This window comes from Lepisosteus platostomus, chromosome 17, assembly GCF_059453375.1.
Source record: "Lepisosteus platostomus isolate fLepPlt1 chromosome 17, fLepPlt1.hap1, whole genome shotgun sequence".
Lineage (NCBI taxonomy): Eukaryota > Metazoa > Chordata > Actinopteri > Semionotiformes > Lepisosteidae > Lepisosteus > Lepisosteus platostomus.
Genome location: NC_142627.1, coordinates 5,592,113 through 5,733,232, shown reverse-complemented (window position 1 = coordinate 5,733,232; position 141,120 = coordinate 5,592,113). Strand labels below are relative to the sequence as shown.

Genomic DNA, 141,120 nt, shown 5'->3' with positions numbered 1-141,120 from the left:
AAGACAGATGGTTGTGTTATTTTCTTAATCTCCCAGTGACCTCCAACAAAGACCAAGCATGCCACAGCAGGTGGATTAAATGTGCCTGCCTCGTTCCGGGTAATATAGGCTGCAGACAGATTTAATCAGAAAGAGACGGAGTGTGGCCACAGCCACACACACTGGGCTACTGATATTATTCCCTTTAATCAAAATTAAACAAATACCCTGCAGCTGGGGGAAAATCACGTGTAACAGCCCCAAGTCACAGTTTTTAGAACATCTGCAGATTTGTCATTAGTAGAGATTTGCACAGGCACTGGCAAGAGAAATGTTTACTAGTTTGGACAACGAAACTAACTGCCCTGACTCAACGCAAAGACCAGGGGCTGGCAGCCTTTCAGCTATGGACAAGAATTAACCTATTCAACCTGCATGCCATCGATAATAATCCTACTTCAATTTTATCAGCTTCTTTAATAAAGATGTAATCTTACCGCTGAGTGTGGCCCTGCTCCTGCTTTCCTCTGCGTCCCCCTGCTGAGTTCTCCAGCCCCGGGCTCGTAGTTTGATAGTGAAAGCAGTACACAAGCCTCTGAGAGCTCTGTCATTAACTGGCACTGGGAGGGACAAAGAACTGCCTTCCACACATGAAGATATCTGTTACTAGAGGTAATTATAGAGAGCCACTTTCTTTGAACAGATTTCACAGGCTGGGATTTCCAACCAGTCACGATAAAGACCTGTGACCTTTCTCCAGTGCCTCAAGTGGGCACGACAGATCTCTAAACACTGAGGTCCACAAGCCAGAGCACTGTAATCCAACGAGCCGCATTTCAAAATCCTCAGCACCCATCTTCTGAAGATCAATTCCATCTCGCAGGTAGCAAAGTTGCCCGTCTGGATAAGAAATAAAAACATGAGACCAAAATACCGGAAATCTCGAAAATCTTACAGAAAATTCTACTGCAAGATCTTACCCATAAATTCCAACTCGGCAACACTGGCCGTGCGATGGTTTGATGGCAGGAAGATGCTGCAAATTGTCAGTAGTCAAGGTGTCAATGTCCCAAATAAAAAATCGCAGGTTTCACAAAAACTGTATTTTATATTTTTATACCCAGGGCATTCACCCTGCAGATGGAGGCTGAGGTTGTTTAGATGCAGTGATGTCAGCCACCAATATTAATATTAATTGCATTAACGCGTTCGTCATTGTCTAGTTAGCAGACGTTTTTTGCCTTTTTCTGACAAAAAGATCACCATTATTTAGACTTCCTTTGCTCATTCCAGTCAGAATTCCCTTGCGTGCCACTCGTGGCTTTTATGGAACAGATCCATGGCACAGCTGTGTGGGGCCTCAGGGTTTGGGATCAGGCTGAAATCAAAAGAGGTTTAGGAGGTCCTGAGCAGCTCAAACACTAGACGGAGATGGCTGGTTCGGACGTGGAACATTACACCAGGATTTCCCCAGAGGCTGTAAGCATCAAGTCAAACAGGGACGCCCAGCAAGCACCATGGTTAGCTGTGTTTCCAGAGGCACACAGGGAGACACAGTGCACATTGAAGCAGCTGCCTTTTCCCAGCTGGGCGTTTACAACAGACACCCTGGGGCTGCGGGTGGACAACAGGTGCAGAACTGGATGCTTCTCTGGTAGCTCCAGGGCGCTGCCCTGCTGGAAAAGGAAACACACTTCTGCCAGACTCCCTCTGGTCTCTAAGCAGTTCAGACCCGGACTTGAGTTCTCAGCTTAGCTTTGGCTGAGCTCTCATGTAAATAGTTAAATGACCTCACACAATAAAACAGTATATGATACATTATAAATCCCTTTTAAGTAGTAAATTTAGGTCTCAATCAAATGATCTAATTATGTGTTTAACTAGACATAATTAAAAGTCCATCTAAAATGTAACATAACAGACAAGCTTGATTCAGGTGCATCTCAAAACCGACCCAGATCTGTGTTTAATCTAGTTATTTGAAAAACTAGAGCAAGTGGGAGTTTAGGCAACAATAAAGAGCAAGCAGACCTCCAGGACCTGAGCATGAACTGTAGCCTGTTTTGGCAGCAATATATGAACATCATTACACAGAACCAGAAGTCACCTGAATCAGACAGGGACAATATTTGACCAAACGGGCTAGGTGGAGTGATTGGCTTCCTTTACTTTTAAAACTTTCTTACTGTACGTTCTTATGAATGTCCTGTACTTTCCCAGCCTGTAAATTTTCCCAGCATGGGAAACATCCTTAACTATTTTTTGTTTCTGTGGTGTTTTATCTGACCTAAAAACTGCAAAGGCTGCTCAGACTGGAATTAGTGGCAATTTCACGGAGAAGACACACACCAAAGCCCATTCTCAGACAGTGCTTCCTGACCCTGTTTGACAGTCCCCCAGGATTACAGCCTGTGAACATTAATAAACCGGGTTATGGCTATTAATAGTTGGTACGCACTGTTTTTGAGGATTCCATACAAAGATGCAAAGAAGGAGATGGAGCACAATGTCTGATTTCAGCGTGGCTGGAAAACCCATCTGGGTCCTGGGTGAGTTTTGCAAAGCCCTGCAAGCACCGAGGAATCTGCTCTGTAACTCACAGCAGCACCAGGCAGAGGTCTTCCTCAACGTTTTTCACTCTTCTTTTTCTTTTGACTTTTCAGCCCTATATCACCATTACATTCCAGGGTATCGTCTCCAGGGGTAATTAGAAATACATTAAAGACAGAGATTCATGCTGTATAACAATCCAGTGATGTCACAGATGTAAATACACATCCAGGTTTGCATCTCATTTAATTTACCAGCAACTCCACGAAGGATCATGATTAAATCTGCCATGTGATCCGTTAGGAAAATTAAACAGCCAGCCCAGAGTCAACAGTCAATAGTCATAGTCCCTCACTGTATACTGTCTGCTTACCTGTCTACAGAACTCAGTCCTGCAACCCTGATTAGGAACAGATTCAACACTTTCTACAAAAACACCCTCAACATTTTCATTTTTGGCAGATCGGATCCTTGTCCCCAGTTAACGTCACTGCCTCAAGACAGACCAGGTTATACAGTATTGAAATAATCCTTCTGCAACAGGAAGAGCATTTTTTGCGAATCCCCGTGTTTAGGTTGCAGTTACCCTTCAGAAATGCCCAAACACCGATCTATTCAATTTACCCATCAGATCTGATTTTTGTGTTACTTTGTGTATGTTTGTATCCGGGGGAAGTCTCAAGCAGCCTCAACAGGGCTTGGGATAGAACACTCTTACTCTCCTTCCAGGTTTGAAAGGGTAACACTTAATTACTTGTGCCAAAAACTTGTGCATGGAATTGCATCGAAGGGCTTTTCATTTCACAAGGAGATGAGCCTAAGGCTCTTTTACAGTAGCCTTGTCATCTCTGGGCAACACAGTGCACCGACAAGCTGCAGTTAAGGCATTGCTTGATTGTTCAAGGACTCTGCACAACCACACACGAAGACCAGAGACGAGTGCCTTTAACACACCCTGCCATGCAACCTGTCCATGTGCCAATCACTTCTCATAACTTTCCATCAGAGGAAAGCTGGTAAGGGGAAAAGAGGACAGGGACTTTATCCTGGAATCACTTATCTGTGGATGGATTTAGGAAGTGCAGCACTTATTATTTGTCTGATGTGTAAAATCTGTGAATCTTCCTTCCTTTGCTTGCATATCATAGTAGGGATTGTCATTTATAGCTCGCATTAGGATTTGTCTGGCACGATGCTGAGGACATGCTGTTTGGCTCCCCTGCTGAAAAGCCAGTCTCTCCCTGTCTTTCTTATAATAACGCCCCAAACTGGCAAGGACTTCCTGTCAGTCTAGTGTCACACCCTCCCCTTTTCATCCTGGGCAAATGAAAATTTCTTACATGTAATCCTGCCAGGATCACCTCTTCATGTCTCGTCGTATTGAATGGTGACATAGCTCCAACAAAAAATCTTTTTGTGATGTTCTTTTAACTTTCAACAACACACACCTTTCTCTTGCCTTTAGTGGTAAGAAAAGCAAGATTTCAACAGGCATCAGAAAAATCGAGAAATGCCGTTAATGCAAGTCCACAATAGTTACCGGTCTTAAAAAATGGGCCTTTCTGCGAACATGTGAAACCCAACGCAAATTTCCCAAAAAACAGGTTTCAGAACTACGTTGTTCCCTTTGTCTAGCTTGTATTCTCCATGTCTCAAACCTGATCTCATCCAACCCTGCTGAAGCGAAGAGACTCCAGGACTAGGAGCTTGGGATAATACAAAGTCTTCCCCACCCCTTCCCCACTCACAGCTGTGTATTAACTCACAGCAAGGTGTTTCATTCAGCTGCCTGCTGTGCGGAGCTCAATCCACTTGAGGAAATGACAGAAAATACCGAGAGAGCCAGGAGAGGATCAGCACTGGGGAGGGGCTGTGTTTTCCTATTTCATTATCCTCCTTCACTGGAGTCCATGTGCTCCCAGCATCGCGTGCCGAATCCCTGCGCTCAGTCCTTATAAACCAATGCGCGCCCGACTAAAGCAGGGCTCTGGCACCTGCCCTGCTGCCTCTCCCTCTGATACAGGCCAGCTGCAGTAAATCCCAAAGAGACTGCCTTTCACTTGCGAGCCCGGCGCTGTGATTGGCTCAGGGATGGCCGGCGTGTGGGTGTTTATCGCCACCTCCCCTCGCACACGCCAGCACTCTGCTTGAAGCGCTCAGCCGGGGAGCGGGAGGAAATCGGCACCTCTAAAGCTGTCGCCAGGCTCCGAACCCCCACGCCTCTTCGCTGCCCCAGCGCACGCCACACGCCCCAAAATGCGGAGGCTGTTGGAGAGCAGCTGGATGAAGTTCGGACCAGCTGGCAGAGGAACCTATGACTGGGTGACTGGGGCGCCGCCCACTTCCATAGAGAAACAATTACAGGTGAGTTCACCAGGGCCAGCTACTGTATCTGCCAGCACGCAGCAGCAGGACCTGCCAGATGTCTCACACTGTTACAGCTCACTACTAGGAAGGTTCTTAATTTCGACTGAAACGTGAATCGGAACATGGTAAGAATACTTTTGCATATACCTTACCACCTGAAAGACTTTTCAAAAACTACATTAAGATTTAAGAAGATTATTTCAGGAAGTTTAAAAAAGTCATTGATGCTTTTTTCAGTCATTTAATATCCTTAAGCCTTCTTTCTTGCTGTTCTTGCTTTTCTCTCTTTCACCTACACCTGCTCGTTTTTTCCAGCGGTTGACGTGTCAGTACATGAACTCTTCTTCGTGTGTTTTTGATGCTGCGCAATTCAGACAGGCCAGTTGGAGACATCATGGTTTTAGTTTGCTTTGTGACTAACAGACAGCTCATGGCGACAGCTCATCTATAAGACTATTCATGAGAGAGGGGTGTCGCAGGTGCTTTGGTAGGGTGTAAGGATGCTCTTTCAGCATTTCATATTGGCGGTAAGAGCAGACGTTTATCAGGTTTTTGCATCAGGGAGCAATGCCGTGCAAGTGACGATATTAGCATGTTAATTCTGCTGACCAACAAAGAGCATCACTGCATCCCATAAACCGAGTCTTAACTTTGAAACAAAAATTTTGACTCTTGGGTTTATGATTAAAATACAGTGAAGTGTTTCTGTTAAACTATTTATTATCGTTTACATGCTGCTGGACTTTCCCAACAATAAAACACTATATATTAAATATATATAATATAAATATTAAATGAAGAGAGTCAAAATATCGAGAGAGTCAGGAGATCTGCACTGGGAAGATGCTGTGTTTTCCTATTTCATGATCTTTCTGATCTAATTATCCTCCTGATATAAATATATTAAATATAGAAGAACTACTAATGTTTAGGGAAGTCATGCTGTATTCACACTAAATAGACAGACACGGACTCTTTAAAGGACTCAGAAGATTGTAGTAACACAAGAGACTTGTTCTTTACAGATCTGGAACACAGGGTGGTCATTTGTTCAGTTAAGGCAGCTCTGGTCCTTGAGGGCTGATTTTTGTATAAAATAATCTCTGCGTAAATTAAGTCGTCCCAGGTCTTTGAGAAATTAAAGATCCCGACCTCTAAAGCCAGCTGTATGGGGATATGCCAGGAATCTGTAATAATGACACATGTAAAAATATTTCCAGTTGATGTTAACATGTTATGTTGTACCAAAGTCAAGGCAGAGAGAAATTCTGAACTTTGCCTGAAGTTGTATGTTACAGTAGACTTCACCATTGTAACCTGCTGATGCCCTTATATGGCTAAAAGTAAGCACAATCCATTGATGTGTTACACTTACTTTGGGTCCTCTTGAATGCTCTCTGACTGCAGTGTACATTGGGTCTCCTAATGCACGACACAGCCAAAGCTTAAAAGACATCGATTTTTCTCCTCAAAATTAGCCAGCCGACTACTACTGGCAGGTTAGATATGTTACATTCTTAAGATCCAACTTATTCTGTTGACAGTGTTACGGATTTCTTCGGAGCACAAAGACAAAAAGAAAATAAATACTTAATCACTAAGGGCTGGCGGATATTATTTGGCTGAAGCTGCTGTAATAAGAATAAATAAGCAGAGCTTCAATGGTGTTTCTTAAAGAGAATCTGCGTGTGTAGTTCATACCAGGGGCACAGAGCTGGGGCTAGGCAGTGCACAGCCGTTCCAATCCAATCGCATTTAATGACTGAGAAAGAGCATTATATGATTTCTACAGAGGCTGGCAGATGCATCTGTCAGCTATTTTAATTAACTGTTGCTTGCTAATATAATAGTTCTTCTTGAGTGAAAACAGTGCTCATATCAGCAGCTCTAGGATTGTGGGTTGAAATCCCAGCTGGGGCACTGCAGTGGTCAAAGGGACAAATGGCTCATTAAGACAGACACAAACACAAAACACATCTAGAAGCAGGGCCCCAGGGAACCTGCAGGGCCTGACGCTGAAGGTCACACACAACAGTGAGGCTCATAGCCTGGGTGCAGAACCATTTTGCTCCACGTGGCGATTGGCAACACGAACGTGTGCGATTATTTAGAATGGCCTTCTCGCTTTCCTAATCTTTTGAGAAATCCTCCTGTACTAACAGACACTTAAAGAGCACAAAGTTTACTGCATTCTTTTTTTCCCCTACAGAGTTATCACTGGAATGAACTGAACTCAGTCAACGACCCTGAGCCCGAGGCTGTATTCTACATCATCCTCCCCACAGCCTCCCTTCTCTGCATCGGCATCCTGGCTTTCCTGGTGTACAAGAGATACTCCCGCGGCAAACTGAGCTCAGCCAACGTCATCACACTGGACTTCCAGGATGCCGAAAGTAACGCCGAGATCCTCTCCTCCCTGACCTGGGACGCAGAACAGTTTCCCACCCCCAGCTCCGACCTTTCGGACGGCGTTTTCCTGATGGTGTACCTGCCGCCCCCCTACGAGGAGACCCTGACCAAGATCACGCGGGCCGCGAGCTCCTCCAGCTCTCGCGACGCGGACACGGCCAGCCGCGCCAGCGCCGAGGAGGGGGGGGCGACATCCTAGCGGGGGTCTGCTGGAGGGAACCACAGACTTTGAACGACAGGCGCAACGACCAAGGGCCACACCCACCTCTTCGACACCCACCGGACCTGCGTGGCTGCTCAGGCGCTGCGGATTTGGGCCAGGAAAGCTTCTCAACGAGAGATCTGAGAAATCCACAGCTCTGAATTCTCCTGCTTGCTCATTACAAGCCATGTCAAGGAACAGATCTCCTATCTGAAAGCCTTGCAGGCAACTCCAGTTACTTTAGCCTGACCTAGGGGCAAAATACTACTCATGACCAAATTGTGAATTCTTTGCAGGAAGTACTTTTTGATTGTCAGGTCCCTGCATACAACTATTTGAATGACTAGGTCGCTATAAAATGTTATATGCATTAGGTAATTTAGGTTAGTTAAATTAATAGACACACTGCATATATAACATGTAATCAGTAGTAATACTCACACGTCAAATGATTATCTTAGTTCCATAGCTACCCTCAGTATACCAACATAAAGCTTTCCAGTGTTATCACACTCAGAAAGAGAAGTATGTTTTTACAAAGAGACACACTGGTATTCAAGTTTAAATAAACTTTATTATTGTGAGATACTCCTCATTAGGTGTGTGTGTATATATATAGACAAAATCCTCTTCAAAAATCCTTTACAACCACCGGTCACAGGTTCTAACAGCACACAGGTGCAAGGAATCTCTGAAAGGTTACCTGTTGTCCACAGGGCAGCACGTGCTAGACACACCATCAACATAACAGCCCAGGGACTGGTGTGAGCAACACAACTGACCCACCCTGCTGCACAGCAGCACTTAACACAGGAGTCGCTGGCGTACTCGTCACCAGCAGAAAGGTGGAACTAAGATCTAATTACGTGTTAAAAAAGTATGGTATCAAACCACACTGACTGCATCAAAATGACATACAAACTGAAAAGGCTGCCAGCAGAAGGCACTCTTTTGGCTGAGCTTTCTTTCAGTGCTTTGGCTTCTCTCTTCCAGTGCTATTCCTTTTGTATTTATACTGTACTTTAAAAACGATATATGTAATATACTGTCTGTGTGTATGTTCGTTTCTGGTCTATGTTTATATCTACTGTAATATAAATATGGTTTTTAATAAAATAAGATTTTCCTCACTGTAAACCATGTTGCAATGCATCTCCTCTATACTGTAGTATTTCTAACCTCAGCAGTAATGCACAAGCCGTCAGCTCTCCCTGAAGCATGATCTCTGCTGACCTCAGACAGCACAGCTGGGGTCTGATAGAGAGCCAGTGGTGATCCTGCAGCTGTTGAGCTAATAAGTAGCGCTCTTCCTCCTTCACTAGAAATCACAAATCAGCGCCGCACCATGAAGACAGCAGGGTGCTGTTCTGCAGGGGGTCCCAGCTTTCAGGTGAGAACTGTCTGCCAGTACACTCTTACGGCAGTCAGTCACAAGCCACTTTCCAGAGACGTGATCGTGTTAACATTAGGATTCTGAGTTGTTTCTTTCTTTCAAATAAAACGATACAATCGAAAACACAAAAGAATATCTGGACGTATCTCAGCAGTACTGTTTTACGTGCAAAGGAACAAATAATAGGTTTATTCCATGCTGAAAAGAAGAAGAAAGAGAACACAACGTTTCGGCCATGGAGCCTCTTCAGGTGTGAGGGCACTGTTTGGCACTTTGGCAAAAACTGTTTGGCACTTTGGCAAAAACTGTTTGGCACTGTTTTTTACGTGTCAAAGACCTTTTCAGAAGAACAATGTCAATCATGGACAAGAGTGTCACCTAGTGGTAGAATAATATATTCAAATTCTGACTAATTTCCCATGAGGATCTACAGGTACACCACTCTTTCTTTTCCAAAATATGAAGAAGAAATATAAAACATTGGTTATCCTTTCATGTCACCCACTGTCTTTTACAGAACCCCCTGATCTCGTACTACTGAGCAGCAATTTACTGCCACAGGACTTGGATTTATGGTCACAGAATTGTCTTTTTATTTTTAAACATCGCCCTTCAAATTTAGAAGGAAAACACATCACTTAAAACCCGACAATAAAACAGCCCAAAAAAGTTAAGAAATTGTTCCCCTGAAATGGATTTAATACCACATGCTTTGTCTCACGATTGACGTCTGCGGACACAATATAAATAAATTTTGCCGAACATTAGTGGCAGATGGACCTCACGTCTCCATGCGGCTCTTGTGCTTGTTGAGGACCAGGAACTGCTCTCCGGGCAGTGCGAGAGGGGTGGGGGCCAGGTCAGGAGCTGCGCCTGTCCTCGCCGTTCTGCTTCCGGGTCGGGTCCAGGCTCGTGCCTTCGTACATGACCTTGTTCTTCATGCCATCCTGGATGAGCCTCTGCTGTACACGAAGCTTCGCGTTGCTGTACCTGCAGTAGAACCTTCACAGGCCCAGAGCAACAGTCAGCCGCCTCTTTCTAACAGCAGTAATAATACCTGGCCTTAACACTGCTATAATACTTCTCCGTACTTGCAGAGCATGTTCCATCCCAGAATGCTTTAACACAGGAGGTGCACCCAAGTGCTGCTTCCACTTTAGAGGCAGATCAGGTGGAGATGAGAGAAACTTCAGCTCAATTAAAGGAGAATTGTAGGGAGGCCCTGAAACTGGATTTGTTTATAACCCATAAACTGTTATAACAGTTACGACATGCTCAATTAATAACAGTTTAAAGCTAAATTAGTATGTGTAATTAGTATGTAAATGAATATGGATGCGGTGTACAATATGCAAGACTACAATGTGATAATACATCTCGTTAACTGCACACGGTCCAGTATTCATTAAACTGTACACCTCAGCAGCTTGCGACATAGTATATCCTGAATATTTCTGAAACATTCAAAAACCTTTCTTTCCATTACTATCTAAAAAACGATATTCTTTACATTCATTTGTTATTTCAATTACCTGCTTTCACTCATGATATGAATGTGTTTGGACACTGAATTTTACCAGTAATAATAATAATAATAAAAACTTTATTTTATATAGCGCATTTAAAGGTAGTGTCTCAAAAAGAGCTTCACAAAATGACAACAATAAAAATAATAATAACAGTAATACCAAGTCATTGTCAGAAAGGCCCTGGGTTCAAGTGAAACAAAGCACACTCACTCACCAAGATCCCAGAGTTATCAGCATGAAGCCAGCTACGCCAATGTCAAAGGATCTCCTGACTCTGCCTGCAAAGGAAAGCCAAGGAATTTTAAAGGGGGGAAATACCTCAGTAGTATTTTTAGTGCTTGAAACAGGATATGAATCCAATCCAACCAATAAGGAATTTCACCGACATCTTCACGATTTGACAGTATCAAAGCTGAAGTGACTGATGTGCACCGGTGCCTAAAGAGTTCATTGTGGACTGTTGATGGACGGACGGTAACAAACTCGAGCGCCGGGCGCAGGAGTACAGCCTGCAGCTGGAGTTTCTGTTTACTTCACCACTCGGGCTGCTTGTCCACCCGGAAGAAGTAACAGTTTAGCACAGCGCGTTGCTATTCTGAGGAACACGATTCACATCCCGATCAGAAGAAGTAACAGAAGAAAAGGCTTACTTGTTGCTAAAAAGTGGGACAACCCAGAGAAGAGTGAGCCGACTGAGCCATGCAGGACTGCTTCCCGAGCACACGGAGTGTTCTGGATGTCCAGGATCCCCAGGAGCTTGAAGGACTGCCGGGAGAGGGAGGGAACAGTATGGGAATCCTTGGGAATAGCCAGGAGTGAGCTGTGACCGAGACGTTCAGTCTCGGCACCTAACCGTGCACAAATCCCCATCTGCCACCACAGAAAGCATCATAGGATTACTCGGGTTCTCCAATAACAACTCATCAATAAACCATAACAAGCAACAACAAAGTTAGCTAACCCATAACCAGACAGAGGCAGTTGTAATTACTTAATTACTTAGTTTACTGAATCTGCCTAGTATACAGAGTCTGGTAGACATATATTACATCAGGATAATATATATATACGATTACGATAAACATATAGTGGCGCCATTAAGAGAAACGCGCAGTAAAATGGTATTTCAACAATCGTGTAAAAAAAGAAGGTTTAACAGTGGGAAATTAGAAAACACAATTCTACCTTCCTAAGCAAGTTAGCCCTAACCTTGGCAGCTGTTAAATCAAGCTGGCCCTTAAGCATGGGAATTGTCAAAGAATTCAGACTTACTTTTTGTTTTTCTTCCTCTCCCTCACCTGCCATAGTTTTATTTTTCTGCGCGAATTTCTGTTACTTTTCTCTCTTGTCCTCTTTCATAACCTCCACTCACGAATATACCGCAGCGGTCCGTCAGTCAATATCAACCGGGTTTGACGTTATCTGCGGTCATACAGTTCCTCCCTTTTCGATGCTATCGCAAATTCCAACGTATTTAAAGAATCAATGGTTGTTGTTGTTGTTGTTGTTGTTGTTGTTGTTGTTGTTGTTGTTGTTGTTGTTGTTGTTGTTGTTAAAAATAACACATTGGAGTTTTAAGAGTTGCAACTGCAGTATTGTGTGGAATGTTTTGTTCGGAAATCCGACTCTAAAACGCTCTACTCGCCTTCAAAAGGCAGTCAGTCCATTAATCAGTTTGGGGTTTACAGTGTATAGCACTACAATAAAAAACTGCAGATCTTGCAGAACGGCAGATAGCCTTACAGTTTGTTAATGCAGGTGGATGCTGCACATTGGTGGTGGTGGAGGGGAGTCCCCATTACCTGTAAAGCGCTTTGAGTGGAGTGTCCAGAAAAGCGCTATATAACTGTAAGCAATTATTATTATTATTATTATTATTATTATTATTATTATTATTATTATTATTATTATTATTATTATTATTATTTTGAAATAAGCAGGGCAGTGAGCTTCAGATTCTGTGAAGGCATCATCTAAAGAAAGTGGTGTTTAGCAGAGTCAACAAACTCTTAAATGAACAAAAGCGATCCGTCTCCTAGATTGTTTTAAAAATGCTAACAGCACCTTTAACAAACAGAAAAGATTTTTTTCAGAAGCAAACAGTCGTATTTCGAGTTTCATCTTCGCCAGCTTTAACTTTTTTTTTTTTTTCGGTTTAACAACAGTCAGCTAAGGACAGATAACTGCTTCAAGTACAGCGGATGGACAGGTGAGCCTCCGTTGTAACCAGAGGCTGACACACACTGTATCCTGACACACACTGGTGGAACAGACAGACAAGGACAGCACTGAGGATCCACAACAGGAAGGACAGATGCAAAGGACTGACAAACAAATAAAAATAGTGATATTAATAATAACAGTGAGTGTATATACAAGGATTAAATGCCTGACCTTTCCACATTTCTCGGAATAATGACAAAGATGAAGCAGGTAAGTGAATAATTAATCTGGGAGATTATGACAGACCTCATCAGAGGTCATGCATCAGCCCTTCATCACAGGGACCTGAAATCTAGTTGACTTGTGCAAAATACAGTTCAGCCGTGCTGGCTCAGTCCTTGAGGACATCAGATAGCATGTACCCATCCCTCCAGCCTTGAGGCGCAGGATCAGTGGAAAAACCAGCATGTCCTTCCTGAGCACCTCAGCTCCTTCTCATCTTCCTGGAGGTGAAGGCCTTGGACATCGCTGAGGATTACTGAAAGCAACATACAGATTTTAATTTTCTCTTCTTCTAAAACTCTGCATGATGTCAGTTCAAGGAAAAAAGCTGCTAAACTCAATATCATGAAATTTGAGTACCTAACATACGAGTACACATTGTGTATCCACTGGAATAAGAGAGTACCACAAGGCTCCACTTCGGAATTTAACATTAATAAAAGACACCAAAAGAAAAATGATTTCTCCTGTAGGTGCCCAGTAGGCATTCTAAACCGGTCAAAATTACACAAAGACCAGAGCTTTAAGAAGACTTAATGTTGAGAGTAGCAAAGGTAAAGTGTGGCTCAGGAGTTACTCCAGGGAGCCCAGCTGAAATGAAACCCTGAAAAGCAGTAAGACTGTATTTAAATCTGTTCTGTCTGGGTCCAGTCTAGTAGGACCCATTGTAATACTGTAGAAGATAAAGAACCCTGAATTAACAGCAGTGCTTTGCCTGCAATGTCTGAATCAGAGTATTGGGGGTAAATAAACCTTTTAGATAAATGGATACTAGAGAGGTAGAGGAGTGGTGTTTAGTTCTGCTGCCTCACAGCTCTCGGGTCCTGGTTTGATTCTGGATTGGAGCACCTCCACCAGGTGATTCCGAAGACAGGCCGGCTGGCTTCACTGTGTCCGAACCATGTCTGTGTGCGCTGGTGTCCAGAGGCAGACAGGCACCCTGCTCCTCTTCATGGCCCCAGTGCACTGGGTCAGGACTCTAGGCCGCTGGGACCCTTACTAGGAATAAGCGACGTTCTGATGTGGATGCACCATAATCCCATCAAGCTTTGTGATGTGGATGTATCGGAATGGAAGCATATTCATTTTTATTTGCTGGTGGAAATAAAAAAAATCACAGACCTCATTCTTTGTGATTTTTAAAAACAATTTAGCTTGTATTTTTTTAGTAGGACAACTGTTCTTTTCCAAGTTTATGCTTTCTAGTTCCAAAAAAAAACACAATAAAAGCAGCTTTTATGCACAGTCGCATTATTGCATCTTAAGCACAATTGTAATATTAGTAGAATACAAAGGACAAAAAACCCGAATCAAAATCCTACATTTAGTTACTTCCTGAATGTACAACACATGTACAAAATGGTTCATTTTATTATGAGATATACTTTATCTTTATTTATTCCAAGGGATGGGTTTTTTCTTACAAGGTCCCTAAATAAAAATAGACAAGCATTGTTCAGGAATCAAGAACACTATCGAGTCAAAGTGCTTTTTAATAATCCACTCCAGGATTAGTGCTACGTTCAGAGCAACCAGCAAAGACTAGTGAGTGGGCTGAGCTCTACTGCCATGGCATCGCACTGCTGCGCTATAAAAGCCCGCTGTGATCGGTATAGACCAATACTTCACCGAAACCTGCTGAGCCGAAACTGAAGAGTCAAGTCAGGTAGGTCAGAACTTTTATTAAAGTCCATCGCAGTGCAACCCAGAGGAACATCCAGCTGAGCTGCATGATGGACAGCTCTTTGTACTTGTATATTTTTAGGGTTAATATTCCAGGTGTAATTACCTGTAATTAAGACATTTGCAAGAACATTTGTAAGAACAGCACTCAGCTGTATTAATGAGTCATCAGGTGGTCAAAGGATTAGAATAAAACTAAAAGTGTCTAAACAAGGTAGCTCTTTGTACTTTATTAAACAGAAAACCAAGCCCTGTTGAGAGCTACTGCAGTAACGGTCTGGGGCATATTTTAATCCCCTCTCACTATATGTTGTCAGAATCATTTTATAAGTTTTGTTAATTTACCTTGACAACAATATCAAAGTTGTCAGATATTCATTTTGGATCACTTGCATAAGGAATATGATGCCTCAATACATTGTGGTTGTTTAACTGCCAATTGCCATCTGATTATAACAGTATGCACTATTAATAAGTGAAATGAAAGCAACGATTTAAAAAATATATCCCATTAGGCATTCTGAGCAATGTCCCATCTGAACTTCAGTAATGTTGATGCTTGTAACAGTGTTAACACAAGTACCTCAGGATTAGTCTGCAATTGCTAACATAACACTCATTTACATTGTGACGCTAAACATAATAGGGAGCACCGAGCCTGAAAGAAGATGTGCAGTCACCCCTCAGAACAGTTCTGAATTCTCCTGCAGCAGGGTGTGCACTGAAACATACAGGTCATTTAAAAAATAATAGAGTAAAATGTGCAATTTATGATTACAGGACTTTAATATATGTAGAGGTAATAAAGTTTAATTATTTTACAAAGTTTGGTGACCAGGTAAATCCATGCAACCTGTATTTATTATTCTAAGGGAAGACCAGATTCCTTGAATAAAAATGGTGTTGGGCTTAGAAATTCTGATTTAAGGACTGCTGAAACATCCAATCTTTCGGAGAAGCGAAATGACAATCTTATGGAAATATTCAGTGATTGTGTTTTAAAATGACCACAGTTCAGGTGGAAAGAAAGTTCCACTCGTATGAAACCGCAAGAAACGAACGAACCCTCTGCTGCTCCCAGAAGGATGAGGGCTTTCCCAGCATGCATCGCGCTCCTGGGGCTGGGCCTGTGTGGCCTCCCGAGCCCAGCCGCCACCTCCCCCCTCCGCTCCTGCGAGCCCGTGAACGAGACCGTCTCCGTGGAGAAAGACGGCTGCCCGCAGTGCCTGGTGTTTCGGACCTCCATCTGCAGCGGCCACTGCCTCACCAAGGTAGCGTCTCGCCTTCCTGAGTGCCGCAGGCGCGTTCGCCTGACGTGACCCCAGTCCCTACTGGACTCCATCTCAGGAAGCTCCCGCATGACAGTTCCTGACTTTGACCTATTTTTGTAGCTATTCTAAATTCCCAGAGAGATGCTTGATATACAGTAAGAGAAGATCACTTTATCGGCCATATACAATTTCTTGTATTAGGAATTTGTCTTTTCCCATACCCCATCTTGCTCTCCTTGAGAGACACAGACAAGGAGAGAAGCTGGGGGTCAGAGTGCAGGGTCAGCCATTTATACGGCGCCCCTGGAGCAGTTGGGGTGAAGGGCCTTGCTCAGGGGCCCGACGGAGTAGGATTCCTCTGCCGGCAGCAGGATTCGAACCGGCAACCTTCCAGCCACAGGCGCCACAGTGCCACCACTCCACCCCAAACATTTTATATATATGAAATGTATTGCTAATAACTGTTCAAGCAACTGAACATTCATTAACAAGGACTAATTAAGCACATCAAGATTTTAATTAAGGCTCCAGTATCTGGGTGTTCTTCCCCCTAGACCGGATTTTCCAACCAATGCCACCAGTGATGACCATAGATGTGTTTTGGATGAGGCCAAACCAACGCCCTGATTACTCGGTCATTGCAGATCCCAAGGCATGGTTCTGGTTACATTTCTCTAGAATATAGTACAACACAATGCCTCACTCCTCCCCCCGATCTGCTGTTCAGACCTCACCTGGTGTCACCCAGGTGGGGCTGCACTACAGCGGGGGATGAAATGGGTTCCCTCCTACATGTGAAGCACTCTGGGATACAAAACACAATTGCGTGGAATTTATTAGCAATCTTGTTATTATTAATTGACAGAAGGCTCATACATGACAAAAACCGACAGAAAGGAGGGTTCTCAGGCACAAGGGGTGACAGACTGATCTGGACAAACGATGTGAGGAAGTACGCTGTCACAGCGCAGGCAGCTGAACGAGTCTGTCATCCGGAACAATTTGAATAGATTCTTGAGTGAAAACAGCACTGTGACAGTAAATGGAACATGAGAGATTGTCTATTATTCATTTTGATGATGCTTGCATCGTCAAACACAGGAAACGTAAGCTTGTTTTTAACATGTTGAAAAGTAAACTTTACAATAAAATAATAATAATTTTATTAATGAGCGCTTTTCAAAACACCCGCCACACATAGTACACATAGCAAAAGTAAAAGAGAAAAAGGTACGGCAAATTGACCCAGTGAAATCAACATGAAAAGTAAATGATACGAACCTCAAAGCCTACAGTAAAAAGATGTACAAGGAAATTTCCTTATTTATACTTATAACATGGAGTTTCACAAGAGAAGGCTCTACCACCCACTGTGTGGAGCCTGCTTTGCACCCATGTTAGAAGACAGGACACCGGTGTCTTATGCACGAGCAGGAGAGCTTCAAAGTCAATTCTGAATTTTACAGGCAGCCAGTGCAATTTACAGAGGATGGGAGTAATCTGCTGATGCAGAGTACTTCCAGTTAGCATGAGCTTCGGTATTCTGGAAATACTGAAGCCCGTTTCATACCTGTGAGGATACCTCAGTTAGTAAGGCATTGCAGCAGTTAAATCGTGACAAAATAAAAGACTTTATCAATATTTCAACATCAGAACAATGTTGTGCAGGTGGAAAAAATACAACCTTGTGATCTTCAAATGACACAAGGTCAGAAGTAAAACCAAGGCTTCTTCCATCAAGGTCTGATTTCAATACCTTTGACAACAACAGCAAACTCAGCAGCTTTGCAAAGGCAGGGTAAGAGCAGAAGCTCGGTCTTGTCTCAGGTAAGTGTAAGAAGGTTCAGTCTGCATGCAAGAAGCTAACTGTGAGTGAGGTCTCATTGTAGCTATGAATTCAGTCACATAAGCAGCATGAACAGCAGTAGAAATTCATACCTGGCAGAACAAAAGGCAACATCCATGTCATGACTGCAGGCGAGGTCAGCATTCATGTATTTTGGGGAAGATTGTGTCATTGCAATTTTGAGATGCTCGGGGTAAAGCTTAAATCTAAAGGCCACACATATGCAGTGTTATCAAAGCGTGGTTCCAAAACTGCATCTCTAACTCAAACTTGGCATGGGATCTGAATACGGAATTTTCTAAAACCTCAATATTATGACCCTTTCTAACTACAGGAGACCTGGCTGTTGTCTGCAACCAGTGTGAAACTTGTTTTTCCACCAGAAAAGAAATCAACATCACAACCACACGGCGGGTTTATAAAGGCCTGTCCCGATTCGCGTGGGTACACTCATGATCCTCACCTGCCTGCCTTCCAGGAGCCCGTCTACAAGAGCCCCCTGGCCATGATCTACCAGCACGTCTGCACGTACCGGGACGTCAAGTACGAGACCATCCGGCTGCCGGGCTGCGCCCCTGGCGTGGACCCCCACGTGACCTACCCGGTGGCCCTGAGCTGCGACTGCAGCCTGTGCACGATGGACACATCCGACTGCACCATCGAGAGCCTGAGCCCCGACTTCTGCATGAGCCAGCGAGCGAGCCTCCCCGCCTACTGAGGCAGACGGACGCCCACGCCCACAGGTGGGATCCCCGCACAGCCCGGCCTCTCCTGTATCCTTCCCCGGCGATCTCCTTGACAACACAAACACGCAGTCACAGATCGGATCGATTCACCACCAGCATCCATTCGAGTTAGATGGGCCAAACAGCCTCTTGTCACTTGTAACCTTTCCTTCTGTCTTACTGATGTCAGCAGACCCTCTGCCTTGCTAATCAATGTGAATAAAAACAGTTTCAAAACGTTTCTAGACTTGCATTTCAGCCTCGTGTCTTTCCAGTGGTTCTTTGTGTCGTTTCACGAGTCACTACATGTCCAGTGTATCAATTAAAACATCACCCATTTGATTCATTCAGCTTTGTAAATCAACAAAGACACTGTTTTAAAAAGCCACCCGAGTTCTGCTGCTTGGCTGGGACACTTCCAGCCCCGCTAACAAGATGCGTTCGAACGGCCTGGACCGAAGGAGCCTTCCCCGTTATTTCACAGGCCCCCCAAGCGGGGCTGATGAGGACAGGACTTCCAGCGGGTGTCCAGCTCAGAACATCGAGGAGAAAACAACCGACATGCGAGGGAGACCCGTGACTCGTGTCTCTCGGTGGGGGGGCTCAGCTCGCAGCCTGCCCCGCGGCGTGCTGGCCCTTGAAGTGTCTCCTCAGGTCCCCCAGGATGTTGAAGGTCCGCCCGCACTCCTTGCAGATGTAGGGCCTCTCCCCGGAGTGGGCGGCCCGCTGGTGCTGCCTCAGGCCCCCGTTCTGGGTGAAGCTCTTGGGGCAGTGGGGGCAGCGGTAGGGCCTCTCGCCGCTGTGCACCCGCAGATGCTTCTTCAGGTCGCTCAGCAGGCGGAAGCGCTTGGGGCACTCGCCGCAGGGGTGCGGCCGCTGGTCGGAGTGGATGAGCTCGTGCTGCCGCAGGTGGCCCAGCTGGGAGAAGCTCTTGCCGCAGTGGGCGCACTCGAAGGGCGTCTCGCCCGTGTGCGTGCGCCGGTGCTGCTTCAGCGTCTCCAGCCAGCAGAAGCTCTTCCCGCACTCGCCGCAGGCGTAGGGCTTCTCGCCCGTGTGCACGCGCCGGTGCTTCTTCAGGTCGCTCAGCTGCCGGAAGGTCTTGCCGCAGTCCGGGCAGCCGTGGGGCTTCGCCTCGGGGCTGTGGGCGTTCTTCTGGTGCCGCCTCAGGTTGGTGGGGTGCGGGAAGACGGCGGCGCACTCCCCGCAAGGGTACTCCCTGCCGCCGTGCCGGGCCTCCAGGTGCTCCTTCAGCTGGCCGCGCTGGCCGAAGGCCTCCCCGCAGGCCTCGCACGCGTAGCGCTTCTCCTCGTGCACCTTCTGGTGCTTCTGCAGGGTGCCCAGCTGGCTGAAGGTCTTGGGGCAGCGGGCGCAGGAGTAGGGCTTCTCCCCCGTGTGCCTGCGGCGGTGCGCGGTGAGGTCTCCGGAGCGGGCGAAGGCCCGGCCGCAGACGGGGCAGCAGTAGGGCTTCTCCCCGGTGTGGGTGCGCCTGTGGACGGCCAGCGCCCCCGACCGCAGGTACTCCTTGCCGCAGTCCTGGCAGGGGTGCGTCCGGCGCGCGGCCCGCGGCTCAGCCTCCGACCCCCGGCCCTCCCCGCCGGGCTCGGGGGCGTCCCCCCTCTCTTCCTCCTTGACGAGGACGAGCCTCAGGTCCGAGACGTTCTCCGCGGCGTCCGAGGACTCGGCCCCAGAATCCGAGTCGTCGCCCGGCTCCCCCTCGGACACGGACACACCGAGCTCGGCCTCAGCCGGGCCGCTTGACCCCGAATCTCCCCGCGGCGTCTCGGCCCGCCCCCTGCCGCCCGTGATCGGCAGGCGGTCGGGAGCCGCGGCCGGCTCAGGGTGCCACCGATCCGTCACGGTGCCGTTCCACCCCAGTTCCTCCGGCTCCGGCGCCTCCTGTTTCACAGACACGGGCGTGCCGTTCGGCTGCTGGCCCGGTTCTTTACAGCCAGCAGGCCCAATACTATCCAAACGTCCAGCCTCCTCCTTACTCCTCTGCTCTCCTACAAAGAAAAACAAGCCATTCACACTACAAGAACCACCACAGGCACAAAGACTGCTTATAAGAATAGATCATTCTCATCACCTCCAGGAAACTGCCCCAGTCACCACGAAGCGTGAATCACAGGAGAGAAAACACCTGCACACGCTGCAAGAGACAGAACCACAAACAAGGCGCAGAGCCTGATCACATCTAGGCACACCTCTGCTGCCTCACAACACATACTGAGGTTTAGCTAAAAATCACAGGCAGGTCCGTGAAAGGGCAGAAGCACGCCATGGCGATCAAGAATTACACACCCTGCACCTCGCATTAGCTCAAGAGAGCCGCCGTTCAAACTCACGACTCCCGGCTCCCGGCTCTGGCTAGCCGGAGGGTTACAGGTGTAACCGAAGGCTGTGGTGCCAAAACAGCGAATGGGCATGCGGTTAAAACCGCCCATTGCGATACAGTCCCTGTGAGCTTCTGCTGCGGCGACCTGTCTCTGATCTGTAGGATCTGGCGTGCCCAGGGAATATCGTTTCTAGGTGCCATCTTCCACAGGATGGCACTTCGCACACGATTGAAGCGCTTGGACTGGCAGGGGGATTACGGGTAATACTCTCTAATGCTCCGACTGTTTCACACTCAAAACAACCTGGATTAAAACAATAGCTGCCAGTACTCGGCGAGGCAGCGGTGATTCACCTCAATCAAAACTGTGCGAAAGCGCTGTTGCTTTAGGTCCTGTGTCTGTCCGTCGGCACATCTGCTACCATGCAGTAATCGAACAGACTTTGGAGCACAAATGAAAAGTATTCAGTATATTTGCGAGTCAAACGTAAAACCTGAATAGGTCCAATCCACTGTGTCTATTTTAAGAAAACGAGTTACTGATTTCGGACAAAAGCGCATTATGTGTGTATTTTTGTGGGGGGCATTACAAAATCGTAATCCGAACATTTCTGATTTATGGCTCAAAAAAAGTGTGCAATTCATGACAACAGAACACAACACCGATGCATTCTTCACCCTTTGCCGAACCGAACCTAAACGGTACAAACAGGGTCGACGGCACTACGTTCGGTTCGGGTAAAACCATCTCTTTTTTTTCCCCCCCAATTAGCGCCGCGACATGAATGATCTGGTTTTAATATCATTTACTCACCCTCTTTTAATCCGTTCATGTTCCGCCGGCCTCAGGAAACAGCAACAAAGATGCGGGCGACTTCAGACACGGCCCGCCCCTCCGGATTTCCATTGGCTGGGCCGGCCAGGCCGGGACGCTCTTGTACTTCCTCCGCCCGGGGGAAACGCACGGAGGTCCGGGATCGGTCCGCGACACTGACCCCTGCAGAGGTGCGCTGTGGCCCCGCTCGCTTGGCTTTTCCCGGCCCAGGCTGGCGCCGCTCCCTTGTAGGCACCCGGCCGCCGAGTAACCGACGCATCACAACAGATTACGGTTTTGACTGACGGCGCTCTGCGCTTTTTCGCTTTTGACCTGTTCGTCTTTCTCTTTTCAACAAGTTTCTAATGTCCAAGGTTACAAAGTACAAGGTTACGTAAATCTAAAAACAAAAATACAAAATGTGTACACACCCTTTTCAGGCGATTTTACCTTCAGTCTGTTTTTTGCTCATTCCCAAGAAAAAAACCCCGATTAATCTCTCCCCCCCCCCCCCAGAAAAAAAGAAGAAAATTCCATCTTTTGAGAATTAAAAAAAATTCAGACAACTGGTGTAATGTTTAAACATAATGTTTATTGAAAGAAATAGAAAAGTCCCATCAAAGGCTATAGCAGAAAGGCTTGAAGCTGTCACTTTATAATGAAACACGGAACAGACCTGATTTGAACACAATGGAAGGAGGTGATTAAGTGAGGTAAAAGCAGTTGGAAATGATGGCTTCTCCGTCCGTCTTCTCTTCAGGGCAAAAAGGTGACAAACCACCCTCAGATCAATGGTGACGCGACATATTAATGGTTTTCATTGAGTGTGATACTTTCATAACATAGTGACAGCATTTGCCCAGACATAATAAGTATGGTTAGAGATAAAGATGGACGCTACTGATTCTCTCTGTATTTCTACGGGTCCTCTCTGCTTGGAGGGCTGACTTAACAGCCGGCGAAATAGACAGCCGGGTCCTTAGTAAGGCAGTCACTTTCGCTGAACATCGACTCCATCCTGGAAGAGAAAAACATCCGTGTACAGGTGTGTTTCCAGCTGGAATTTGTTGCTGTGTTTTTTTTTTTACTTCCATGGCCACCTGTATGACAGAAGTACGGTGCTTGGCTTGTATTCAAAACTCTAACATGAAGAGATGCGTAAATACTTGTAAACGTAAATGACAGTGTGTGCAAAGGGGTTTTGTTCCTACAGAGTAGAAGCCAGGAGCCATCAGGGGGTGAATTTACTGTTTATGGTTGATTAACAGTTGGCTCTAACTCCAGTCCCATAGAACAAAGCATCTGAGCAGAAAACAAAGTGATAAAGCATTTCTATGGTGGCTTTTGAAAGAGTCCCGAAAGGACCTGAAGGTAATTATAAATAAAACTGCCACTGTTCAGCTCTGTATCCACCCCAAACCCCAACCATGAACAATCTCCAAAGGTACAGTATGTTACTGAATTAGGTTTGCTTCGTAAAAGTGAGGTGATCAATATTTGGATGTTACTGTAAGATTACTGTAACATTCTTCGATTAGCAAGTTTGAATAAAGACCATGCTTTCTCACACTCTGCAGTGAAATAAGCTGACGTGATCTGGTGTCATTGGTACAAATTGCTGGAAAAAGTATTTGCTCTCTTATTCACAAATTAAAAGCTATTCACTAATTAGGGAGTAACACTACATGTATATTATGTGCATTAACAATTCATTCACAACCTCCACTAGTGTTTTCTGTTACTAAAACAGCTTACTTAAGGTGAAAATAAATCTAGTCATTTAGAGATTTTTTATTCACATTGAACAGAACCTTTGAAAATGTTAGCACAATGGCTTAGGGAAAACGAGAGGTGAGCAGTCAATCTCGTTGCTGTCACTGCTAATTGATCCCACTTTCCAACCAAATTTAATTGACTCACTATCAGGTGTTGCTTGATATTTACACCATTTGTTCTTCTCCATACATCCATATACTGTACATGTAACTAAAAAACTATTTTCTATAATAGACATTACAGGTCTATCAATTAATTATTAGTTTAAAACAAAATGCCTGTAATGATAGTAGTCACTATAATGCTTCCACACAAAGAAGGGAAATGATTAAATGAGACAAGCAGAACAATGCAAAATGCCACCAACATGTGCACAACACTGGATGTGAGATTATAAGGGAAAGCCACGCTGTTTTCTCAGTGGGCCAGATCCTTCCAGATGGGTCTAATGAAGTGTTATGAGCAGTGCCGGATTTCCCATTAGGCACTGCTGGCACAGTGCCTAGGGCCTACAATATTTTTAGGGCCAATGAAGGAGGGAAACATTAGTGACTGACAAAAAACGAGCTGAAACAACATGCTTGTGATCGACTCTAGGAGCTCCAAATCAATATTCATACGCTCTCTAGTGGCTGTTCTAGAAACTAGAAGTATCAAAGTGATGGTCGCTCGACTCCCCTCCATCAATCACGTGGTTCAGCATTAGAATAGTTTAAAGTGCATCATGTCAATCGACGTCATTCAATTGGCCTTTACCCCTCGTTTTGCACATTTCAGAGTGAAAGTGTCTAGGGCCTACGAACACCAAAATCCGGCCCTGGAGGACAAATCAGTACACTGTTACTGTTACTGTTAAAATTCAGGAGAGTTCACTCTTGACAAGACTGTTTTCTAAAGTTTCCTGCTATTGTTGCATGTTCACTTACATTGTCTGCATAGTCTTCATGGCCTCGGGAGTATTAGGTAGTTTCCTAAATAAAATTAAAAAAAAAACAATTTACCGTGGTGATCTTGTTTGCAAATATACATGCAGTAACCTCTTATCATTCACAGCATGCAATATTAACACCAGTCTGTGCTAGCTTGCCTGCTTCACTCAATCTTGACCTTTGACCCCTTCTGATACTTACTGCTTCATCAGCGTAATGAGCGTCTTCGTGCAAGTGATGTCGTCGGTGATGTCATCATCAATCAGCTCTGAAAACAGAATAAGTATTGCTGTAGCATTAAACGGGCGCGACATGAAGGGTAAACAAGTGGTGTCAGATACTTGCAAAGAACCTTCCACACTCTTGTCCTGAAACTGGAAGCTTGATGATATCCAAGTTCAAGTTTAAAGGCTGTAATTGAGCATCATAAATTCGGGCTTAAGTGTCTGTAAGATCTTGGTTTATTTCTAATGAAACCTTTTCTCTTTTATTTTTCTTTGTATCATAGATGGAAGCTTCAGGGATAGATTTTCTCATTTACTGATTATGTGGACTTTATCTGAAGTCTCGTGAACTAAGTTCTGTTTGACACAGTGGACTGTGCACTGTGGACACACAATATGTACAAAGTGGACTCTTGTACATATTGTGTGGTGAGGAAGATAACTCTCAAGGACTGGAGGATATGGACAATCTTTATTCATTGCAGCTGTTGCAGAGCAGCATGATGGACTTTCATCTGAAAGACTGTTTTTATATATCTTGTATATAACACCATAATAATCTCAAAATCGTTATAGTCATAACAGTTGTAATCTCAAACCTGCACTTTCTGCGTAGCCTAGTAGTGATACGAAACACTGATGACATCACATCTGTGAAACGTTGTTTGTGTTTCTTTTATTAACAATATATCCTTGTAATTCCGACACACCCTGTAGACTGCAGGCAGCCACAAACTGTTAAAGAAAACAGTACGTTTTTAGAAAGGCAAGAATGGAAAGTCATCCAGTTGCTGGATGAGGGGGGGCTGTGAGAATGAAGTGAGCTCAGCCAGGGAAACTGACAGAGAGAGAAAAAGAGAGAAACGTTTTCTTCCTCCTCTGCTACTCTGCCTTGAGTTCAGCTGAAATAAGGGCCTAATGATGGTTTTACCTCTGTAGCCTGGACTCGGACTCTCTTCCCAGTCTCCCGAAGAGGGGAACCGCCTCCCACCTGCCTTCACCCCGCTTAGGCATCACTGGGAGATATAACTGCCCAGCAGCAGCTGCCACACCTGGAACTTGCAATGCATTGCAGCCTCCACAGCAGCAGCAGAGCTGCAGCACGTGTCAGGTCACCCTGAAAGGCACAGCTGGGGGACCGAAGTGCTACTTACTGTTGCAGTCCATGCTGCACACGTTGTGCGAGGGAGTGATTCCGTCGCTGCAGGCAAAACGGTTGCTGAGCTGGAAGATCCCGAACAGGTCCCCTAAATTGATGGAGTTTCCGGGGGGTGGATTGGGGGGCCCGTTAGGGCTGCCGGGTCGGGGTCCGGCCGGCAGCCCGCCTGGCGCTGACTGGTTCTGCCTGCTGCCGTCCCCTAGTCCTCCGCCCAGGCCCACCAGCTTCAGCACCTCGGGAGGCAGGGTCAGGGTCTTGGAGGGGTTGACACGGGTGGTGTCGAAGCCGGTGGTCTTCTCCACCTTGCAGATAGCTGTGAAGTGAAGGAATCGGGAGGCAGAGAGTTCTGCATCAGAGCCTTCAGCTTCAGACACATGGCTGGGCCTGACTGCTGCTTCAGTGCCAGTGCTTGGTAAATGGTTTGAAAGTTTGCAATAGTGAATCAGCTGTTTTGAGTTGACTTTCTTCTGAATTTTATAGAAATGTATCTTTTCTTTTATCTTCATTTTCACTGTGCCATCCTATGGTTTTAATGTAGCTTCATAATGTTTTTAAAGATACCAAGAGTTGTCCAAGTAGATATTTATTAAAGCAGTACATTCAGCTCTTGAACATGTTTTTTTTTACTGAATCTTCTCTTTTAAAAATAATTGCAACAGTATTTGATTATTCTGAGGCTCTGCAATCACACTTTAATCTGGACTCCTAAGTAAAGCAAAGTTCATTTGTGGAAGTTTTCTGGCTACACTAACTTATCAACCTTTCTCTTGTAGAACCACTTATATTCAGTTTTCAGTTCATGCATTGGGATCATTGCATGCTGAATTGGTTTGCTTCTGTTTTAAATAGCTTGGGAGCCCCCAGTGTAGGTTAAGAGACAAACAAACCCTACCTTTTGCCATGATCTCCTCGATGTTGGGCATGGTCTTGGGCATTTCAGGCTTCATCCTCTGCAGGAGTTCACACTTGGTGAAAACCTTGGCGTCGGTGGTGGGTGACATGAGCGTCACAGCAGCTAGGAGGGCCAGTGCCACTGCGCCAGAGAGAGACTTCATCTTGCAGCCTTGTTGTCTTCCTGTGGATTGATACAGCGCTGTCACTTGTGACCCTTAATATACTCTCAGACCCCCTGGCATGCACCTCCCCATAGAGCCAGCCCACAAGATCAAGTTCCTTTGGGCATCTTTCAATGGGAGGGATAACAGTTGAAGGGTATAATTTAGTGTATTTGAGCAGGTGAAAAGGTAAATACCTGTAATTACACCAGATCTCTTTCCAGTGTATTGTAAGCCCCTCGGAACATGGCATTGCCTAACAGTTCATGCAAGTCTATAATATCGGGAATGAGCATAAAGTACTGGACTGACGTCACCTTCTGGAAATCTGAGATCAGCGCAAGAGAACAGCTATTCTTATCCAGGAGTTTGAGGCCAAAACAAGCAGTTTTGTGTGCGATCTTGCACAGTGTTCATGGTCATCCAAGCTGGGTTTCGTAACGGTTGCAGAAGTGATGTTATTTAGGAATTTTTGCATGACAAGGAGTGTGCAAAAGGTAATGTGAAGAAATGTACATTTCTGTTCATGGCAAAGGTGAAGTGCACAGTGTTATTATGAAATCTGATGATCTTAATTCTCAATTGTCATCAGTGTTCTGAGGGTTTAACAATAGGAAACTAAACCTATTTATTTCACCAATAGATCTTTCTGAAGACAAAGCAAACGATAAAGACATATAGGAGAAAGGTCTGAACTATGGGTTCCTCTCTCACGGAAGGTTCTGAAAACCTTTTTTCAGACCTCTTCCATTTGAAATAATGATCAGGTCTGTTCAAGGTGAAGTTAAGTGAGGCTGTAGAATGTGGCTCACGAAACACAGCTTAAACCTCCCCACACCGGTCATCATGAAATGAACTTCACCAGAGACATCAGAAGACAGGTAGGAGAAATACTTCCAAACCTATACTGCAGTTATTTTTTTATTTTAATGACAGACAGGAAAGATACAGGTTTTCATTATTATCATTTTTATTTTTTGCCAAAATTATAATATCTGTCATTCCAGAACAGCTATGAAATGTCAACCACAAATGCTATGATCAGTTGGTTCATTGTGTTGTTAATTTGTCACCTACCCTGCGCCCGAGAAACTATCTTAATCAACATCAATTTATCAATAGCTGCGGGCTGCAGTGTGAGACACTTTCAGAATCTGTTTTGAAATGGTCATCCAAAACTGATCAGTGTTTACCGCTTGTGGTGATTTTAATTAATAATTCTTGTTCTACTTCAGTTGATCATTTAGAATCCGTCCCTCCTGAAAATAAAACACACACACATTTTGCGATTGAACGGGTAAAGTCCACAGCTGCCAAACTGAAAATAGCATCAACAGCCGAGGGATCCGCACTGATAATCTAGAATTCATACCTTGATGTTATTTAGGAATTTTTGATACCCTTATTTTTTACTTTACCCTTATTTTTTACTGCCTTTTAAAATGTCTTTCCAGGATTTTTGTATATTTTAATAATAAATAATCCTTTCACTTTTCTGGACACTCCACTCAAAGCACCAGTGTGCAGTCCCACCAGAGTGCGCCAGTACACCCCCCACACACACCAGCTCTGTGAGGAGGAGAGCAGAGTGATGAAGCCAGTTCAGAGATGGGGATTATTAGGAGGTCATGATTGGTAAGGGCCAGGGGGAAATTTGGCCAGGACGCCGGGGTTACACCCCTACTCTTTTCAAGAAACACTGGGAATATTTGAAGACCACAGAGAGCCAGGACCTCGGTTTTATGACTCATCTGAAGGATGGCGCCGTTTTACAGTATAGTGTCCCCGTCACTGTACTAGGGTATTAGGACCCACATGGACCCCAGGGTGAGCACCCCTTACAGGTCCCACTAGCACCAGCAACCTTAGCTTTTCCCAGGAGGTCTCCCATCTAGGTACTAACCAGGCTCACACCTGCTGAGATTCAGTTGGCTGCCAGTTGTGAGTTGCAGGGTGGTATAGATGCTGGCTATATTTTAGTCCCTGCAGTTGTTTATGTTCCTTACTGAAAATATTGGTGTTTTAGCTTTTGCATGTAGAACACAGCTCTCAGACACTGAATAAAAACTTTTAAAATGCTTTCTCCAACAGTACCCAGCACTCAACGATCTGTGAGGAGGATTTGTGCTATTGCAAGGAGCAAATATTTCACTAGATGGCACTGTAAAGCTACCTGTGACTTGTGACAAATATGAGACTCATTTTAATTAACATGCTTTTTTCCTTTTATAAAGACTGTGTACATTAACTTTTGTCCATGACACTTTTAAAGCTCACTACCTACCTCTATAATATTGTTAAACTAGGAGATTGATTATGGTGGGAAAACAAGGCCTCCAAAACAAAATATAAATAATAATAAAATTAAACTTTATTTTATATAGTGCCTTTAAAGGTTGCTTCTCAAAGCGCTTTAGAGAAAGGCAACAGCAACAACAACAATTAAAAACATACACAAGATAAACACAATGAGAATGTGTAGATGTGTAGAGGGGTAAAGAACAGAACCAGTTCAGTAAAGGCTCTTCTAAAGAAGAAGGTTTTGAGTCTGGATTTGAAGGAGTTTAGAGAAGGTGACTCTCTGATATCCTTGGGGAGGAAGTTCCAGAGCTTGGGGGCATAACAGGAGAAGGCCCTGTCACCCCTAGAGTGTAGACAGGCTTGTTAGGAGTTTGTTCAATGTGGATTTAGATACCCAGCGAGTAGAGCATTACAGTAGAGCACCAGCAGCCATATCACTCTGCAACTCACAGCTGGCAGCCCACTGGAGCTCAGCAGGTGTGAGCCTGGTCAGTACCTGGATGGGAGACCTCCTGGGAAAAACTAAGGATGCTGCTGGAAGAGCTCACCCTGCGGTCTGTGTGGGTCCTCATGCCTCATGTATAGTGATGGGGACACTATACTGTAAAAAAGGCACCATCCTTCGGATGAGATGTAAAACCGAGGTCCTGATTCTGTGCTCATTAAAAATCTCAAGGCATTTCTCGAAAAGAGTAGGGGTGTAACCCCGGCGTCCTGGCCAAATTTCCCCTTGGCCTTTACCAGTCATGGCCTCCTAATAATCCCCATCTATGAACTGGCTTCATTACTCTGCTCTCCTCCCCACTGAGAGCTGGTGTGTGGGGAGTGGACTGGTGCACTATGGCTGCTGTTGCATCATCCAGGTGGGGCTGCACACTGGTGGTGGTGGAGAGGATCCCCATTACCTGTAAAGCACTTTGAGTGGAGTGTCCAGAAAAGCGCTCTATACGTGTAAACAATTATTATTATTATTATTATTATTATTATTACAGTAGTCAATTTGGGAGAAGACAAATGTGTTGATCTGCTTTTCAGCCACAGTTAGCGATAACATAGGACGTAGTCTAGTGATGTTTTTGAGGTGATAGAAAGATATTTTGACAATATGCTGCACATGTGGGTTGAATGTCAAGCCTGAATAAAAAAAAAACAGGACTGTGCTAGACCTTTAGGGAGTAGTGGGACTGAAGTACAGTAGTTGTAGTGCTTGATTTGTAAGGGCATAGGAACGGTTACACGTGAGACAAGGACATTCAGCCAGCTTGGTTAGAAGTAGTTAATTGATCCCAGGATCTAATTCCAGCTGCTTCCAGAAAGGAGTTTAGGTGCCACATTCAATAATATAACCAAGCAGTTGATTCAAGACCTCACAACTCTTTGGGCAACCAAGTTCCTCCTGTTCTTGGTTTTAAATGCTCTTCCCCGTAGTTGCTTCTTGTGTCCTCTGGTTCACTTTTCACTGTTCATTCTGCTGGCTGACTCTCTTAGTGTCTTTGAAGACTTTGAGAACTTGTATCAGGCCCCTTCGTGGTCTTCTCTCTTCAAGATGAAAACTGTACGTTACTTTCAGCCTGTCAGAGCAGGATCACTTCACAAAATGTATCTGGTTGCTCTTCTCACGACTGATTCCGGAATATCTTTTTCATGTGGTGATCCAATTGTATTCTAAATGAAAACGCAATATTCTAAATGAGGTCTTACAAGCACATTGTACAATTTAAAATCCCTTGATTGAAACGTTACACTTTTAACTATATACCCTAGCGTTTTGTTAACCTCTTTAAGTTTCCTTACTTAAGTCTAGAAGATGTAAATGACCGAGCAAACACAGCTTTCTAAGCTCTTTTCATAAGCAGCCTCTTTTAGCTCAGAGTTTCCTATTTTATTAATTAATTTAATTAGTATTTATAGTTGACCTTTTTGCCACCGGCCTGCAAAATCCTGTGCTTGTGTGGAATCTAGATGATTTCTATAAATTAAGAAGAGCAGTATTCCATGTTCACCCCTTATCTGTACTCTCCCTTTTCTGATTAATAACCAATTTCCAATCTAAACACCACATATTACATATCTCCTGTCACAGCCTACCTGATTAGAGAATAAAACTATCAATAGAGAGCAATGTCTTGGTAGAATTTGTGAGTATTATGTACCTGTTATTAGTCCGCTCTTAATTTTCTAATATCATAGGATTTACTGATATAGAATGTTAGTTCAAATCAAATATAGTAAATAATTCAATGACATTATAGAATGTTATCTTGGAAAAGACTGATTGAGACACGTGCTGGTATTTGTGCACCAAAGATATTCAAAACCCACTACAATCTCAGTTTGATGTTGAGAATTTTCTCAAAGCACCTTCTCTGTTTTTCTCTACAGTGCAGAGGTTAGCTGCGTTAAAGACAGGTACAGCATTTCCCCCACATCTCACTCCCAGACACAGAACTACTTACTGTGTCTCCTCCAGCTAAAAACCCGCTTATCAGGGAACCTTCCTAACTGCTTCTTCCCATGTCTTCCTGAAGGAAAAGGTGGGGATTTAATGGAAAGCTGTGAACGCTGTAAGTTTTCACAAGCTTAGGAATGACTCAGAAGAGGATTATGTTGGCTAACAAAGGAAAGACGCTTATGAGAGCTCTCACATGACAACCTGCCCTTGAAACAGAGAAGAATTGGGAGGGCTCGGGTGCAGAAGTGATTACTCACAGCACATTGTACTCTCAGAGCTTCAAACACGAGCAGAATACTTCCAAATTTAACATTTAACATCTCATGTCAGGAGAAGTAGAATATTGCGCTGGAGAGAATGTTGTGGCTCATCATTAAATTGGCACACAGATTCCAACAATATGGATGCAGCCCTGCTACTGAAGGTACCTTTTCCGTCAGTGATGAAACCTGCAGACCTTCTGGTGTGAAGCAGATAAAGTACACAGACCACAAACTCTCCTTCTGAAAAGAGGAGGAAACCCAGAAAGTTCAAATGAACTAGGAATGTGAAAAGGGGGTGGTTTAGGAAGGGCTAGTGCAGTCTACCTCAGAGAAACCGACACTTCAGCTCTGAAACACCGCTGGTGTGACTGGGGCTGTTACACACTCATGCACTCGTGGCTGTGGGAGCTCTGATAAACAGCAATACAGGCAATTGATCAAACTGTAACTTTATGTAAAAAACAATGCTATTGTCAATTTACCATAGAAAACTGGTTGACATTCAGGAATGAGTGGATATTGGATAACAGAGGGAATCTCACAGGTTTCCATTACAATCCTAAAAAACCTGGCCCTCTGAAAACTGCACAATGTCTTTTATGTTGTCAAAATGAATGTGCTAATTTGTATTATTTTAATATAGGGTGATGTCCAGAAGCCTAACGGCTTGATATATCCTTCTAATGAATAAAACACGTTTTAAGTAGTTAGCTGCGTCAGCATGCATAGGCTGCAAAGGAACAAAGAAAAGAAACATAACTTGTCTTCTTCGAAGAAGGCTCCCCAGCCAAAACGTTTTTTTTTCTGCTCTTTTCAGCATGGAATAAACCTTTACTTGTTCCTTTAGCACATTTAGCTAATATAAAAATCGTTCACAATGTGCAACCCAAAACAGTGTTTTGCAAGGCTGTGGCACTGCACTAAAAAGCAAAGGAGGTGAAAATATATTACTCTGCGGAAGTCTAAACAGCACGATGTTTTGTTGACACTTATCACCATGAGACACAATGAGGGAGAATATGCGCTACAGACAGGCGCTGATCTCACCACCATCTATCAGCCAGACATTACCGCCGCTCTGGTGCAGGCAGGCTTTCAGGGGGAATGAGCCAGACTCTTCCAATGAGTGAAAAACCCGTCTGAGGAATGAGTCTCCTCCCTCCCCTTTATTTGAACCTGGTTGCGTCCCCAATGGGCCAGAAGACCAGCCTTGACAAAACTGCTGCTGACGTCAATTGCTGGTTTTTGCTCGGCTGTTAACATGAGCAAGCTGGTCTTGCGCGACTGGTTATATCCTGCAGTGCTTTCTGCAGCACCAAAGGTACCTGTGCCAAGTAAGCGCACTAATGGGCTGAAGATACAACCCCGAACTGTCGTGCATGTAAAAGCAAGAACATGTGATCCCTCTGTCCAGCACTGTGTTCAACGCCAAGCTGCACCCGTCACAGAAAGCACACGTTCAGTTGAGGGCGATCAGAGGAGACTCAGTCCCGTCCCCCTGCTGCCATCCGCTACACTCTCTCCGTTCGCGATGGAAGAGGAGGAGCTGGCCAGGAGACAGGCCTCGGGACAAATGTGTTGGCGGTGCGCCTTGGTCCCCACAGAGCCATCTGCAGAACAAGACCTCTTCAGCTGAACCTGGGTGACTACAGAGGGATGAGTGCGGCAGAAATGCGCTTAGTTCATTACTCAGCACCAGCAGTGAAAGACGCTAGTCTGTCACTTAGATCGGTCATAACCACTGATTCAGTATACACTGAATAAGTGGGAACTGGCCTGAAGTGGCTCCAAGTACACACAGACGCTCGATGGCTCATATCTGCTGTATTCTGAGCCGGGTCGATGCTTCACTGGCACAACACAAGCCTACAAAGCTGCCTCCCTCACCACGGTGTCCCGACCAGCTGCCTTTAACATGGTCGTCATCTGATGTGATGGACAAACTGCAATGGAGTCTGAAGAAACTGTAAAAATGGTATAATTATTTTGCTTTGCGCAGGTGGATCTGGGTGAGTGCAAGAGCATCGGTCAGCTACACCAAAAAAACAACAACCCCTTGCTGGGAACAGAAAACAGCCAGACACACTGCACGACTTGCAGTAAATCAACACACTTTATTTAACAAAAATACAAGTGTGGGAGGCTGATAACGCCATCAGTCAAAGTGCTGTCCGTGGTAGGACAAAGCTAATGGTTTACTATTGTAAACTCAGACGTAGCCCTCCAGCTATTTACTGAACCTGTTGACAGTCCGCTGGGCTTTCCTTAGCCTGTCTCTCCAACAGCCACCCTAAACGTCCAGCGATGTCAGGGTCCCGCGAAACTGGGGTGGACGTCCAGACACTGCGGTCTCAGAAACTACAGCCTCGAAAAGGCTTTCACACACTCTTTGCCCATGTTCAAGTATGTTCACATAACCCATCATCATCACGGTGTAGAAAGTGTCCCTTTGTATCAAAGTGAAAAACAGCGCTCACATTGGCGCTGGTAGAAAAAAAAAAGTCAAAAAGGTCAACTAGTGAACAATACTCACCTTCGCTTTTGAAAACAAAACGGTTTTAAATTCGCACCTCATACAAATCTTGTTCGGTCCCTATGCAGAATGGCCTAAAAAACGGTTGGTGTAAAACGCTGGAGTCGGCTCTTTGTGTCAGTAAAAACCTGCCGACCTGAACAAATGTCTTTCTCCTGCCTGGCAGGTGGCAGAGAAGGAGTGCAGAGCTCAGGGCAGCGAAATCAAGTCTTCAGGCACCGAGTTTGATGTCATTGTGTTTGTCTTTAGAAAAGAGTGTTAAGTGTCAGGAAGCGCGGCCGCTTTTCTTTCTTTACATACGTCGGGTGTAAACAACAGTTCTCCAAGAAAAGGACACTGAACTTCTCGGGCTGTGAAAAACGTCAGACCACCGAGTGAATTCGACCTCCAAATAAACAACGTGAGAAAACCAAACACTGATTATAAGGGTTAAAACAGCAGTATCCTGAGTATATAAACGAAAGGCAAAGGAGCTAAAAAAGTGACAGTTTCTGTTTTCAGCGTTACAAAAGGGAATGTGCGGCACGAGCCCCCACCGCGCCGCGCTCAGTCCAGCCCGCGGCGCCCGGGGGGGCAGGGCCTACCGCTGGGCGTGGTGGCCCGGCCGGGGCTGCGCCGCCGCGGAGCTGGAGGGCGAGGGGCGGGCCGCGGCGCCAGCGACGCCCTCCGCCTCCTCCAGCTCCCCCTGGAGCTCCTGGCTGACGCTGGTCTGCAGGGCGGCGGGCGTGAGCCACTCCTTGGGCAGGCAGCTCTGCAGGAAGGGGATGCAGGAGCTGAAGTAGGCCAGCCGGTTCACCCAGCGCGGGATCTCCCTGCCGCACAGGATCTGAAACACACAGGGCACAGGCCTGTAGTGGTAACAGAACAACCTCCCGACAAGCTGCAGCCCAGCTGTCACAGTCCTGTCGCCCTCCCACAGGGTCTGCCGCCTGCTGAGCCAAGATAAAAAAGGTGAAAGGTCATTCTGTGCCATCTATCAGCGATTTACGGACAACACTGGCTGGAAGGATATTACGCAACGCACATTATGCAAAAATAAAGGACCAGATAATACAAATTACCCTTCAGCTAATTCTGCACAAAAACAAAATGTCATTTTTGTACAATCACACACACAAAATTAAACAATTCAAGTGTATACCACATGTAGTTTATACTTATACCTAAACACACAATACCCGGCACGCAATCAAGTGCATCCCTTTCCCCATCCCACACTTATTCCTGGAAATGTCCATTCGTGGAGTCACTCCAGATGGCAGGCAGTGGTATCTGGCCTCTCGGAACGTCTCTGTCTCACAAGCGCCAGACACCACGCCCCAGCTCTGCCCCGGGGAAGGGGTGCCCCCCTGGGGAACTCCTCAGCAGTGATTAAAGTGCACTGCATACTTCCTGGGATCTGAGAGTCTCTGTGGCTTCGGAAAGCTCACTATCAATGGCTCCACGTGTCAACTTGAGTTAAAAAAACCACGTGACACCACAAATCCAAAAAACGAAAGGAAAACCCAATACAACAGTATTTCCTCTATGAGAAGAATCGCTTCAGAAAAGGTGCTTAGCAACACATTTATAAGCCCATGACCGTACTCTGCGGAGGAAAAAGCTGACAGTTCTGGGGTTTTTGGGAAAGAGCTAGTAATTAATGTAGCAAAGCTGGCATTATCCAAACCCGCAGTGATGTTGACTCCAGACAGGCATTAGTGTCTCCCTCTGCTCTTGATACACCCGTGAATTTTCAAGAACTCCAACATCATCCTTAGTGCTGTTTAAACAGACATAAACTAAAGGCGCTGATGAAATGGCAATGTTGGTTTTGTGACCGAATCCATCAGAAATGTAAGCTGCACTCTGTGCTGTGCCTTGGAGTCCTCTCTGTTATGTAGGTGTTAAAACAGCCTGGGCACAGCTTTAATATTATATAGCCTTAATATTAATACTCTGTCTCTGTACTGACTGCTTCATAAGCACATCAACTGTGCCCAAAGTTCTTACTACATCAAATGTCTAATCTGGAGCAAGTATGCGTTTTTGATCTGCTGTTAATTCTACCAGTAGGAGAAGTTGTATCAGAATTAATTAGCAATTCTCATTAGTAATTCTAATTGATTAGCGATTAGAATTTAGAATGGAATAAGTTGAATTTGTAGGATTCTGCTGGTCTGGTCTTGTTTCTGACTTTCGGAAGAAGTACAGGGTCTGGTGCTGCTCCAGAGGGGCTCAGCTCTGCTCCAGCTCTGCCTTCTTTTCCTAGAGCACAGGGTGTGAGTGAGGAGAGGAACGGACCAACATCTTCCAGGCAAGAACAAAACGTAGGTACCAAAAACCAAAAACACTTTCCACTGCAAACCTTGCAATTGCGGTCCAAGAACAAAAGAAGGTTACAAACAAGAGCTGGCCATTCGACCCACTGCTCTTCTCTGGTTGCTAGCTGATGACTGAATACTGAAAAAGACTTGGGACAAACAGCTAATATTGCAACTCGTTGGTGACAAACTATTTTTACTGTGTTTTTTTAAAAGGAAATATGTCACACTGTTAAATAACAGAGGCAGTGCTTGCGCAGAGCACAGAATTTAAAACCCTGAACTGTGCACATGGCAAGGTGGCATCAGTAACATGCATGCACAAGGAAGCAGATGTGTGCTGTCACGTACCAGGGCAGAGCACAGGCATGTCTACAGTGCGTCCTGTGGTGATCACAGAGTCGGGCTCCTCCGGTAATCTCACATGCTCCGCGAGAATCCCTTCAGCGGATAAATTCCTTTCTCACAACTCTCTCTGCCAACACTGCAGTTGTGTCTGCACAGCTGCACACAAAGACCTCAACCATGCAAACAACAAGGGCTGAAGTTGCATTACCCTGAATATACTGCTCTCCTGATGTGCATCCAAGCATTTTCGAGGTCAAGTGAATACCCGAAGGAAACAAGCCTAAATATTAACACTAACCATGTTTCCAAGGGGATATTTACATGGCATGTTGTGTTTATGACATTTGAAGCTTCAGATGATTTCTGAGTGTTTTGAGAGCTGTAACACAGTGCATCTCTACTGTCAGATATCCAGGGAGCACGGCCTTCTGCGGCTGGCCATGTCTCGGGCAGTGCTTTCCTGCACACAGACGACAGAGCCCCCACAGGGACCCCACAGTGGCCCCAGAGACCCCTGTTCAGCGACGCCCTGCTCTGAAACTCCTCATGGAGAGGCACCCGCTTGTTTGTAAATCCAAACAAAGCACAATAAGAGTAAAATGTGACACACTGTAAAAGAAAAGCAGATGTGGACCTGAAGTGTAAGTATCAATATTTAGGGTTTTTCACAAGGTGAAGAAGCTGAAGCTTATAAGGGAGAAAAGGACAAGACTGAACACACGGGCGTTCAGGAGATAATTCATCGCAGCTAAAAAACTTTAATTTGGGGATGAGATATGGAAAAAATACAATTCTGTGATACAAGAACTCGTTTCACAGCAAAGCACAAGGAGAGGAAGACGAGTCCCAGTCTTATATTTTTAGGTTTCTTAAGAATAATCTTAAAAAACGAATTCCATTGGTTAGAAGGGCTTCTGACAGAGAACTCCAGTGCGAGCTAGTGAGAGGACTGCTGAACGGTATTCTTGCTACGACATTGCCAGCACACACCCTCTACTTCACTTTCTGGGTTAATCCTTCTCAAGTCCGCTCATGACTCCCACAGCACAGCGAAACAGAAATCGCTCCTGAACCTCACAGGAAATCCCAGCTGTGCACCTGTCAATTGAGATGCCTTTAAACCTCAGTAGGAAGCAGGTTTTGAACTGTATGGCTGTAAACAAGCATAACGCATAATATAGCACAGATGTTGCAGAGAATAAGTAATCTGTGCACATGAAGATGACTGCAATTTTAATTTGCTACCTGTCTCCCACAAATGGGGTTTATACTAAATATGAACTTGATAGAGTTATTTAAAAAATACCAAAAAAACATGAATGGTATTTCACATTAGGACATGCTGATTAAAGGTGATAGACCTTTTTCTGTAATCAGAAACCTGCTCATATCTGTAAGAACACAAGAAAGGTAACAAACAGGAGGAGCCAGTCGGTCCCCCCAGCGTGTCTCGAAGTTAGCAGCTCTCTGATCCAGCTGTTTGGTGAAAGAAGCCATGATATCGGCTTCAACAACGTGGCTGGGTAGCTGGTTCCAGAGTAGCTTTCCTTTCTCTCGGGTCCTTTGCTTCATGTTTCCATGTTCATTCTCGAACAGTCGCTGGGTTGACTTTGTCAGGACCTTTGAAGATGGGGAAGAAGTGTAACGGGTCCCCTTGTGGTCTTCTCCATTTAACATTACTGACGCCACAGCGCCTCCAGCCTCTCCGTGAAGCACATTCCCTTAAGTCCCAGAACACATCTGGCTGCTCCAGAGCAGCAATATCTTTTCTATCACGTGGGAAGGAAAACTGTCCACGATATCCTAAGTGCGGCTCTACTAGTGTGTCATAGTTTTAAGTTTTCTTGATTTAAATTCTATGCTTTTAATTATAGATCCTACCACTTTGCTTGCCTTTTTTAATTGCCCATCTAGACAAAGTAAATAAGAGAATAAATGCTCCTATCTCACTGTTTTCTGTTTTCTATTTTCTCCTATTGCTCTCTTCATGAAAAACCCTGCCTTTGTCTACATGAAACGTCATGTACCCATATTCTGTACTCCAGTAACCACACTGCAACGCTCAGCGCAGCCACTGGAACAAACCCCCGAGAGGACACTGCGAGATCTGGAGGAGGCAAAGAAGCAATTGGCCTCTTATTCAATTTCTTCACTGGGAATGTGCTTTCGGTGGCGGGATGCTCTTAATGGGAGGAGTACAGGTAATGTAAATCTGTGATGCAAAGATTTGCTCTGAGGAATAATGTTTTAAATGGACTGAGCTTTGCTTCTGCCTTTCAAAGTTACCTTTAAAACAATTATGTTATTTATTATTACAGGTACACTGCCTCCTGCCTTCCCTTTGGAACAAGTGAAGCTTATTAAAAAAAACATTTTACATTTTAACAGCTTAGTATTGGACACATACAGGCTATAGTTAAAGTCAGAAATTCCCCAATTACACAACTGGAGGAGCAGTGAGATGAAAATACTAAGATGGCAATTAGATAAAAGCACACCAAGTTCAGCATTTGGACAGCTAATCACTTTTAACCAGGACAAAGTAATAGGACACAATCACTAACAGTAAGGGAACTTCCTGCAGATATTAATCCGTCTTCACAACACAATAAAAAAAGAACACCAAGAGACAAGTAATTGTACAGATGAACTGTACACAAAGTTTCGTGTTACTAAGCAGGGCCTTTCCGATAATTACCTTCATCTGAAAGTCCTCAATCTCCATGAAACGGATACGGAGTATGTTAAAAAATGTTTATTAATGCAAATACCAGAAGACAAACCCTCTCGGAATGCGAAAGTGCTGTACGACAAGTTTCCAGAGCTCTCACTGGTGGATCCAGAGAAGATGTAAGCACCAATTTAGCACAGTCGTCTGGCCAGACAGCACAGACTCCTCTCTCCTGGCCCTGTCTGCAGTGTAATCACAGCCCGCCGATTACTGTGTCGAGATCCCAGTCTTGTCTGGTTCTGCAAAGCTGGGCATGCTTCAGGACATTCTTTTGTACCTCTCTCTTTTTTCAGCTAAGGCGTACGGCTCACCTGATAATCCAGGGTTAGATTAATCTTCCGTATCTGATGACACCTGTCAGTTACAGCAATGCAGTGAAACTGATTTAGAAAATCCACCTGCCCCTACCTGCATGTATTTCACTATCCTGGTACTGTACATTAAAATGTTTTCACTCATTTATCATATACACAGAGTGTAGCCACTATACCTAAGCTACTATGTACTACTATGTGAAATAGGTTGCATCACTGAACATAACTCCATATCTCTCTTCTTCAAATTATTTAAATTTTAATTAAATGAAAATGAGTCATGCTCGGGACACAATAAATCACTTCATCATATTTACCACCGACGCATTTGCATTTAAGTTTAGATACGTGTTTAAACACATGCAATTGTGTAAAAGGTTAACAGACTTTCTCCTCAGTTCTCTACAGAAACCAGAGGAGGAAACAATAAAGAACCCATCTCTCCCTAACCAGAGCTGCCCAAGCCTGGTGTTTTCCAGCAGTGTCCAAGCCAAGCCTGTGATTAACTCTGCAGCAGGAATCCAAACACAAACAGCCAGAGAGATTAACCCAGATCTGCCATTCCAGCAGTGCAACGGGCATCGCTCGGTTCACATGCCTTCCAAGTCAGAAAGGTGGATGCATAATACATATACATTCCTATTCAAGTTCTTAAAAATAAACCAAGTCTAAACCAGAGACCAAGGTCTTAAACAGAAATGTTCAATAAATAAATCCAAAATAAAAAGATCAAGTTTGCTCTCCAATAAGAAAATAAGTAAAATATTTAAATTATGAACCTGAATTGACTTGCTGAACACGAACAACTGATTTAATCTGAAATTCCCTGCCAGTGTGCAGTTCAGTAATACTGCCTTACACTGCTTCAGTGAAGATCCCCAGTGACCTATACCTGCCGTGTTAGACACAAAATGCAGCCTTTTGTTTAAAACGCTGAACTAAAAACGAGTTCAAACTGGAACACACCTCTTCGACAGGCTGCCTACACGCTTATCACATAGTACCAAATTTTTTTAATGTAATTTTTTTGAATGAATTTTTGTAAAACATGTTATTTGAAGTTTAAATACTTTGCTTTATTCTTTCAGACTAATAAGAGAGCAGGGAGGGCACATTCTGTTGCTGGATAAGACCACCTTAATTCCCTGTTAAACGCAGAGGTTTCCCACACTCCTGCACTCCTGAAAGCAGGAAAAAGTGCCCCAGGCTTCCCAAGAAAATTCCACAGAACACAGCTGGAGCAAAAGTTCAGAACTGTACTGCTGCTTTCCAGCCTTTCTCCAGCCGGAGACAGAGCTAGTTCCTTAATGCACTTCTAAATCTGGACTGAAACAGCGGTACAGTCCAGTGGTCTTGGCCGACAGCACTGCTGGTCCCCATGCCTTCCTCTCCTTCCTCCCAGCCCGGTGGAGACACGCAGTCTGGCTGCCGGCGGGGGGACTTACCTCCGAGAGAGCCGAGGAGAAGTGGTTACAGTTCTTGTGCATGAGGTGGTAGGCGTTGCCCTTGTACTCTTTCCCCAGCTCTTCCACAATCTTCTCAATGTCATCCTCCGTGAAGTCGGTGCTCCCCAGCACAATGGCTTCTCTGAGAGAGACAGAGGCGGAAGAGAGGGAGCAGGAAAACGCATCAGGCTTCGAGTGCACAGCATCCGGATCGCTTCAAGCCCCTCGCAGCCCAGGCTGTCACGCAAATTGGGCAGGCAAAGCAGAAAAACAACCTGGTTAACAATGTCCTTGTTAAGGCAGAGAAAAGCACCTCAGATAAAGTAGAAAGCTTAAAACATGATGCTCCTGCTGCTGGGCATAGGTGTCTGAGTGGAACAGATCAAAGTGCTGTGGAAGGGGTCTCTGATGAGAGCTCTGAGTTTCTGTGTAGCAGAATGACACTAATGATGACTGCATGGACCCTTCATATATTTCTAATTGGCTTTCTGTAGAATAGAGGGTGAGCCTTTGGACTCATTATTGACAGGTAATGACAGGTATGAGTGGGTTCGGGTCCCTGCTGGTGTGCCTTGAGTGAGGTATTGTACCCCAGTTGCTCCAGGACACCCAGCTGTATATTTGGGGACCAGTATGGCTGAGAGGCGATCCCTGTGACGGACTGCGGTCTCATCTGGGGGGAGAGTCACATGTGCTATAGTCCACTCAGCAGTACAGAATCTAGATCGAGGCACTGTTGGGTCTGGGGCCGACTCCACCTTTTCTTTCAGCTCCCAGTGCACGAGGAGCAATCGGGGGATAATGACGGCACCCACATTGGGCCTGATAACTTAAGAATTTTATTTCTGACAAAAGTTCTTGAATGTTGATTTGCCCTTGTTTACAGCAAGTCTCCAGGGCTGAAAAGTGAAACAGCCAAGTGCCTCAGGGCTGCCTGTGAGTGTCCTGCTGCAGGTGCTGGAAGTTATAGCTCAGATCCATCGTTTTCATCCTCACCGTCGAGTTCCTGATCACTCAGACTATAAAAGCTGATGCCACGTACCTGTTTGAACACATTCGATCTCCACGGGGGCAGACAAAAAAAAAAAAGAACAGCCCACTCAACCCTGAAACACACGGACACACTCCTCACAGCAGGGCACGAGGCCGCTCACGTGGCCTGACTGAATTACCCAGCTGCCTTGGCTGAACACAAGGGGGCAGATTCTCGGCGCTGCGTGCCAAACTCCTCTCCTTTTTCCTTTTTAACGCTCCAGAAACCCGAGGTTACAAGGTCTGAGTCTGGGAGAGATGCAGAACACCACGCACACAGCACAGACAGGAAAGAAAGATGGATTCCACCTGCCAGAAACAAACTGCTCTTTGTTAATATACAGCTTTTTAAAAATAATATATTGGTATATATCCATCCTCCAGACCAGACATTGACCTGGACACTCCCTCGAGTATAGGGTTTATGTGCACTTGTTTGCATGAAGATAAAAATCGATTTAGTCGAGAGAAAAAAAAGCTGCTGTTAATGAATGATTTAACAGTATTTGTACTTTTTTTGTCTCTCTGATAATTGGGACCAAAAGCAAGCTCTTCAAACTTAATCCAAAGAGAGCTTTGCCCCCTGTTTTAGGAAAACAAGCATTTAAAGAGGCAAAAGACAGCATGCAAACTAAAACATAATTCTGGAAAAATAAATGGGGTTTATTTGAAGGGATGAAAAACTGATTCTGCACCAACGCAACTATTATCTGATCTATTCACAGATAAGAAACACTATCCTGTATTGGTTGCTTCCCTCTAATGTGTGCAACATTCATTCTCACCCTTTTTCTGGCTCTGGGTCGTTCCCAGCACGATTCAGGAATCAGCCTTTGCATTCACTGATTCACTTTACTGCTTGGGATGAATTAACGGCAAATTCGACTGCTCTGAAGAAACTACTTTAGTATTAACATTTCAACCAACTGGTTGCTGTTGAGAGCAGCAATGGCTCTGGAAGCCCCCACTGTGGCTCCTACCAGCACTTCTCAGTGATACTGCAGCTGGAATAGAAGAACACTGGCTCCTCTCTGCCCTGGCAGGGACATTAAAGCACAGCTTTTATCATGGAAGTGCCAGTAACACGCAGCTCTTATTTGCATAGAGAAGAGTTTTCCCACTATAAAGAGCAGTACTGCAGACCTCCTCTGCTAGCACATTTCATACTGTAGAGAAACCAACACTTTCAGAATAATGTAGGGTGCACTAGAGTCAGGCTATTAAGTGGAGAAAAAATATTTCAAGCCCATTTAAACATTATTTTGATATGACAATGTTTATAAAATTTCTATAATGACAAAAAAGCCATTCACCACCCCCCCCAACAAATGTGCACAGCAATTGATTTAGTAATAAGTGTACTTTTTTACATTTAATTAATATTTAAAAAAAAACAAGCATACAAAAGCAGGGATTTGATCTAAAGTGTTCGAAAACCGCGCTTTCTCCTTCAAGCCCACCCTGCTCCCAGTACTCACTTGAATTTGAAAGTGTCTCCGAGATCCGTCGCATCCCCAGGAGTGATTTCAAATATCCCTGAAAACGGGTAGGGGTGGCCGCCGTAGGCGAATTCTGGAGGGACAAGACAGGCAGCCAATGCAGCAAGCGACAGATCTCTTTGTTCAAACAGGTATCTTCGTTCTTTGCGTTTTACTGCGGCAGGGTCATTGTTCAGTATTCCCCATTCAAGTTCAGCAGCTCAAAAGGATAGGCAGGCCGCTGACTTCAGTTAAAAAAAAAAAGTCAAGTTTGAATAAAGTTACGGATGAGTACTCTTCAGCACAGGAAAAACCTCTTGACAGAATCACTCCCCACTCTCAAACCAAACTGCCTTTTCCACTGCAGAAGTCCAGTGCACTCCCACTCAAACTCGCATGCAGGTGCTCCCAATTTCACCTATTCCCTTTGCAAAGACATCAGCATCTGCTTCAGGCCCTGCCTTACACACAAGGCTGGCCAGTTCTGCATCTGCTGTCTGTCACTCACAAGTTATGAGAAAGACTGCTCCTTAGGCAATGGCAGAAATTAAAATCCTTTCCTCTATATACATTAATTCAATTTCCTCTTATATTCACAAGCTTTTCTAAAAGATAACTGTGATATGATGTTTTACTATCCATTCTAAATCAGTAGAAAGGTACACTTCCCAAAATTTAGAGGGCTTCAACTTCTTTAATTCTTAAAATGACTCCACTTCCCCTGACGGTCCACAATCTGAGGCATTGATTGATGAGGTGCTGCAGCTCAACAGCTTGAAATTTCTAGAGCCATATCCCTCTGGTGCACTAATCTAGCCTGTCAGAAAGTAGTGTTAATTAATCAGGGTCCCTGCAGGGACAGACTGTGTGTCGCATACAAATCGTCACTAAGTCACACACAAACTTAACCACAGTCAGAGTACACCGGTTCACACATTAGTTGACAGGCCTACTCACGTTTTTACAGAGCAGTCTTAATTCTCCAAACCTTCAAAAGTATTATTGTGCTTTGTAGTGATAAACATACCTCTGATGGAATTTTAGGCTGTGTGTTCTCAACATAACGATTCTGTGCCAAAAAAGGCAATAACTTTAATTGAAGGTATTTTTTTTACCAAACTCACTGAACTCCAATTCCTACCACTCCTGCAGTTAAAGGTAAGTTACTGATAAAAGCCCATGAACAGCTGCACAGGTCTTTCCTCACAGACACTGCAATGTGATTGTTTCAGGAACTGTTTCACTGCTGCACGAACAGGAGACAGAGTTAAGGATCAATATCAATACACTTCTCCTCAGCAGGCAAAAGCCTCAGAAAGCTGAACTGCGGGTGAGAACTGTTTGTTTTCTCATGATAATGACCGTAAACACAGACAAGGACTCCTACTCCAAATTCTTATGCAAGAAAAGTGCCTGTTGAATCTGACACATCTACATTTACACTCAGATTAAAAAAAACAGATCTCAAAAAAATTAAATTGAATGGAGCATTACACTGTTCACAGATAAGTTCTGGACATTTTTCATCCTGATATATACTATAATACTGATGGAACTCTTAGCAAAAGCCATTACAGCTTTTCTTCAAGCCTCTGCTACTGCCAGAGACCTGCCTACGCTCAACTAATGAGAAACACAGATTTTAATTGCATTGTTTTTAAAAAGTGTGAATGCTATTTCATCTCAGTGACTCATTTCATTTTAATACATCATTAATTACAGTAAGAACTCTTACCTCTGCCATAGACTTCTATTCCTGAGTGAAAGACGCCAATTCCCAAAGAAGCAGTAAATTCATTGATCCAATACTGAAACAAAACAGAGTAAAGCTGGTTAACCTTTGAGCTCCTAAAACTGGAAGCAACCAATTACACGAGAAACTGTTCAATAGATAAGGCCTTATAACATCAGGTCATGTATGAGTTTTTGACAATTTGCAGAACCAAAAACACCTGCTTGAGAATTACAGTAGCTCCTCGCAATGGGGGAGTTTGTGAGTGTATCAGCTTGAACCAGTTCAAGGGGAAACTGCAACACTATCTTTATATTTCTGGGCTGGAAAGAATCTGCATTGCCGAGTGCATTTCAAACCACAAAGAAAGTAAAATTTACACAGTAACATGTAAAACCTCCAGTTTATATAATAAAATAGGCGTAAATTCCAGGTATGTGAAGCGCAACAAAACATCTGGTGACATGAAGTTGGCCCTATTACTTTGGAAACAAAGCAGGCTTGTGAATACAGCTCTTTAAACCCAATAGAAATATTGCTCTCAATTTCGAGATGGTTTTACCAACAAATAACTGCTTACTTGTCAACTCTGCAAGCAGATCACATTGGAACATTCCTGCGGTGAAATGTCTGCTGCAAAACATGTCCTTATTCGCTTGTACATCCAATATATTAGTCATTACAGAGACTAGTGAGCAGGAAGGGCCGCTTCACATCACAATTCTTGCAACCTCTTTGCAAGACTGGGCTTTGCGACATGGTGACTTACACTACTTTCACAAAGTTCACGATTGTGTGCTTAATTGGAAATTTGTAACATTTTCCTATACCGTCCATTAAATTTATTTTGTGACCAAGATATAATAACCGGTCTGGGAAATCGGGACTGCAGGTCGCCTTCAAGGCCCTTGCATTCCGATTCAGGTGCCGCAGGTTCGAGCCTGGGTCCTGCCACTCGCTGCAGTGACAGGGATTCTCCAGGCGGAGGCGCTGCCAGCTCAGAGGAACACCATCATGAAACAGCGACGCCTTCCCAGGAAGCCTTTCCCTCTGGCTTTTGGGGCTTGAAGAAGGAGGTGTCAGAAAAGTTACCGCGGGGTTAACTGGCTCGTGGCGGCCAAGCGCTTACAGCGACGTCGCCTTTTGATCCTTCGACGTCGGCTCTTCCCATCATTGTGAGGCAGAATTCACCAAGCGCTGGACTGTTCACCCACTAATAGGGAACGTGAGCTGGCTTTAGACCGTCGTGAGACAGGTTAGTTTTACCCTACTGATGATGTGTTGCTGCAATAGTAATCCTGCTCAGTACGAGAGGAACCGCAGGTTCAGACATCTGGTGCGTGTGCTTGGCTGAGGAGCCAATGGTGCGAAGCTACCATCTGTGGGATTATGACTGAATCCCCCCTAAATGCATCAGTGAGGGGCGCACCTCTCCTCCAATCAGTGCTGGTCCTCCTGTACGTTTCTATGGAACTTGCAGTGCACTAGCAGACTAATGTCTCAATGGGTGAGCCTGCCTGCCCTTGCTCTTCTGCCCTCTGTTTGCACAGGGGTCCCTGCTGCGAGTTAAGCTAAGGCAACTGCCGATCCCTACATGGGTGGGTATATAATCCGATATACCTTGTCATATCATCGGATGTGCAGCCCAGAATTAAACTGTAACCTCCACCAGTGCTCCGATCCTTTCCATTTGCCTGTTGCTCCTAAATCCAATCCAAACACATGAAAAGTTGCCATTAGGTACGGAGTTTGAAATTCGTGATTGGCTGAAATATTTGATCTAATTCAGGCCTGAGAAAAGTTACACAATGCGGACAAACTAGTCTGAGGTCCAGACTTGCTCGAGTGATTGTTAAAAGCCGCCAGTCCTGCCAGCAGTGCCCTTGGATACTTGGATAGAGATGACAGTGGTCCTCTTGAGGACTGTCTGCAAAGACAGAGTAATCGCAGCTCAGGGTGTTAACTGACCATTTCATGGGAGCACCATTCAGAAATGTCAGATAGTGTCTCTCCGGGGGCTCATACTGCTGGAGTGTGACAGAGTCCTGATCACCACACTGCTCAGAGGGCCACTGAAGGAGCTGGTTTTGCAGACACTGGCTTCAGTCAGGCTGTTTGAAACTAGAAGACAGTAGCCCTCTACCCCAGTGTAACCATGGAAACAAAGGACTGTAGTTTTACAAAAAGAAAAATATCTTTGGCCCCTGCACGGTAATGCTAGGTATGATGAAAGACTCATACACTTACTGACAAATTATGCTTGATTAAAGCCATCCGCGTGGAAATCTGAGAGCAATGTGTGGTGCAAGAGTGCTACGCTCACCTGTGACACATTCCTGGTCACATCAGCATGTAGTCAAAACCATACTTGAGTTTACAGACAGCAAGGGGTTGTGCCTGTTAGACATTAAACAAAATCAGTCCTAGCCTTTGATCATCCAACAGCTCTCCTTTTCCTAAACTATGCTCCTTACCTAAAGCTATGCTTCAAGTGTCAAGAGGCAAACTAATAAAGCACAATGTAGTGGACAATTTCTACGAAGGAAGGAATTTCGTAACTACACAACAAAAGATACACTTGAGCGAAGGTCATTTCACCCATCTGCGCTTCTGGATGCTTGTAGTCAATGGTTCTACAGATCTCATTCAGCTGTTTCTTGTAGAAACCCAGGAACCCGGCTTCAACAGCATGGCTAGATAGCCTGTTCTAGCTCCCCCCAAAAAATTTTTTAACTGCATTATTCTGACCACTCAATCATTTTCCATTCTTTTAACACCTGAGATGTGCAGAGTCTGTTTTATCCCTTTTAACATGTAAATCTAGCATCAGTGAGTCACTAAAGCGATGAACCCTTGTTTTAACACAGACAGGCAAGAAATCTGTCCCTGACAAACTTTTTCCATAAGCATCTGTATGCAGTATGTGCAAGTTCTTGCATGACAATAAGCCAAGACTTTATGAAGATAAAAGCTCTGTATCTGCTCATGCTGCCATCTGGCAGTTCCTTAGTGTCGAAAGAGACGTGTGTGGCAGTAAATAATCTAAACAGAGACTAGCTCTGGTCCGCATCTCCTATCAGAAACATCATCCCAGCTCCCCCTTTCTGACGCGCTTGGGACACAGCACATTTCAAAACGAGAGCCGTTCAGGCGAAGCTCGTGCTTCCCTGGAAAGGCACCGTCACGGCCCCTGTGGATGACCCGGTAGATTAAATCGTCTTGTTTCCTGACTTGATTTCCAGAGACGTCAGCATCAGAGACCCCTCTGATACCGGCACTTAAGCAGCTGTTTCCTGGCTCTATCTGGACAGGCGGCGCCGTCACAAAAGACCTCACGGCTACCCCGCGGCTCCACAGCCCGCAACAGTCACCCCTCGGGCTCCGGCTAAGGTGAAGCGGGTCAGACTGGTTTGCAGGAAGATCAACAAACAGTCCTGATGGCAAAACAAAACTTCTCCTCGCAAAGTCTCCTAAAAGATGGAGGGAAACCCCCTGCAAAATTTAAAAGCAAACAAACTGAGGGGAACAGAGAAGTAAATTTTAGCAAACTGCTCTGAATACTTCGGAAGATCTGATTAGGTGGATGCTGCACACTGGTGGTGGTGGAGGGGAGTCCCCATTACCTGTAAAGCGCTTTGAGTGGAGTGTCCAGAAAAGCGCTATATAAGAGTAAGCAATTATTATTATTATTTTTATTATTATTATTATTATTATTATTATTACTACTGATTGTGGCACTTTAACCTGTAAAATGGTAGCCAAAAGAATTCACACCAGCGAATTCCTTATCATGCGTAACCTGACTGCATTGGCATTCAGTGCTCTCAAAACAAACCAATCTGATAGCCAGCCTTAGGAATGTCCAAACGTAGAACTGAAGGAAGTATAAAATAACCCTTAAACAAACCAAGGGGAATTATAAAAGAGAATAAGAGCATGACATTCAAATGAGATTTCCGTAACTGAATGGGCTCCCTATTTTGCAACCTGAACTGTCTGAAATTTCAAATCTAGCCAGAAACAGAGCACCCATGCAGCCTGCAGATAAGATTAGACTTTCTTTCCAGTTCATTTGGAGTAAACATGGAACAAATTCTCCCCTCAGAGCAAATGTGGCCCCATCCAGCTGTCTCGTGACCTGAATGCCGCTCGTCCTGTCCAAATCGTTTGGCCATGTCATGTTTCAAAATGAGAAACCAATTCTGTTAAAGAGCACTGATGCTATTTTTTTCTGAGAAATGAAATAAACATTTTAAAATACTTAAAGTTTCGTATTATCGATAGCACACTCTGCAACCTCTGCAATTTTGTGGAGCTAATAAGATACTCCCTCACTCATTCTCCTAATCCAGTATGTACCAATCCACAGTAATATGGTGAGGAGATGCAGCCTTTGTTTTGCAACAACCACAGAAGGGTGGTTTGTAGTTACTAACACAAATCCCATTACTGCATTCAGGAAAGAAAAACCCAAAGGAGCCCTTGTAAAAGATCCTATAATTCCAAATTCCGTTGTCTTACAGTGGATGTGTTCAGATCTTGCTTTGTTTCTTGACTATTAGCGATTTGTAATACAGACGCATAAAAAATTGAGTTTATAATTCCATGTAACATTGCTTGCCTGACCATTTTAAATCAAGATCTGCATCTGCCCTTCAGCACTGGCACGCTGGGGCCCTTAAATTGGCGTCTTACAGCTTTAACCAGGGTTATTCAGAGCAGCGGTACTGTATCTTACTTTCGGTTTCCGTTACAACATAAAGCAGATCCATCTTCTCTGAAATCTCAGATTTTGACCTGCACATCTGGTCAATGAAACTTTCCACCAACCAATCAGATCAAGGACTGGAAAAAGCCTCCCTGTTCATACAGTAAAACAGAAAAGGGGCAGTAATGCAATTCCTGTTGCCTTTCCGTGTAGAAATGTATATTGTCACAGCCTTTCTGCAGAGAATGGCATTGATAACATTATTCCATGCTGAAAAGGCATGGAATAAGCCTATTACTTGTTCCTTTGCAGCCTACGCATACTGATGCAGCTCCCCACCTGAATTACTGTACATTGATAACATTGGGCTGCTTGGCAGGAATGAAAAACAGAAACAGAAGCACCAATCCAGAAACGTCAATCAAAACTCACAAAAAAAAGGAGCACACTGATCTTAACCACTAGCAATTTAAAAGGACATGCTTTAGCCAAACGGTGTGCATACAAAAAAGAGAAACAGTGCACGAGTCCTAATTTCCAGTGGATTTTCTTTGGAGGTCAAAGGATGGAGTAAAAAGTTTGGAGAGAGATCCTCTTAAGACATACCCGGTATTCAAAGCTTCATCACTCGGTGTAACGTTCTGTAAATGTGCAGGTACACAGTAGCACAAGCACTTCAGTGTGGGGCTCAGGGGTGCAGTTCCTGTGCTGAAGGGCTCCACAGTCCCAGATTTCCATTCATTTCTTATTTGGTTTGTTTTAAAGAAAGCTTTGATCTCTGGCTGTCTAGTGCCGGCACTTTCTAATCCTGTTTCTTCACTGTTTACTCTTAATCTCAAGGCTCACACAAGTCTGAGCCTCTGCGAATGCCAATTCCAAGATTAACTCCATTTATAAACACTTTTACTTAAAAGAAAAGCACAGCGCCTAAAGGCCATAGATGGCTGGAATCTTTCAACTGCTAAGGGAATTTTCAAACTTCAGCAGACAAAGCAGCCATTTTTCTTTTAGCTTTTTAACCGAAACAGAAACTAATAAAAGTAGCTGAGAAGAACCCAGAATAATTCCTGGAAAGGTATCTGAGTCACCGATCTATCCTTTATCAGGACGCCGCTGATACTGGTTGGGCTGAGACACAGGGGAGTTTATCCCAGGGACAGAAGTCACAAGGCGGGACTGAGGTCTGGGTCACAGAGAACGTGACATTTTAGACCAGCTCATCAAACAGAGCCAGTGAGGTGGGACAAAACCTGAGCACCTGGAGAAACATACAGGCATCCGAGTCCAAAATTCAACCCAGGACCCAAATCCTGGGGTGTCGCGTTTCCTACAGTTGCTCTATCTTTGTAGAGATGTTGTACATTACAGCTCCCATGACTTAGAGTCTCCTTTGTCTGCAGTACTTGAAAGGTTAACTCAGATTCATGATGAAGACGTTGCTGTGCAACTGACACTCAACCCCAGAGAAAGGAACAGATTTTTTTCCTCTTCTTCCTCTTTGATAAAACCTTTAAAGGCAGAGGGAGTCCCTGAAGGCTTCTTGGGGAGCCGGAGCAGTTTGCTGGGAGCTCAGGCCACCGTCTTGGACAACCTGCAGTCTCCGGGAAGCTCTGGGCTTGTCCAGGAGCCTCAGCCCTTCCTGTGCTTTGATTTAGTGAGGACATGTTCAGAGACGCTTCAGCTTTTCAAGCTTTTGATGGGCGAGTCCTAGGGGCTTCGCTGGTGGCTAGCGAAGGCCAGCTTCACGGGTCCGACTATACGAAACGCAGCTGGCGAAGATATCGCAGCCAGGAAAAATAAATCCATCACATAACAGCCAAGCAACTGGCCAGTGCTCTCACACAGCAGTTACACTGTGCAACAAAGAAACTGTTCTTTTCCTCCCCTACAATCTCATGAATTATTCTACATATTAAAGTACATATTGTACTGTACATGAGCTATTGCTCAGCAGGTACATCCGAGTAGAGTGTTGCATTTGATACATTCACGATCAACTGCTTTCTATCTTCAGGCAAACACTGAATCAGACACCAAAAACGTGCAGAAGCTCCACTGGTCTTTGAGATCACAGGAACAGCTGTTCCATCACTCAGCCTTCTTGTACCTGCTACATCCTTCCCACCTTCTGCACTTCAAACCAGTATACCTCTGCCAATTGTAAAAAAAACTCCACCATCAAACGTACAGTGTCATGCTTTTGCATACAGAGATGCACATTTGCATGGCAAAAGCACGACTGGTTGTTGCATATCAGATAACCTTCAATACCTTTATTATTCCCACACTGTCCATTTAGGACATGGCTCAAAATGGTTTCCTTACATGTTAAATATGGAAATTGAAGATTAAAAGATATATGCACAGCTAAAGAGTTTAAATACAACAATGGCACAACAGAACTCCAGCTCCAGGGCTCTCCGCCTGTCTAGTGTTGCTGGCTACTTAATGGAGAGACGGAGGTACCTGTCAAGTTCCAATCCGCCATCAGCTCCTCGAACAGCCATGTATATTGATCAGTAATCAGATCCTTCCACAGAGGATACGGCACCTGACAGATCTTCAGCTGCAGAACTAGCGCTCTGCTCAGGTCCACTTCATAGGGGAACTCTGGGCACACAACCCTTTGCTCACCCCACTCACAGGGTGTGCGAATGGCTCTGAAACTAAAGCTTGTACCACCTCTGACCTTTCCACAACACGATCAAATCTGTGCCTTTTGCAAAGTTCACTACAGCTGAAGAGCTCACTGGTTCTGCCGGGTTCTGGACCGGGCCTGCGAGCTCGAGACCCCGCTCACTGGTTCTGCCGGGTCCTGGAACGGGCCTGCGAGTTCGAGACCCCGCTCACTGATTCTGCCGGTTTCTGGACTGGGCCTGCAAGCTTGAGACCCCGCTTAGTGGTTCTCCCAGGTCCTGGACTGAGCCACGCACTCGAGACCTCACTCACCAGTTCTGCAGGGTCCTGGACCGGGCCGTGTATTCGAGACCTCACTCACTGGTTCTGCTGGGTCCTGGACTGGGCCGTGTATTCGAGACCTCGCTCACTGGTTCTGCTGGGTCCTGGACCGGGCCTTGCATTCGAGACCTCGCTCACTGGTTTTCCTGGGTCCTGAACCGGACTACGAGTTCGAGACCCTCCTCACTGGTTCTGTCGGCGCCTGGACCGGGCCTGCGAGCTCGAGACCCCGCTCGCCGGTTCTGCGCCTGGACTGGTCTACAGGCTCAAGTGGCAGTCAAACAGAGTGCTGTCCAATCACTGCCCTTCTGTATTGGATGGTTTAAAGGCAGCGAGACAGGTGGCCTCCCCAGCTATGGTGGACCTGGGAGCACATCCCCAGAAAACAGGAATTCACATCAGCCTCTCTTGGTTTAAGGCACAAGCGGGAAAACAAAACTCAGCTGAACCTCGAGAAGTTACATTCCAAAAGGCTGACATTACAGATACCTGCCTTATTAACATACAGTAAACAACCAGTTTCCCCATGATACTTCTGTGCCCGTGGAATAAAGACCAGCTGTCTGCTTCAGGCCACACATAATCAGCAAGGAAAATCTGCCACATACTCCTGCGCTTGTCCTTGCTTCACGCTTCCAGATTTGTGTGTCAAGGCCGCACATATATATTTATATTTTTATTATTGTTAATATCTAATTATAACCATGTTAATAACTATTCATATTATCAAGGAATAATGACTAGATTAACAAAGGCACTGTTAATCTAATAAAACAAGTTACAACAGGGAATAACACAGTGACCCATATTTTACAATATTTGTCCAATAGCAGGACCCTGCATAACCTGTATGACTCTGTGGTCATTAAAAATCTCAGGGCGTTTCTCGAAAAGAGTAGGTGTGTAACCCTGGCGTCCTGGCCAAATTTCCCATTGGCACTTACCAATCATGAAAGTGCTATATAAGTGTAAGCAATTATTGTTATTAACCTGGGAACTGTAAAACAGTAACCATATTCTACAACATTCACACCTCACACACGTTTTCAGTGCCAGACTAAGAAAACAGAGTGAATAATTCACTCAACAATACTTCCTGTAAATCAGATCAATAACTTCCTACCAGCCCTCTTTTAAAGTAACAGCTGGAGTTAAGGTCCTAGGAGGTGTTTTGGAAGTGATGGCTCTCTCGTTTTTCAGCTACAGCACAAGACCTTGGATTGGGAACAGAGACTGAGTCTGGTCAACTAGCAGAGAGACAGAAGTTTGAAATGCCTTTCTTTAACAGCCAGGCCTCATTGTGAAAGCGGAAGCTGAGGTTTAAAAACCCAGTGCTCGTCTTCAGGACCTTCCTCTTGGGAACTGGGAATCGTCGCCCTGTTGAGCAGCAGCGTCTGTCTGTCTGACTGTCTGTCTGCCTACTGGCCTGGCACCAGGCTGATGACAACAGAGCCCAGTTACAGCCCAGTCTGTATTCTAGAGCTCATCTCAGAGTGAAGTCCTTCAACAGAGCACATCTAAAAAGTACTGAAGGTCTCTGTGGCATACTGAATCTGGCACAAAGCACCTCCACAATATGCAAACCAGCAGAGTCAGTAACAAGAATCAGTCAAAATCAAGATATAAACCCACACAAGTCAATGTGGTTGTTTCCACACTGGCTTAAATAAAACAATTCAGCTCAGCTTTGTCCCCTTTATTCACACATCAAACTATGGGCCACTACAGGACAACAGGGCTCTATGAACATCACCTCCCTAAATTCTGCTCTGCCCCACAAGCTGCAGTTATAAAGTCTGGAGCTTTACCATATTATTCAGGCACAAGAGGCATGTTCAACCAAAGTCTGAGGTGAGGTAGGACTGGCCAGGACAGCAGTGTTCAAGATCAGTTTCCTCATTAAAAAAACACCACGCAGAATAGTGAGCTCCCAAAACGAAAATGAAGGTTCACATTCTTTCACGAGCACAAATACCCCTCCAAAAAAACTGTGGCTCCAGCTAAGCAGGTTATAACCCGAGCCCGTGTTTAAACCACAAACAGGAAGAGAAAGACCGCCACGTCACAGAGGAGCCAAATCACAAGGCGAGGTGGAGAACGAACTGCCCTGGGGCCGCTTCATTATCTCAGCAATTCAAACTCAAAGGAAATCACTGCCAATGTTACAGTATTGTCTTCCTTCAAGGGCGTGTCCAGGTGTCACTGCAGGAACTGGTTTTTTAGCCTCATTCGCCAATCTATTAAAGCTTTTCTTTTTTAATGACACATCTATGGGTGAAAAACAAGTTCAGGTCCAGGTACACAAGATAATTCCATTACGTTTTTCCCCCGATATGTTTCATGCATTTTCATAAATAATTCTTCTTTTGGAAGACTGACAAGAATAAGCTAATAGGTTTATTCCCTGCTGAAAAGAGAAGAGAGAAAACGCAACGTTTCGGCTGTGAAGCCTTCTTCAGGTGTGAGGGCGACTGTTCCTTGATTTAGTGAGGTCATGTTCAGAGACGCTTCAGCTTTTCAAGCTTTTGATGGGCGAGTCCTAGGGGCTTCGCTGGTGGCTAGCACAAGCCAGCTTCACGAGTCCGACTATACGAAATGCAGATGGCAAAGATATCACAGCCAGGAAAAATGAATCCATCACTAAACAGTCACCCTCACATCTGAAGAAGGCTTCACAGCCGAAACGTTGCGTTTTCTCTCTTCTCTTTTCAGCAGGGAATAAACCCATTACTTGCTCCTTTGCAGACTACACATGCTGACGCAGCTCCCCACCTGACCTAGAATAAGCTAATATACTTCCACCTGGATAAATTATTCAGGATCGCTTCAGAAACAGCTGCAAATGTTAATGAGTCACCTGCACGTGCCAGTGAGGTAAAACAGTGTAAGAAAACTATTCAAAAAGAACACTGATTGCTCAACAGGTGCACTTTCTGCCTCACAAGAACAGAAACAACTGACCCGGGAACCGAAGGGCAGTTCGACAAATACACACGAGCTCTAAATGTACAGCTTTGTTCCAAACATAGAACCTAATATGATAATAATCTTAAATATATTGTAGTTTATTAAATAGCTATTTCCTAGTGGAGAACACATCTCTTACTTTATAAATTAAATCGCCTGTTCATTCACTTCCACAATCTGTTTCTAGTTCTGCAGCTGTGCTCTGCTACACTCAAAAAACCACTATCACAAGCATTTTTATTTATATCCTATAGCCTGAGCTGCTATAGCAGCTATAGCTGCTATTGTCTCGCAGTCTGAAAGGGTGATGCACATCTCCGGGAACTTGCTTAAAAGCAACTGAACCCACAAGCAGCACTGATGTGCACGGCACTGTCAGCCAGCCTTTCTGCAGCAAGGCAGCAGGGGATTCCCAAAGACAGCAGTTCAGCTCGGCGTGTTCTTAAGAAAAACATGCTGCGAGTTCGAACAGCAAGGCTGTTATTTTTGAGTGAGCGAAGCAGCTGTCACACCTCACGTAGCGCGAAACGCTTTAGTGACGTTCAGTGGCTGTTTCACTGGTTTTACACATGAAAGGGTCTGAATGTCTAAAGCAGGGGTGCCCAGCCAGTCGCTCGCATCGGAGAGCTTGCCAGTCGATCGATCGCAAGAAGGTTTGGCAAAAAATAAACGGGCTATTTGACTACTTTTTTTGATTCATTCAGATCTGTGCATGTAATGTCGTACATTTTACTGCCCTTGTGTGTTTAACCCTTGGCGAATGGGTTGTAAAAGTCTCTTCCCTGAGTGCTGGCTGACACTGGAAAAAAAGGCTACAGGAGCTCTGTAAATAAAGATTATTGTGTGTGCCACCCAAGAACGTTCTCTTGGTTATTGCCAAGAGACATGATCAGCAGTGTCAACACGTTCAAAAAAATTACAAGAGTTCTCCAGTAAGCTTCTCAGTGCCAATGCTCATGGTAGGATATTCTTTTTTCTAAACTGGGGAACATTACTTGTTCACTGTAGCATGAGTCACTTGCTTTTATTTGCTGTCATTTTAGTGATGGGTATCGTTATTGTCCCGATGTGTCCACAGTCTGTTTTTCCTATATCAGAGCTTCAAATTCACACTGGTAGACCGCGCTGGATTGGCAAATGAACATTAACAAGGTTGGGCACCCCTGGTCTAAAAAGTATCTCCGGGGTATGCAAATGAACAAAATGAAATTGGTGGAAGGTATGAGGAACTGCTTTTAAACAGGAGGATAGAAGGCACATCTTTATGCACAGGATTTGGGGAGTACAGGAGTGTGGAAGAGGATACCCTGTTATGTAGCTGATGCTTCTTTCAAGAAACAGCTGGATGAGATGCTTGGGTCAACCACATACTACCAAATGGATGAAAGAGATCAAAGGGCTTCCTCTGGTTTGTAATCCATTTTATGTTCTAATGGAATGTTATGCTACTTCTGCAGCATGCAAAGAAAAGATTTTCTTACTCCACCTCTATAGGAACTGAGCAAAGTGATGTCAAATCCAGGAGTATAATTAAACAATAAGAGGATTTATCGTAACTTGGTTTGATCTGGGATGAAACGGGGATTAGTGCGATTTGTATGTATGACTTGTCCCTCTCCAAGAGGGAGTGACAAAAGCACTCTCCTCTGTATTCCAAAGCCCCCTTCCTTTCCCTCAAGACCTCATTACAGCTAAATGAGCAGGATTTTCTCCATTTCCTGAAACCCAGAGTTCCATCCGCTGTAAGAAGCCATTTCAGCCCAGACTCCTTTCAGTCCTTGTCACTGGGGTGATGGCTCATAACTCATCCATACCAGGCTGGACTGGTGAAGATGAAGTCCTCCCCAGTGGGCCTTTTAAATACAGAAATCCCTCTGGGTGACAATGGAGGAAGATTCAATGAACTTCATTTGTAAAAGGTTATTTTTATGAAGAAAATCGTTAAACGTTGCACCCGGTCCTGGAGGTTGAAAGAAGTGGCTCTGGGGAGAGAGCTCTCCCTCTGACTGGGGCATCGGGACCTCTTGGCTACACAGGGCTGTAGCCCAGGGTACAGAACACATGGTGTTCTTCATGCCCAGGCCAGAGGTCAGATGCAAGGCGCTTTAAATAATAAAGGCGTGTAAAACAAAATTACTATCCCCACATCAGCCAGGATTGACAGCATTCACATCTGCGTTACAACCAAGAAAGAAGACACAAGGCTTACTTCACTCAGACTTCATTTAAGCTGAAGACAAACCCAGCTCTCAAAAGAAAGAGAGTAATGTCTCCATCCAGCTGGATACGAACCTCTGTCCCCAGCTAAGGCCACAACCTCACCCACGTTTACAAGCAATACGGCCTCTACCACAGGCCTGGCGGTCTGCGGTCACAGACACAGCTCTGACGCATTCAATTTCGCCTCAGCTTGCAGGTTACAAACACAAAGACATTTTCGTTAATTCCCCTTCACAGGTATCTAGATCACCAGGGAAATCAATAGACAGGGAATGCAAATCAGGCCGTAAACCTAGGCAAGATAATAAATTCTACGCTAACGAGCTTATTAGAAGCTGAAAATCCTTAGGAAGTGTATCGCTGTTGACATACAGACTGACATGACATGAAGAAACTACAGTTCTCTCCATTTAAGGAAATCATTCTCAATTTGCACTACGAACAGCCTTTGAAATACACAGTATTAAGCAGTTTGGATAGAGGCCTTGTCTTTAATTCAGTATAGCTCTATGGTACAGGTAATGTGCAATTGCAGTTAAGACCTTGATGGATATTTAATCCCGAGTGTTCCTATAAGAACTACTTACTACAGGGTGGAGGCTGTTCAAAGGCTTCTCGAATTTTAAAATAAGCTGTACTGAAGTTACAAACAATTGCAGCAACATTGTAGTGGGACAATTAGTGTTGCTGCCCCAAGGCTCTTATGTCCTGGATATGATTCTGGACTTGGGCACCTTCTGTGGGGAGTATGTATGTTTGCAGCATGTTCTACTGTGCCCTGCAAAGCACTGATCTACCACCCCCCCGTGCTTCTGGGCTGGGCAACTGTATTCTCATCACAGGTACATGCACCACCTTCACGCAAACAAAGATGATTGCTTTTTACTTCGGAATTCCATAATGTCACCCTAAAGAAATACCTATGACCGCAGTAAGCATGAAAATGGCCCTTTAAATTAAAACCACGGACAGTTGAAAGGTAAAAGTACTTCCTTTGATTACATCATGGAAATTCCCCATGTGTCCGGGCAATCCTCCTGTCCCGGGGAACACTGGACAGCCCAGCCAGCATCCTTCAGCTCACCTCCACGCAGGCCGACAGCAGCCTGGTCAGCTGGATCTCCAAAGGCTCAGTGAAAGGAAACAAGCCCCTGGAGATCAGCAGGCCGCCCCTTCCTCTGACAGCCTGCTCCATAGCGAACGGTGGGCTGGACCAACGAAAGGGCTGTGTGCCGACACTCGGGGAAGCCCCCCGTCTCTTCACGAAGGGCCCCAACCGGCTGTTTGCCTACTGCGTCATCTGGTCCATAAAAGCAGACCCCAGTCAAGGTGAAAGTAATTTTACAACACACTTTGCTAAATATTTGAAGGCCCACATTTAGTCTGATCACCACTTAATTTAGTTTCTCCACAGCTTGAAGCTTTTGTTAAGCCGGAGACTCTGCAGCAGATGTGAATAAAGACTTTTTTTTTCGGAGAAGCAACAGACGGACAATTACATGTCGAACAACACAGAAAACGAAATTATAGATTGGGCTTCCTCCCGGGAAGGAAAAAAAAACCGCCACAGAATAAATGCTTTGCTCAGCGCGATCCATTCCGGTGCACTTCGGAGCTCTGAACGTCTACACAGCTGCGAAAACCAACACAACGTGCACGTGGCACCGGGCATCAGGGTTCAGGTGCGAGGAGATGAGGACATGAAACCAGGGGTTTGCCACGCTGTCTTGTTCGTTTCGCATGAGTGAGAACAAGGTTTCCTGTGGTTGTTGCTCTCTCTACCGGAGCCACAGAGCCACCTCCAGCGCAAACTGGTAGACCGAGTCCGATCAGTTCAGCGTTCAATTCCATCGTACCCAGCCAACTGGTGACAACGCTCAGGGGACTAGGACTGTGCAACTCCGCGTGCAACTGGCTGCTGGACTTCCTAATCGAGAGACCACAGGTGGTGCGGATTGGGTGGGGATTGGTAATAAAACACCACTCACCCTGAGCACTGGCACCCCACAAGGCTGCTGTCTGAGTCAAGTTTGTACTCCCTATTCACTCACAGCAAGACACAGCAACGACCGCATCATTACATTTGCGGATGACACCACTATAATAGGCCTGATCAGCGATGATGACGAGTCCACTTACAGGGATGAAGTCATACAGCTGCTGAGGTGATGTCATAGCAATAACCTGGACATGATCGTGAGTAAAACAAAAGAGCTAATAGTGGACTTTCGGAGACACAGGCCACACACTCACAGCCCCTCAGTATTGGTGGAACGGAAGTGGAAACAGTCACCAGCTTTACGTTTTGGGGAATTCACCTTCCTAATGATCTAACCTGGACCGTGAACACGGACATTATCTTGAAGAAGGCTCAACAGCGCCTCTATTTCCTGAGGTGCCTCAAGCGATGGGGGATGCCAGTAACCGTGTTGGTGAACTTCTACTGCTGCACCATCGAGAGCATCCTCACCAACGGGATCACCGTGTGGTACGGCAACAACTCTTCTCGAGAGAGGAAGTCACTGCAGAGAGTGGTGAATGTGGCCCAGAAGATCATGGGTTGTGGTCTCACAGAGATTAAACAGCTCTATGAGGACCGCTGCCGTGGTAGAATTCTGGCCGTCACAGAGGACAGTACCACCCCGGGCATGAGCTCTTTACCCCACTGCCCTCAGGCAAGAGATATAAGAGCATACGCACACTTACCACTAGATTCTTCAACAGCTTCTACCCACAAGCAGTGCGATTGCCAAACACATGTGGCCATGCCCCTCGGACCACACCTACACCATCTACCTCATCGTAATTTTATTTATTGCACATCTGCAGTCATTGTTTACATGTCTGCATTGCTTACATTCAAACTGTTTACTTGTACATTGTTTACTGTTTGCACTACGCATTTTATACCTCTTTTTTAACAATCGAGAGACTTTCTGCTAGTAAGAATTCCATTGTACCGGTACAATCAAGTTCAACGTAAGAAAAACTCGGAAACATCAAAAATTTGGAACGAAGACCTATGCCTGCCAGGGACGACAACATTAAACACAACAGTAAAAGTGAAGTGCTATTTAAAAAGATATGGCCCAGAGGTCCTCATGACTAGCCACTGTCAAGCTCTGTAGTCAAACAAATACAAAATGTCTACAGGATGTTCTGGACAATATTTCGGCTTCTTTGCCATTTGTGGAGTTCCAGAGCCAAAGAGGAGCAGAAATCAACGCCGGCTCTCTAATTACCACACTTGAGCTAACAAACAGGGTTTGAAGCAGTCACGACAGGCGAAAAGCCATAGCAACCAACCAAGGCAGCAATTTACACTGACGAGCAGCAACAAAACCCAGATCCCGTCTGACAGCTAGTTAGTGTTGTGCCTCCTATGTGCTCAAGAGAAGGAAAAAAAAAAAACACACACACACTCTGACTGAAGGGCCCTCACAGAAGCTTCTCTCTCCACTGGTTTAAAATCAGCCCCCAGTCAGCACAGAAATGTACCACAGTTCAACTTGCATTTTATGGTGAGCATCTGACATGATGCAGTTTATCTGAGTAACAAATGAGAGACACACTTTAATGCTGGATGAAGTGGGTCTCCTCCTATATATGAAGTGGTTTGGGATGATTATGGCAATAATTAACTGCATCTATGTAGCTTTTCATCCCAAAGGATTCTAAACCACTTGAAATGCAGCACCACCTCGGTGATGCACCAGCTGCCCCACTGCACTGCAGATCAGGTGTTTCACCACCAAACTGATGGAGGTTTAGAGATGGCCAGCTTCTTCAAACCCCAGAGTGGACTTCAGTCAGATGACCATGTTCAATACCCCTACTCTTTTGAACAGTTGCCACAGGACCTTTAACGAGCAGGTAAATACGACCAGTCTTCAACATCTCATCAGGAAAATGGCACCTCCAATAGCACAGTGTCCCCAGTCACGAGCCGGGGCACTGGTTTGGAAAACTGGTCCACAGGGGAGAGCACCACCTACTGGTCCACCAACAGCCTAGACTGAAAACACAAGAATATATGAACAGGTACAAGAAAGGAGGCTATTTGGCCCATCTGGATGTTTTGGTAGCTGGTAGTTAGTTGATCCCTGAATTTCATCCAGCAGTTTCTTGAGAGAAACAGTGTATTGGCTTCATCAACATGCCTGGGCAGCTTGTTCCATACTCTCACACCCCTTTGTGTAAGGACGCGCCTCCAGTTCTCGGTTTCAAGTGCACATCCACAAGGTTTTTACTTGTGTCTTCGGGTTTGAGTTTCAGTTTTCATTCTGAATAAATCGGCTGGGTTAACTTTCTCAGTGTCTTGGAGGATTGTGAATGCTTCTGTCAGGTCCTCACATGGTCTCCTCTGTTCAAGACTTAAAAGGATCAGGTCCTTCAGCCGGTCTGTGTGGGATGTTCCTTTAAGCTCCAGAATAGATCTGGCTGCTCTCTCATGAAATTATTCCAGAGCAGCAATAGGTTTTCTACAACCCTGGGACCAAAATTGTACACAATACTCTAAATGAGAAGCAGCCTTTTGAGTGTATAAGACAACTGCATGATCCCTTGATTTATATTGTAAGCTTATAATTGTATGTTCTAGCATTTTGTTTGACTTTTCAATTCTTCTGCACATTGTCTAGCAAGCAGATGTACAGTACATGACATGTCACCATAAACATCCAAATCCTTTTTCCTAATTAGCCTCTTCTAGCACAGCATTTCCCATTTTGTATTTATGCTTTATTTTTCACTACCAGCCTGCAATGCCCAGCACTTGTCTACATGACACACCATTCCCTTGGAGGAGGTCTCCCATCCCAGAACTGACCAGGCCCAGACTTGCTGGTGGCACTGCTGCTGGGATTTGAAGAACGGTATGAGGAAAAAAACAACAATGACATTGGCAAAGCACAAATTAGTCATGAAACAGACCTTGAAAGGCTTCAGTAAAATGTTTCTCCTGAATTCTAATAGATAAACAGCACAAAATAGAAAATACTAACACCGGAGTTAAAATTACCGAAGGGAAGCAGACATCCCAGTGTTTCATAGCTTATAGATCAAATTCCCTCTTCTCAAACTTCATTCCTATCCTGCACGCCTACAGGAAACGAGCTTCCAGACCACGCCTGACGCGATGGCTCAGCTCGCCCAGACAGACCGACAGACCAACACTTTATCCCACAGACATGCTGTTGGCTTTGCCTTGTGCCCATAAAAATATAAGAATAAGGAAATGCCAGACCAACGCTTGAAAAGACTGAACCGTTAAAGGGCCGCCCAGACCAGTCTTGGAGGTGCAACACGACCACAAGAAAGGACTAGGAGAGGAACGGGGAGCTCTGTGGCAAGACCAGGTTTGTGGGCTGTGGTTGAAGGACTGGACTGGCTACACTTGGCCCTGACTCCTGTTAAAAAAAAAAGGCCAACAGATTCTTCACTGTGCAGGCGCGCGATGTGTGACTCATCTCACAGATTTACCCACAGGGCCCCTGCTAGAAGATAACTTGCCAGTTCTTCCAATAAAAGCAGACGGACAGCCTGCTCTTACTTCTTGATCGCAGGCTGCGCTGTATAATTCAGCGGCAATGTCAGCCACACTGCAGGCAGCTATCTCAACTCGCGGGGCAAGCAACTGCATTCATAAAAAAAGCAATTAAATAACCACATTTGATTTTTCTTCTTACTTAATGATAGGCTACACTGCTCCTTCATATTTGTCAAAGTTCAGTATTTTTCTATGAAGTCACTTTCATAGAGATTTTTCAAGATTGACTCCATTGTATTTCATCCTGCTTAGAAGTGCAATTAAACATGATAATTTTTTGCCCTCCCAGACAAACGCATCCAGGGCTGTCCGACAGAGCACGTCTGTGCTGGCAGAGGTGTGTTTCTGAGGTCCAGGTGAACTGGAGAGAAAAGGGGGCTGACATTCAGTGGTTTGAGCTCAGCTAAACATCGTGCCAGAGGTCATGACGAGAACTGTGTAACACGAGTAAACGGTGAAACGGAGACCTCCAGACTCGTCACAGAGGAAGTTTAAGTTTCAGGCCCTGTGTGCCCAGAGGGATCAAGAAAAAAATATATAAATCAACAGCTTTCTAAACAGGGGCTTAATACAAGCCTCACCTGGGAGTAAAGCAGACCCTACACACCAAACACAGCCGGGTCCAGTGAGGGCTCGGGTCAGAACCCACACCCCGGAGACAGCCGGGTCCAGTGAGGGCTCGGGTCAGAACCCACACCCCCGAGATAGCCGGGTCCAGTGAGGGCTCGGGTCAGAACCCACACCCCCGAGACAGCCGGTCCAGTGAGGGCTCGGGTCAGAACCCACACCCCCGAGACAGCCGGGTCCAGTGAGGGCTCGGGTCAGAACCCACACCCCCGAGACAGCCGGTCCAGTGAGGGCTCGGGTCAGAACCCACACCCCCGAGACAGCCGGTCCAGTGAGGGCTCGGGTAAGAACCCACACCCCCGAGACAGCCGGTCCAGTGAGGGCTCGGGTCAGAACCCACAGCCCCGAGACAGCCGGTCCAGTGAGGGCTCGGGTCAGGACCCACACCCCCGAGACAGCAGGTCCAGTGAGGGCTCGGGTCAGAACCCACACCCCCGAGACAGCCGGTCCAGTGAGGGCTCGGGTCAGAACCCACACCCCCGAGACAGCTGGTCCAGTGAGGGCTCGGGTATGAACCCACACCCCCGAGGTTAATGAATACGACCCCTCCTTGTTTTTTTTAACATTGACATCACAATCACACTTAAGCATTTGTTAACTGAAAGTGAAATGAGCGACATTTCAACAGGAGGTTGAAAGCAGAGCCTAGATACGATTTGTCTTCAAGTCGACGACACGGGCAGATGGCGGTCAAAAACAGCTGTTTTCGCATTTCTGCTTAAATGTGGGACTGGACACTAAGCGCTCATCTGATAGACTGCAGGAGTGACTAAGCAGTCAAACAGCCCGGACCCTTGCAGATTAGAAAGGACGGAAACTGAGCGCCACGCACACGCTCCCAGCTCCGAAGGAACAGAAAAACACTCGCGATTTTCGGAGTGAGAATTCCTCTCCCCTTCGTGACAAGCCGGCACTGACAAACGGGATTCCCTCGAGTGGGGGAAAACTCGGTGGACGAACATTTTCTTACAACCTAATAAAAATGTCCGGCACAGGTCGGTGATCGGCGAACCGTAACACTGCAACGAGAGGTAAAAGAGTCACTGAAAGTCCCACTGGCGGAGTGACCGGACCGATACACGCATCCCCCACCCCGCGACCTGCCCCTGAAGTGGGCCGCCCTGCTCGTACACACACGCCGGAGACTTCAGAAAGTTGCGTTTCGCATCTCAAAGCCCCGTTTCCACGGAGGCGCCTTGGGTTTTCCTCGGCTTCGGCAGAGGCTCGTTTCCAGCCAGAGCAACTCTTCTGTCATCACTTGCGACACTCGCCCACCCCACTCCACGGGTGGGGACCCCCCTCGCCGCGCGTCCGAGCTGGCTGTCTAGTTAAACACTTCACGCGAGGTCAGACAAGGACCGAACACTGCCTGTATACCCTCCTCCTCCTCCTCACTCCACGCAGGGCTTCGCAGTCACTCACTTCGTCCTGATCGCAAAGAACCAGCAGTGTGGGGAGTGGGGTGCCGACAGCCGGCAGATGACCGTGGGGACGGGAGAGGTTTTCTGAACGGCCACCGGCACGAGTTCCTCGGCCGGACCGCCTCCAGCGCCGGCGCCCCGGCGGGAGAGAGCTCTGCCGGGGGGCACGGCAGCTCCGCCGGGCGATGCTCGCACTCACCATGTCGTACACGTTCAGGATCACCGGCTCGCTGGCCATCCTGCCGCCGAAGGAGATCGCCGGCGGCGCCGAAACAGCCCCTTCCTCCGCGCTCCCGTCCAGTCACTCCTCCCCGACCCCGACTCCTCCTAGTTCGGCGCCGGGCTCCCGCATGCGGCTCCCGCGGCCCCAGCCGGAGAAGCGCTCGGCGGCTACAGCCGGGGCAGCAGGCAGCCGGGCACAGCGACAGGCGAGCGACGCGGGACGGGGTTTCCGGAGCAACATACACGTTTTCCGTTAGGTACTGCCATCCAGAGCCGCCAGAAAAAACGCGCTCGGCGACGAAAGTGGAGTCGGGTGGACTCGATATGAAAAAAATGAAAAGATTTTCTTTCTTTTTTTTTGTTCAGCCGCGCTTTCCGCCGAAACGCGCCCCAATAGCTCCACTCCAGCGCGAGGCTGTGGGAAGCGGCTTTTTCTTGGAATCCCCGAGCTTGAAATCGGCGATCAGTTTGTTTGGCCTGGTGGGCAGCTCGGCGATCTGCTGCCCTGGCCTGAAATTCCCGCCCTCTCCGTGGAGGACTGGAAGCGAGCGAGCGCCGTCAATGGCGGTGGAGTTTCAGCGTCCGAAGTGTTGCTTCTGAACTCGCCGAGTTCCTGTTTGCAGCGCTGATTCAGTTTGCTTCAAACCTGGATGTACCTCGTGTGCTCGCAAATTGGAACAGTGCGCTGCGTTTCAAGATCGATGTGCGTCCCTCACGTCCTATAGGCTGGGGGTGGGTGAGGGTGGCTCTTCACGGACTCCCACTTTGCATTTCGATATAAATGTATCCAGAAACTAAATAGCTAACGGTATCTATTCCAAGTACCGCCGTTAGGGAATTACTTCCAATACGTATAGCAAAATATATGGGGACAATTCGTATTGTCTGATATATGTTAGTCGATCTGAATCTTACCTCGGTAAACTGCAATTTCCCTCACGGGATCAATAAAGTATCTATCTAATAAAAACAGCAGACGTAACGTGTAGATGTGTTTCGGCTTTACGTCTCAAGCCTTACCTGTTCCGTTGTTTAGAGGTGAAGTCCTCTATAAACGCGGAAGGGGTGAAAGTAAAATGCACACCTCCGTCAGCTTGCACTGGGCAGGATAGAACAGGATAGAAGGCTCCGTTCGGGACCAGAGCTGGGCTGACAGAAGGTGGTAACTGTGTGGAAAAGGGGGCAGTAGGGTCAGACCAACTCCACACTGTCACTGGGAACCAGAAACGTGTCAGAAGTGGAACCACTGTGACTTCACTGGTCCGGGTGGCTTGCTTTGATAAAACGGGACTGGCGCTAACCGAGTGTGCTGAGCCAGTGTGTTTGCCTTCTCAGACTTCCAGATATGGTTGTGAACATTTTCTTGCCCTCGGGTAATTGCTGCTAAATTCTGAATTGTCAATCGGTGCTCCAGAATAAAGTCTGTTTAAAAATCTTGTTGCGCTCACTGGTTAAATTAATAAGGTAATGACTTACTATTCTGTCTACAAGATGGGTTTTTCTCTTTCACAGGTAACCTTACTCCCGCCGAGGGCCAATAGATCTTCACTCTTTTCTATTTCTTCATAAAAAATAGTAATTTAAGTACGTGTTCTGGCATTGTACAGTACAAAAAGTGAACTGACGGATTGCCATTGTCATTATATTGTAAATGGCAATTTGTTAATTCACTTATCTGGTTATATAAAAGATCACATAAAAAAATATTCTAATTTCGACCTCTAATGAATTAAATAGTTCTAACTAAAAAAATGCAGTGGTATTTGCACAGCTGTGGCTTAAATAGTATCCTAGCTGTAAAATCAAATATATATTTTTAACAAAGAAACTCTGTTGCACTTGTGTTTGAAGAATCTGATACTCTTTTAGTTTTATTATAAGTGAATGCTTCCATAGTGTTTTATTTTCTTTAGATTTGGACCAACAAAGAATCTAATAATTGTCACGTCTAACAAAAGATCTGTACATGAAGAGAAAGGGGTTTAGAAGCTGCTAATGACTCATTAGACATAAGAATAATTACAAACAGGAGGAGGCCGTTAGGCTTTACAGTAGCTAGTAGCTAGTTCATCTTCTAGACATTTGTTGACAGGAAGCCAGATGGCTTGAAAGTCATGGCTGGGAAGCTTGTTCCAGCTTTGGGTAAGGATGTGCCGCCTGTTCTGTTTTGAGACCTCGGATCCCTGTCGCCCTGTTCATTCTGAAGGCGCCCGGTGGGTTGCCTCTGTCCGGACCTCTGAGGTTTCTGGATACCTGGATCAGTGTACTGGAGGAGCAGCTCTGCTGATCCAGGTCGGTGGGTTTTCCTGAGCTCCACGACCAGGCTTGCGTGTCTGGACTTAATGAGGCCACGATGAAACCCTGAAAACCTTGACTCACCACATGACTCAGTCCTGCCCAGACAGTCTCGGCTCAATGCGTACCAAATACATCACAGGAATCACAGCACGGCTATGTTTAGGCGGGACAGATATTTTTGCTTCTTATTTATATTCCTTCCTTTAAAGCAGATTGGGTGCCACGGGGGTTTTTTAAGAAAGCTCCTCGAAGAGGCTTTTAGTCATAGTTGAATGATTGTATATCTCATTTTCTGTAAACCTTTCAATTGGTCATTCAGAAGTTTTCAAATTAATGGTCCCAGTTTAAGTAGAACTTGGTTAAAATTGCCTTGATTTTTCTTAGTCTCTTATATCATTTTGCTTTAAGAAATGTATGTGTAAAAAGAGCAAATCAGACATTAAAACAAAATTAATGGAGAAAAGAGTACTTTATTGAACTATTAAATGTACAACTTAACTGTAACAAATTCATGTCACTTGTGAAAACCTTTCTTGTACATTCAAAGTTATCTCTATATAAGAAGAAATGTTCATTTTTTTATTATGAATAACAATCCATCAATTTCCTTCAAGTGACAAGCTAATCATCACTGTTCGCCTTCACACAGTTAAGTGGGATATTTAACATTACTGTTTGTCTACAACTGGGTTATTTAACATTTCCCGAAAAACTTTTATGTATCGAAAGTAGGTGCAGATCAATACCCCAGTAACAATCAATGTGACCATCATTGCTGTAGTTCCGGTAAATACTCCAAAATTGCTGCAACGACAAACACCCATGAGTTATCAAGATAGCTGTCAGAAAAATTCAAACCACATTTGTGTCCCTGTTGGTCAAAGGAGGGATTACCGAAAACCCTTGATGAGCTATATCCCCAATCACACAGGGCTTTGATGAAATCATATAACTTACTCTAACTGAAAAGAACAGGAAAACAATAAAGACACAGCTACAGAATTTGATTAGTTTGGCTTTTATTGTATTTTGGCCTTATTTTGAATTTTTGTATTTGTATTGGTACTTCCTCCTGTTTGCAATTTGAAAAAAACATGACATTTTAAATAAATTCATAACGTCATGTGGACCACAAGGTTTATACAAACATGTCTGGGTGTGGCAACATCTTCAGCATGTTAAAGAAACACAGACACAAATCAATGCACCTTAGAGGCAGGCCCTAAGAACTTTAACAGAGATTGTGCACATTCCAATGCGAGCATTGCTGCTGGTACAAGACCGCTAATTCAAAAAGAAATCTTTTTATGAATTCGGAATCAACAGTTATGTTTCTCATTTTATTTGCTGCCGAATTTGACTTGCCAGTTGTGAATGAACACAGGGTATGGTTACACACTCTGTGCCAGTGCAGTGAGAATATGGGTTGGCACAACACCTCTCAAGCACCCTGTGTTGAGCCAGTCACCCTTAGCACTGGCTGCAAACTGCTTTGTGCACAGTGGACAGTCAGCACCACTGGAGGGCTGATGGCTGCTCTCAGTGTAGACACCCCACTAGTGCCCAGAACATGCCAGGGCTCACTGTTACACAAGGGGCTGTGTGTACCCTGCCCAGCTCAAGCCCACCGAGCCCCATCAGCGCCCCCCACAGCTGGTGAACACTTTCCTCATGCTTTCTTATTAAGTGTTCATTGTGTAATTACATGCCCAAAGGGTGTGGGGGAGTTTGCCTTGTGGGCAATCTAGACACCTTATCCCATGAGAATGTATGTAAGTCTGCCTCTTGTTGTCATGTGGTGCTGCCTTCTTTTTGCAAAAGGCGAAACGGAAGAATTTGCTCAGTGGCGTTTTCTTGTTTTCTGTAACATTCCACTCCAAAGGACTGCTCTTACAGCAATACCAACGCATTACAGACAGGTTTTGTTGTGAAAAACAAGAGTGTACTGTAGTCATGCACAGAGGTATGGTCACAAGTCAGAATGCTACTGCCACAGGGCATGCAGACATTGCAAAACACAGCCTGCCCAGTCAGACGTTATTTCATAAATAACTGAAAAAAAAAGCCTATTCAACTTCGCCTAATCTGATGGATTACCCCTCAGAGAGTCTGTTCTGGACCCAATGTCTGCAATGAACATGAATAACATGAGAAGTAAACAGAATGGATGAACCTTCAAGTCTGATTTTTTTTTTAGAATTTGTTTTAGATTTTTTAGAAATCTTCCTTCCACTCTTACCTTGTGACAACCCCATAGGTCTGTACAGCAAATACAGCTTGCAGGTCGCAGAAACTGAAAAGATAATTGAGTCAGAAATCGTTAAGAGTCACACAGAGTTCCACTGATTAAAAACTGGTCACCCTGTGCAAATAGCGAGAAAACACTGATTGTGACAAATGTGGTACTTTGGAAATGTCATGTAAAGAGTGTAATGGAATAATGTAAATTGATGTGTCTCACAAATGTTACATTCTTTCATTTTCTTAATATGTCTCTTCTGTCACTGCTCACAGAGTGGAAAAAGCAGACTGCTTCACCTCCCACAGGGTCTCTAGTGAATCCACTCATTACCTTTCTTGTCAAAGAAATCTGTTTCTTTCTTTCAAAACTATGCTCAGATTTAATCACTAACCTAAATTCCTGAAGTTCTTGACTCAGGAAACATTCACAAGCACCCATATACAACAGTACACATGAGTGTCTTCAACACAGAAGTGGTAACCTGCACCACCATTTTAAAACTGCATGAGGCAGCCTGCAACTGGTGAGTTAAAACAGACCCAAGACTGAGCCCTGAAGTACAACAGAAAATCCAACAGGTTAGCTTTGTTAGCCGCTTCAGGAGTACAGCACCAGGTGAGAAATCTTATCACACTTTAAGGTTTTTGATTTACTTCAAACATATCTATTTTTCCTGGCTGTGATTACACATCCAGGATTACACAAGGAGCAATCTACTGTCTACGTCAGTCTCTGTGGCGTAATCAGTTAGCGCGTTCGGCTGTTAACCGAAAGGTTGGTGGTTCAAGCCCACCCAGGGACGCACGTCTCAGTTTTCCATCCTTCGGATGAGATGTAAAACCGAGGTCCTGACTCTCTGTGGTCATTAAAAATCCTTGGGCTTTTCTCGAAAACAGTAGGGGTGTAACCCCGGCATCCTGGCCAAATTTCCCATTGGCCCTTATCAATCATGGCCTCCTAATAATCCCCATCTATGAACTGGCTTCATTACTCTGCTCTCCTCCGCACTGAGAGCTGGTGTGTGGTGAGCGTTCTGGCGCACTATGGCTGCCGTCGCATCATCCAGGTGGGGCTGCACATTGGTGGTGGTGGAGGGGATCCCCATTACCTGTAAAGCGCTTTGAGTGGAGTGTCCAGAAAAGTGCTATATAAGTGTAAGAAATTATAATTAATTATTAATTATTTCTAACATTTCAAGTTCTAAAGTAAGATCTTGCAGCAGTTGATCAAGGTCTCTTGTTCTGAAACATTGCAAGGTCTTGGTTTGAACAGCTGGAGAGTCTGGATGCACAATGCTGACGGACTGTTGTGTACTTTGTACACAGACCCAGACAGCCAAACAGGGAAACAGGTCCAGAAATTGAATACGAGAAGGCTGAAGTGTCCTGACTCCACAGAGTCCATTCGATCACTTTCTAGCCTCTTCATCCAACACAGGGTCACGGGGGAGCAAAACCTATCCCAGCAAGCCATGGGCACAAGGCGGGGTACACCCTGGATGGGACATCAGTCCATCACAAGGCACACACCGACACAAACACTCACACACTCGCACCAGGGCCGATTGTCCCAGAAGCCAATTTATCTATGTGTATGTTCTTAGACTGTGGGAGGAATCCAGAGCTCCCGAGATTCCTTTAATCTAAAATGACAACAGATTTGAAACACAAATCAGCACAGACTGCTGCTGAGAAATTCATAAACAAGCCTTTCTGAATTTTTGTAGGGGAAAAAATTAGTTCCATGGGTTGATCCTCATTTAACAGTGTCTCCACGAAGGCAGACATAGTAGGTTTAACGATCTCTGCTTGTTGAACATCCTCAGGGGTTGTTGGTCAATTTGATTATTTTTCACCTCCATCTCCCTGAATGCCTCTCCCATAAGTGCTACAGGAGCTTTCATGTCATCATTGGAGTATTAAATATCACTGACCAAAGAGCTCCACTTAATTCCTGGAGGGTGAGTCAGTGGTATCAGTCATTACCAAATACAGGGCTGATCCATTAACTCAGTATAATGGCAGCTTCTCCAAATTCCCTTTGCAGCCTTGCAAATTCAGACTCCTTAGCCTTTTTCAGCCTTGAGAATAAAATCAATCAGAAATATGAGAATGGAGGAACATTTTATTTAAAGCCTGGAGGCCTGATCTGATGTGCTTAATTGATCTGATGTGCCTATTGATTGGAGAAAAACTACATCTAAAAGATCTTTTTTTTAAAACTTGCCTCTTATCAATATGTATTTTAAGCTGGTCTAGGCAATGCTAATAAATGTCTATAGAAACTGAGCCGGACTTTATTTTGTATAGCTGGGTAGCTGTCACTATATCACAGCTGTGTTTAAATCATGATCAATTATTAATCTTCATTAAAGTGATTAGCGCTAAAGAAAAACTCTACTGCCACCTTGTGGCGTCACCAACAGAACGTTTTTACCGAGAAAAATCGACAGAATACCTGTTTATGTACTGTATCTACTCTATCTATAGGAACAAGTAATGGGTTTATTCCCTGCTGAAAAGAGAAGAGAGAAAACACAACGTTTCGGCTGTGAAGTCTTCTTCAGGTGTTCAATTCAATCACTTTCTAGCCTCTTCATCCAATACAGGGTCACAGGGGAACAAGAACCTATCCCAACATGCCATGGGCACAACACACCTGAAGAAGGCTCCACAGCCGAAACGTTGCGTTTTCTTTCTTCTCTTTTCAGCAGGGAATAAACCCATTACTTGTTCCTTTGCAGACTACGCATGCTGACGCAGCTCCCCACCTGAACTACTCTATATATTTTTTATCTTTCAAAATCAGTCATTTTAGATCTTAAATTGTCATCTCTAAGGAGAAAAACGTTAAAGATCAAATTAATTCATTTTCACTAATATCCCACTTCTTTCATAACCATCTGATTTGTTTTGGACTCAGCACGTTTTAATCTGATGATAATTTTACTCAGAGTGAGATGTGCATCTGCCATGTCAGGTGCTTTTTGTTCTTTCTTCACAATGACAGAATAAATTGAGTTAATGTAATTTAATGTAATAACTTAGTGGCGGTATACTGTACCTGTCACCACTGTGTAGTGCAGTTAAGAATTATCATATAAATATATTACTCTTAATGGGAATGACCCTTTTCATCTCAGCTGACTACTTGTAATGTAGAAGTAGTTCAGGTGGGGAGCTGCGTCAGCAAGCGTAGTCTGAAAAGGAACAAGCAATAGGTTTATTCCCTGCTGAAAAGAGAAGAAATAAAACGCAACGTTTCGGCTGTGGAGCCTTCTTCAGGTGTGAGGAAGAAGGTTTTACAGCCAAAACGTTGTGTTTCCTTTCTTCTCTTTTTAGCAGGGAACAAATCTATTGCTTGTATCTACTTGTAATTTAGTCTACATAACTGCTGAATAACACACCTTTCGTCTTACCTGTTTTTTAAGAGTTAGTTTGCATAGTAAAATAAAGTAAAATTTACAAACAGATCTAGCCTTACTTCAGGATGATTTAGTTTTACTAATAACATTTAGTTATTCTTATTCTAACATCTTACAGCCCTCAAAAACCTTTTTTAACAGCAGGTTAGTGGAGTTGCCATGGGCACCAGGATGGGACCCAGCTATGCCAATATTTTTGTTGGTTGGGTAGAAGAACGTCTTTTCACTTCCTACACTGGCTTTGTCTCTGACCTCTACAAGCGAAACATCGCTGACTGCATTGGTGCTGCCACATGCTCTAATGACCAGTTAGAGCACTTCCTGCATCACTTCACCAACTTCCACCCATCCCTCAAATATACAGTTAACATATCTTCCACAACTCTTCCATTTCTAGACATAAACCTATCCATTAATCATCCGACTCTCTACTTCAGTCTATTACAAACCCACAGATTCACACAGCTATCTCCTGTACAGCTCATTTCACCCCAAACACACTAAAAACTCTCTCCCCTTTTCACAGTTCCTTCGGCTATGACAACTCGGCAGTGATGACATGGATTTCCAGAACCAAGCACTCAAAATGCACTCCTTTTTCATCAACAGAGGATACCCCACCCACATTATTGACAGGGTCCTCATCTGAGCCAATAACAGCCCCCGGACCATCAACTCGATCAGGAACCCCCGGCCTAAAAACTGCATTTCTTTGGTGCTTCCCTTCCACCCCAACACACTGTCTATCCCCAGAACCATTAACGACAACTTTTCCATCCTACAGGATGATCCCTCCACTGGGGCCCTCTTTTCTGACCGCCCCATCATCTCATATCGCTGATCACCTAATCTGCACAACCTTCTTGTTCACAGCTCCCTTGACCGTCCTCAGCAACCATCCACACCAGGCACTTTCCCCTGCAACAGAGCTCGCTGTGACACCTGCAAGTACATATCTAACACCACACTCATTCAAGGCCCCCCAGGACGATTCCAGATCACCCTGGCGACCTCTGATACCTCCAGAAACCTCTTGAAGGAAATGCCCAGCCATCTACGTTGGGGAAACCGGAAGGAGGCTAGGAGACGGCTTCAGCGAACATGTTAGGGCTGTGAAGATTTAAGATTTCTCCGAGCCCATAGTTTCTCATTTCACCTCTGACGGCCATGATCACACCGGTCTCTCTGTCTCTGTTCCCAAAGAAGGGTTTCTCAACTCCCACAGCAGAAAAACAACAGAAACGAAACTCATCCTGAAACTTGGTTCACACCTTCCCCCTTCTCTCAACGACAGACTTGTTTTTGTGTGATCATCTCTATTCTCATGCAGGTTTCGACTTCACCCCTCTCTTCACCTCTCCCCACTTCGCACCACCTGGGTGGCCTCTCCCCTGCTCCCGCCTACGCCACTCTCCCAGCTTTTGTTCTCCTGTGCTATTGAATCTTTGCTGTCTGCCCTGTCTTTCTCACACCCGAACAAGACTCCACAGCCGAAATGTTGTGTTTTCTTTCTTCTTTTTTTCACCATAGAATAAACCCATTACTTGTCCCTTTGCAGCCTACGCATGCTGACGCAGCTACCCACCTGAACTACCAATAACATTTAGGTTTAGTAATAACAGAAAAGTTTTTTTTTTTAAGGTTTTAAGAAATGCAAGGAGCCTCAGTCACCTGAAGTTTGGATCCAGGATCTTGACGCTGAACACATAGATGCCACTCTGCACCTGAGACCAGGTGATGAAGTTGTTGCCACTTCTGTTGAGGATCTCATAGGGCTGGCTGAGCTCCCCCAGCACACCAGGGGTCACCTCAAAACAGCTCCTGTAGTTCTGGGGAGGAGAGGAATGCAGAGTGAGATGAAGTAGGGCCAGGGCGACTGCAGACCCCTGTCTCAGAGAGGGCGAAACTTTAAGAGCCAGTGAGAAGAGCAGTCTCACGCAGCCCAGGTGTGCCCAGGACAGAACAGTATTTTCCCTGATCATTATCCCTTCTTCCCAAGGCTTCAGGACGGCACAGGGCGCGGAAATGACTGAACATTTTAACCCTGATGCGTTCAACCCAACCCTTCGTTCCCTTACATGTGGTCCCCAGGCTTCTCCTGGTGTGCTTGATGAGAAACTCCCGTTTCCTGCCAGCATGGAGCTCCAAGTCTGTGCCTCACGAAGGCAGCCCACCTGCAGGACCAGGAAGACAGAGCTAAGAGCTCATGCAAACATGTTCGTTACTGCTGACCTCAGAACAAGCCCTACTCTGCTCTGGCCCAGGAACTGCCAAGGACATCTCCCTCTGGAGAAGACCTTTTTTAGAGACCAATGAAGGAAACGTGTGTACCTGCTACATTTCAGGTGGTGACTCATGGCATGCTCCTCTTTAATGAGGATATACTGGCATAAAACTCAGTGTTGTTAGCTTTGTTTTACTATACTAGATTTCACGCCATAACGGTGCGGCTCTGACCAATACGCACACAGTTTAGGTATAAATTGGTATTTATGAGTGTCAAAAGCTTCACTTTTCTCAATGAATCCAGACTCTGTCATTTTACAGGAAGTCTCGAGTGGGAATACAAGAAGTACCGTCTCCATGGAGGCATTGAAGGAGTAGTCTGTTCTGCCATTTTCTTCCCAGACTATGAAGTTGGCTTCAACACTTTTTAAAAAGGTGTCACCGTCATAGCTATAAGCAAAATAAATCAAATTGTTATCAAGGGAGTAAGGGACGATGGAGTCACCCCTAGAGGGCACAATGATGCAATTTAAAGACTACTAGGACTATAGACTTTAAAGACTGTAACAAGATCACTTAGGACCGGTATGTGAGTGTGGCTGGGACAGAACAGGGGAACCAGACTCGTTTAGTGTCTTCTGGCTTTTGTTCCAGCTGTGTCTCAGTTACAGTTGCTCAAAATATTTAATTAACTGAATAAATCCAATACAGTACTTCTAACTGGGCCCTAAGAGTTTTTAAGTTACCTGTACCTTTAACAAAGTGAATGTTTTTAAAGTAGTAAACTGCTCAGGAAACATGAAATATATATAAATAAGAAAATGATTAAGTGAACTGTCAGGTTGGAACGGAAAACAGAAGACTGTAGCAGGACGCAAGACTGATAACACAATGGAGGTCAATGGCAGGAATAGTGTGCGCCCGTCCGTTTCTCTACATTTCCACCCTGGCTGATGAGTGAAATTCTCTGTTGGCCATCCTCAGACAGGAGTCCTCCAGTCCAGTAGAAGATGGCTTGTGTCTTTTGTACTTTTATATTCTCTCGGCTTTCAGACTGTCCGAATTCCCAACTTACAGGTCTATGCCTGGCAGAAAAGGGGTTGCATAGTAGATCCTGAACAAACAGCCAAGGTATTCCCAGTCATAGTCAACCACCTGGAAAAATTAGAAGACACTAATCTTGACAACATCAACCCAGTGCACCTCTTCAGAACAACGTTGGAACATAAACAGGAGTCTGGAATACCCAACCCAGCTACGCAGATAAAGTCAAAACCCTGGGTCCTTGAAGGAAAGGGTGGCCAAGATCCTTGGATCAGTTAACTACTACTTTCAAAACCAAGTTGAAAAAGTTGTTTTTTGAAGCATGAGCCTTTTTTGATCAAATGGAACTCTTCCCTCTTCTATCCTTATTATCTATATCACCTTGTGGCTCTTCCAATCTGAACTATTGCAGTAATTTCATTCAACCAACTCCTTAATTCCTGTATTGATCCATCATGCTAATTATCAGCTGAGTAATAAAAGGAGATGTTTGCAGCAAAACTGTGTAATGGAGGGGATTGGGGTGTGAGTTAAGTAGCACTGCTTTTAGGATTCTTCAATCTTTTCCCTTCCAATATGTTTTTATATTTCTGAAAAATCATCATAATAATAACTATTAATGATTTATTTTAATAAATTAGGAAAACATGCCAACATTATGAAGTTTGTTTTTGTATTTTCTATACCAGAACCTATAGGATTTAATTCTGGCATCAGATTAATCTCAGACTTTTCAGCAATGACCTTCAATGATATGTTGACAGTGGAGATTCAAGAACTCTTTCACAACATGTTATTGTTTTTATTTAGATTCTATTTAGGGATTATTGTACTGTGAAACTGTGCGTCCTGGACCCCATCAAGACACAGCATCAATCTTACGAGATCCTGATCCTGTGGATTGCTCAGCACCGATCTGCAGAAAACACAGATGCATACAGTAGTTCAAACACCCAAGCAAGTGCACAGAGCTGATTGGTAATCATTCAAAAGAGCTCAGATGCCCATAACATGGAATTGTTACTCACCCAGGAATGCTGTAGTTTTTTAAATCAAGTTTTTCACAAGGAGTTCCCCATGGCCTGAGAAGAAAATTCAATAAATATGAGTTTTACCACTGTAGAGAGTGTGACACAGACTGAAGAATGAACTCCACTAGTTAAGAGCTTTTAAGTTGTCAAGGTCTGATCTTTACTGGAACTGTACACCATGAGGTGAATTACAAGGCCTTCACTGATTTTTGAGACCATTCATGGCTTGCTAACAGGCAGCACAAATTCGAGTGGCATACTGAAACTAATATATTTCACTTTTTCACAGACCATTGTGCTCTGTGCAGTAATCTACTGTACTATCAAGGGGCTGTTCAAGCAAGGAGAGCATATTTCAGGCTCGGGTCCTTGTTTAGCAAAAAAATAATTCTTAATTGCCGCAGCCAGCAGAGGAATCCTACTCTGTTGGGCCCCTGAGCAGGGCCCTTCACCCCAACTGCTCCAGGGGCGCCGTATAAATGGCTGACCCTGCGCTCTGACCCCAAGCTTCTCTCTCCCTGTCTGTGTGTCTCATGGAGAGCAAGCTGGGGTATGTGAAAAGACAAATTCCTAATCCAAGAAATTGTATATGGCTAATAAAGTGATCTTATCTTATCTTTGAGTATTTTATATACAAGTAGAAAATATGCAGAGCTCAATTAAAAAAAACTAACAAATCACTTACCTACTGATGCGTATGTGTCTTTTTGGAGGACAGCCAACTTTAATGTGTGATATCTGATAATGGAAAGGACTTTTAAAGCAGTGCACATGTGAATTCAGATGCAGTACCTCTGTCCTCTTGGAAGCGCTCAGTTCACAGAGGTAAGCTTTCATTTCACAGTCTAACTCTATAACTAATGTCTCTCAGTTTCACATGTCTGACAATTCAGTTTTACAGTTGTAAAACACACAATGAAACTATCAATTCATTAGTGCAATTTCTGCCCTGACACATACTGAAATATAACTTACCTCTGATTTCAAAACTAGGAACTTGAAAACCTTTTAATTTTTTTTACTTAACTTTCTAAAACTATTTATTTCTCTCTTCTGTTTCAGTGCAAAATCATTCCCCTCGTGGTACTCACCCGGTTGGAAGGCAGGTTGCAGGTGTTGCCTGGTAAATTTGGCACCACCTCCAGAGTGACAATGCCACTTGTTTGGCGTCTGAAACAAACACATAGAATTGTCCGCTAAGGATTTGTTTCTAGAGCCCTGACAGCATACAGCACTGGCAACTCACAGGCTTGATGGTAAACAGTGTCTGAATCCTGTGATCGCAGGTGTGCTGCTTGGAAGAACACCTGATGTGAAACCTTTAGAACAGCAGGAGTGAAAATGAGGAAAATATGGTGCTACGCTGCAGGTGTCTCTCGGGACAGACATGTTGAACTGCAGCTCTTCAGACTGATCAATGTGATTGTCTTTAAATCCCACTAAATTAAAGACTGCAACACAAGATTTTCAAAAGCAAACAAGGGACTGGCAGGAGAGTGCAAAATGGTTTGACATATAGAGCTACACAAGGCAGTTAGAATCTGACACTGGGGACATACCAGATGTGCATCTGAGCATGAGAAGGACTGTGCACATCTGTCTGCCAGATACAGTCACATCCATCGCTTCCTCTGGGGCAGTGAAGTGGGAATTTAGAATGGAGACCTAGCTTGAGCCAGCGCCCTTGTAGGGTTTTAGCTAAATTTGTGTTTATAGCAACAGAGCAGAGGTAAAAAAAGGACACAAAAGAGAAAAGACTTGCACTTCTTCTCTGTAGTTCTCTGATTTGCTGTAGTCCCGCCAATGGTACAGTTTAATTGTCTGAGGGAACAATAAATACATAAAAAGTACACTGTCATTGCAGAACAATCAAGAAGAAAAGTGCATCAGGTAGCAATTTAGATAAATACAAATACGAAACATAAGTAATTAAATAATGGATAGGTGTTTTGCATAATCACCCAGAATAATAAATGCCTCTTATAATGCTACTGCAACTACTCATGATAAAATTGTCAAAAATGTTATGGTTATCACTCATACTTAATTTTGCAAGTTTCAAGAGCTACTCAAAGCCTCCACTAGTGTTTGCTACTATCATTGCAATTTTGAGTGTTACTGATGCATCTTACAGTGAGAAGAAACCCAGCTTGTCATTGAGTATTCTGTAGTTCACCCTGAGAAGAATCTTCAAAAGCTTTATCACTACTATTCAAGGAAAACTCTACACGTGCAACTAATTAAAAGTGTTGGTCTAGCTAATCCATCACATTTACCAATCAAACTAAACTGACACATTGTCTTGTGTTCCTTGTGATTAATATTTGTGTTCTTCACTATTATAAATCTAAAAAGCGATTTTTCAGTCACAAAATGACAGTTCGATCAACTGTTAACTTCAATGAACTGGCTAAAACTCCATTAGGAGATCCCTTCATAATTGTTTTCCACATGAAAAAGATAAAACTGGGTGATAGTGGAGTGCTACAGGGATCTGTACTAGACCCACTGATTTATATCAATGCCAGAATATAGTAAACTGATCAAATTTGCAGGTGATATTCAATTCAGAGGATTAGCAAACACTGAAGAAGCAGTAAACAAAACCCAGAAAGATTTAGAAATGAAGACAGAACAAACACCTGGCGGATGTTTTATCACGAAGTGAAAGGAGTAGGACAATGAAAGTGTTGGTCGCTGTGCTTTTACCGTGTTCTTTGTGCAGACTTGACTGGCTATCTCGAAGCGTGTTCGGGTGGCTACGTGCAGCAGGTCCAGCCTGTGCCCGGAGATCTGTATGTTCACACCCATGTTTTCGGGGTAGACGATCTGAGCCCACAGCTCCATCTGCTCCCCCATGTCCAGGTAATAGGCTGGGATGTCCATGCTGTGCTGGAAGGTGAAGTAGGTGCATGTGTGGGCTGTGCCCAGCACCGCGCTCTTCACCTCCATGCTGAGAGGGTACCTGTGGACCTCAATGGCCGACTCCACCTGCCTCAGCACTTTCATCTGGCCCTTCGGCCCGAGGTAGAGGGCCATGTTGGTGCCGGGCCGCTCCCACATGTGCAGCCTGACCAGCTCGTCCATGCCCACCTTGCAGAAATACAGGGCGTTGTTCTCCATCTTCACCACCACGTTCCAGGACAGATCTGCAGGGAGGGAGCAAGCGAAAGGGATCAATGAGTGCGCATCACGACTAGACAAAAGAGAACTCCCCTGGACTCCCTATTCAGGGCCTCCTGTTCTCTGGCCTGGTAAGCCCTGCTGCTGAAGTGGCACACTTAACCCAAAATGACTTGGTGGATGCTGCTGCCGCCAGACTCCGCCGTGAGGTTTGCTGAGCGGGGGGTGCGAAGGAGGCCGTACTCGCTGTTGTTTCGGGAGCTGTAATAGAGGGCCTCCTTGTTCCAGAGCAGCACGGAGGGCAGGGCGGACTGGACGAACCTCAGGCGGAAGGGGCCTTGCGACAGGGAGCCCGGCTTCAGCTTTGCCAGAAAGGCGCTCTGGAACCAGGAGCCTGCCTCCTCGTCGTAGAGGACGAGGAACAGCCTGGCATCAGAGGAGTCGTGCGCGCCACAGGCCTCCACCAGCACGCCAACCTCAGGAGGGCGGGACCCAAAAGCTACAGCGGGAATGGTGACGTTACAGGAAGAGGGAAGGCGCAAGATTTGGGCCAAGAGGGCTCGGTCCGCCTTCTTGTAAAAAGTCGATTTGCCCAGATACAACTGGTCTTCTGTCCACACTGCGATGATGCTTAGTTCTATGTCCTGGAAGAAAAGAAAAACAGCATTTTTTTATCCGCTACGAAAACAAGCAGTAATAACCCATCATTGTGAACACTGTCGATGTGCAGTGTTGCTTTAAGCTTCAACTTTTATTTCTTTGACTTAGAAAAGCTGGTATTAAGGCAAGAAAACCGTAGAAAGTCTGATCCCTTACAAATGACAAAGAAAATTGTTTCATTTTGTATTTTATCACGTGGGACTGTGTTGTACAGTCTGTCTGAAAGCTGTAAGAACACTAGGGAATAACATATAATTAGGAAATAATGTTAGAAAACCAAAAAATGTAGGAAACTGAATGATCAAAAAGAAAGAAATGCAGTTGTAATAAGTTGCCGAAGAGTGATGCTCTCCTCACCCGAAGCGGATAACTCTGCCAGCAGGTAGGCCTGTACTGCAGCCCCCGCACTCCGCTGCTGGGCAGGTCTTCCTCCCTCTTCCTCAGCAGCCTGTCGTAGCTCCTCCAGTACACGGAGCCGTCCATGAGGAAGAGGATGCTGCCCTCCACGATGACCGCGTCTGTCAAGGTGAAGTGCCCCTCGGCAGGGGCAGCCAGCAGGTGGGGGGCAACCAGGATCTCCGCCAGGGTGCCGAAGGCGTCGTGGGTGATGAAGGTGCCGAAGTCCGAGAGGAGCAGCGCGGTGCTCAGGGAGCAGCTCTCCCAGGCCACCGAGAGCTGGCTGCCCCGAGGCAGGCGCAGGGGCACCTCCCGGCCCCCAGGGGGCAGCAGGGGTTCCACGTCGTGGAAGGTGTGGTAGCCGGAGGCGATGAAGCAGTTCTGATAGCCCACCGCCTTCCCCTCAATCCAGAAGTTCGGCAAACTTTGCACCTCGTTGTCTGTGAGGTGGATTTCCCAGTACCTGCAGCAGTCGAGAGAAGTCCCGCACATGATCTCTCACTTTTACATCTCTAAAAGTCAAAAGTGAATGTGACTTGTTTTTACCGGTATTGTACTATATTTGCCCTTTCCAACTTCTAATTAAATGTCAGGTTTTGGCCCAGAACTTTAACCCAGATATGAGCAAAGAATTTTCTTTGTCTCTAGCAGTGTATCAACATTAACCAATTATGGTTTATTATGGTATTATGGTTTATTATGGTACCAATTACCAATCATGGCCTCCTAATAATCCCCATCTATGAATTGGCTTCATTACTCTGCTCTCCTCCCCACTGAGAGCTGGTGTGTGGGGAGCGTTCTGGCGCACTATGGCTGCCGTCGCATCATCCAGGTGGGGCTGCACACTGGTGGAGGTGGAGGGGATCCCCATTACCTGTAAAGCGCTTTGAGCGGAGTCTCCAGAAAAGCGCTATATATGTGTAAGCAATTATTTATTATTATTAATTTGGCATGACTGACTTTGGCATGTCCAAGCAGCTTTCAAACCCCAGAGGGAAACGTTTAGCTCATTTGGGTGGTGTGTGATCTCACTGGCTGCCTGCTCAGCAGTGGCAGCAATAACTAATTTACTACAGTACCTACCCCTTTACAAAGTTAAAATCCCCTTGGACTGACTTTGTTGGAGACCATTTAATTATAGGATCCTGCCCCAGGGTGAAGAACTGCTTACTGATGAAGGAAGATTGCTGCAAGATGAGAAAGAAATTCATAGTCCCCAAGCCCAAAGAATTCACTGCTGCTTCCCTTAAATAAGAGCATCATGAAAAACTAATTTCAAAGAAACATTAAAATGAATTTTCACGGAATGTAACAATGTTTCCTGGGGAAATATTAACTTGATAACCTACCATGTTTTCTGTTTGAGATCTTTGAATAAACTGCAGCAGCAATAGAATAGAATATAGTGCATATAATATTTAGATTTCAGAAGGCTTTTAGTAAAGTTCTTCATAAAGAGTTCTCAAATAACAGGTAGCAGGAATTCTGGTTAATGCACATATTTTGGATTAAGAATGAATTCCTAATTCATGGATGGATAATAAAGCACAGTTAAGGAGTGAATGTTCAAAATGGGGTGTACCACAGGGACCGGTTCAGGTCCACTGTTGTGTTCAGTTCTGCCACTGTAAACTAAATCAGTCAGGTTTGCAGCTGACATCAAATTAGGAGGATTATCAAACACTGTAGAAGCTGCAAGGGAAACTCAAATATACTTAAGACTAAATTCCAGACTTGGCAAACACCCCGCAGTTAACACAGAGACTGCAGAGTGTTACATGCAGATAGCTACAACTATAAATATAAAATGGGAAACACTGAGTTTGAAGTAGCAACTCATAAAAAAGTCTTAGGAATTTCTTCATCTTTAAGACACAGTAAAGACTTTGCTTACTACTGAGGGGGAAAGTGCTGTCTGATTGATTTCAGCAGGATCGGCATTCTCGGGATCCATCACCCACACTCTCAGTATCTAAACAAGAAAACATTCAAGACTCGTTAAAGCCATGACAACTCTTTCTTACCTGCATCCCCTGCATGAATACCAGCCTATACCACCTCCCATGGCAGGATGTCATTCAAGGCATACAGGCCACACCCATCGCTCCTTTCCCTTTGCCAGTGATGACAGTGAATGGGGCATTGCTTATGTCTGGCAATTTTAGAAAGACTTAGTTCTTCGTTACAAATAATGAGGCCGAGGAAGAGCAGGACTAGACCAGAGCGCAGAGAAGGAAGTGTTTATGGCAGCACTGGATAACACTCATCCTCATCCAACATGTCATCAGAGAGCAGTTTTCAGATCTAGAGGTAGACCCAGGCGTGCTGAGAAGGACAGGAAGGCTTTGGCATCTATGACACCACGAAAAGAGAGCACCAGGCCTACGATGAAGCATGCTGAAAAACAGCAGAACTATTTTTCATTCATTTATAGTTTTAATGCGTTAACTTGTATGTCTTAATAATTCTGTCTATTAAGTAGGTCTTCATGCCATCCAGATTACATGAACATTGTGGCATGAACTGGAGGCACAGATCACTGAATGAAAAGGCATTCTTTGCAGAATTTTGACATGGATTTTATTTACCCCCTTTCTACAAATAATAATTACATGAATTATTCACCTATTCAAGCACATATATGGACCTGTTTAAACATTTTGGCATTTTTTATGTTACTTATATAACTTCAGCTCAGTTTGTAGTGACACGTGCAGCGATGGAATGTACAGGTTTGTTAAGTGGTTTGTATCCTTTCTCTTTTAATTGCGGGATGCAAAATCTGCTACAATTGTTATAAATAAGGTCTTGAAGAGATCCTGTTGAGTCAGTTTTCTTACCTGCATTTGTGTTGCTTTTTCTGAGCTGTTACAAGATAAAGACAAGCATTTAGGATCATGAAGGCAACCAGAAGCATCACAATTTACTTTGTGTGTTTTAGACCAAACAGGCTACAGCTGGCGTTCCACCAGGCTTCTGTATCTGGTCATCTTCATCCACCACCAATGTGTCAACAACTGAGGAAACGACCACCTACCTGCTGTCTGGCGCCTTTGCTACATACCATGAAAAACAAAAAAAGGAGTCCCCGATGTGAAGGTGCCTTTCCTCTTCCTCAAAAGCCTGGATTTGTAACAAACTCTATTATAAACCTTTGTTTAAGAATGTTTCAGACTGTTCAAATAAGTAACTGCTTGACTATGCACACAGGATACTCCATGCCTTATCTGTGATGAGCCACGACGCTAATCTAAACGTGTTTATTAAACTTATCTTAGCTCTGATGTATTTGTTACCAGCATAAGAAAACTTCCAGCATAATTAAACATAATCATTAAACATAATGTTTAATACTGTAATAGCAAAATAATCTTGCAAAATTTACTCAATCTGTATTAGTAACAACTAATACTTACATTTTCAGAGACTAATGGTTTAACCTTATGGTATCCAGCAATCCTGCATGTCAGGACTGCTTTGGGAGAGCTGCAGAAAGAAATTAACAATATCTCATTCATCGTTTTACACATTCAAATTAGCTGAAAGGGAGATTAAATTGATTGTTTTACATCTCTGTTGGAAACTGTGCTCCCTGTCTGTACATAAAATGGTTATAAATGATCAAAGGTGAATGATCTAGCAGTAGATGTTAAAAGTAGAGAAAGACGAATGTGTACTTAAACATTTTTTGAAAAGTATTTGAGGTTAGAAAAAGTGTGGTGTATATTTTGTGGCAGAGCAATATGTTTGAAAATCGTTCTGTTCCTGCATTGGTGTGCACTGGTTCCTGTATTTGGTGTCTTAATAATCTTTAGTTTACAGTATATTAAATGACCCTGATGGCAAAGCACATCCAAACACATCCAAGCTGCCTGGTCACATTTGCAAAGAGAAACATCAAGCAGCAAACGAATGAATATTTGCACAAAGTGAAAAGATCAAACATCTATCCTTTCTTACTGTGTTTTTAATACCTCTGAACAACCCCTCTAATTAATTAGTTACACACTAGACAAGCAAATTACACCTATTTCAGTCACACATAAAGAAAAGACAGCAGTTGCATTAAATGTTTTAAAACTAAAAGTATTCCCAAATAGCAAAGTGGGGTTTTTTCTCAAGGCCCGAAGATTCAGTAGCCCATATTATCCCAGTGTGAGCAACTGCCCTAAGAGCAGCAGGACTCTCTAATCAGTGCCACACCCTAGAATAGTTTCAATTGTTGAACTGATCTGTTTCCCTTAGTTGTCTTGCTGCTGTGCATGTAAGGTAAAACTGTCTGGTGGAAGCTGGCAGGTGCTTGCTGTGCTACAGATACAAAGGATATTCAGAGTTAGTCAAAATGTTGTCGACAAGTATAAATGGCAGTTAATTTACTAAAGTTTTGTTTTCTCCTCCACAGATGGTGCTGCAGTCGCACAGTCTCCACAATGACATCACCTGTGGAGAAATCATTTTGTCCTGTTATCACGAGACCCATGTAATTAATTTGTAATAAAGTGTCAAAGTTGTCGACAGCATTTTGACTAACCCTGTATATGTGCTAAATACCCCCAGCAGCACCTAGGCAATAAAATCAAACAGCCAAGCAGAGTTAAGGCTTACTTCTTATTGTCCACTTCACAGAATTCTGGGTAGCTCCACTCTGTGAAGGAGGATCCCTCATACTCTAGAAGAATCTGGACATTGCAGATCCAGGTTACATGCTATCACATACACTGTATATTAACATTATAACATAATATTAACTGTATATTATGTGATTTCTACCATAAGTCTTTGAACACCTGCGGGACTGATTTTCAAAGCTTCTTACTCATTTTTTCCAAACTACCGCTAAATCAAAATATGATTTATGTGACTAAAATCAAGTTCAGTCCCACATAATGGGTATTCGGAAACCCCAAATCATTAAGATATCAAAACCGTCTGACATAAAGTATTAACTCTGAAACAAACCATGAATTTTTCTACATGTTAAGTAGCGTCCTTCACTGATGGGCTGAATGAATTGAAAAGGCTTTTAGTCTTGGGTGGGTTTCAAGATTGGCCAGGCAAACAGGAAAACGCCAGAAGTCACTGCTGTCACAACTACAAAGGATTTAGCGTCCATGAGTCAAATATCATGCAGTACTGTACCGTAACGTGGGACAAGTTTTTTTGAGTTGGTGTATAGATCTTGAAATTGCATCAGAAATGTACCCTAGACTCAAATAAGAATATATTGTATACTTAAACATAAACTGTATATTGAAGATACTGCTGCTGTGGAAGTACAGAGAACAGCAACCAGATACATTCCAGGGATTGAAAGAAATTATCCTCCACCGACAGGCTGAACCCTTTGTTTTGAACAGAGTACAATGGAGACAAGTATTCGAAACCCTCAAAGGCACTGAGAAAGTCAAGCCAGCGGATTTATTCAGAATGCACAGACACAGTGAAAATATTCAGATGAACAGCAACAGTGAAATAACCCAGGGACACGAGTGAAAACTTCATGGAAGTGCATTTAAAACTGAGAACGGGAGGCACGTCTTTACACAAGGAGTTGTGGGTGTCTGGAACAGGCTGCCCAGCAGATACCCTTCAGCTGGATGAGGTCCTGGGATCAATTAGCTACTGGCCGACCAACGGGCTGGACAGGCCTCCTCTCATCTGTAACCTTCATGTTCTTGGGTTCATTATCCGACAGATTTTTCACTTCTCACTTTACAATATTTTATGTAGAAATCACTGAAGAATATCTATATCGTACAACGACTGTATAGGGAGCAGGGCTTAAGATACAGTATAGGCTGGTGTGACGACTCAAAGCGTAATACCACATACTCACAGAGGCTTTGGTTATGAATAAAAGTTCATCATCCATGATATTTCTGTATCTACATAGAAAGAAAACACTGAAGCAATTAGTTACAAACGAGCCATTTTGCACGTTGCTACTCTCATTTAAAATATCCCAAAACCTTAGTATGCCACAAAATCCCTAGGTTATTTAAAATACAATTAAATAAATTAAAAAAAAGATGGAGAAGTTATTGATGTATTCCTACGTCATTATCAGGTTGTGGGCCCTCCGTTTAAACTGCCTCACCTCCACACCTCCAGGCTGAACTCGACATTCAAAAGCAACACCGCGGAGACCATTAGAATCGTTGGCTTCCCCATCGTCTACAAGACAAAGGAAGCCTTAACTGACAGAAGAAAATTAATATTTTCTTTCTTTTCGGGTGTTAAACGTGCACACCGCTTGCTCCCTGCCCCGGGGGGAAACTCGCTCTCCCGCTCCCTTCCCGCGCGAGGGCGCCCCTGCCCGCCGCTGTTGCCACGACAACGGCCAGGCCCGCAGCCTTGACGGCCGTCTCACAAGTGGACCCCAGCTCGGACCTTTCTCATCATCTTCATCTCTCGCATCCTAACTGAAACTGAAGGGACCAGTTCTGTCAGCTCCCAGTATGTGTGGGCGCCTGTGACTGCGACTCAGATCGCCAGATCGCGGCGAGGTTCGGGCATGTACGCGCGGTTTTCTGGCGTTTTTGCGGCAGCGACATCAATCGACGCTCAAACAGTCGGTCATTTAATCCAGACTCCTTTCTGCGGCTGCACAGCACAAAGAAACGGCAGCAAAAACCCGAAACAAACAGGGGGGCGCGATTCCGTCGATACCGGGGTGTGCCAGTGGGGGGCGCCCGGCAGGCGCTCTTCCCGCGCGCTCCCGAGCGGGCGCGCGTGCGCGAGCGACACTGCCGCACAGCCTCGCTGCCGGGAGACGGAGACCGAGACAGACGGGCGGGCGGGCATGTCGGACGGCGGGAGCGCAGACTCGGCGGGGGCTCGGAACGGAGCCGGTACCGGCGTGGTGAACCGGGGCGTCGGCAACCAAGTGACGGTGGTGCTGGGCGCCCAGTGGGGCGACGAGGGCAAGGGCAAGGTGGTGGACCTGCTGGCCCAGGACGCGGATATCGTCTGCCGATGTCAGGTGAGGGGTAGTGTGCGCAGAGCCGGAGCTCCCGGCCGCAGCCAGGAAGGGCGAGCCGGGCAGGGTGCAGCCCCGTCCGGCTTCCCCGCTCCCCGGCACGGCGGCTGCGGGAACAGCGATGCGGTGTGGCTGAGCTCCATCGGAAGGTCACGGCGTGCCATCAGTTAGGGAAACCCCAGGCGAGCGCAGCTTGATTGCTAATGTCACCTTGGGCTCGCCGCTTCGGGCTTGACTCGACGCTTGTTTCCGTGTTTGTGTTTGTGTTTGTTTACTGGACCGGCGGTGTGTTGCGGCGCGCAGCTTCAACGGCGCAACATCACGTCGCAGCACAGAAGACGAGTGTCGCCTCGTCCAGCTCACTGCGGAGCGGGGCTGTCGGGCCAGCGGAGCCGGTCTGGCGCGAATGCAGGGCGCAGCTCGCCGAGTCCCGTACCGGGGAGCGGAGTTGGGTCTTGCGTGCAGAGTGGGCATACCTGAACGGGCCCGCTAGAAGTGCTGTGAAATCTTCTCCATTGGCGTGCTGGTGGTGTCAGGTTGTGTTTGACTCTCACACCGGGCTGGCACGCGTGTCGTCTGGGAGATCGTTTTTTTGCGTCGATGCTGCTAAGGATTAACTAAACCTACCGGTTTTCCTTTTTTTTTTTGTAATTCTCCCATTAACATGACTCGTCTTTAACCTTAAGTACAATGTACTTAATTAACTTTCTCTCAGGGAGTCAAAAACTCTTGACTTGAGTGGCGTCAGACCATTGTAGCATTTATGCCCTGATGTGAGCGTTTTGGATAAAAAAAAATGTTCCACGTTTTTCGTAACTGAAGAGGACTGTGACCAGTTTGAGGTTTCTTGTTAAGGCTTCTCTTCACGGCAAGAAAAATCTTCCCTTGAAAGTTATTAGTGCAAAGGTCGTGATTCAACTAGGGAAGGTCATGTTTAACACACTTACTGGAATTCTTTCAACACGCAGCGAGGACAATTGATAACACTAAAGCAACATGGCGTGTTTAAATTTTCATGACATTCATAAAGGTCTTTTACAAAATATTAATCCTCAAATTAAAAGCATAGGACCTCAAGGTAACTGGTTAACTATCAGGAAACAGTACCTCAAAGGAGACATCCTTGAACTCAAAAACATGTCTAACGGAGTGACATTAATCTCGCACATCAAATCTTAGATGACCCGTCTTATCCACTCTTTTTAGAAAAATAAATTATTTGCATTTAGGTATCTTCTTATCATCATTGTGTTTAGACCCTATATAAGCTAACTGCCTGTTTAATACTGGATGAGCTCTGTTAAATGTTTGTACTGTTTTTGTATTATTGTGGTATATGTTATATGTTTATGAGGTCTTGATGTGCTAGATAAATTCAGTTAGGAGTGATAAAGGTTAGTTTAATTCAAATATAGTATAGTCTAACCTCTTTCTGGGATCTAAGACCGAAGCAGTGGTATGCTGCAGGATTCCAAATTAGGCCCCTAGCTCTTCCAAAAAATTCACATCTCTACCGAGTGTTAGACTTGCAGATGATATAAAAGTGAGCCACACACAACCAGCAGCAAAACCGCTACAAAAAAAGATGTAGACAGAGCTATGGAGTGGATCAGCACACAACCAAAGCAGTTTGCAGTAGTACAGTATCTAAGTGCAAAGGGATTCCCACTGGCAATAGGAACACTGTAGGAAGCTGCACACGAAAGGGATCTGGGTTTTATGTCGACTCTTCTATTTAGACAATGTGTGGAAGCAGTCAAAAAGTGAACAGAAAACCCTGCTATAGAATAAAATGTGGTGTTTTACAATGTGGTCATGAAAAGACCTCACTTGAGAAGTTGTTTGGATTTAGTCACCACAATCCAAAAAGGATATCACAGCCTTGGAAAGAGTTCAGAGAAGAGCAGCATGAATGATTGCTTGTGTCAGGGCATTGTTCTATGCATACAGGTTAAAGAACCTCTGTCTAGAATAAAGGAGATTGAGAGGTGATTTGGTCTAGGTCCTGTATTTCAGATTCTAAGGGATCCATATTGAGACAGCACACAGGCCTGTGTCAGGATCAGGACTGACACAAGGAGCTCAGACTGTGGGCTCGTCCAGGAAGAGCCTGCTGATTTGCTTCAACGCTGAGTTACCAAATGAGTCAGACGTTGTTAAATGGCTTCCTCTTGTTTGCAATATTTCCCAAGTACTGTGTGGCACAAAGAGTTTTACTCGCTTTGGAACCAAACCTACATCAAAACGAAAAGAAGCTTGTGTTTGAAATGCCCAGGGAAGTTGGTAACGTTTCCTGTACCAGAGGGCACCCCAATGGTCTAGTCTTATCTGTCGTGTTAAACAAAGTTGTCGCAATTGGGTGGTAATCCATTTCTCTCTGTTGTGCAGAGCCCGCCACTTTATTTTGGTGAATTTGGAGAATTTCCCGAGATTGCAGGAACTGAGCTGCACTGGGGGTGGGGCTGTGCTTGTATTTCGGGTGGGACTTATTTTACAGACCAGTTGCTGGTGGGGATGTGGGTGCTAATCACAGGACTAAAATGTTGGTGGTTTTGTGACATGTTCCATCTCCGGATCTTTAGGATTCCCAAGGGCATTAATATCCCACAGTACTTCAAAAGAGCCTGAGTAGCCTTTTGGAAAAGGAGGGGATGTTAATTTCAGGGGGTTACCACTTAACCATACTAACATGAGAACACTGTTGTTTTAGACTGTACACATCTTTGTTGTTACACGCTTACTGTGTCAATACAATAAAGGCTAGAGTGGGCATGAGCTACAGCTCACAACTAGTCCCTGTGCACTTTCTGCTTCTCATGTGCTTTAGGGTGAAACAGGTGCTGGTTTGTTTGTATGCAAAGTGAAACTCTTTAAGATCATTTTATTGTCCATCACCGCTATGTCTTGTCCCAAGCAGTTTTTGTTTTGTTAATTTGCAGAACCAGAAACAAATTGAAGCTAAGGACATCAAAAAACATTTCTTTGCAAAGCAGCGTGCTGCGACATTTGATCATTTGCAAGGCTTGAGTGGACTTCATTTCCCTCAGAAGCGAGAGACTGAAATTGAAATAGGAAATGGAAGCAGGAGATAAGTCTCCTGGTTCAGCTTTCTTTTTTTGCAGAGAAGTGTGGAGAGACTGGATGGGGAGAGATGCACATGTCCTCTGGTGCTTGCTTCTTTGTGAATCGGCAGGAGTCTTGATAGGGGGTTGCAGGTATAAAGGCAGACTGAGTTTTCTTTAACCATATGTGAGCCCCATAGCCAGGAAGGGCACCTGCCTTACTGTATTCACTTATCACATGCACATTGTTGGTTTTATTTCAGCCAGTCTGTCCCTCTGCCATAAATTAAGCAGTGCATCATGTAGTACAATAAAACAAGAAAAGCAGTTTGTTGTAGTTCAGGAGTTATGAGGTGCAAGCTCTTTTCCGGCACCCTGTTTTAAAACAGTTCAGTTCAGTATCCTGCACACTTGGTTGACATTGTGGTTTATTGTAACAGTTTGTACAGACATGCAGCTCAGAAATCCTGCAGTGCACAGTGGATGCCTGCTGCCTATAAGAATAGTTATCCCTTCAGATGTCACTTGTCTGTAAAAAAGTGGCTGATGGCATGCTCGCTCACATTTCAAACGTGAAGCTTGGGCGCAGTAGACTGACCAAATTAGCCTAGTCGTCTTTAAAATAACATCGAATAAATGCAGGCCTTCCGTCGTTCACCACAGTCCGATGACACACAGGTGTGTTTGCCATAATTATATATTCTCAGGAGTCATTTGATTCATTCCACCTGATAAAGTACGAGCTTCAGTTTCATGAGACTAACCTTTGTTTTATACGTGAAAGGGACTCTCTTGCACCCTTGGTGATAAGAAACATCTATGAAATTAAACATCCACTGAATTAATGCAGACTTAAATAGCCGCAGCTGAATTTTGGATTTGACAGCACCCGCACTTAAGTAACATTGGAAATAAATGGGATCCAGGTTGGCAGTTGCAGCCCTTCCTATGCTGTTAGCCTTTGAAGAGCCCCCTTCCGCCCAGTGACACTTGTGAACTTAGATTCGTTACACTCTGGTCAGCCCGGCCTTCCTCGATCAGCTGCACAGCTGTGGGGGGGGGTTCTCTTCCGATCTGTGATCAGCTTACAGTGCTGCGCCCCCCACCAGCTGCCCGTGTCTCCCTGCTGTGGCGCGTTTCGAAGGACAAGTGCTCCTGTCAGGCAGGCGGGCCGTGACGCTGCGGCCGTGCTGTTCTGTGCAGGGCCAGCGGGCGGCGCTGTCATTGCAGAGGGCAGTACAGGTTTGTCCCCAGAGCTGTACCAAATAGTTAAGAGGCAATTAAACAATAAGACTGCACTATTTTTTATTTCAGTAAAATTGAATAATTTGGGCAGCTAAATAATCTACCCGGCCACCCACAAGCCTTATTGCTGTCAGAGGACTGCTGGATTCCCGGTGTCATCACTGCAACGTAACTTGCTGTATCAAGGCCTGCTTAGAGACTTTTGAGACATTTTCAGTTTGGCTCTACCATGATTTTCCTCTGAACCAAGCATCTTTCTTCTAGGAGTTAAAAAGGTTGTTTTTTTCACTTTATTTTTGTGTGTTGCGTTTCAGTGGGGGTTTATAGATTTCAGAAGTTTCCTGCAGTAGCTGTGTTTCCACTCAGTAGAGTGTTTGCAGGTGCCTGACTGTGGCTTTATTCCTGTTCTCTTATGCACAAGCTTAAGCCGCCGCCACCTCTTTGCCTGCTACAGCAGAATAGGAGAAACATATAAGCATGTTGCTGAAGAAAGTTCAGGCTCACCTTAGCTGTGGAAAATAGAGAATGGAGAGCTCTGTCGTATTTTAATAGATGATTCCAGCTAAAATATCTAGTGAACAAAATGGTTGCAGTCTTGGGAGGGAAGAGGTGTGAAATTGCGTTGCGAACTGTTGCTTAGCATGAGTCACGTCGTGAAGGACTCTTCGGGAATCTCACCACCAACCCGTCAGGCGATGCACGTCGTTCTGTTGCTCAGTCTTTCCACTGAGCAGTGGTGCATGATATTCACTGACAGAAATGGATCAGGGCTGTTTGGCCTGTTCCAGTGTACATTAACATTAACAGTTTAGGTTTCAAACTCTAGCCTTTTTTTCCTCTTTGATTTTGCTCTGTGATCCCTCATTCCTCACTCGCCCGTCTGATCTCCAACAGGCCCCTGTGCCTGCAGCTTCAGCCTTGTCTGACTCAAGGTCTGTATTAGCACACAGTCTATTTTTAACACTGTCAGAGCCCTGTCTTCAGCGCGTATATTGATTGTAGTCTGCTAGCATTCGAGCAATTCCACTATTACATAACAAAAAGCTTACTGCACAGCTTGAGTAATTCCCTCTCTTAGTCAACTTATACATGTGACAAAGCACACAGTGTTATCAGTGCTTGAGAAATCAAACATGCTGAAGTAAGTCTGCCCAGCTAAATCCAGCCATCCTCGATAAATACACCTCTCTCATCATAACAGTAATCGTAAATGTCAGGTGAGGTGTATAAGTAAAGAAGTACAGAAGTTTCATCCAGAATCTAGTTCTTCCAGGTGTAAGAAGGTTCTGTATTTCTGGAGATATTGTGCTCTCAGATGTCACCGTTGGCACCCCAAGCCTTTGAGGTGTGGTCTGTCTTTGCAAACAGGCTGTTAGTCTGTCATGGTGTTAGTTGTGAAAGCATGTCAGTTCAATCCCATTTATTTTTATATCTCAAGTACTGAATTGAATTGAAAGCATGTTTCACATAGTGGTGGTTTTTGCTTTAATATCTTTAGCCATCTGTGTTCTGAAAATCATATTGCATTGAATTAATTTCCCTTGTTAATCCTCGTGCTTCAGAGTATATTTTGGAAGTTATGTTCTCCTTTATTTACTGAATATTATTCATACCTGTGTTTTCATTGCCAATAGCAACCAATAAATTCACTCTTAGACTTTATAATGAATAACGTATTTAACATACGTTATTTATTGGTGATATTAAAACTACGTATGAATTTTAAATTATTTTGTTGTATAATTCATATGATTATTGTGTTAGTTTCCTTGCTGTGAGTGATTTCATTTTTAGTCTTAAAGAACGAGCCATAATTTTATTACTGTTAATACAGCATACAGGCAACAGGTGAGGCTGGAGAAGGTGATGTAGGCAGAGGGTGGCGAGAGAGTGTGGTGCTCATGGGGCTAGAGATGGCTCGTTGTTGAAGCCGATACCCTGCCTTCCTTCAGAAAAAGGTCTTGTTGAGATTAAAAGAGATGCACAAACCAAAGGGTCTTCTCTTCTTCATAATTGTTCTTATTGCCAGACAGCCATTAAATAAGTGATAACGATAAGAGAAGACCATTTGGTTCACCCTGAGTGAAATCCCTAAACTGAAACTGAGTTGTAGTTATTTAACAGGGTTGTTCCTCAGCTGTTGGAAGAAAATGAAAGTTGTGTTGTTGTAAATTCTTTGCTCAGAGCTTCAATGCTGTCCTGGCTTATTAAATGTCATGCTAGATTATTTTAAATTAAATTAGGGTGATCAACATGATTAAGCCACTTTGAAATCAAAGCAAACTCTGGAATTTGTGTTAGTGGTTTGAAATATTGCACACTGGGACATAAAGGCACGCTGAGTGCTCTTTCCCCAAAGCATTTGGCCTTTGCTGTGTTACTAGATATTATTGTGCAATTAGTAACATTATTTTCATAAGGATCTGTTCTCTGTGCAATTGCTTATTTGTAGTAACTGAATCTATTTGAAGCAAAGGGTAAGCATCTTGTGGTTGGGTAAGGATGCAACCATGGGGATTAGGTGGCTGGGGATCTCTTGACTCCCAACAAAACAGGGACCTCTGTAGCCACCTGGGCGCCTACTGGCTTGAGATGACATCATTGAGGGACATGCCTCCCCTCCAATCGGTGCTGCTCCTCCTGTCCGTCTCTGCAGAGCCTGTAATGTCAAGTGAGCGGCTCTGTTGGAGGGCGGGCCAGAAGAGCCTGGTAACCATCTTTTGTCTGAGAGCTGAGACATGAAGATGCACATGCCAATTGAAATTGGGTGGGTTATCTTGTATAATATAAACATTTTAATTTTAGATTTTAATTAAAGGATGCTTGAGCCTCAGATCACTGTCCTTAACATCAACAACAAACAAGCTGGGTATATACATTATACTCGGATGTGCTTGGGTGCTGTTCAGTGGCTTATTTTCATTCTGTGTGCATTCTGTGAGCAGACTGGAGGAGTGTCTGAAATCCAGCACGTTTGTCTGCAAGCGCAGTGTGCAAGGCTGAAGAAGAACAATAGTACTGAGGGTGATGTGAAGTGAGACATCTCGTCCTGTTCTCTGTGCTTTGAGCTAGTTTTACTCTTGTCAAAGCAAATTAGACAGGAATTTGGGAAGGTTTGCACTTCAGTCCTTGCCTGGCACATATTATCAAGCACTGATTTTCACATAGAACAACCCAAGCTGAGATTCAGATTTTCAGTTTTAGGACTTAATTTTATGCAACATTTAAAAAAGCAAGGGTACAGAAGGAATTGGGAAGCATTTAAAAAGGCATATAAAATATGGGATTTATAGCTAAAAGCTTTTTATGATGTCAAAATAGTATAATGAACTAGTAAGGCCTCCTTTAGAATATTGTGTCCAATTTTGGTCACCATGTTATAGAAAATATATTGTTCATCCAGAGGAGAACAACCAGGTACACTTGAGATCTAAAGGTAATTTCCCACACTCACTGCAGGTGAGATTTAACTTTGTTCTGGTGCATAGCTCTTTTAAGCAGCAGTACATTGCACTCATGAGTGTCTTCTGCTGAAGTCAATATCTCTGTCCAACAGCTGTCTGTGATCACAGGGTCCTCTGTCATACCATCCTTAAGAACATCAAGCACTTCTGAATGCGAGGAGATAATGTAATTCAGCTGAGCTTCATCAATTTGGGGTGTTGTAGCTAAACAATCCTAGAACATCTTGTCGTTTCTTGAGGGATTCCAAGAGAGTTGAGTTCATTTTCAGTCCTAAATGCAATTAATTTTCCACTTGTGACTTTGGGTCCATATTTCATTGCTCATCTTGGAATGTAGTCCATTAAGTTGATTCCCTCAGAGTCTCTGAGGATTTGGAATACTTGAATCAGATCCTCTTATACTGTTTGTTGGGGGTTTTACATTTATAACCATCAAATAGTGTATATTTGTTTTGTACTGTTCTTACATACAGCAAAGTTGTCACCTTCTGTTAGCTGTTTCTGGTGTATTTTGCATTCAGGATGACATGCCACATGGCCTTTGGTTTACTGGTGAAACCCGTCCATTAACATTTTAGACACAAGGAAGTCATGAAAAGATCTCTAACTTGAATATTTGAATTTCAAAGTTGGACACTTTGAATTTACACATAATGACAGCACTGAATAACAGTCATGCACATGTTTTACTCCAGCTGTCATGCATGGTTCTAGCCAACATTCAAGACCTGCCTTTCCAAACAAGCTGAGACTAGTCAGGTTAATTGTTTCTCTACGCAGAGCAGCTCAAGTAACAGCATTGCTAGGACTGTATGTTTGTGATGTGGCCACAGGCAGGTTTTGGCATGTCCTAGGTTTCAGTTTTCCTACCAGTACTCCTTTTGCAATGTTTCCTGAAACCTCACATCCTCAAGACCTTAAGGAGATCAGGCCATTCAACTCCATGGCACTCATTAAAGGGGGACTGCAGTCTAAATTTCGCTGACCGTTATTAAATCTTGGTAACAAAATAAATTCGTTCACATTATAGAAACATTTGGCAAATTTCGAATGAAAAACAAAATCTGGAACTTTGTGATGCTGTTAGTCGGCCTGATATTGGAAACTCGTATTCAGGTTCAGAGGAATTGAGATGTGATGTGGCCCTTCCTGCTCACTAGTCACTGTGATGATTAAGTACAAGTTGTGCAGCAGACATTTCACCTCAGAAATGTTTCATTGTGATCTCCATGCAGAGTTAACAAGTAGTGTTTGTCAACAAAACTGTCTCAAAATCGATTGCAATATTTCTATTGGATTAAAGGAAATGTCTTCGCAAGCCTGCTTGTTTACAGTGTAATAGAGCCACTTCATATCACTGGATGTTTTGTTGCCTCTTCTGAATTGCAGAACATGGCGCTGTACATACCTGGAAATTTAATCTATATTGTGATGTTGAGGTTTTACAAGTTACTATGTGGGTTCTACTTTTTTTGTGGTTTTAAATGCATTCATCAATATTGATTTTCTAACCCTGAAATAAAAAATAGTGTTGCAGTTCCCCTTTAATTAGTGCTTCTCTGGAGTCAAAAAGGCGGGACTGGATGCACTGGCAACAAAGCCTGAAAGTATGAGATCTCCTTCCAACCCTCCACCCTGACAAGGGACAGTTTAGAGCAGCGACGCAGCTCTGGGGGGTGGGACAGCACCGAGCTGCCTGCCGAAAACCCACATGGACCCGGAGAGCAAGCATGCTCGGTTCAGATGCACCTCCCAAGCTGGAATCGATCCCAGAACCCTGCAGCTGTGAGGCAGAAATGTTAACTACCGCGCCTCCTCACACGTAGGTCGTTTTGACGATGTCTTACTGGGACACCTTCTGAAAGTTGGCACGAATGAACTGAGTGATGTGTAGATCAGAAGAGGCTACTTTAACAGTACGCATTTACTGTATCCCAAATTAGGTTTTCCTTTTTATGGAAGGAGCCTCAGGAGCAAATATTTGTATAAAATATTAACGACTTACCTATTTTTAAAACCTCTGAAGCTTTCTTCTCTATCCCACCTATCATGCCTCCTGACTCATTAATGACACAAGGCTTTCAGAGACTAACAATACCTTTACAGTGTATATATAACAAAGACACATGGGCATGCTCCATAGACTGTTTCCGTTGCAAAAATTGTTTTAATTTTGTCATCACAGTAGTCTGTTCATACCAAAGTCTACCTGGAGTTCATGATGTGAAGGTTTTTATGAAGACATGGTCAGAATTCTGTATCTTGTGACCAAAACGTGGTCTCTGCACCTCCACATCAGTCATCCACCTCCAATACAGTACACCTACCTATACCCCACTTCTGCTCGAATACTGTATTTACAGGGCTAAGGGAATACGACAACACTTTTAAGAGTTACACCACTAGTAAAAAGTCTTGATGGCTGGAATGGATTTCATTGATCTGCAACACAAGGAGACAGAGAGAAGAATTGATTCAAGATTTCGCATTTTGGGTAAACCATGCTGACTGCTCTACAGAACCTGGGACAAGAGTGACGAAAGTCAGTTGATGTGACGTACATTTTGCAGCAAGCCCTATCGGATCAACTTTCAAGCACAGGGAGCAGCTGATTATGAGCACACCTACAAGGACTCCTGTAGTCCCTGTAGAGCACTCTTCTTATTTCCTGTGTGAATATTCTGCACCATTTATCCCTTTTGCGTGTTTGCTGTGGGTGAGGGCTTTTAAACTCATTTCGGCGGTGTGTTTTTGTTCAGGGCAGGCTCTTCATGGCAGTAATTGGTAAGGGAGTTCAGTCCAAGCAGACTTGGCCTGGTTGTCCAGAGATCGCTGGTAGAGATCTGGACTGGGACCAGGGCAGTGCTGCCTGAGAGATCGAGGTGCTTTGCGGGGCAGAGTTTATGAAGAATTGCTAACTCGACACTGGATGAGAGTGAAAAGAAGAACAATTATTTGCTCATTTGGATTTTAAAAGGTTAGGTAAATAAGAAGGCCCTGAGGCCCTTGGTCCGTACTAATAGCCAGAGATGTCTATGTATGCTCCTCTCCTGTGTGTAGCAGGTGTCTTCCACTCCCAGTCTGAGCTGGATACTGCAGTGTTAAGGAGAGACCGAGCTGGAGTTATTTCCCCGTCTCTTCACTGCAGGAAGTGTTGAAAGCAGTTGGACGTGTAGAGATTTTGTCTCGTGTGCAGATCTGGTTCAGAGCCCTGTAACGCCGCGGTAAAAATAGACCTGTACCGGTGCCCTCCGCCGCGGCGCTGTGCGACCGAGCGCCCGCCGAGATCGCGTTCCGACTCGCCATCGTGTTTACATGCAGCAGCCCCCTGGAGGGAGGGCCGGAGAGCCCTGCGCTTCACAATCCACGCTAATGCGCTTTCAGCCAGGAGCAGGTCGATCCTCATAAATCTGGTGATGGAAAGCAAATTGTGAAGGCCTTGTTCCTACCTTTCTGATCTGAGTGGATGAATGCCCTGTCTACGCTTAAAGAGCCTTTCGCTCAGCTGTGTGAGCCTGAACTTGGCGTGGGGAAATAAAAAGCCCTTTTTCGTGCGTCTCTGCTGCAGTCCGACTCAGTTTAGACTCAACCGTGGAAGCTTTTAAATCAACCCTCACACACAGATTGTATCGTAAATACGTATTGCCACCTTAATATACGTATCAGTTTGTTTTCATGGCCCATTTTGCCTTTGCAATTTATCATCCTTATCGCTCAGCTTGAGAAGCAGCTCACGCTCCTGCAGCATTGAGGCAGTTTTTCTGCAGACTTGATAGATGTCTAAAAAATGACATCATTCAGATGGGAACCTGCATCAGCATGCGTGGCAGCTATCTACGTTGGGGAAACCGGAAGGAGACCTCTTCAGAGAACGTTAGGGCTGTGAAGATGAAAGATTTCTCCAAGCCCGTAGTTTCTCATTTCACCTCAGATGACCATGATCACACCGGTCTCTCTGTCTCTGTTCCCAAAGAAGGGTTTCTCAACTCCCACAGCAGAAAGACAACAGAAACGAAACTCATCCTGAAACTAGGTTCACACCATCCCCCTTCTCTCAATGACCAACTTGTTTTTGTGTGATCATCTCTATTCTCATGCAGGTTTTGACTTCAGACCTTTCTTCACCCCTCTGCACTTTGCACTTCCTGAGTGACCTCTCTGCCCCTCCTGCCTCCTCCTCTCTCCCAGCTTTTATCCTTCTGTGCTATTTAATCTCTGCTGTCTGCCCTGTCTTTCTCACACCTGAAGAAGGCTTCACAGCCGAAACGTGTTTTCTTTCTCTTTTCAGCCTTGAATAAACCTATTACTTGTTCCTTAAAAAATGACAGTACAGGCTCCAGCCCATAATGAGGAAATGCATTGCTGTCTGACGTAAGAGAATTTAAGTTCTGTCCTCGACTTACTGAATCAGCTGGGGATTTTCAAGTTTGTTCGAAGACATGACCTGTATTTTTCGGGGGAGAAATAAACCATGCTCGGTGAATGTTAGTGTTCTTGGAAACGTCCTTCATGACACTGCAGAGGTCAAGACAGCAGAGGATTCTCTGTCCAGTAGAAACGGTGCCTGTGAGCTCCAAGCTGATCCCAGTCCTTTGCTCTCCGCATGAGCACATGGGTCTGTGGAGGAGGTATTATTCGACACCCGGGCCCCTGAAGAGTCGGCTCAGCCTCGAGCGCCTTAAATGGGTGTTTCTGAAGAGGGGTCGGGTGTTCCCATGAGGCAAACCGACACCAGCCAGCCGGCTGGGCCCCCAGCTGAGACCAGGAGTGAGGATTTGGTCAGTGATCTTACACGGAGGCCCCCTGCCTCCTGCGTTGGGGGCGAATAGGAGTGCGGAAGTACTGAGCTGGGTGAGCCATCTCCTCACTCCTGTGCTGGGTGGTCTTCCTCTTGATGGCGCGTGCCTCCGAGAGGTTTGGCTGGAGGAATGCCGGCGTTCTCCAGGTGCTCCAGGAAGGGCCGGCAGCGCTCATCACGCGAGACGGATGCCATTGCTTCACAGCAGGAGTCTCATTAGTTTCCACGATCCTGCTGGGATTTGGAGCACCTGCCTGTGTTCCGCAAATCGAATAGCGGATGAAGGGGGATTTTACCAGTTCTGTGGAGGAGCAGCGTGCAAACCAGTCACTGTGACTGCATCTAGGCTTGGCAGGGCGAGGGGTGGGGGAGCTGGCAGCAGGATGACGTTTTTCCACGATCTGTGACGGAAGAGCAGACGGCGTCAGTTCACACCTGTCAGTGGGGCTCTGGGCCGGATCTGACAGATTCAAACGGGAATGCACAGCTGCCGCCACTCTCTGGCTCTGTCCTGGGGAGATGGCAATTAAAAACCCATCTCAGGATGGCAGGCAGGCACCTGTCCTGGCTGATTTATGAGAAAACTGTCCAAAATCCAAAGGTTACCTGCGTCTGTAGTGGTGTCTGCAATCTGACTCCTTTTCTCTTTTCAACCAAGGGACTGTGGTCCCCAGGAGCCTTGTCTTTCCCCATCAACAGCCTCTTTTAGTTTCTGTTTCCCTCCTCTGTTTTTGAAAGGGGCGAAGGAAAAAAATGAGCAGTGATCTGCGAGTCGTTTGTCAGGTCCTTGTCGCAGCTGTCAGCCACCTCACCTCCTGATTGACGGCTCCTGTGGGTCCGCAGTGTCCACCATGACCTGCAGGCCCTCAGGATGTGGGGGGGACAGAGGTCAGGGTCCTGCGAGGTCAGGTGGAGCAGCTGTGATCACATGGCACTTTTTTCTGTTCGTTTTTCCAGGTCAGGAGTTAAGAAATAACTGTTGATTGCATTTGAATAGCACTTCTCACCCCAAAGGGGTTATCTCATGTTGTTTAATCAAATATATCATTTTCCTCTGCTAACACATTTTACCAGATGATGGCATTTCACCTGTGCAGATGCTAGGTTACACTGAATCTGTTAACGTATGTGAAAGTTATGTAGTTTAGTGCAGGGTTGTGTAGTTCCTTTTTTGAGCAAAGTGGAGGCAGTTTAGATGATCAGACAAGATGGGCAGTACCTCAACCAGTTCCACTGTTTCTTTGGAAATTGCTAGTATTTACTATACACTCACACTGGCCTTACCCAGCCCATTCTAACACATGTTCCTTCAGTGACAATGTTTCTGTCTTGTCTTAGGAATTTACTTTGCCCTGCCTAGCTTCCCAGTGGGCTCAGAGAGCATCCAGCTGCAACTGGATATCCGAAATTGTCCTTGCAGAATTTTGTACCAGTATTTTAGCAAACTGGAGTTAATCCTTGGCGTCCCATCTCCTGTAGCTCTTGGGGAGCGTATCAAGAAGTTGATGACCTTACATTTAACCGCTATGTTTGTTTCATTCCGCAACACCAGCCAAGCTGAAACAAACCTTTGAGCTTTTGAGGCTCCCAGCAGTCCGTATTGTCCTGGGTATTTCTCCATGTTTTCTTAGCACTCAGGTCTGGCGTTTTACTGCCTTTTGTGTCTAGGGAAAACTACTGATACAGTGCATTGCTGGGCACACGAAAACAATCATTATGTACATTTTCTAAGCATAGTAACAGGAGCTTCACAGATAGCCTACTTCTCAGAAACCACATTTCCCTGACATCACCATATCTCTTCCTCTTTCTCGATGGGCACTGTGTTGCTGCTGGCTCCTCCCTGCTCTGTTTCTCCTCTGAACACAGTTCCCTTGTTTCCCACAAGCCTCCCTTCAGGCTTTCACACCTTCGATCCTCGAAATAAATAGAAACGTCTTTTTAAATGAGAAGATGTGAAGATGGTGATTCAATGTCCCCCAGTATGTTTATCAAGGTTGATAAGCCGCAGGATTTTATGTCATTAACCTGTTAAGTTCGTGCACACTTTCACAGCACCTTAAACCATCCATTCCTTTCATTCTTCTGTATAAAAGAGCTTCTTCTGGAGTGTTTTGTGATAGCAGAGCAAAAACCCTCCTGCTTTTGTAGTCTAAATGATCACTTAAGATAAGATCACATTTTTTTTAGCCATATACAATTTCTTGCATTAGGAATTTATCTTTTCGCATATCCCAGCTTGCTCTCTATGAGACACACAGGCACACAGCCAGGGAGAGAGAGGCTTGGGGTCAGTGCGCAGGGTCAGCCATTTATACGGTGCCCCTGGAGCAGCCCAGTGTGAATCAGATCAGAGGACTGGTACCAGAGCCAGAGATGAAATTCAGTCTGCTGCTGTTCTAGCAGTTTAGGCCCTTCGGTCTTTGAGTCACTTGTCTGTAACCCGTAGTGTAGTGGTGTCTAAGCCTGGTCCTGGAGGGGGGCCCTGTGTCTGCAGGTGTTCAAGGTCTCTCTAAAGCAGCAGCACCCGATGAGCTGCGAGAAGCTGTTAAACCTGATCTAGTTAATTCAATTACTGGTCCATTTAATCAAGTAACCGGCTTAACTAGCTCATCAAGAGTCATGCTGGAATGAAAACCTGCAGATAACACTGTCCCTCCAATACCAGGGTTGCTCATCCCTGCTGTAGTGTCTGCTTATTTGATCTTGGTGGCTTTTATTGAGTAAAGTTGCAATGTTAGGCACATTAAACTCAGATATTTCATCATGGCGGCACATTTCTGATTCCTCGGTGTGATCTTTACAAGACCCTGCCGCTGGTGAAACCTCAGATGGCTCCCAGTGCTGTGCAGTGGGAGTCTCGTTTCCACTGCCAGCTGAAGTGTTTGCAGCTCGTGCTGCGATTAAAATTCACAGCTCGCCTCTGATGGCTTTTCCAATTCACTTCCACTGAGTGAAAAGCAAGTCTGTGACATTGGACCCCCTTGAGCAACATTGGAGTGTTATGTAATTAAATTTCAGCTCTGGGTTGCAGACATTGGAAGTGCAGCAAAAAAGGAGAGGCATCTATGCACCTCTATACTTGGCCTGGGAATGTGAGTGTGCAGAAATAGCCCTCCCTCAGGCAGAGCACATACAGCATCCCCTATTGATTTATGACGCAGGCGGTGGTCAGAACGCGCTGTTCTTACTTTTCATTATGCATTCGGTCGGTGCCATTAACAAGGTTGACTTGTGCTGGCTGCGATTCTGAAAACACAATGTGATGTACGCAGAAGAATTAGAAGCATTATCTGCAGACGTGTTAGAATTGCCACTAATCTTTGATACTGATTAATATGTGGTTCTGCCAGATTTAACTTGCACTATGCTCTGTATCTCTGTCATGCAGTACAGAAGACCCTGGAACATAGTTGTAGCATAGTTGTAGTTACATGAAGACTTGATAGAAGTGTTTTCTGAGACTGTTTTGTGCTATCTTATGAAGGATGCACAACTGATTTAGAAATCGCTCAGAAGTTAAATGCATTTTCTTGTATCTGTAGACGTATGCCCTTCTAGGTGCTGTTGTGTTCTATAGTGATGTGAGCTGTTTTTGTGTGCTTGTAGATGTGCATGCTCTTTGTGTAGCTGAAACATTTATACACAACTCTAGTTCTCAAGGGCCATGGTGGCAGAAGATTCTCATTCAGTTTGACCTTTAAGCCACCTAATTCAAGTCATCTTAGTTTATTGGTCCAGGCTCAACAGTTTTTAGAGCCCTTCTGATGTTGTTGCTTGTCTATTGGGTGGTCCACTAGGATGCCCACTGGGCCCAGCCTCACTGTCCTCGTCTTTGTGTGCGCAGGGAGGGAACAACGCCGGGCACACGGTGGTGGTGGACTCTGTGGAGTACGACTTCCACCTGCTTCCCAGCGGCATCATCAACCCCAACGTGACCGGCTTCATCGGTGAGCAGCCCTGCAGGCCGCCCGGGCGCCTCGCCCACTCCAGCCCCGGACACCGCTGGAGCAGCGGGGCCTGCCCGTGGCCATACCTGATGCAGGACTGTGTTTTTATCTTGCTTTAGTCTTACAGGACGCACTAGTAGCTAACTTTGTTTTTGCACACTTTGAAGTTGTTGTACCAGCTGTTATTTTCAGTTAATAACCAACTCCTAATAGAAACTTCATTCATTCAGTTGGGTTGCGTTACATTTATAGGTCTGCGTGCATAAAGTGAAATAAATGCCCGTGGTCTTGCATTTCCTTATAAACAGGGAGTTATTAACCGTGCTGCTGTACCCTTAGTGAGTCTGGCTACTCGTCCAGCAGTCGTGCATCAGTAGAAATACATTTGCACACAAGTTGAAGGACTTTTGATAAGTAATTATTATGTCTTACAAAGTAGAGATCACATGGCAAATCTTGGTTGCTCACACGTTCGGAGTGAAGAAATGTTTTGCAGGGCTTGGAATTTTTTTTTCAAAATAAATCCTTACACACTCTTATTTAATGCCTTGTAGAATTTACCCTTTTCCTTTAAAGCCGATTGTAAAGCAGTGCTCCTGTGAGTCATTAGATTGGGAGTAGCTTAAGGGAAATTGAATATTTACAGTCCCCGGTATGCCTCTGTGTCCCATTAGTTCAGGGCTGTGTCTGTGGTGCTGTTTAAACAAGAAAGTGCACTCTAGGTTGCTATAACAGAGAGAATTACAAATCATCGAACCAAATTTTAAATGCTTTAATTATTAAGAGGTTCTACCACAATGGGAGGAAGATTTATTTTAGCTTCGTGACATTTTCAACTTAGTGCTTGGATGCATTTCAGAATTAAAGCGAAAATGTGACCTTGTTTGTAAGAAACCCTTCATCAGTCAGGGTCTTGAAGTTTACAACTGTAATCTCAGTATTCCAGCAGCCAAACAGAGTTGGACCTCTAAAACATCAGGTTTATACAGGATTACCTAGGTGTTTGGTTTACTCTCCCAAAAAGAACTGCTCCAGTTTTCTTGTTCCTTTCTGATCCTAGGCAATGGAGTGGTGATTCACTTGCCTGGTCTCTTCGAAGAGGCAGAAAAAAATGCCCGAAAGGGAAAAGGTGAGTTGGTTCCTGATGACCTTCGAAAAGGTTTGTCCATGAATGAGCTCTGTGTTTTGATAGTGGACAATGGAGGACTTTCAGAACTGGGCTGTCACTGCGGCATTCAAACAGGACAGCCGGTATTGCAGCAGAGGGGGAATAATTTAAAATTGGCACTTTAATCTTTCAATGCTTGAAAGTGTTAAGGGGCGTATCTTAGCTTTAGTAAGTTCATCCTTCATAAGCGTTCTCTCCTCAGTTTGTTGCAGTGGTCAGATTGAGGCACTGGACCACTCTGGTAAGAACACGGGTTCACACGTGTGATAGTCTGGTCTGGCTCTGTTGTTTAGCTAGCATTTACATCATACATTATTATTTGAGTGTCTGAAAGCTTGGGGAGTGTGATGCTGAAGCTGTGCAACCTTAGTCAGCCTCACAATAAAAGAACTGGTTCGTTCTGAAGCTCTTCATTAGTTAATTGGAGGGGTGGGAGTTGCAGTCTGCTGTGTCACAGAGATGTTTTGTTCCCTCTCTGTAGGTCTGGAAGGCTGGGAGAAGAGACTTATCATCTCTGACAGAGCTCATATCGGTAAGTGTGGGCAAATCGCCAGAAATGATCTATAGTTCTATAGTTCTATAGATCTATAGTTCACAACATAAGAGTTGTGAAAGAATGGAAAGCCTTCTCTAAATTGAGTGGTATTCTACAAATATGTTTCTCAAAAAATTTTCTGTATTTATCCCTCATGTAAGGGGACGTCGGTGTAATTAAATGGCATAGCTTTCAGTGTATACCACAGCAAACCCAGTTTGATAAGAATATGTAGGGCAGTAGACTGCAAGATAACATAATTCTTCTGCTAAAATGGGGCTGTTACACAGAGCAGTCATTATCAACCAAACAAAAACAACTGCAGCAAGCATTGATTAAGACAGTTACAACTGTTTATTTTGTGAGTTTTCAAACAATATCAACCCCCTCTAATAACTTAGGTGTCAACAGTAATTTAAACCACCGAATTTTATTACGGTTAATAGATTCGTCTTATTTAGAATATTATTATATTCCTGTTCCTAGAAGGAATGTGGCCATGGCTTCCTTGAGTGTTTTATAGATAAAACTGGCAAAGAAATTTGGGTTTTTCAATTTTCAATAATCTTATCACCTGTGAACTATTGCTGCTGTCCTATGAATAACATTTTCCACAGAGTTGTGAAGCAGGTGAGGTTTTGTTTAATTCCTTTGCTGTGAGCGTGCCCCACCAAACATGGGGAAACGCAGCTTGACAGTATATGACAAAAAGATGTGATTTAAAAGGAAGGAGAGGACCCCGTCAGTCCAGTGTGAGCTACCCTGAAGCTACTGCTGTAATGGGAGGGCAGATATCTCCCCCTCCTTCGTAATAAACATTCAGAACCTCACTCCAGTGCGTTCAGTTGTAATATATCGTGTCCTCCCAAAAATATATCTTAAAAGACTTCAGAAGCTAAGAAACCTTTTGTAGTCATCATTTATTTACAGATAAAAACGTGTTTTGAAAGATGTCTTGATCTAGGAGATCTGTAAGAAAGGCCAGGGCTGTGTGAAGAATTGTCATTCCAGTGTTGCACCGAGCCCAGGGCCCGACAAGACAGAGCCTTGCTGGGCTTCACTCTCGTGCAGGTTGGGAACCCGGTGGCTCTTGGCTGACTTGATCTTGTCCGTTTCTACCCACAGTGTTTGATTTCCACCAGGCAGTTGATGGTGTCCAGGAGCAGCAGAGACAGCTGCAAGCAGGGAAGAAGTGAGTCCCTTCCAGCTCCCCTAACACACTTACTGTTTCTGTTCCACACTTCCTGGGCAGTAGAACAACAGCGAGCAGGTCGTTCTGAACTCTGCACACTGCTCGGAGAGAGAGAACATGCAGGAAGGAGGCGAGGTTTTTCCTTTTATGAAGAGACCAGAGCCCTGCTAGTGCTGCTTAAAAGCCTATGCTTTGGTCTCAAGTGTAAATGAATAATATGATTCAAGAAGAAATTATTATTTAAGACAAGCTGAAAGAAACACGTTAAACAGTCCCACTACGCTGCTTGTGAAGGGGTGCTTGCTGATGTCATGAAATTTAGTCTGCAAACAAATCGACCACTGAGAAGCAAAGTGTTATCAAAAGCCAACAACATAAGGTATCGGTTAAAAGGAAGCCATACTGATAACTTGCCAGCTGAATGTCCTCTCCCTGGTTTTCAGTTTACATTGTGATTTCAGAGACATGAAAAATAGAAAAAGTGTCTTAAACTTTTAAATGCAGAATTTGTGGCTTTAATTTATTTGCTTAACAATGATACCAGTCTACTAAATTTAACTGATTTCTAACCATGTGAGTTTCTGTTACCTGTTTCTCATAGTAACCTATAGCCAACCCTTGACTGGCATTTGAACACATCTGTTCTGCTACATGAATTATCCATCAATATGCAACATATACTGAGTGCAAAAGAGATCAAACACTCATCCTATGAAAGAAGTGAACAAATGCAACCACAAGTTCTGTGACGGTGATGGAGAACAGCAGAGGGCTGGAGTGTCCCGCTTTTCATATGTGTTGTTAACAAAGTGTTATTCTTTTTCCCTTCCCAGCTTGGGAACAACGAAAAAGGGCATTGGGCCTGTGTACTCCGCCAAAGCTGCTCGCAGTGGCCTGAGGATATGCGACCTGTTGTCTGACTTTGGGGACTTCTCTGAAAGGTAATCTCACTGGGGGTCCTAGTTAAGCAAGGATGGACCCAGTGAGGACCAGCCCTGACTTAAGGAGAGGTGTGCCCCTTACTGATGTTACTGGGAACCAGCTGGCTCTAGGGATATTCCAGTCACAGGCAGCTAGTGCAGCTAGCAATCCCAGTCGCAGGCAGCTACTGATGTGACCTAGGCTTGAACCAGTGACGTCTGGATCATGGAGCCCAGCTTGCACTGGGAGAAAGAGCACCTTTACCACAGCAGCCCAAAACTCACCATGCTTGTGGTAGAACAGAAAACTTTGGCAATCAGGATCACCTTCCTTGAGGAAGGAGCCCTTCTGGTGTAAATGACATTCATCTGGTGTAGCACTAAACAGAAGCAAAAAGAATGTGCAGGTAGTTAGAAATACATACGTCATGAGAAGATGAATTTGAAAATAAGGTAATTGAATGTTTATATTTTTTGACATGCATTTTCTCCATCTGAAAATACAATTCTTGAGATAACAAACCATCTTTACGGGTTGAAATAATTAGATGCTAGGCCAGACTGGAAGAAATCTTGATTTGCTCAAAGAAAACGTCCTATGTCAGTGTGTGGTACGGTTAGCAACTGCGCACCTGCATTTATGTCACAACTGTCTTACCTACTGAAAACATGCTGTCTGTGAGCAAAACTTATCACTGTTGTTTCTGCCCTGCAGGTTTAAAGTCTTAGCCCAGCAGTACAAATCAATGTACCCGACCCTGGAAATTGATATAGATGGAGAGCTAGCAAAATTGAAGGTGAGTTTGACGCGGTTCAGGTTAGCACATGGAAAATGTCCTGAATAACAGCAGCATGTTGGAGAAGCAATGTGTGTTGGGGTGAATTTTTAAATTGATAGTCATGCTCAGATTTATTTTGGATTATTGTCCACAAAGAAAACGCATGCATATTGATTCCAATGTCTCTGCTGATCACTGAGGTGTGGCAGCACTCCAGTGGTAGTTGAGCTGGATCCCCTCTTACATGTCAAACACTGTGGGATGAAAAGCTCTATACAGATGCAATTAATTATAGGAATGATTAGTAATATAATTAATCATATAAAATAATAGTGATTCGAATTAAGTGGAGGACTTTTGAGTGTTCTTCAGTTGTTACAGTGACTTTAAAATTAAAATTGATCTAAAAGGTTTGTGATTTTTTTTTATTTCGACTCACATTATTTTTGTTATGTTCGCACCTGATGTGGAATTGCCAGTTCAGTGTTTTTGACACCTTGGCGGCTGTGAACCCCACACAGGGATGTCACAGGATGCGAGGAGGTGTAGACCGATTCCTCGAACCCGCCCGCTTTGGGACTGCTCTTCGCTGGCATCACAGCGGCACTCAGCCCGTCTGTTAGGGTTCAGGCACACGCCTTTATTGGTTGAGCCTCTAGGGAGTCGAGATTCGGGATTTTTAAGTCCTTTTCTTAGAGGAAATATTTATACTGGGCGTTAGTTCAGATGCAACCCTCATTATTGCATAGTCATGTGTATGTGTCTTATAGTAAAAGCATTTAGTTCTAATGATCTTTGTCCTGGTGAGATGAGTCTTAATGTCGCTTTGTACATTTTCACAGTTTGCATCTCACAGATATACTGTAGCTGCTGCTAAGGAAGAAATAGTTGATAAAGCATTGCTTTGGCTTCAGATGTGTCAAATGGTGTTCAAGAGCAGCACCACTGAGTTACAAGCAATTGGTAAATCGCCACTTTCTTTTGTGCAAGACGAAACACACTGAGATCTAATGGATAATTCAAGTAGTGTGTCATTATATCCCATACACCCCTTCTAACAAGCCAGCCTGCTGCTGCACTTATTTGAGTTTTTATTTTGGCTTTTCCAAAGCCTGTTGGAGAAGGGCACTTAAAATGAGATCTGAAATTGAAGTGAATGTTCTGGACCAGAAATCGAGCAACGGAAAACGAAACACATGGCTTGACCGGGCGATGCAAGCGTGTTGTCCCTGTCTCTCCTGTGCCGCCGTAACCAGTAAACCTAGTAGGTGAAGAATGAGTAATTGTAAATGGGTATGACATCAGGTGACAAATGCTGGGTGATTCTCACATGCCACAAAACAGCCCAGTGAAACTGGCCAGTGCAGTGTGGAGTAAACACGTGCTTGAGGTTTGGCTGTGACTGTGCTGTGTGTTCGGCTGGCAGATATACATGGAGAAGATCAAGCCGATGGTGCAAGATGGGGTGTATTTCATGTACCAGGCTCTGCACGGGCCGTCCAAGAAGATCCTGGTGGAAGGGGCTAACGCAGCTCTCCTAGATATAGACTTCGGTAAGTGGTAAAGTCCCTCACTCCCTTAATCGGAGTGCTCCTCCATAGTAAGAGGGGTCCAAGTGCTTCTCCGTGCTATCCATGAAGTAGGGAGTACTGAATAACCGCATTAAGAATAAAAGGATGAGGATCTTTGTTGAGGTGTATAGAGCTGAACGCTGCAGATCTAACTATAGGAACAGGGGGACATTTCCTCTGTTTAAACAATATGACTCTTCTGAAGTTCTCCTTACCCATGCTTGCTTTTTCGAAGGACAACTGTTACCACTTGCTGCTGGGTAACATTTTTAAGTCATTTTGCTCCCATATTTATGAAGGGGATTAGTACACTAATGCTTCTTGGTTGTCTTCACTGAAGTTCTGTGAGCAAGTGATTTCCCTGTGTGGTTGTTTATCAGAAAACATATCCCATCACAATGGGAAAGACATGGACATGACTTGGTTGCGTAGATACCAGGAAAGCGCAGATTGCAATAACCTGAGCAGTCAGACGCTCGGGCTCTGTAGTGACCAAATCTGGTCTTTTAACAAGCTGCAAAGTAACAAGTGAAGGTTTATCCCAGGCTGAAAAGAAAAGAGCCTTCTTCAGGCTCCACAGCCGAAACATTGTTTCTTTTCTTTTCAGCAGGGAATAAACCTTTACTTGTTCTTTTGCAGCCTACGCATGCTGACGCAGCTCCCTACTTGAACTTCCTTAGCAAGCTGACAAGAAGAAATTAATTAGCGCTTTCACGGTGGAAGTAAAGAACAGTGGGCGTGCCCAGACAATGTCTCCACCCTTACAGTGAAGGAATATAAAACGACAGGCCCTGGGGGAGTGAAGTGATCGATCGCTGGCAAATCTGAGGACTGAACACTTTGGGGGAAAAGGGCAGTATTGTCACGATGAGAGTAAAGACGAATTATATTCTGCAGAGCCTGAGAACTCGAGCAGTCCAAGATTAAAATTAGACTGCTTCCCTCCAGGAAATGAGAGAATTTCCACTAGCAGCGCTGGAATCCGGGTTTAACCAAAACAACCAAAGAAGAGGCACAGCACTTGTTGCATGAACATAACAAAAGATCTGAGGTTTTTAAATCTTTTGAAAGGTTCAGCGATCTTTAGAAATATTCCTGAAAAATCTGTCTGGTGCTCATGGACAGGCTTCAATTCTAAAACAGGTGGTCATTTTATTAGACTTATTCTTTGAAACCTGCGTCCTTTAATGAGACTGTGGAGAAGGGACCACTTTGGGAAATAACTATTAAAGCATGTTAAAAAAAATACCAGCCTCTAGAACAAGCTACAGTATCTGGGAACACACAGGAATCTGTATCTGTGACCCAGGCCTGCTCATTGATCCAGTCTGTTACAGCACTGCGCTAATCAGCCCGGTAACGAGCAGCACCACAGATTGCAGAATGAGGCTGCTGCCTGTGTAGATGTGCTGCAGAGCTGGACAAGCAGCTGCCGTGCTGAGTGGTAAACGCCGTGATGATTTTTTCCGACTCTTGTCGTTCCAGGCACTTACCCCTTTGTGACGTCCTCCAACTGCACGGTGGGGGGCGTGTGCACGGGCCTGGGGATGCCCCCCCAGAACGTGGGCCATGTCTACGGGGTGGTGAAGGCCTACACCACCAGAGTAGGGATTGGGGCCTTCCCTACGGAGCAGAACAATGTGAGGTTACTGCCCGGACTTCAGTGGTGCTTCAGAGTCCTGTGTGCCTGCTTTGCGTGTTCATTAGCCCCTTACCCCCTTTCCAACCAGATGGATTGCAGTTAGCTTTTTTTACTTGCTTCCTGTGAAATATTGTTTTTATAGGCTTGGCCAATTCATTTCAATAAGCACCAAGTTTGAGCACGAGTCATTCGGCAAAAAAATAGGTTTCTAGAAGTGTTTATTTTCTTTGACATCATAAAGGATTTGCACAAGAAATGTGGGATATGTGACTAAAAGACATTTAATAATCCCTTATTATTAATAATCCCTTTTAATAAGAGAAACGGTGCTGTAATCAAATATTCTGTGTATTAAGATGAGCAGTTATTATTCCTCCTTACCATTGCTAGGATACAATGTTTAGTAAGTGTGTTCTACTGGAAAATGTACGGGAGTAGTGTACTCCTATATGTGAACTCTTTATGTAATGAAATGTCTGTGGTATTTTTCTATGACATATACTGTGCTTCCTGCAGAAGGCACCAGGCTGATATGTTAGGATGGCGGAAACCTGCCCCCATGTGGCGAAAGGGGCAATTAACTTTGAAGTTCCCCTTTAACGCAATGACCAGCAAAGCTATTTTCATATTTCAGGATTAGAAAGAATCAGCATTGATCAGTGCATTTCAAACCACAATAACAGTAAAATCTACACAGTAGCTTGTAAAACCCTCCATTTTACATCAGAAAACAGATTAAAGTTCCAGGTATGCGCAGCGCCATGTTCTGCAATTCAGAACAACCTCCAGTGAGGTGTTGCTGCCATATGACATTGTGAACATCCAGACTTGTGGGTACATATCTTTTAATCCAATAGAAATTGCTCTCGACTTCAAAACAGTTTTGCTGAAAACTACTACGTGTTAACTCTGCATGCAGCTCCTGTTGGAACATTCCTGCGGTGAAATATCTGCTGCACGACCTCATAGTACACTAGTCATTACAGTGGCTAGTGAGCAGGAATCTGCATCACATCGTGCTCTCGCTGTGGCGAGACCAGGGGCTTGAGACCAGATGGAGACCATGCAATACTTTCATAAAGTTCACAATTTTTTGCTTCATTTGGCATTTGTAAAATTTAGTAATACCTTCCATTAATTTATTTTGTTACCTTAAATTTTATTAATTAATTTTAAATACATTTAATTAATTTTGTAACATTAGTTTGTTTTGTTTATAACCATTCTGAGAAATTGGGACTGCAGTTCCCCTTTAACCTATTGGAGATATCGAAAGCCATAATGTTTTGAGTATTCCTCAGGTAGTTCAAAGTACCCTACAGCAGCACAAGCGAAATAAAAAAACAAGTTCAGCATTGGCATTGGCTTACAGTAACCAAGAGTAAAACTAAATTATACATTGTAAGTGATACTGAAAAGATCTTTAAGTTTTAAAAATGTCAGTAGTTGCAGAATCTGTCATAGATGTGGGTCACAGGCTCAGTACTGTGCAAGGGAAGCTGTGTTTTCCTGTTGAAAAGCCATAGTGGTCAGCATGTGCTGAAGACGGCCTGGGTGATTCTTCCCCTGCAGGAAGTGGGCGAGCTGCTTCAGAAACGGGGGAAGGAGGTCGGGGTCACCACAGGGCGCAAGAGGAGGTGTGGCTGGCTGGACCTGGTGCTGCTGAAATACGCCCACATGATCAACGGCTTCACTGCGTGAGTCTGGAAGAGAGGAGCCCAAATTCACCCCAGTTCACGTACTGTGAAGGGCTCTATCGCGTTTATAATCCGAGTCAGGCAACAGAAGAAATAATGACAATGTTTTAATACAAGAAGAAGAAGGCATTAGAACTTTAAATTGAAGCTGCAGATAAGATATCTTACTATTCTGTGAAGGTCTGTGAAGCACAAGATTTCAGTTATTTCCTGATAACTTACTTACATCTATTATTGAGATAATAGTGTTTAAAATTATGCAATACTGAAATAGTATTGAAATTAAGGAAATTACCATTTAAATAATTAATCATCTACTCTCCCTGTTGTCTCTCAGTTTAGCTCTAACCAAATTGGACATCTTGGATGTGTTTCCGGAGATTAAAGTTGGTGTTGCCTACAAAGTAGACAACGAACTAATACCTCATTTTCCAGGTGAGTCAAAATGACACCTAAGACCTTTAGCGCATGAAGTTTACATCAGAAACTGGGGTGTAATAAAGGTTGCGCAGAGAGCCGGCCCTGACTCGTTTTCCCCCTGTTTCCCCGTTCCTGCAGCGAACCAGGAAGTCTTGCAGAAAGTGGAGGTGCAGTACGAGACTTTTCCCGGCTGGAACACCGATATTTCTGGGGCCCGGACCTTCGAGGAGCTGCCGGAAAATGCGCAAAAATATGTGCGCTTCGTTGAAAAACACCTTAGTGTGCCTGGTGAGGGGCTTTGTTCCAAGTCTGACTATATTTACTGCCTTGCAACAGAGCTGTGAATTTTTGCATTCGCCGAGTTGTTGCTGCACCGGCTTGCCCGATTCCTGGGTTTGTTCTGTAAAGCTGTGACCCTCATAGCTGAAGACAGGAGTACTCTGTTAGCAGACGTGGCTTTGTGTGGTAGACGCATAGGCTGAGACACGTTTTTCTGAATGACTGGGGCTCATTGATCTAAGGCTGCTGACTGTTCTTTTTTTGGGTCTGCATTCTCACGCAGTACAACAGAGCCAGAAGGATCAGGATCTCTCTTTGACCACAATTCTCACACACGCTAGTTGTAAAGGCATTTTCTCATCGCTCTAGAACTCCTGAGGAAAGTCATGCTTTTAAGTTACTGCCAGCTGCTTTGTGACCGTTTAATTTCTGAAGTCAAGTGCAGACAGTTCATTTAAATAACGCTTGATTTCACCAGATAAGTCAGCAGAGAATGTATTCCCATTTACAGTGACAGCCTGGCTGAGGGGCTCATACCTTTGTGGCGCTAGAAACAGAGCAGTAAATGAACAGAACAGTCAATAAAAAAGTAACAGAACAGGAATGTGTTCTTAAACTGTAGGAGTGTACACAGAGGTTCAGTGGTCTGTGATAGGAAGGTAAATGTATTTAAACAAATGAGGCAGAGAAGGCAAAGAGTAAAGCTCCCTGCGACGAGTGTGTCATGGGCACCAGTGTTGTGTCCTAGGGCAGGATGGCATAAGGCATCAAACTGCCTGAGATCGGGTTCAGGGGCAGCTCTGTAGATTTGATCATTTTTCGATTTAATCATCTTACAAGGTTGCCAATTTATTTTCTTTGCATGGCATTTACATGTTGTATGAAATTGTTGGCTACTTTTTAAGTCACGGTTAATTACGGTACCAAAAAGTTTCTTTCTACAAGAAGGAAGTAATAGGATTTTGCCTTCTGTATTTTGTATCTGTTTTTTTAAATACTTTACCCCTTTACTTTAAAGTTGTCTTATTGTAGCAGTGAGGCCAAATCAAGGCAAGTGTGGTTTACCAGCACTGCACATTATGGGAAAGCTGTCTGAATTTCCTAGAATAGCTGTGTCCTGTACTGATTAGGAGAAGAGATTTCCCTAGTTTATGACTAATGGCCTTGTGAGAGCGCAAGATCCGTTTAAAAACAAAAAGGTTTAAGGGTCAGGCCAGGCTCACAGGTCACTCAGCCAATCGACACATGCTCTGCGCAGTTCGGGCTCTACGATCCAGCTGCCTCCAGGTCAGCCTGAGTCATGTCAACAGCGGGCTGACACAGTGCCATGTGTCAGAGGAGACCGATTGGCCAAGTCTGGCAATCCAGATTCAAGGAGTGCACGAAGTAATTGGCAGTTCCAGAATCTGTAGAAAAGAAATAGGGCAATGATGGGGGCTGATGTTCACAGGCTTTGTGACCTTTGCACTAGAGTTTAACAAGTGACAGCAGGGTACACAGAGTCTGCCCATTATTCGAAATCATCAGCGTTGTCATTCTTCCTTGCAGTGTGACAGGTCTGACGTGTGTGGAGAGTGGAGCTAGATACCGCGTCAGACAGACATGCACGTACCCAGCAGCCTAAATCTGCAGAGGAATGACTAAGTACAGCCTTCCCTTAGCTTTATCAGAGAAATGAGTTCCACTTAGTCAGGGGTTTAAAAAAAGCTGTTCTTACCCCTTTCTTCCTCTTTGGGCTTTCGAGTCCCTTACCTAACTGCTGTTAGCAAGACTGATAAGAAACAAACAGGGCATGAAAAGTTTTTCCTTGTTCTCGACTTTCTTGCAGGCTGAAAGGACGCTCGTGGTCTGTTCTGCAGATCTTCAGTCCTCCCACGCCGGGGCTGACTCATTGAGCTGAGCTGGGGCATGGAGTAGCAATGCCATCTGTCAGTGTAAAACATAACAGTGTGCATCCCACCCTGTTGCTAACCAGTTCCTCTGGCCTGTTGTCCTCAGTGAAGTGGATCGGAGTGGGGCAGTCACGGGAGTCGATGGTCCAGCTGTTCTGAAGACTGGGACGGAGACGCACTCCCCGGACCTGGCTCGCAGTCGGTGACGGCGGCGCACGACCAGCGGACCCCGCCGGGTCAGAGGCACGCAGGCCTGGCAGCATGTCGCCATTCGCCAGTGTTGGGACTTCTTAGTTTTCAGCAGCAGCATCATCGATCACCAACTACGTTCTACAGGCACTCGATCCAAGTGTGCCTGCAGCAGCGTACCTGTTTTCACACATAGACGCGTCTTTTCAACATCACCTGATGGGTAACCGAGCGGGATTGGGCTGGAGGGTTTCTCTGGGGTGCCTGAAATAAGACTCCGGTTGCACTGCAGTTTGGGCCTGATCAAGTGTGCTGAGCTAGCTCCTCTTTACCTTAAGTGAAGTGCATTGACAGGCACGGAGCAAAGCTATATATGTAGCTGCTTTTCTGCACCTTCAGTAAAATTCACGTCAGGCCCTTGAGCTGCTGTATCAAACTGCTGTGCAGTGTTTCTTATTTCCACCCCTCTGTAGCAGACACCAGGTCACTCTAAATGGAGTTCCGTTCCAGGGTGGGACTGCCAGTGATCACACCAGTACAGACGCCCTCCGCTTGCCGGAATCAATTCGGTGCTCCGAGCTGAGCTTGCTGAAGTGGCGGCTCGCAGGAGCAGGGCCCCCCGGCAGCCTCTCAGTAATGGTGTCTGTTTCTCATCGGGCGGCGCGCCTTTGTGTCGCCGCCGTCCGTCCCCTCTCTCGGCAGACAGACGAGAGCTTCAGCAGCGCTCACGATGGGTGCGGTGTTTGGTGCCCGCACTTCCCGTTTTCCCAAACGGAGAGCCCTCCCCAGAAATCGCTGTGCACCCAGGTGGGCTATTTTAAAAACGGGAAACTTACTATTTCTGATAAACTAAGAGGTTGCAGGGGTTTTAAAATCTGAAGGATTCACTAAGGGACCTTCAGGTGCTGTTAATTTTTTTAAATGTAGTTTGCGGAGTATGTTTTCTGTATGTTGTGCCTCTTGTTCTTCATCTAGTTCATCGAGGGCTGCATCACCTGCTTTTTCCAAGAAATCGGGAATACTATAGCATTCGGATTTTTCTCCCTTCACCCCTTCCATGTTTCTTGTTTGACATCATTAAGCCATATAGTTGTACAACATTTTTCATATGGTTTCCTGGAATGAGATATCAAACCCCCTTTGGCAAAGGTGTTGATGCCTCACTTGTTCTGGAGGCTTGTGATGATGTTGACCAAGTTTGGTATTGGCAGTAGTAGAGAAAAGCAGCCATGTTCAAAATGTCAGGCTCTAAGGCTATAAGAGAGGAGGTTTGTCGGGATTGGCATAACAAAAGATGTCCATTTATGGTGATGTTTTTTTAAATATATTTCTAATGCTCTTATTTTTAGAAGTGCACTGCTTCTAAGAATAAAATATTTATATGTGGTATATCATTGGAGTCTTGGAATTAGCAGCCTTAAATGCAAAATAAAATCCTTGGGTTATATTCATTGTCATAAATAAAGCGCATTAAGGGATGTTTTGGGAAGTTATGCAGTTGTTTCTGTGAGTTTTGTATGGGATGTGGTTTTCTAGCTCTTTGGACACTTTGCCCCCATTGCTCCCAAACAAACCAAGTGTGCACTACCAGCAGACTTCTTTTCCTGTCAGGAAATAATCGGTTTATCATGAGAAGCTAAAGGTGCTGTAGGAAAGGCTCTTTTCAGTTCACATCATCATCTTTTTCTGATCGACAAAAACAGCATCCACAGAAATAAACAAATCACACCAAAACGGCTTAGAATCCTGCTCGGGAATGATGAGGTTTCCCTGTCTAAGGTTAGAATCATGTGTTGATTACAGTCCATCCTCGTGTTAAACTCTGAATCTTTTTACACAGCCATGCCATGCACACTGCAATTAACAGTTACAACAGCATTCATCCAGTGGAACCTGACAGACTGTAGACCTTGTTGCTGTTAAAACTTTTTTTCTGTCAGATGTTCAGTAGCAACGGAAAATCATTCTTAAAAAAAAAAATAGCTGATCGTATTCATCTTAAAAGCTTGTGGAATAAAGCCCAGCTCGTTGTCAACTAGTTTTGACTTTCCTGTTACATTGTGTTTATAGTGTTCAGGCTCAGTTATTGTTGCCAGTTTTTCCGGGGGATGTTATGTACTCAGGACACGACGGCTATTCCTGCCTCATTGTGGTCCTGAGAAGACCTGTATGTACTGTAGTAGCTCTAGAAGTTTGTCTCGTTAAAGGTCCGTGTAGAGGTTTTGAATGGATCGCCCCAAGGTCCAGCATGTTTGGATGTGTGCTATACAGGTCCATTTCCATAGTTTCCCTCAGGTGTCACGGAGGAGCTGAATAAACAGAACTGTTATTCAAGTACTAAGTCTATTAAAAATATGCGTGGAATGTCTGATGTGCTTTTACAGGCTGATGGACTACAGAATTTCATTAATCTTTTTCGTGATGTCTTAAACATATTGTACGTGGGGCAAATATGCATTATTCTTAAAGGGCATGACTTATATACTCTAAACAATGGGTCTTCAACCCTGGTCCTGAGGAGCCCCAGCAGGTTCTTCTAGGTTCCAGCTTTTAAATCCATTTCCAGGAGGCCTGGGATTTTCACAACATTAATTGAGCAGGTGGTATGTTCGGTTAAGTAGAGATCTCAAGGACCAGTGAATCCTTGACCGAACCATTATGCGCTGAATCGAAGGTGTTCTGAAACAGGTGTTCCTGGTCTTTGGATAACAGGAGATTTAGTAAGAACCTGTAAGAAGATCGACTGGGCCTCTCCAGAGCCCGGAGTAGTCCCCAACTCTGAATTGTGGGAACTACCACTGTTTTGCAGGAGGAGTTTGGGGAAAAAAATCTGTTCTGGGGGGGTAGAGAGTGTGCAGTCTAGCTTTTTTTAACCTGAAATTTATGTGCTGGCAGTTTTCAGATCACAACTGTTTCCTTACAGGTTGGGTGAAATAAAATATTTTGTTTAACCGATTCTGGTGATGTTCCATTTGACCAAGTCAGATAATTTGTCTCATTACACAAGTGGCCGGCTGCTTTTAAGTAGGCCGTTCTTTTCTTCAGGTCTCCTTGAGATATTGCCCAAATGATGGTTTCTTACAGATTGCTTCTTTTAAACAAAATAAACTATTTTGCTTTGTCACTTTAACCAAAACACCAAATTCTGAAATCTCAACAATATTTGTTTATCGTGGTAGCAGTAAATTTCATAGGAGATGATAGGAGTGATTTTCCTGGTCTCTAGTTCCGGATGGGACTGATGGCTTATTCAACTGCAGAAAACGAGGCCTCGTCCCCATGAATTCCACTACCTCTCCCTCTTTTCTTTGGCTTCATTTCTATGTGAATCTTAAAATTGTGCTCTTTGGCTAAAATTAAGTGTAAGAAGGGACCAAAAATGTCGGGCTGTTTTGGAATTTTGTGGGTGGGTAGGGTGTTTTCTTAAAGGGGAACTGCAATGTTATTTTTATATTTTGGGGTTAGAAAGACTCAGCATTGGTGAATCTTTTCACACCACAATGAAACTAAAATGCACACAGTGATGTGTAAAACCTCCAATTTACATCATAAAATAATTTACAGGCATGCGCAGCACCATATTCTGCGATTCAGAATGAGGCAAAAATACTTCTGGTGACGTGTTGGGCTCTATTACAGTGTAAAGAAGCAGGCTTGTGAATACATCTCTTTTGATCCAATAGAAATATTGCTCTCGATTCTTTGACGGTTTTGCAGACAAGTACTTGTTAACTCTACATGCAGATCACATTGGAACGTTTCTGCGGTGAAATTTCTGCTGCACAATCACAGTACATCAGTCATCAGTGACTAGTGAGCAGGAAGGGCCGCTTCATGTCACAATTCTCGTGAGCTCTGCTCTCATCGTGGCGAGACCAGGGGTTTGTGACAACAATGCCAGTGATGCACTACTTTCACTAAATTCACAACTTTGCGCTTAATTTGTAAAATTTTGCGATAACTTAAATTAATTTGTTTTGCTAACAAAGATTTTAAAAACCGGTCTGAGAAATTGAGACTGCAGTTCCCCTTTAAAATTCTTACTCTTACACACAGCTTTTATGTGAATAGGGGCAGAAATAAAATGTTTCCAAGGTTTGTTTTTGTGAAAAACTTCTGCTATGTCATGTTTTAATTTGCTCTGTTTAATTCATCGCCAGTCATAATCTGGAACTTCATACATTTAAAAAGGGACCCTGTACCTTGTGTTTCATGAAAAACTTTGGCTTCTCAAAAGTCAGCTTTGAATGTGTATTTGTGGGTAAGTCCAGCAAACACCCAGCGCCTGTATACAATTTGCTTCTAAAAACTTATCTCCAGAGCAAAACCTTGTTTTCTTGTCCTGTAGCTGCCTGAATGTATTTTAATGTGTTTTGGCATGTAAGCGTTTAAATGGGTGAATTCAGTGGAAGTGTGGGCTTTGGTTTCGAGTCTGAGTGTTTTTTTCTAAACTCCTTGGGCTTCTCTTAAGCATCTTTGTGTGACCTCTCAGCTTGGAAAATCTGTTCTTCTGTCCTGAAAACATTATTCATTATTGCAAGATAAGACACAACTCTTCAAGTTACCCTGCTTTGCATTTGCTTTAGTTTGCTGTATCTGGTGTGTGTATATATAAAATATATTTTCTATATATATATATAAAACCTTCTCGTTCCTGCTGCCCTGTAAAAGCTGGGGGTGATGTGTACAGGTGTACTCTGTGGCCTTACGTGTGTATATACTGTACCTTTCTTAAGTCACATTTCACCCTTGTTTTCATAATTTCAGTGCTTTTTGAGTCAAAGGGTCATGTGCGAAGCAGCAGAATACACAAGGGAAAAGTAATTGTTCAATTTAATACTTCAGGTATTGACAACAGCCAGCTTCAGACCTAACCCTGTCACACACAAAATGAATGAACTATTTTAAATAAATGAGAAACTTCAAACCAAAAAAAAAAGCTATAGCTGATTTGGGGTTTGTGTCTTTCTATGTACATTTTTAAAACCCTGTTATAGCCATTAGTCAGGTAAAAGAGTCGGAGTAATGAAGAGACGGATGTACTTTCCTTGAGGAAGCTGTAAAAAATATACTATCCATTTACAGCTAATAAATTATTCTACATGATATCATGCCCTTCGTTATAAGCTGTTATCATTAAGCATGAGAAAACTGGTGTATTCTGCCTCTGCCCTGCCTGCTCCTCAGTGCGACACTTTCACAAGCCCCAGCCTGCTCTCCCAGCCCACTGCTGCACTGCCTCAGGAGAGGGCTGTCATGTTTATACATCACTGTGATAAAATGAAGATAGCCCACACATTTGTTTTTGATAGTCTTCTTTGACATGACCCAAGTCCAAGCAAGCAGGGGACTGAGAGGTCAAAGCCCTCTCGCTCTCTCTCCTGTCTGCTGAGAAGTGCTGTGGTTTAACTGGCGGAGAGGGAGTCTCTCCCTGCAGGTCTGCGATGGCCTCTGCAGCTCCCCAACAGGTGCAGGAGGGGTTGATGGGGGGGGGGGGGGTATTTTCTCTCGTCCTGGTCTGCAGAACTTTGTCATTGAGAAAAAAAATTCAGAGGCATTAAATACCCAGTCATTCCTCCTGTATTTGTCCTCACTGTGCAGGATAATAATAGTCAACACATACTGTTCCTGTGCTTTACTTCATTGCTTTTCAGCTGGAGTTTTACTGAAGCACTTCCAGGTTCCTCCCCTGCGCGGAGGAGCAGTCTGAGGCTCGGGGAGGCCTGTGTGCTGGGAGCCCTGTAGCCGTAACCAGGCAGCTCCAGCAGTGGGAGACGAGCTGTACTCACAGGAGAGCAGAGACTGGGAGCCAAAGGCCTCCTGATAGGCTGTAGCTGCCGTGGGCGGGGCCTGGGCTCTGCTGCTCTGGCGGGCCAGGAGGAGGCGCTGTAGGGTCCACTGGTCGAAGCTCCTCTCTGGGCTGCGGTCTCCTGCAGGAGGCTGGGGCAGGGTGGTGTAGTCGGGGCGGGAAGGTTGAAATCTGCCCCAGTGGGACACAGTGAGCATAGACCAGACCTGCACAGGTCCAGGCAGCCAGTACAACCATACAACAATTAACATTCAGTTTCACACACAGACTTGGTCGTCTCTTATTTTGTCACATCCAGGTTTCAAAATCAATGCTCTTTAAAACTTTACAGGCGAAGTCTGTACCAAATTTAATTTATTTTTTTTAAAAAAGGGCACTGTGGCTCAGGATCTGCGCCTGTGGGTGGAAGGTTGCCGATTCAAGTCCCGCTGGCAGAGGAATCCTACTCCGTTGGGCCTCCAAGGAAGGCCCTGAACCCCAACTGCTCCAGGGGTGCCGTATAAATGGCTGACCCTGCGCTCTGACCCCAAGCTTCTCTCTCCTCGTCTGTGTGCCTGTGTGTCTCATGGAGAGCAAGTTGGGGTATGTGAAAAGACAAATTCCTCCTAATGCAAGAAATTGTATATGGCCAATAAAGTGAACTTAAATTAGCTGCCAAACAAACATTTACAAAGGAGCCTGGAGAAAGGTTGACTCCATGCAGAAGAGCCAGACTGGTATTGTGGCTGTGGAGGCTCTTCAGCTGTGCAGAGCGATGAGGGAGAGGAGGAGAAAGAGTGCAGTGGAGAGCTTGCACAGTAAGGGTCTGAGCAACCGAGATGGCTGAAGAATTACTTCTACTGAAAACATTCCTTCCTTAGACGGTATATGCACTGTTTCTTCTGTAGTCTTGGTGTGAAGAACATTTAGCATCACTGAGCTCACAAGTGAATTGTTGAAGGGGTGAGAGGTTCACCAGCAGGGCTCCTGTGTGGAGATTTTGGTCTTTTGAAGCACGTGGGGACAGAGCAGAGTGCGACTCTGAGAGGGACCTGTTGTTTGCGTGGTGTATGTAGATGATGATTGTGGTGTTAGTTACCTGTGTTTGCAAGAGGCTTCAGTGTGGACCCGTCCCAGCTGCCCTGGATACAGCCCACCCACGTCTCTCCCACGTCGGCCAGCTCTGCAGAACAAGTTAACTGCTGAAACGCAGCGGTGGGACAGTTGAGTGATGAGATCTTGCCTGTCCACTGTTAGAACGCTGCCCCCTGCTGTCCAGAGCAGTGCATGGCAGGTGTGCATGTGAGCAGTACCTACTGTCTGCAAAGCATCTCTCTGTAAACAAGAGGTCCTGCAGCCAATCTTTAGCACATACAGATACAGCGGACTTTCTTACCAAAAATGTACATAATGTTATAAATGTCATATTAAAAATAAATTCTTCAAAGTGAGCTGGAACATTGTACACAAAACAGCAGTAAACAGGTGGCCTTGTGCAGCAGGCAGTACCCACTGTAGAAAGTCATGCATGAGGCTGATATCAATATCATGGAAGTAATGCAGAGCAGTGTGCAATCCCACAATTCCCTGGTAGCTCTTGTACACTTCAGGCTTCCTGCTGCCATTCAAGCTACAGTCTGAATTGCTAAAGCCCATAGGAGAGATGAGAACCCAGTTCAGCAGATATTTAGTAGATGCTTTATTGATCCCCTGAGGGAAATTGCAGATAGTTTATAATATGTATAATGTTAAGTTTAATTATAATAACAGAAGTGCACAAACCAAAGTATTCATGTACTTGGAACTGTAAAAGAACCTGGAAGTCCAGCCTACCCTGCTGAAGGTGCAGCAGGTCCCAGAGGAAGCACACAGCTTGGGAAGGTTCCTGCCAGCCGTGGTCCGGACATGACCGACAGGCAAGATCAGGATCGACAATCGCTCTGCTGGAATGAATCCTCTTCGATCCTGAGATCCTGCTTCGGATCTCTACCTGATGAGACCGCACAGGCGCACGACCAGACGGGCTTCAAGTAGCAGCTGATGTTTTCCTTGAGGGGGGGGGATAATCGGATCTTTGCCACAACAGTCAGAATAAATACGATTCCATCACTTGAGCTCAGATGGCTTGCCAGCTGTTTGAAGCCATCTCCTGTTTGTCTAGGAATGGAGCTGTGGCTGGAGAGGGGTTTGGACAGCGACTCTGGGACGCTCAGACATGGGCTGTGAACACAGAGCTACCCAGAACCCAGCACACAAGCACAGGGCACACTGGTTGGTAAAGAACAGGGGGAAATGTGGCCAGGATGCCGGGATAACACCCCTACTCTTATGGAGAAACACCTCATCCAGCAACTGGATGACTTTCCATTTTTGCCTTTCTAAAAACGTACTGTTTTCTTTAACAGTTTGTGGCTGCCTGCAGTCTACAGGTTGTGTCAGAATTACAAGGACATATTGATAACAAAAGAAGCGTTTTAAACAACTTTTTATAGATGCGAGGTCATCAGTAGTTCGAATCACCACTAGGCTACACAGAAAGTGCAGGCATGAGATAACGATTATAATGATTTTGAGATTATCCCGGTGTTATAAAAGATGTATAAAAACAGCTTCACACCCCGCTACTGAATTCAATTAAACTCGTGACCCGTGAGCTGCAAGCAGACTCTGATGTCTTCTATTGTTCCTGAGTGGAGCGGTGCTATTTACAGGTGTATCAAGCAATTTTGACTCCAAACAAAGGTATAAAATATAGCAATGTAAGAAAGGGTACATGGAACTGGAGGCCATTCGGTACGTTCCACCTACTTGTTAGTAGATCATTGATTCATATCGAAGGAAGAGCCTGATTGATCGCTTTCACCGCCTCCTGCTCGCCTTGTGCTCCGGTGCCAGTGAGAACCTGTGACTCAGCACTTCTGCTGCCTCGGTTTCGGCGAAACAGCAACCCGATCTGCTGCCTCAGTGGGTCACCTCCCCGGGGACGGGCTGGCAGCGGGTTATTGTCGGTGTTAGACGGCTGTTCTGTCCAAAGCCGTGAAGAAAGCTTCCGATCTGCGCATCTATAGATGATCAAATCATTTTTACTGGTCACCCAACATGCACTGATCCACAGATCTTTACGGACGTATAATAGAGCATCAAAACACGCACAAACATACAGTCATTTAGGTTGTTCTAGCAAAACTATAGTAGTTCAGGTGGGGAGCTGCGTCAGCATGCGTAGGCTGCAAAGGAACAAGTAAAGGTTTATTCCCTGCTGAAAAGAGAAGAAAGGAAACACGACGTTTCGGCTGTGAAACCTTCTTCCTCACACCTGAAGAAGGCTCCACGGACGAAACGTTGTGTTTTCTTATTTTTTTCAGCATGGAATAAACCTTTACTCGTTCCTAGTAAAACTATGTTCAGTTGAGGTTAAACAATTCTGGTTCCTTACTACAATTCGCTAGGGACGACAGCTCGCAAGGACTGAATGCTTTGTGAAGGTTTTAAATACCGGGTGAGAAAAGATTGGCTCAGCCCGCCTGGTTAACGGGCAGCCTCCTGGCTACAGGACGAGGAGGCCTGATCCCCATTCAGACTCGGTGAGCCGGGGGACAGCTGCACGGGGAGATGGGCTGGAGGAGGGATGTGAAGGGAGGCGTTTGAGCTCAGTTTATGCAGCGAGTCTCGGATTGAAGATGATCAGGCTCAGCTGTGCTAAATTGACTTGTTATCCCTCCCGAACGTCAGTTAATAACTTACATATATTAGTTCAGCTTTGAAAGGCAGTTTGATCTATTATCTGTAAAACAGCCGCCTACACGTAGAGTCCGTTTCTGACGTTAGCACAGAATTCCTAGTTTTAATGGACATTCTCCTGAATTCAGCAGTACAGTTGTAATAATTCTTTGTGCTTGGCGCTTTTCTGGACACTCCACTCAAAGCGCTTTACAGGTAATGGGGATCCCCTCCACCACCACCAGTGTGCAGCCCCACCTGGATGATGCGTCAGTCGCTCCCCACACACCAGCTCTCAGTGGGGAGGAGAGCCGAGTAATGAAGCCAGTTCAGAGATGGAGATTATTAGGAGGCCATGATTGATAAGGGTCAATGGCCCCTACTCTTTTCGAGAAACGCCCTGGGATTTTTAATGACCACAGAGAGTCAGGACCTCGCTTTTACTGTACGTCTCTTCCGAAGGACAGCGCCTGTTTATAGTATAGTGTCCCCATCACTATACTGGGGCATAAGGACCCACATGGACCGCAGGGTGAGCGCCTCCCACTAACACCTCTTCCAGCGGCAACTAGTTTTTCCCAGGAGGTCTCCCAACCAGGTACTGATCAGGGTCACACCTGCTGAGCTTCAGTGGGCTGCCAGTTGTGAGTTGCAGGGTTCTTTAACTGTCGGTGAGGTTATTGATGAGGTTGCTTAAAAAGATAATCAAATTATTTTATATGTGGGTGTTTGTGTCTTCTTAGTTTTTTAATTCATTTTAAAATTTAAATGAATACCCGTTTCCCATCCTAGGTTCACTTCACAGATAAAAAACTAAATAAAATCCAATTTCTTTCGCTGGTGACAATTTGTACATTTAAACACTAGAGGGAGCCATCTTACTGTAAATAACGATCTGCTCTCCATTAGAAAGCGCTCTGTTCCGTAGCTATTCATGTTTCTGGGGTAGAAAAAAAACTGATCTTGGTTTATGTTCCTAATGTTTTTGTGGACGTTCTTAGAACAGGTCTTATAAATCCAAAGTAATGTTCTGTTGTTTATTTGTTACATTTGTACTACATAGCAAAATAATCTGATTTATGACCGGGAGAAATTTGTGACACAAACCAGCCTGAGATGCATTAGTATTTAAGTAATACATAAAAAGGTGTAAAAGCACATTCCAATGCTAGCAGATGTGTTGCCTCAGTGTACAGACACAGGAATAGAACTGCTCACTGCAATACCCGCACAGAGAGCGTGGCTCAGAAAGGAGAGACTGGAATTCAGGTCTGAATCCAGAGGTGGGCTGGTCCAGTGCGTCCTGCTGGGAAAGGGGCAGTGGTGATTCAGAAAAAGACACCCGATGCTGTGTTTCTCAGCCTTGCACGTACGAGCTACAATGTGGTTGCAGGAGGAGCAAAAACAAGGACACGATCAGGAAAAAGTGGGAGTCTGGAGACACTACAAAGGGAACTGTGTGAAGAGTGAGGCAGGTGTTTCTAAGAAAAGGACTGAAACTGTGATGATGATACTACTGCCGTGAAACTCGGTATCTGTTTTTCAGCAATGCATCGAGCTCTGAAATTAATCCCCTGTGCAGTGGAGGCCAGAGCTGAGACCCTCTGGCCCAGAGCAGTGGCTCGGCTGCAGGTGAGAACTCAGCCAGACTCTCCGCCCCCTTATTTTCATCAAAAAGCAAAGCCTGTCTTGTGCATTTGACTAAATAAAAATAAAAAACAAATTTCAGAGATAACACGGCATCCGGACTAAATGGAACAAAGGGCGTCATTCATTCCAAGATCTGATTACAGATTGCAGAAGGACAGGAATGAGACCACAGTAAAAATATTCGTAAAACCTTTATGTGACACCTCGACGTCCCCTGCTCAGGATGTGGACATAGCAGAGCAGAGCTTTCACATAATCCACTCAAGACTCGTGGGTTTTATGCTTTCTTTCCATTTATCTTTAAATATAAGGCTTTCATGAAGCAGATTTCAGATATTCTTTCTTCTATTGATGCCTTCGCTCATCAGTGAAATAGCCAAGCAGCTGTAACAGTTCTGCAGTGCAGTGGACTGGGAGGTGCAGGGGTCTGGCTGTGAGGTGTGTTTCCCACAAAGCTGTGCAGGGCTGCAGACAGCTCTCAGGCTGTACTGGTTTCAGCAGCCCTGCCTGCACTGAGAAGCTGATGGAAAGTGTGACCTTAATTAGTGGCATCTGAAATGAGAGCCTTCCTGACGGTCTGGAAGTGCCGACCTTCACTAAACCTGAACTGTTGTACAGGATCACGGAGGCCTCATAGCTCCAGGGTCCCAAGATGTATTCCATCTGTGTGGAGTTTGTATGTTTTCCTCATATGTGTGTGGGTCTTGTCTCTAGACCCCAGTTTCCTAAAGACAAGTCGGCCAGTGTGGACTGGCTGCTCTAAATTGTGCTTTTCACTGAAGCTCTGTGATGGATTGATGTCCCATCCAGGGGTAGAGTCCCACCCTGAGCCCTGAGCTCCTGGGATGGGCTGTGTCTGCCCTAGGCTCTTATCCAGGGATCGGCTTCCTGGAATGGAACTATCACACTTGCATGATTGCTAGTGTAGGCCGCAGGTCCAATGAGTTATTAGAAAACAAAGTAAATAATGTTGCATTTGTTTATGTCATTATTATCAGGATATGGAACATGAATGCAGAGCTCCACTCTCCAGGACTCCTCTTCTGTAGCTTTTCCATTTCCTTCTTCGAGTCCCATGCTAAGACTCCAGTGACAGCCAAGTGATTAGCAATCTCTCCCAGAACAATTTCGATTCTGTGTCAGGGGTGGGAAAAAAACCTACAGTGGATTACTACAGTTAAGTGAGGAAAAACCCTTGTTTTAGCATCAAGGTGTGTATTACTTTAATAAGTAACAGGGTTAATGAGCTCACAGTATTTACATACAACAGTGTCAAGAGGAACTAAAATAATGGCCGTTTTGGACAAACAAAGCTTCTGTACAGACATAAAGGTAGTGCACCCTGTTGAAGCGATCACCATAGACCTCACTGCAGCTGCTGTGATATAAGCTCTGAGCACACTACACACTTTACCTGGCCTTTGTAGTGTCTAAGGTAAAAGCCATAATTCACCCTTATAATAACCACACCCCCTGAAGTTAGTGCCTTATATAGTGATTTACTCGGTGGGCACTCCTGGTTAGAGATACCATCATCAGATTAGTACTCAAGAAAATGAAGAGGACCCTGGAGTAACTCTCTCCTTGGTGGTCTCATGATGAAGTCCTATTCAACAGAACTTCCTCTTATTATTAGTCATTGTTATTTATTCAGCACTTTACAATACTCTACCAAGGGAAGATAATCCCAGACAACCTCCCCACGCTGTCCTGGAATGTGTTGAAACAGAAGGAAATGGATAAGCGTCCATGAGGAGAGAACAGCGAGCCGGGGCCTCTGCGCTCTGAACGCGCTGGCCAGTCCCGCCGGACTCCTCCCAGATCCAGCTGGGACAGCAGCTTCGGAATCCACAGCCTCTTCCGATCCCGCCGGCCAGGATTTGCCTGTGCCCGAGCTCGTATTCCGGTGTGGTTCATTTCTCTAACCGCACATTTGAATCCTGCTGTGTTTAACCGGCGCTCATTGTTTTCCAGCTACTGCTCCATTGTCGCAAAGACCACAGGAAAACAACACGAAACCACTCGAGCCCCAGAGCCGGAGTCCGCCCACCCGCCCCGAGGAAGGGTCTGCCGAGGCCAGCTCGCGTCCCAGCTCCTCGTTTACCCCCGGAAGACTGGTGTGGTGACACGTCAGAGCCACACGGCCTTCGACACGCCGGCCTGTCTCGGAAAAAAAGGCAATGTCTGAATTCCTCATTCTTATTGTCCGGTTGTGGTATCATTGATCACCAGAGCTATAATAATAATAATTAATAATAATAATGCTCAGATAGTGGGTGCAGAAATGATGCGCCTCAGGCAACGTGGAGGCTGTAGCTGCCTTCCAGCAGGTATGACACTTATTAAAATTCCCCTGCAGGAACAAGGATAATGATTTTAAAATAAAGTGATACCAGATGTTTTCATCAAGAATATTAAAATGGTTTGTGAGCTATCTTCCCCTTTTAGGTATGATTTTTGGACACCTGTATTAATATTCCACTACTCTTCTTAGTACACTGTTCCTTCTGCGGAGCAAAACAAGGAAATGAATTCATTACAAATCGGTTTCATTTCTCCACCTTCCCCTGACGGAATATAATAAGAGGAACGAGTGTTTAATAAACTCAGAGTATCCACAAAGCACAGCTCCCACCCGCCCTGCTATTTGCAGTAAGTGTGCAGTCCTGGCAGCTTTACTGTGAACTGATTCAGAAACAGTGTTTCTTTTTATTTCTCTGAATAACTGTTTCGATGCGAGGGCGCCGATTTAACTGGCAGCATGGTTAAAAATCTCGGTGTGTTTTTCTGTGGGCTTCACCCGTCCTGCACCAGGAGACGCCGTGGCGTGAGACAGACGCTGCCGAGGCCGCACAGATGTCCCCTCTGACGGCGCACAAAGAGTCCAGTCTGGCTCGGCGCGGGCCTGTGTGGTCCGGGCGGCACACGTGCTCGGGCAGCCGCCTGGTAACCCCCTTGTCCGACCAGATGTTGTTGCTGCTGTGGCGGCTGTTGCGGTCGCCTCCTCTGTCCTGAGAAAGAGAGCAGCTGCTGCACCAGGCGAGGCCTGGCTGATCCCTGACCTGCCCTTCTGCGAGCCCCCCGGGAGGGAGGGCGGAGGGGCAGCAGCTGTGGAGCTGACAGTAGGGGGGGCGAGGACAGGGAGGTGGAGGGCCAGTCTGACGTCTCTGGAGACGGCGGTGGGGGGACGCAGCAGTCTTCCCCAGGCTGACCTGAAGCAGTGCTTTCCCTTGAAATGCATGTTCACATTCAACAGCCATTTACACTAACCTTTGTACTGTACTAGTTTCCTAAAATTAACAACGACAAAAACCCCCGGAAGCGTTAGAACGCACTTCTGACAGTGGGGTGAACTCATTGTTCCTTGTCTGGATATAAAACACGCCCCCAGCTATCTGCAAGCTTGTCATTTCATCCAACTTGGAAACTGCCTGTGAGGAGTACAGATGTCATTTTTTTAATTAACTAGGCTCAAAGAAACGGCATGTACAATCACCGATTCAGTTCATTCGTCAAACGGACAAAACACACTCTAATGCAGCACGCAAAATGGGTTCCTTCAATCTTCTGGTTTTGTTTGGTTTGGTTGATTTGGTTTATTCAATCAAATAAAAAAATAATAAAGTATAAATAAACCAAAAGGCAGCTAAAAGCGCAGCAAACTCTGACGCCTCTCTCGGACGCGCAGGGACGGCGAGGCGCGGCGGGTCTTCGCTCGCTCGGTGCCCGGGCGCTGGAGCGCTGTGGACAGGTGCCGGGCGCGTCCGGCCGGGGCTGTGCAGCTGCCCGCCCGCCCGACAGATGCAGCCCTGTGGCCGGGGTGTGCGCCTGTTCTCCAGCCAGTCGAGGACAGAGAGAGCCCGAGAGCCCCGGGGGCGGTCAGGCGTCAGAACAGCGGTAAGAGGGGCAGGTCGAGGGTCAACACCATGCCTGCGATCTCGCCGGCAGTGACGCTCCTCGCAGCAGCGCGCTGGGCCAGCGGTCCTCTGGTCTGGAGCCACTCCTGTGTGCCTGAGGCGCAAGACAGGACCACAAGGCCCCATCTGGGCAGAGCCCCAGTGGTGTCCCACAACGCCACTGTTGATTACCAATGCGCAACATAATAATAATAATCATAATCACAAGAACAATTAGTAACAATATCACTACTGTGCTCAGAAGAAGCTGTCTGTGTGCATTTTAATATGGAGTCAGTGTCTTGTAAGTCTCCTGCCAATGGAGCTGTCCAGGGGAAAGGGTGCTGAATCCGTCCTAAACTGCTTTACTTGCCCTAGTCTCGTCATCTGTGCTCCTGAACTAAACGAATCTCCGCGGGCTGAGCTCCTGTTCTTCCCTGCAGCCCCTTTCTGCTGACTAGATTAGTGTTGGGAGGCTGCTGTCTCTCTGTTGCTGGTGCAGTCTTGTATAAACACGTGGGCAAACATTTTCCTTTAAAAAGCAGCACGATTGCATTCTAACTGATGTTATCACGACTCATAATATGCAGAGAATACAGCCGCCTTAAAGCACCCGTTTTAAAAACACCACAGAAGTGAAGTTTTCCGGGCCACATCTGTGTCCCTGGAATAGACATCAGCCCTCTGCACCAGGTCTGCCCAGACACTGGGAGGGACAGGCTTTGCTTTGTCCCTGTGTTTGCAATCAATTCAACCACAAAGCAAAGTGTGGTTTAAACTTGAGTTTAAATGTCTTAATCCCCGGGAGTCAGTCATGGATTAACACCTGGATAAAAGAAATTGAGAGTTTATGTTTTCTGTTCTGTATTTGTCGGCCACTGAACACACGTGCCCCTGTCAATCCAGCTGAACACGGTGTGGGAATGGAAGGGGGTCAGAGCTGATAAAGAGCACAGAGACTCAATGGGTCTGGAAAGTTCGGCCCCACAGACCCCACAGGCCCCACAATCCCCATAAGGGGATTTCCAGCGGCTCAGTGGAGAAGGTCGTGTCTGGGACCCAGGGGAGCAGGTGGCACACTCCTTTCTCACGACCAGTAATCAGCTGGAGAAGCAGAGATCACAAGCACAGACAGCTCCTGCCAGGAGACATATTTCACAAGCCTTCCTACTGCACAGTAAAAGCTGGGAGCTTTGTTGTCCTTCTTATAACTGAGAATAAGAAATATATTAATGAATGTTTTTTTTTTCATTTTTGAATCTGTTACACTTGTATGCATAGTTTAGTGAAACTAACGACGGGCTGTTATTCAAACATTTTTGCATCACAGTTGTTGTTTTTTTTAGAGTTTGAAATGTATATGTATCAGCAGATTTGTCCGATATTCGACCTGAATTTAAATAACCATGATGTTTGCTCCCCCCAGAAAAACAAATTTTCACAAAGGGGATGTGGAGCCAACAGTGAGCCACGGGTTTTTTTTTCTGATGAAAAAATACAAAGATGACAAGATGACGTCTGAAAGCAGCATGCTGTCCGGTCAGTCTCCTCGTGAGCTGAGGTGCTGTGAGACTGGGCAAGGTAGAGCATCTGACCAGTGACCTCCTGACGATGTCGGGAGTGGTTTCTGTGTGCAGACTGGGGCTTGGGTATTGTTTTCTGGGCTGACCTCCACATTGCCCTTTCACAGGGCTGGAACAGAGTGGTGTTCAAGAGAATATTAAAATACACCAAAGAGGGAAACAAAGAACTTTACTTCTGCCGCTGTTGATTTTTTTTCAGTTTGCAAAAGAGTTCTGGGACTTTGCTTCCTGTGTCCAGCATATCGGCCACCACAGATTTGCTTACAGCCTCACACACTGCAGGCGGGCTCAGCGCAGAGGTGGCAGCTGGAAACAATACCTAGCTGTAATTTAAACTGATTTTAATTATTGAAAAACGCTGTCGGTTCAGTCCCGTTTATACAACAAATATATTCAATCACAAAAAAAAACAAACAAACACAAAGAAAGTTGTTGTGGTCCAGGAAAAACTGAGATAAGCATGAGGAGAATAACAGGAGGTACAGTCTATTGACAATGTGTTCGTCTTTAACCCTTTCACGCTGTGGGGAGCGCCGGTCAGTCACGAAGGGGTCCCAGCAGCTGGATGCTGCTCTGTTCTGTCTCTGGCCCTTCATGATGTGCCTGCTTCTCCAATGGTCTTCAGAGAGGTTTACAGGTCTTTAATTCTCCAGATTCTTAAGAACAGCCCGGCCGGCCTACAGCTTCTCACTGCTGTGTCTTACTCAGTATTTTACACACTGAGGGATCTTTGGGCTGGAATGTGCTCTAGAAACGTCAGGAACTATTATGATTTAGAAGAGTCTTTTTTTCTATTCTTAAGATGGAAATCATGAAAAGCAGCCTTCTTCACAAATAGCCCTCTAATGTGAAAAAACAAAACAAAATACTGATACAAAAAGAAAACTAAAAAATGGAAATTTATCATGGAAACTTCCCCCGATGAAAGTATCTGGGTAAAATGGCCTCTTCTTGTCTGTACCCTCTCCCACGTTCTTCTGTTCTCGGCCAGTAAGGGTAAGAGATGTGCTAACACTGGCAGCAACTGATGATGTTTCTGATTGAAAAAAACAGCTCTCAGGCTCTGATTCCATTCCACTCACTGTCTTACACAAGGTTGCCTTCTTCTGCTGTTTTTTACAGAACCGCTATTCTATTGTAAGTGCCACTTCCATTAGAGCTACACAGAGAACTATTTTTACTGTCCAAAAAAAGCTTTTTCCCCCTACTTTCTACAGTAAAAAGTACTGAAGACAGAAAGCTTCTGTGCACTGCGTGACAGATGCTAGTACAATTGTTTCTTTTTTCCCAGCAATTTAAGAATGGAGTCCATATGGTGGTAGCTGATGGTGGTTTGTTTGTATTGTGCACTTTGTCAGCAATCCTCAGAGATGCAGAAGGAGTAACGATGATGCACGCAGCTGTGTGGAGGAGAGCAGAGTCGTTAGTGTTTCTAGCTGCGAGTCTGCGTGTGATGCAGGTCTATATGCCCACACCCACCCCTCATTAACCACGGGATCTGGCGGCACTGACTGCAGGGTACACCTCGGCCTCCTGCCACAGGTAGCAGAGTCATCACCTGTTTAAATCTGGGGGAGGAAGCTAATGACTTCATTTGCACTGCAAACGTGCAGTTTGTAATAAAATATGTGCATAAAGGTTATTGACAAGAGAAAGTCATTTGGCCTGTCTAGCTTGTTTGGTTATTAGCTGATCGCTGTGCAGGGCTCATCCAGCTGTGTCTTGAGAGAAGCCGGGGTCTCTGCTCTGATGACAGGGCTGGGCAGCTTGTTCCCCACCCCCGCCCCCTGTGCAGCTGCTCTCTGGACATCAGGCAGCTACACTTCGAAACTGGAGCAAGTGTGTCCGCTCCTGAGACTGGGAAGCCGGTGGCTGGATTATTGAAGCCGTTATTATTGCAAACCTCAGGCCGGTTTCAGCGACCTCACGAGCTGGCAGCCACTCTCGCTGTCCCCCAGCCATGGGAATCGTGCTCCGATCCTGGCAGCCTGGAGGGTCTCATTAAAACGCTGCCCCAGGGAGAGAGACAAGCCTGGACCCCCGGTCTCTGTTCTCAAACTCTTCTGCCTCTGTCTGTGACCTGTTTAGGAAGCTTCGCCTCTGTCAGATCTACTGCAAAGTCCCACTGCTATAAAACAGGCAAATGACCCAGTCAATCTTTAAACAGAATAACACATTGCGGTACAGGACTAATTCTTAGAAATGTGACCAATCTGCACCCATCTGCTCAATGTTCAGGCGTTAGTTTCATGATCTCAATTATCAAGAGTTAGCTTCATAATGGGTTTGACATTCTAAAGAGGTCTTTAGACTTTGTTTTGCACAATAATGTTGGGAGGAATTAAGGCAGCTGGGGCGGCGTTAACAAACGTAGAGACACACATGGAAGGAACACAGTCAAACTCTGCTAATCTGCCCACCAGGAGTGCACAAGAATTCACAGTAAGAACATGTGAAGTTTACAGATGAGAGGGGGCTATTTGGCCCATCTAGCCTGTGTGAGTTAGTAGATAGTGTTCACCTGAGCAACTCATCCACTTGTGTTTCGAAGTGCATCAGGGCCTTGGCTTTAAAAACGTGGCTGGATAGCTCGTTCCATACCCCCACAACTCTTTGTGTAAATATGTGCTTCCCGTTCTCTGTCCTACATTCATCATTGAATGTTTTACCAATAATTGATCATGTTTTGACATCACGTGATCATTGGCAAAATCAGGTTCAATCACAGAACCTCTGGGTAATACTACACTTTTCATTCACGAAGCACAAAGTTGGCTTCGATGAGATAACAGGAAGTAACCTGACACCCAGAGAAGGACTAGAGCAGTGTCAGGCTTTTCCCGCACAGGGAGTTTAACATTCTGAACAATCAACCACAGAACTTAGCTGCTGCATTTCTGCAAGGGGCAGCATTGTGTGTTTGGGAATGCATGAGATAATAACTCTGTTTAAATAAAAAAACATCTAATAGTGTTCCTGTAGCACTTCTCGTTTCAGCCCGGAGTGCAGCAGTTCACAGGGGCAGGCCTGCTGTATCACAACAGAAACTGCTGACCTGCTCATGTTAAGGCTGAGCCAGGAACCGAACCGGCGTCCTGCAGCCTTTAACAGCCAGACACCCAGCAAGAGCAGGAGACACGCGTAGGGGGCCGCCGAAATGACCAGACTAAGAACTGGTGTGTGCTCGTTTGCATTGGTACAGAACTTCTTTTGTTCAACTCGTCTTTTAAACTAGAGGAATTCAGCTCTGCAAGGTCACATGAGAGCAGCATTCAAGTATAATTTCCCGTGCGACACTCAAAGATGGAAGCACTTAGAGGACACTGATGGTATTTATGTCCTAAAGGATGAATTCCTCTGTGTTTTTTTAAAGTAGAATTTTAGTTCGGTGTGAAACCATGAAAGTGTTTTCTAATTTCTGTGTGCAGCGGTTACTCTGACCAGCTGTTGTGATGCAGCAGCGAACCCAGCGAGGACTCTGTACTGTATGTACAGTGCCCTGTGAAAGTCCTGGGACAGAAAAGTGCTGGCAGACCTCAGAGATTACAGCCCGTGTGTGACAATAGTGGCAGTTAACAACATAAGACTGCCGGTGAAATATGCTGTTTTAAAAGCTTCAAACCGGATCTGTCGGCGAATCCCCCTTCCCAGTGCCTGACTTGGCTGCAGCAGTTCATCCTGGAAATTGGGGGAATTTCCATAAGCGCTGCAGAGTCAGTGAGGACAATCTGATTTACCTTCCCTGGAATCGTTTTTCAGTCTCGCTGCCATAAAGGCGACCCACGTGTGTGAAGAAAGTCCCCCACCCCGTGCACAGCGCTCCACGCCGTTCCTGGGCGCTTTTCTCCTGTGCTGCAGACACGCAGCGCCTCCCACAGCGACACAGACATTGTTTTCTTTTTAGTGGCGTCTCCTTTTGTTCAGGGGGACGCAGTGTCTGGTGGACAGCCGCCTTCCCACCCCGGTCAGCCCCCCCCCACGCGCGCGCGCAAACCCCTCGTCTCTCGCGAGGCGGCGCTGCCCGCCGCCTCCCGGCCGCCGCCGCGCGCGCTCCCGGGCGCCCCCCGAGACCGGCGGCGCACGCGCGCTCCTTCCGCACTCGTCTCCCGACTTCGTGCACCGACTGTGACTCTGAGAAACGGAGCCTCTGCTGGGTGTTAAGAAGAGCTCGTTCACACGGGCGCCCTGCTCTCCAGAACTGGCTGTGAGCCTCGTGGGCCACGCCACACCGGGACGGGGAGCGAAACACGAACCTGCGGGCCCGAGCTGAGAACTGGGGCATCCTCAGCACCCCGCACGCTTTATTAAGGGGACACCACTGGCCCCACTGCCCCTGCAAGAGGAGTCACTGTGTGCCGCCTTCGCTCAGTCATCGCGCATGAACAGCCCTCCGTCTGTGGGCTCTGAGCGTCGCGGCTGTGACAGCTCCGCTTGGCAGGGGAGTCCGCAGACTGCAGCGCTCAGCCCACTACCCCTCGGCTCGGCCAAATGTTTCTGCAGCTGCCCTTTTGTCCCCCCTCCTTAAGTAAACAAAGGATAGATACAAATTAATGACCTAAATTTACAGCAAAACCCACAGCCATCTGAGAGCAAATTGTCTCCTCGGAGCAGATGTTAAGTGACATAGCTATGCGAACAATACCGGAGTACATTAAAAGATAATTATACTGTTCCAGCTCCTAGCGAGCCGAGAACCCGTGCGACTTTTCTCACACCGGCCGCCGGGCTGAGCTCTTGTCTCGGATGTTAAGTAGGTGCTACCTCTTGAGCGCTCCCGTTAATGACAACTCAGAGGTCTTAAAACGCAATTGCGCCACACAATTTCCCGATATTCAAACAGTATGAAGTGGGCTCCAGGAGTCTAACCAGTAAGAAAAAACACACTACAAGGAAAACCTATATAACAGGGGAAAACAACTTTATTTTCTTTTAAACTCATATTTCTAATATATTCTAAAAACATTTTTTATATGGAAAGGCCCCGTTATTAGAATTATTTTAGAACTGCTCCACGGATGTTGTGATGACTAAAAGTGACGGTATCGGCTCTTCCCGAAGCCTGCGGCCCGGAGTCTTCCTCACCCAACCGCGCGGCTCGCGCCTCGGCTGCGCCCCGAGCCCCGGCGCGCGCACTGCCCGCAGCGGCCCCCGGCTACTGGCGCGGGGAAGGCCAGCGCCAGTAGAGTTGGTGAAGTGGGGTGGCGGATGCGCTTTTCGTTTTCTTTTTTTTTATTTCGCGGTGCGAAGACCTTGCAGTTACAAAGGAAGACTCGCCCACTTCGAGGCGGCCGGCTTCTCCTAGGCGAGAGGTGCGGACAGCAGCGAGACCTGGGCCCAGCTACAGGAGAAGTTTGACATCACCTTCCCCGGAGGCCAGCCCTCTGCGAGCCGTGGGGCCCCTTCCGCCGGCCAGACCTCCCAGAGGCAGAAAGATTGTCCCCCCAGAGCTGCGCTTTCAGTACGGGAGGACATGCGGTGAACCGTCTGGTTTTACGGTTTTAAGTTGTGCATTTGTGTGAACCAGCTTATGAGAGGCACGGGCACTGATTTGTTACTTTTAGACGTCAACAACACGGCTAAGGAGACACTGCCGGACCGTGAGCTCAGGCCCGCGGAGCGGAGCCGTCTACACGCCGGGCTGGCGTCACCCAGAGCCGGGATGGGAGTGCGCCACTGTCCGGAGGCACTCAGGACCGACATTACTGAAGAATGTCCTTCCAGGCAGCGGTAAAGGTCTGCTGCTGCTGCACCTGCGTAGTAAAACGTTAATTGGATCAGGAAAGCAAAGTAAAACCTTTTTTTGTTAAAGGCTTGCGGAAGCACAGGAAACGGTGCTGTACTCTTGAGGCAGGTATGGCACTCAAGACTGTTCCCATAAACACACCCAGCCGCACAAAGTGGGTGCAAATGCAAACATCCACATTCATGAATAAATCATGAAAGATCCGAGTTAAAGATCC

The 141,120-nt window shown here is 45.1% G+C and overlaps 9 protein-coding genes, 1 long non-coding RNA gene and 1 other non-coding gene across 16 annotated transcripts; 5 read left to right on the top strand and 6 right to left on the bottom strand.

Moving 5' to 3' along the window:
• Positions 1–4,265: 4,265 nt before the first annotated feature.
• Positions 4,266–8,644, top strand: LOC148645976 (small integral membrane protein 28-like). Its single transcript, XM_088609583.1, has 2 exons — positions 4,266–4,893; positions 7,106–8,644. Exons 1-2 carry the CDS (start codon positions 4,786–4,788, stop codon positions 7,502–7,504), a joined length of 507 nt encoding a protein of 168 aa, XP_088465709.1. The 5' UTR covers positions 4,266–4,785; the 3' UTR covers positions 7,505–8,644.
• Positions 8,062–11,855, bottom strand: cox20 (cytochrome c oxidase assembly factor COX20). Its single transcript, XM_088609586.1, has 4 exons — positions 11,702–11,855; positions 11,080–11,194; positions 10,644–10,707; positions 8,062–9,902 (listed from the first exon to the last, which is right to left on the bottom strand). The coding sequence occupies exons 1-4, from the start codon at positions 11,732–11,734 to the stop codon at positions 9,761–9,763; spliced, it is 354 nt and encodes a 117-aa protein (XP_088465712.1). The 5' UTR covers positions 11,735–11,855; the 3' UTR covers positions 8,062–9,760.
• Positions 11,856–14,433: 2,578 nt separating this feature from the next.
• On the top strand, positions 14,434–18,640 carry lhb (luteinizing hormone subunit beta). The gene is made up of 3 exons (XM_088609584.1): positions 14,434–14,540; positions 15,571–15,828; positions 18,153–18,640. Exons 2-3 carry the CDS (start codon positions 15,598–15,600, stop codon positions 18,390–18,392), a joined length of 471 nt encoding a protein of 156 aa, XP_088465710.1. The 5' UTR covers positions 14,434–14,540; positions 15,571–15,597; the 3' UTR covers positions 18,393–18,640.
• On the bottom strand, positions 16,646–21,682 carry LOC148645973 (uncharacterized). The gene is made up of 2 exons (XM_088609578.1): positions 21,549–21,682; positions 16,646–20,402 (listed from the first exon to the last, which is right to left on the bottom strand). Exons 1-2 carry the CDS (start codon positions 21,565–21,567, stop codon positions 19,003–19,005), a joined length of 1,419 nt encoding a protein of 472 aa, XP_088465704.1. The 5' UTR covers positions 21,568–21,682; the 3' UTR covers positions 16,646–19,002.
• On the top strand, positions 20,818–22,437 carry LOC148645972 (uncharacterized). The gene is made up of 2 exons (XR_015927863.1): positions 20,818–20,995; positions 21,584–22,437. It is a non-coding gene; the product is annotated as an uncharacterized LOC148645972 (long non-coding RNA).
• LOC148645971 (uncharacterized) lies at positions 22,121–26,731 on the bottom strand. The gene is made up of 5 exons (XM_088609581.1): positions 26,529–26,731; positions 25,632–25,949; positions 24,455–24,521; positions 24,251–24,295; positions 22,121–22,566 (listed from the first exon to the last, which is right to left on the bottom strand). The coding sequence occupies exons 1-5, from the start codon at positions 26,689–26,691 to the stop codon at positions 22,497–22,499; spliced, it is 663 nt and encodes a 220-aa protein (XP_088465707.1). The 5' UTR covers positions 26,692–26,731; the 3' UTR covers positions 22,121–22,496.
• A 7,070-nt stretch (positions 26,732–33,801) lies between these two features.
• On the bottom strand, positions 33,802–67,301 carry desi2 (desumoylating isopeptidase 2). Of its 2 annotated transcripts, XM_088609579.1 has the most exons (7): positions 66,272–67,301; positions 45,627–45,699; positions 43,892–43,985; positions 43,337–43,449; positions 42,554–42,722; positions 41,382–41,523; positions 33,802–35,066 (listed from the first exon to the last, which is right to left on the bottom strand). In XM_088609579.1, exons 1-7 carry the CDS (start codon positions 66,308–66,310, stop codon positions 34,821–34,823), a joined length of 876 nt encoding a protein of 291 aa, XP_088465705.1. In that variant the 5' UTR covers positions 66,311–67,301; the 3' UTR covers positions 33,802–34,820. The 2 variants fall into 2 exon arrangements, with proteins under 2 accessions (XP_088465705.1, XP_088465706.1); XM_088609580.1 differs by lacking the exons at positions 42,554–42,722; positions 43,337–43,449 and having other exon boundaries at positions 66,272–67,291.
• Positions 67,302–69,042: 1,741 nt separating this feature from the next.
• On the bottom strand, positions 69,043–89,470 carry LOC148645968 (cation channel sperm-associated auxiliary subunit epsilon-like). Of its 5 annotated transcripts, none has more exons than XM_088609566.1 (23): positions 89,132–89,470; positions 88,839–88,915; positions 88,578–88,626; positions 87,347–87,420; positions 86,158–86,227; positions 85,779–85,864; positions 85,582–85,606; positions 84,636–84,713; positions 83,825–83,928; positions 82,700–83,201; positions 81,846–82,326; positions 81,269–81,708; positions 80,322–80,380; positions 79,651–79,729; positions 79,245–79,297; positions 78,557–78,610; positions 78,411–78,444; positions 77,560–77,639; positions 76,835–76,934; positions 76,337–76,432; positions 75,930–76,087; positions 70,832–70,885; positions 69,043–69,396 (listed from the first exon to the last, which is right to left on the bottom strand). In XM_088609566.1, the coding sequence occupies exons 1-23, from the start codon at positions 89,156–89,158 to the stop codon at positions 69,261–69,263; spliced, it is 2,916 nt and encodes a 971-aa protein (XP_088465692.1). In that variant the 5' UTR covers positions 89,159–89,470; the 3' UTR covers positions 69,043–69,260. The 5 variants fall into 5 exon arrangements, with proteins under 5 accessions (XP_088465692.1, XP_088465693.1, XP_088465695.1 ...); XM_088609567.1 differs by having other exon boundaries at positions 85,806–85,864; XM_088609569.1 differs by lacking the exon at positions 88,578–88,626 and having other exon boundaries at positions 85,582–85,864; positions 88,839–89,470.
• trnan-guu (transfer RNA asparagine (anticodon GUU)) lies at positions 71,563–71,636 on the top strand. The gene has a single exon. It is a non-coding gene; the product is annotated as a tRNA-Asn (tRNA).
• adss2 (adenylosuccinate synthase 2) lies at positions 89,470–122,928 on the top strand. Its single transcript, XM_088609577.1, has 13 exons — positions 89,470–89,723; positions 106,137–106,239; positions 107,300–107,368; positions 107,889–107,939; positions 109,068–109,134; positions 109,968–110,075; positions 110,770–110,851; positions 112,260–112,386; positions 113,890–114,044; positions 115,619–115,743; positions 116,081–116,178; positions 116,302–116,451; positions 118,441–122,928. The coding sequence occupies exons 1-13, from the start codon at positions 89,544–89,546 to the stop codon at positions 118,491–118,493; spliced, it is 1,368 nt and encodes a 455-aa protein (XP_088465703.1). The 5' UTR covers positions 89,470–89,543; the 3' UTR covers positions 118,494–122,928.
• Positions 122,929–123,247: 319 nt separating this feature from the next.
• Positions 123,248–127,923, bottom strand: LOC148645966 (uncharacterized). The gene is made up of 6 exons (XM_088609585.1): positions 127,808–127,923; positions 127,120–127,373; positions 126,145–126,359; positions 125,411–125,494; positions 124,313–124,503; positions 123,248–124,041 (listed from the first exon to the last, which is right to left on the bottom strand). The coding sequence occupies exons 3-6, from the start codon at positions 126,216–126,218 to the stop codon at positions 123,929–123,931; spliced, it is 462 nt and encodes a 153-aa protein (XP_088465711.1). The 5' UTR covers positions 126,219–126,359; positions 127,120–127,373; positions 127,808–127,923; the 3' UTR covers positions 123,248–123,928.
• Positions 127,924–141,120: the final 13,197 nt, after the last annotated feature.

Bases quoted from the DNA above. Each gene is read 5' to 3' on its own strand.
- LOC148645976 (XM_088609583.1), top strand. From the start codon at position 4,786: ATGCGGAGGCTGTTGGAGAGCAGCTGGATGAAGTTCGGACCAGCTGGC. The intron at 4,894-7,105 runs GTGAGTTCACCA...TTTCCCCTACAG, and splicing joins CCATAGAGAAACAATTACAG to AGTTATCACTGGAATGAACT.
- cox20 (XM_088609586.1), bottom strand. From the start codon at position 11,734: ATGGCAGGTGAGGGAGAGGAAGAAAAACAAAAA. The intron at 11,195-11,701 runs GTAAGTCTGAAT...CTCTCCCGGCAG, and splicing joins GAGAGGAAGAAAAACAAAAA to TCCTTCAAGCTCCTGGGGAT. The intron at 9,903-10,643 runs GTGAGTGAGTGT...GGGCCTGTGAAG, and splicing joins CTGATAACTCTGGGATCTTG to GTTCTACTGCAGGTACAGCA.
- lhb (XM_088609584.1), top strand. From the start codon at position 15,598: ATGAAACCGCAAGAAACGAACGAACCCTCTGCTGCTCCCAGAAGGATG. The intron at 15,829-18,152 runs GTAGCGTCTCGC...CCTGCCTTCCAG, and splicing joins GCGGCCACTGCCTCACCAAG to GAGCCCGTCTACAAGAGCCC.
- LOC148645971 (XM_088609581.1), bottom strand. From the start codon at position 26,691: ATGAAGTCTCTCTCTGGCGCAGTGGCACTGGCCCTCCTAGCTGCTGTG. The intron at 24,522-25,631 runs GTAAGTAGCACT...TTCTGTTTTCAG, and splicing joins GTGCAGCATGGACTGCAACA to AGCTGATTGATGATGACATC. The intron at 24,296-24,454 runs GTAAGTATCAGA...AATTTTATTTAG, and splicing joins CTCATTACGCTGATGAAGCA to GAAACTACCTAATACTCCCG.
- desi2 (XM_088609579.1), bottom strand. From the start codon at position 66,310: ATGGCCAGCGAGCCGGTGATCCTGAACGTGTACGACATG. The intron at 41,524-42,553 runs GTAATTCAGTCA...TGTCTCTCTCAG, and splicing joins TGTTCAGCCAAGGCAGCTGG to AGAAGCCATTGTGCTGGGGA. The intron at 35,067-41,381 runs GTAAGTCCCCCC...TGTGTGTTTCAG, and splicing joins TCTCCTCGGCTCTCTCGGAG to ATCCTGTGCGGCAGGGAGAT.
- LOC148645968 (XM_088609566.1), bottom strand. From the start codon at position 89,158: ATGCGAGAGATGAAGATGATGAGAAAG. The intron at 81,709-81,845 runs GTTAAGTGTGCC...CCCTCCCTGCAG, and splicing joins CATCCACCAAGTCATTTTGG to ATCTGTCCTGGAACGTGGTG. The intron at 76,433-76,834 runs GTACTTCTTGTA...CTGGTCCTGCAG, and splicing joins TCAATGCCTCCATGGAGACG to GTGGGCTGCCTTCGTGAGGC.
- adss2 (XM_088609577.1), top strand. From the start codon at position 89,544: ATGTCGGACGGCGGGAGCGCAGACTCGGCGGGGGCTCGGAACGGAGCC. The intron at 89,724-106,136 runs GTGAGGGGTAGT...TTGTGTGCGCAG, and splicing joins ATATCGTCTGCCGATGTCAG to GGAGGGAACAACGCCGGGCA. The intron at 107,940-109,067 runs GTAAGTGTGGGC...TTCTACCCACAG, and splicing joins CTCTGACAGAGCTCATATCG to TGTTTGATTTCCACCAGGCA.
- LOC148645966 (XM_088609585.1), bottom strand. From the start codon at position 126,218: ATGTCCGGACCACGGCTGGCAGGAACCTTCCCAAGCTGTGTGCTTCCT. The intron at 124,504-125,410 runs GTAACTAACACC...CCACTGGGGCAG, and splicing joins GAAGCCTCTTGCAAACACAG to ATTTCAACCTTCCCGCCCCG. The intron at 124,042-124,312 runs GTGAGTACAGCT...AAAGTTCTGCAG, and splicing joins CTCCCAGTCTCTGCTCTCCT to ACCAGGACGAGAGAAAATAC.